At 41.9% G+C, this 144179-nt stretch overlaps 1 protein-coding gene across 2 annotated transcripts; it reads left to right on the top strand.

The window, feature by feature from the left end:
• The first annotated feature begins 39489 nt into the window (after positions 1-39489).
• Positions 39490-105414, top strand: NPR3 (natriuretic peptide receptor 3). 2 transcript variants are annotated; one of them, XM_065873972.1, is made up of 8 exons: positions 39490-40689; positions 49807-49929; positions 64162-64328; positions 92263-92398; positions 98271-98365; positions 100176-100311; positions 102049-102136; positions 103147-105414. In XM_065873972.1, exons 1-8 carry the CDS (start codon positions 39933-39935, stop codon positions 103256-103258), a joined length of 1614 nt encoding a protein of 537 aa, XP_065730044.1. In that variant the 5' UTR covers positions 39490-39932; the 3' UTR covers positions 103259-105414. The 2 variants fall into 2 exon arrangements, with proteins under 2 accessions (XP_065730044.1, XP_065730045.1); XM_065873973.1 differs by having other exon boundaries at positions 39933-40689; positions 102052-102136; positions 103147-103258.
• Positions 105415-144179: the final 38765 nt, after the last annotated feature.

Genomic DNA, 144179 nt, shown 5'->3' on the forward strand with positions numbered 1-144179 from the left:
GCTGCGATCAATTACCGTGAACTCGGAGACTTAAAAAACATGAACTTACTACCTCACAGTTCTGGAGGTCAGAAGTGAAAATGGGCCAAAACCACTGAGCTGAAATCAAGGTGTCTGTGTTCCTTCTGGAGGCTGTAGGGGAAGGTCCCTTTCCTTGCCCTTTTCAGCTTCCAGAGGCTGCCTGCATTCCTTGGTTCGTGGCCCCTTCTGCCATCTTCGAAGACAGCAGCCTAGCATCTTCCAGTGTCACTCTAACTCTGATCTTCCTGCCTCCCTCTTATAAGGACCTTTGTGATTACCTTAGACCCCAAATCTTCCAGATAATCAAGGATAATCACCTCTTCTCAAGGTCCCTCACTTAATCATACCTGCGAAGTCCCTTCTGCCATGTGAGAAAACATATTCACAGGGTTTGAAGATTAGATATGGACGTCTTTGGTGGGGGGGATTAATTAGCCTACCACAGCTGTCATGTTCACCTTTAAACCTCCAGACAGCTTTGGCTGTTTGTCATGTACATATGTCATTGCCACAGTGCTTCCATTGGTCTGTTGCAGATTTTAGAAGCACCTGCCCGGGTGCCTGCAGGATGAGAGCTGCACGCCCTGGATGTATGAGGTCTCCTTGTGGAGGAGGATAGGGCTGGAAGGGCCATGCTGTTCCGCTAGTGAGGTGGGCTTCTGTAACAGCCATTGCATACAGGAGAGGCCCAGTTACCCAGAGCCTTCCGGGACCATTATGTTCTCCTCCACGAAGGGAAGAATTTCTCAGCAACCTCTGGTTGCTAGCTACAGTTATATATATATTGCCATACTTAAGCAACCTTTATGGAAAAGCAAATGGGATGGATAGATCTCTCTGGAAAAACTCTGTTGCCTGTGTTCCAGGAAAAATGCATGAGAATATTCACCAAAATCTTGTTTGTAATGGTGAAAAACTGCAAACAACTAAAATTTCCTTCAGTAGCAGAATGGATAAACTGTTGCTATACCCTACAGCAATCAGCATGAATGATTTAGAAGTATGCATAATGATATGGAAAAATATTAAAAACATAAGGTTAAGTGAAAAAAACCCAAGTTATAGAATTATATTGTTTATGTACATAGGAGGTAAAAGTGTAAAAGTATGCTTGGGATGGAAACATTCCAGCTTCAGAATAGTGGTTTCCTCTGGATGGGAGGGAGGAAATGGCCTTGGATAAAGCCACATAGAGAACAGCGGCTGCATAGGTAAGTTTCACTTCTTTAACAAAAAAACTGAAGTGATTATGGCAAAATGGAAATATTTGTTATAGCCATGTGGTAGGGACACTCTCTATACTCTTCTGTATGTTTTGAAATACTTAATAACAGAGCAATAATTAATTTAAAAATCTAAGCATAAGACACAATATAGTTATTTGGGTTATTTTTATTTATCTATTTATTCATTTTACATCTTTATTGGAGTATAATTGCTTTACAATGGTGTGTTAGTTTCTGCTGTATAACAAAGTGAATCAGTTATACATATACATATGTTCCCATATCTCTTCCCTTTTGCATCTCCCTCCCTCCCACCCTCCCTATCCCACCCCTCTAGGTGGTCACAAAGCACCGAGCTGATCTCCCTGTGCTATGCGGCTGCTTCCCACTAGCTATCTATTTTACGTTTGGTAGTGTATATATGTCCCTGCCACTCTCTCGCTTTATTTTTATTTGTTTATTTATTTTTTGCGGTACACGGGCCTCTCACTGTTGTGGCCTCTCCCGTTGCGGAGCACAGGCTCTGGAAGCGCAGGCTCAGCGGCCATAGGCTCACGGGCCCAGCCACTCTGCGGCATGTGGGATCTTCCCGGACCGGGGCACGAACCTGTGTCCCCTGTATTGGCAGGCAGACTCTCAACCACTGCACCACCAGGGAAGCTCTCTCGCTTTATTTTTAAAAGCAACATTTTTTTCTATAATAAAACGTTAAAAAGAAATTTGAACTAGTTTCATTATGGAGTCAAACTACATACCGAACCAATGAATGATTTATAGTTTTTCAACACTGTATCTGACTTAAAAATTGATTTGACTCAAATTTCAACTCTTCAATTATTATATAATTAGTAATTTGCCTACTTGTCTTTCTAAACAGCATGGTCAGTGAGAATGTATTCTCTTGTTTTCCTTTTATACAAAATTCCACGTGAAAAGGGGATAAAGGTTTTTTTTTTTTTTTGTATCAACAGTAATTCTTACTGAAAACCTCTCTAGTATGGTCATTCCAGCAAGGGCTTGCTTTAGCAGGGTAAATCAATGTTCCAGAATTTCCTCCCCAGGGACTTATGCAGCAGATGTTAATTTTTTCCATGGAATTAGATGCAGACATACGTTAGGTAAAATTTTTATATTGAATACGGAATTTCTTCACTATGATAATATTGAATATGACTTTATCCAAATGATAATATGAAAATCCAGCTTCACCAGTTCTACATTTCTGCCTCATACAAAATGTTACCGGCAAGTGTAAAAGCAACTGCCCGTTCTTCTCCAGTCACCTGGTACTTTGTACAGTCTTTACTCTGCGAGTATCATGTTGTCCTATTTCTCCAGTCTTCCCAAATTACAAGGATGAGGTTCCTGACACTCTGCAGGGAAGGAGAATTTATAGTTGAAAAACAAGATTTTAAGAGCTGAGAGAGTGTAGTCAGAAGTGAACATGTAACAGTTCTTATACAATTTTTTGTTGTTCACTAGAGCAGTAAAGATAATACATTCAGGGCTGCTGCCAGGTCATACAGCTACTCTGCGCAAAATTTAAAATGCACTCTTTCTCTGGGTGGACACAGCCGCAACTGGCCACATGCCCTTGTGCAGTGCACAACCTGCCCAACCACACATGGCAGCTCTGATTATCCATAGTGTTTTTTTTTTTTTTTTTTTTTTTTTTTTTTTTTTTTTATCCATAGTGTTTTATACATCCTAAAAATGTGGATATGTTACAAACAATTTAAATGTGCAACCCCTTGCTTGGCAGAATTTTTTTAGGGTCTCTTTCCTCTGAACTTGCAACAATATGCATGCAAATGTGTTTGCTTTGCTGAGATGGCATGTGCAGTAAGAGGCATTTTTGTTCCTCCGCACCTGCATGTCCATTCAAATGGTCTTTGAGTCAGGACTGTTGAGTCATTTCTCCCACTCACCCATTGTTCCAACATGATGGCCCCAGTAGAGCCTGGGGAGGGGTGGTGGGAGCAGGCATGTGTTCAGGGCAGTGATCCATATGGGGCTCCAGCAGCACGGGAACAGAGTAGCACGATGGTAAATTGGTTCCGCACACAGACGGCACCCTTGAGTAGAAACAAAATAACCTGTGCGCCAAGCGATGTCTCCTAAATATTTTTGCAATGCCCACATGAAGGCTCATCCCGTCAGCTGAAAGTCAGCAGTCCTAGGAGACTGGAATTCTGAAACTCAGGAAAGCATGGCACTGGGAGCTTCTTGTGGATGGAATACGTGACGGATTTCTTTTATTATTTAATATGCCTCCCTATAATTGGCTGGGATTAGAAAATTCCAAAAGGAAAGAAAAGCTGGAAATGTCCTGTTGAATTTTTTCAGACCACTGTCTCTGTTTCAATCAGAATTGAATTAGTGTTTCTATATGCACTTTAAGAAATATATATGTATATACATAATACACACACACACACACACACACACACATATATATACATATACATAATTTTGGACCATCACACAGAAAAGTTGCAAGTACAAAACAGAGAACTTCTTTACCTCTGAAACTTCTCTTTTCCCCTTTGTAATTAATAAGTATTTTGTGGGGAGAGAATCTGAAACTATGTAAATATGTTCTACCTGTAAACTTACAATTCATTGGTTGTTTTATCAATATGAATATGGGTACATGTGTTTGGGTAATGATCTATGACTACCATAATTTATCTTGATATATTATCCCTGTTTTGCCCCCATTCAAGCTGGCTTTTGTGTCCTTTTGGCATGTCCCCTCATTCTTTGAGCACCTCTTACTTTTCTGGCATAAGATACTCCAGGCTTACCTTATACTTCCCCTGCCCCAGCCTACAGTCACCATTTCCTCAAGAGTCCTGGTTTCTTTTAGTGGAGAATGGTGTTTAGGATTCAAGAACTGGGGACTTAGGTGTGCTCATTGTTATTGGGGTGTTGTTGCTCCCAGGCCCTTTTAGTGGATAGATTTTCTGCCTGTCTGTATGTCTCTCTCTCAATTGATGTATGTATATAAACACATACCTCCATCTAAGTTTATTGAAAACCATGACTTCACACCAATATCACCAATTCCAATCCATCACCATTGAGTTCATTCATCCCTTTCCATATTTACACCTCTCTTCTACATGAGAAACCTGGCTCCGTTATCTTTATTTACTCCTTTGATCAACCCTCCTGTATATTGTCAATCTCTCTGCTGCTATCCCTTCCCCTGCCCAGAGGCCCTCCTTACTGGTGCTGACATCCCTTGCTGGGCTGCCTTTCCACAAAGACATCCTTCTCACCCTTGCCCCTATGCCCCACCTGGCACCTCCTCTGTGGGGACACCCTTTCCTCCCTGTGCAAGAGCTCTGATTCCCCCCTGGCTGTCCCCGTGTGTGGGTACAGTGTTCTCATTGCTGAGCTCTGACACCTGCTCTGGGTCATCACGGCTCTTTTCTCTTCTGGTGCAAAGCCGCCTTGTCCTGCTTCACCTGAAAGCCTTAGAACTGCATTGTTTGAGAAGGAAAGAGAAGGGCAGCAGAAGGAGGGGGAAGAGGAGGAGTTATATGCACTTTTTTTTTTTTTTTTTTTTTTGCGATACGCGGGCCTCTCACCGTTGTGGCCTCTCTCGTGGTGGAGCACAGGCTCTGGACGCGCAGGCTCAACGGCCATGGCTCACGGGCCCAGCGGCTCCGCGGCATGTGGGATCTTCTCAGTCCGGGGCACGAACCCGCGTTCCCTGCATCGGCAGGTGGACTCTCAACCACTGCGCCACCAGGGAAGCCCTATATGCACTTTTTAATAATAAAAAGCCCCTAACCCTAACCTCACTAAATAAATGTTGAGCCATTTTTAAAAGTAGCATTGGTTTGAAAACGTGCTACATTGTCGGCCTTCCCGGGCACCTTGTGTCTCTGCTCAGCCCTGGCTGTCAAGCCCTCTTATGTATGTCTTAGTTCCTTCCTTCTGTATGATTCCAGAGCACAATTCTAAGGAAGTAGGCTTCTCTCAGCTTCCTTTATCTTCTTAAGCGCTCACTGCAGAAATGCTCTGTGATTTACCTTCGTTTTCTATTTTTAACAATCTCACTTCCATCCCTGTTCTTCCTTATCTAAATATGCCCGTCAGGAATGACTTGGGTTTACTGGATTCAAAATTCTCAGGCTTGCCAAAGAGATGGATAGCAGTCAAGGTTTGTTGCTAGAATTCGTCTACCAGGAAGTCGTGACTGAATTTCTATACGTGTTTATTCCTGAGTCTGAAGCTTTTTTAAAGTAATTTTTTTTGTCTTTTAAGACTTGGCATTGTACCTGGTACATAACAGGCAGTCAATGTATGTTTGTTGGATTATAACAAGTGATCTTGCTTGATATTATAGCCCACAATGTTCCAACACCTGAACCGAAACCAGAAAAACTGTCATTTTCAGTCTTCTGACTTTTAACTTTTTGAGTAGGTTGTCCCTTTGTTCTGGGGAGAACCAGTCAGAATGGCCTTTAGCAATGAAAGGCGGAGCAAAGACCCTCTTCTGGAATGGAGAGGTGTGCGCTAAATGATCTGTCGAATCGTGTACACGAGGGCCATTACTGGGCCGAGCTGCCTCACTGCTCTCTTCCCTTCAGGGAGGGGATGGCTTTCTAGGTCCAGATCCAGGCTGTGTTGTTTTGTACGTCGCTGCTCCAGATACTGGAGCAATGTGTGTTCTTCAGGGTCTCTTCAGTGGAGATCCTGAGGAGCCTGGGAACACACACAGGCCACATACATCTTCCCTTCCCTTGTGCTGGAGGGACTGTGTCAAGGAACTTTGCTGGGAGTAAAGGGACCGGATGGGATTATGGCTGACCCCACACGGTGTTATTAAAGAGTGAACCCACTTGGCAAACATCCTGATCTAGAAGTGTGTTCTGATGTCTTTCGGAGCTAAGGAACAATACCCAGTCCCGGGGGTGGAGGCTGAAGTCTCCCCTGAAACGAATGGAGAGTCTGACCACCAGTCATCCTGAGAAGAGGTTAGTCCTGGGGAAGGAGGTGGGAGCATAAGAGGAGGGGGAAGAACGTCCTTTCTCTCCGAGGCCTTGGGTCAGTCAGGCCTGGATGCTGACAAGTGGAAGCAACCTTGTGTGGTGGTGGGGTATGCAGGGCTATGTGACCTGAACACAGATGGGGAAGGACCCAGACAGGTGAAGTGTTCGAATCTATTCTTTATGTTGTACTTCTTTTCTGTGATTTTGAAAACACAGACACACAGACAGAAACATACACACAGAATTTAAGTCACCTAGGTTGGAAAAAAAATCCCTGGAGCTATGGGTAGAGTTCATCACCTATAAATTAAAGAAAATACGACAGGCCACATAGGGTTGCTGTGTGGATTAAGTGGGGGTAACCTCAGAACACCTGTAACTGCTCATTAAATATGAGTTTCCTCTACTTTGCACAGTGAGCTGCTTTAGGAACTATCTCCAGGGAAGCTTCTGTCTCACAGACTCTTAGACTTGCCTTGGGTCCTTCACTCCAACCAACCAAAGCCAACTCCTTACTCCACATTCTTAATTTTGATAAACGTGCTCATGTGTGTCATGGTGGCTCGCAGCATTTAATTATCTGGTTCATCCAACATAAATGTAAAGAAACAATGACAGAAAATAAAGTGATGAAATGTCCGAGTGAAAAGAACTTAGAGGTGATCTAGTTTAGTTCCACAATAGGGCTCTGTTGGTTTTCCAGAAATAAAACAAAAACAAACCAAAATTTTGTTTATGGGACTATTCCCCCTGCTCATTCGCCCACCTTGTTACAGGGCATTTAGCGTTTTTGATTCCCTTAGTTTTTGTGCCAACCAAAGAACACCCCACACATTTCCAAATGACCCCGAGGTGGGAGGAAATAATGTTCTGTTGAGAACCATTAAAACTTTCATTTTCACTTGAAGATAGGTAGGGCTGGTGAAGTCATATGATGTGTTGAAATTACAGACCAGATAAGAGAGCTAGAAAGGAAACCTACAGGTAAATCTTATCACCCTCTTTACCTGGATAAAGGAATTGAAGTTCAGAGTGGTTAAGGACATGCATTACATCACACAATTCATAAATGGCAAAGCCTGTATTCAGCCCCAGACCCAGCTGGTTTCAAAACCCACACATTGTACTTCATTATGTGGTGCTCATAAGCTGATTCACGTTCAGTTAGAAAATGAAGACCCCGACATGCTTGACACTTTCTGCTGGATGTTTCCCCCACCTGTAACTCACAACTAACCCAGGGATAAGCCAGAGATTTTCTGGTATTTTGAAAATTACCTAATTTTCTCTTGTAAGTTACTGTAATTTTCACTCATAAGTTACTGTAAAAGTGATAGATAATATAGAAACCTCTAGAGAATTTGTTTTTGTTATTACCTACCTATTATCTCATTTTGAATTGTGCAAATAAACTTGCCCAATCCTACATTCTTTCAGTATGACCACTTCATCACGGGAGTTTTCATACAGAGATATAAAATGTCGGTGGAACATTTTACCCTAACTGTATTATTAATAAAGGCCAATTCTTTGAATATCTGACTGTGGAAGTTAAAGATAATTATATTTCATAAAATGAAACTAAATATTAAGAAGAGGTTTCTGTATAGCCTCTCTTCACAAGCCTAGCACTTTATTGATAGCTCTGTTAATATGTCATCAGAATCATTCTGTCATTTATAATACAATCAGCACACACAAGATTGCCTTTTCTTATATGGATGCTATGAGAGCTATTCTTCACCGAAATATTCTTAGTGCTATCTGTTCGTGTTTCCAATATATTTGTAAACAAGGCATAATTATAAATTAAAGAGACTGATTTCACCAGTGAAAATAAAAAGATTTCTCATTGTTATAACACAGGTGATCAACCAAATAAACCATAACATACTAATATATAGTTTTTTGAGATTATTTTAGATATATAAATGCAAAATTTAAACATTCTTGGGGCACTCTTATCTCACATATGAAAACATTTCTTCACAGCTATCAATGCTCTGTCCTTTTCTTAAAAAAGATGCTGTAATTCTTAGTGTAACTCAGCCATGTAATTTAGAATAATTGTTAGAATGTATTTAGAAAGACAATGCATGTAAAATTTGGTTATGTTGAGGACCCTCAAGATGGTGGAGGAGTAAGATGTGGAGATCACCTTCCTCCCCACAAATACATCAAAAATACATCTACATGTGGAACAACTCCTACAGAACACTTACTGAATGCTGGCAGAAGACGTCAGACTTCCCAAAAGGCAAGAAACTCCCCACGTACCTGGCCGTCTGGCTGACAGGGTCTTGGTGCTCCAGCCAGCTGTCAGGCCTGAGCCTCTGAGGTGGGAGAGCCGAGTTCAGGATATTGGACCACCAGAGACCTCCCGGCCCCACGTAATGTCAATTGGGGAGAGCTCTCCCAGAGATCTCTGTCTCAGTGCTAAGACTCAGCTCCACTCAATGACCAGCAAGCTCCAGTGCAGAACACCCCATGCCAAATAACTAGGAAGACAGGAACACAACTCCACCCATTAGCAGAGAGGCTGCCTAAAATCATAATAAGTTCACAGACACCCCAAAACACACCACCAGACGTGGTCCTGCCCACCAGAAAGACAAGATCCAGCCTCATCCACTAGAACACAGGCACCAGTCCCCTCCACCAGGAATCCTACACAACCCACTGAACCAACCTTACTCACTATGGACAGACACCAAAAACAACAGGAACTACAAATCTGCAGGCTGTGAAAAGGAGACCCCAAACACAGTAAGTTAAACAAAATGAGAAGACAGAGAAATATGCAGCAGATGAAAGACCAAGGTAAATGGTCTTTCACCAGACCAAACAAATGAAGAGGAAATAGGCAGTCTACCTGAAGAAGAATTCAGAGTAATGATAGTAAAGATGATCCATAATCTTGGAAATAAAATGGAGAAAATACAAGAAACGTTTAACAAGGACCTAGAAGAACTAAAGAGCAAACAAACAATGATGAACTACACAATAAATGAAATTAAAAATTCTCTAGAAGGAATCAATAGCAGAAAAACTGAAGCAGAAGAACAGATAAGTGACCTGGAAGATAAAGTAGTGGAAATAACTACCACAGAAGAGAATAAAGAAAAAAGAATGAAAGGAATTGAGGACAGTCTCAGAGACCTCTGGGACAACATTAAATGCACCAACATTCGAATTATTGGGGTCCCAGAATAAGACTTGAAAAAGAAAGGCACTGAGAAAATATTTGCAGAGATTATAACTGAAAACTTCCCTAATATGGGAAAGGAAATAGTCAAGTCCAGGAAGCACAGAGAGTCCCATACAGGATAAATCCAAGGAGAAACATGCCAAGACACATATTAATCAAACTATCAAAAATTAAATACAAAGAAAAAATATTGAAAGCAGCAAGGGAAAAGCAACAAATAACACACAAGGGAATCCTCATAAGGTTAACAGCTGATCTTTCAGCAGAAATTCTGCAAGCCAGAAGGGAGTGGCAGGACATATTTAAAGTGATGAAATGGAAAAACCTACAACCAAGATTACTCTCCCCAGCAAGGATCTCATTCAGATTTGAGAGACAAGCAAAAGCTAAGAGAATTCAGCACCACCAAACCAGCTTTGCAACAAATGCTAAAGGAACTTCTCTAGGCAGGAAACACAAGAGAAGGAAAAGATGTACAATAACAACCCCCCCCCCCCAAATTAAGAAAATGGTAATAGGAACATACATATCAATAATTACCTTAAATGTAAATGGATTAAATGCTCCAACCAAAACACATAGACTGGCTGAATGGATACAAAAACAAGACCCATATATATGCTGTCTACAAGAGACCCACTTCAGACCTAGGGACACATACAGACTGAAAGTGAGGGGATGGAAAAGATATTCCATGCAAATGGAAATCAAAAGAAAGCTGGAGTAGCAATTCTCATGTCAGAAAAAATAGACTTTAAAATAAAGACTATTATAAGAGACAAGGACATTACATAATGATCAAGAGATCAATCCAAGAGGAAGATATAACAATTGTAAATATTTATGCACCCAACATAGGAGCACCTCAACACAAAAGACAAATGCTAACAGCCATAAAAGGGGAAATCGACAGTAACACAGTCATAGTAGGGGACTTTAACACCCCACTTTCACCAATGGACAGATCATCCAAAATGAAAATAAATAAGGAAACACAGCTTTAAATGACACATTAAACAAGATGAACTTAATTGATATCTACAGGACATTCCATCTAAAAACAACAGAATGCACTTTCTTCTCAAGTGCTCATGGAACATTCTCCAGGATAGATCATATCTTGGGTCACAAATCAAGCCTTGGTAAACTTAAGAAGATTGAAATCATATCAGGTATCTTTTCTGAACACAACACTATGAGACTAGATATCAATTACAAGAAGAAAACTGTAAAAAGTACAAACACATGGAGGGTAAACAATATGCTGCTAAATAACCAAGAGATCACTGAAGAAATCAAAGAGGAAATCAAAAAATACCTAGAAACAAATGACAATGAAAACATGACAACCCAAATCCATGGGATGCAGCAAAAGCAATTCTAAGAGGGAAGTTTATAGCAATATAATCCTACGTCAAGAAACAAGAAACATCTCAAATAAACAACCTAAACTTACAGCTAAAGCAATTAGTGAAAGGAGAACAACCCCCCTCCCCACCAAGTTAGCAGAAGGAAAGACATCATAAAGATCACATCAGAAATAAATGAAAAAGAAGTGAAGGAAACAACAGCAAAGAGCAATAAAACTAAAAGCTGGTTCTTTGAGAAGATAAACAAAACCGATAAGCCATTAGCCAGACTCATCAAGAAAAAAAGGGAGAAGACTGAAATCAACAGAATTAGAAATGAAAAAGGAGAAGTAACAACTGACACTCCAGGAATACAAAGGGTCATGAGAGATTACCACAAACAACTATATGCCAGTTAAATGGACAACTTGGAAGAAATGGACAAATTCTTAGAAAAGCACAACTTTCCAAGACTGAACCAGGAAGACATAGTAAATATAAACAGAGCAATTACAAGCACTGAGATTGCAACTGTGATTAAAAACCTTCCAACAAACAAAAGCCCAGGACCAGATGGCTTCACAGGCGAATTCTATCAACCATTTAGAGGAAAGCTAACTCCTATCCTTCTCAAACTCTTCCAAAATATAGCAGAGGGAGGAACACTCCCAAACTCATTCTATGAGGCCACTATCACCCTGATACCAAAACCAGACAAAGATGTCACTAAGAAAGAAAACTACAGGCCAATATCACTGATGAACATAGTTGCAAAACTCCTCGACAAAATACTAGCAAGCGGAATCCGGCAGCACATTAAAAGGATCATACACCATGATCAAGTGGGGTTTATCCCAGGAATGCAAGGATTCTTCAATATAAGCAAATCAATCAATGTGATGCACCATATTAACAAATTGAAGGATAAAAATCATATGATCCTCTCAATAGATGCAGAAAAATCTTTTGACAAAATTCAACACTGATTTATGATAAAAACTCTCCAGAAAGTAGGCATAGAGGGAACTTACCTCAACATAATAAAGGCCATATATGACAAACCCACAGCCAACATCGTTCTCAATGGTGAAAAACTGAAACCATTTCCACTAAGATCAGGACCAAGACAAGGTTGCCCACTCTCACCACTATTGTTCAACATAGTTTTGGAAGTTTTAGCCACAGCAATCAGAGAAGAAAAGGAAATAAAAGGGATCCAAATCGGAAAAGAAGTAAAACTGTCACTGTGTGCAGATGACATAATACTATACATAGAGAATCCTAAAGATGCTACCAGAAAACTATTAGAGCTAATCAATGAATTTGGTAAAGTAGCAGGATAAAAAATTAATGCACAGAGATCTCTTGCATTCCCATACAGTAATGATGAAAAGTCTGAAAGAGAAATTAAGGAAACACTCCCATTTACCACTGCAACAAAAAGAATAAAATACCTAGGAATAAACCTACCTAAGGAGACAAAAGACCTGTATGCAGAAAACTATATGACACAGATGAAAGAAGTTAAAGATGATACAAACAGATGGAGAGATATACCATGTTCTTGGATTGGAAAAATCAAAATTGTGAAAATGACTATACTACCCAAAGCAATCTACAGATTCAGTGCAATCCCCATCGAACTACCAATGGCATTTTCAGAGAACTAGAACAAAAAATTTCACAATTTGTATGGAAACACAAAAGACCCCGAATAGCCAAAGCAATACTGAGAAAGAAAAATGGAGCTGGAAGAATCAGGCTCCCTGACTTCAGACTATACTACAAAGCTACATTAATCAAGACAGTATGGTACTGGCACAGAAACAGAAATATAGATCAATGGAACAGGACAGAAAGCCCAGAGATAAATCCATGCACTTATGGTCACCTTATCTTTGATAAAGGAGGAAAGACTATACAATGGAGAAAAGACAGTCCCTTCAATAAGTGGTGCTGGGTAAACTGGAGAGCTGCATGTAAAAGGATGGAATTAGAGCACTCCTAAACACCATACACAAAAATAAACTCAAAATGGATTAAAGACCTAAATGTAAGGCCAGACACTATAAAATTCTTAGAGGAAAATATAAGCAGAACACTCTATGACATAAATCACAGCAAGATCCTTTTTGACCCACCTTCTAGAGAAATGGAAATAAGAACAAAAATAAACAAATGGGAACTAATGAAACTTAAAATCTTTTGCACAACAAAGGAAACCATAAACAAGATAAAAAGAAGAATATTATGAAAAAATATTTGGTTATGTTGAGTTGATCTTTTTAAATAGAGCAGAATGTCATTTAATCTTACTGGATGAGAATTATTTCAAAATCAAGTACTGTGTTTCACAATCACTAGTCAGTGAAATTCTCCACATGTGCATTTACTCAGGAGAATAGCTAATTATTAGCAATTTCATAACTAGAAGAATGGTCTGAATCTTAAAGTGTACTCATGGATTCAATTTACATGCTTTTTTATACAATTTGACAAATATATATTAATATATTCATGGAAAGTAGAGCTTTCACCTACTTAATAGAGATTATCAGAAGGCTGTAAGGTATTTTCCTTTTTAAAATACATTTGCAGAATATCAAGGGCCTAAGAAGTATCAGAATGCATGTGGAAATTTTACACCAAATACCCATCTAGGAATTTATAGCAGCAAATCATTGTCATACCCTTCAAAGGGTTTATCTTAGGAGGGTACACATTTATACTAAGGGGGATGCCATTGCTCTAAACCACTTTTTCTCAAACTGGGGGTCATGATTCCTGGAGTTCCAAGGACATAGTCTCAGATCCTCCATTAGATAGTTTAAAAGTCGCATTTATATTTCTAAGGTATCTCAAAAATTTCATATCAGCACTCAGTTATGATCATCTGAGTGACCAGCTCATAACTGAGAAGTGCCAAGAATTGTTACACCTCTATTTGTATTTGGGTTTTCAATTCATTAACAGCAAGTAACAGTACTCTAATTATCATGGGCTAATAGGGAGAGATATTTTCACACCAAACGAAGGCAAAGTAATGAACTGGCCCAGCTGTCGCAAGGTTTTCCAGTGGCTTGAAGGGATAAATGTTGGGGGAATTGAGTCCTCATAAGGCACGCAGTGGTAGAGCGATGCTGAGCTCCAGGATGCCCGCAGTATAGCCATCAGTACTACATTCTCGTCAGGAGTCGCAGCTCAGTTTCAGAAAAATATCACCTGTCAAGTTAAACTTAGGTAAGCAATTTGAATTATGTTGGTTTTGTCATTCTGTTTGAATTGAGTGGCTTGTTGTGTTAAACCTTGCTGTGGCTTTATAATTTTATAAGTGCTATAAATCCAAAGATTTTTACCCCTAGTTTTATATTGGTACACATCTAAGTAACAAGGTAATTGAAGACAACACTAGATGATCCACGAGGGTGTTTGTTTTATAATATTTTATGTATTTTTAAAAAAGTGGTCCTTTTGAGAAACAGTGCTCTAAATGTTTTGGACTCTTTATCAATTGCCTCTATGTGCATTTCTTTTTATATTTTCAAGAGTATAAATCTTTCTCTCCGATCATGGATGTGTTAAAGTCATTGCAGCAGACCTTTTGCACTTGCTTGCCTAGCACCCGCGAAGCCTTCTTTTGGTTACTTCCCCTCTGTTTTCCTTTCTGGAATGCAGTCTTGGTGGAGCTGCCAATCACAGTGCCCCATCCTTCCTCCACCCCCATCCCCTGGCGTAGGGCTGGACAGAGGATCCAGATGATGTCAGTCATACTCTCCCTGGAATTTGAGGCTTGAAGCAGAGTGACACAAGGACTGAAAATAGTTGAAGCTGATTCATCCCAATGGTGGAGTCTGTCTACTACTTCCTGTTACCTTATTCCCTGCCTTCGCCTGGATTCTGTCCTTTCCAAGATTTGCTGGTCAGCTGCTGCTTAAATTCTGTGGACTAACCTGACCTTTCAACAAATCCCTTTATTTTTGGTAAATTTAGCCAGAGTTGGTTTCTGTTTAACAAGCCACCATTGATGGGGATGTAAGAGTGAAGTCTGATGTAAAGGGTTAGTGATAATTCCAGGAAATTTTGTTCGGGGTCAGTAAAATAATGTGGAAATGCTATGGATAACATTTACTGGGGCTCCTCATTTGGCTCTTCATTCTATAAACACTACTGAAAGAAGCCATGGAGGCTTGTGGCTTTAGCGTCAAAGAGCTGGTTCTTTCACTTACCAGCTGTGCGACCTTGAGGATGTTACTTATGTTAAACTCTCTAAGCCTCAGTTTTCTTCATGGATAAATGGGGGGATTAAAATGGTGTATACCACATGGAATTGATGTGAAGATTAAATGAGACTAGGTATATAAACCATATAGTGAACATTCAAAACATAAAGATTATTGTTACGATAATTTTGATATCACAAGAGGTCGTTTTATGAGGCCACAGTTGAGCTACATGCTGGGGCTGCAAAAATAATAAAAGAAATTAAATCCACTCATATTCTTCTTGGAAAAATCATTGACTTTGTTTGAAACAGCACGCTGATACTCTATTTCAGGTAGAAAGCAAGGAATTAAGTACCTCCAAGGAAATGCTTAATTAATAGTCAAGTGAGCATGGAGAGAGAAGAGACATTAGCCAGGGAATGACAGATTAGAGATTTTAGACTGAAAAGTGATGTAATATGACCCAGCCCATGTAAAATGAGGGGACAATTGCCATCTGTGTTTAATTCTGGCGTTCTATGTGGGATTATTGAACTAAGGGACAAACCCAGTTATAATTTATATTCGTTCTCTTTATACATAGAAAACAGATCCTTGAAACAGATTTCGGGGTTGGGTTGTGTGTATGTTCAAGAAGCACAGAGATTACTTCCTTGACAGGGGTCAGGGGAGTATGGGCCGTGGGTAGTTCATGGCCTGGAGTGGCATCATGACTATTCCAGTCATCACTGCGTGGTATCCAGGAGTGAAGTGCAGGTGGCAGGAAAGGCGGGGGGAGATCAAGTGGCCGTGGGACTTAGTTGCTATAGTGACAGTAGTGTTTGTAAAGACTGTGGAGTCACTTGGCTTCTGAGAACCCTAGACAGTACGAGAGAAATGAAAAGCTATGATCGTAGACTTAAGAATACTCATAGGGAACCAGAAGGCCTCCACACAGCTTTGAAGGAATTCTCCATCCCTTCTAACTTCAGGGTTGATACAGCTGAGGGGTAAAGGATGAAGAATTGTAAGTCAATTAAATGCTTAAATTGCTAGGCTTCTTAGCCTAGGGTAAGGGCACTGGTGGGGCTCCAGTGGGACAGGAGCCATGGCTTGAAGACATTAGGACAAGGCTGAGAACTTGGAACCTGTAAATTCCCTTCGACTCCCTTGCCAGCAGAGAAAACCTCACCCGTCTCTGAGCGAATAAGCCTTCCTCTGCTAAAAGCCTTTAAAATGGAAACATCTGGCGATTGCCTCCTAAACTAATGTTACCACTTATTGCCTTGAGGCCCGTAACAAGAGTTAAAATCCAACAGAGCCCTGACTGAGAGGCACAAAGGCCAGGCTTGGAAGAGAGAGTTTATACAGAGTTACAAGATGTCACTGATCAGGCTTGGCAAGAGTCTGAGGAACATACATGAGAGTGGATTCTAAAGGTGTTAGACCAAATAAGACAACATTTAAGGCTCTTTTGGCCTGAATTGATTAACATTGGAGCGTTCTTACAGGATTCCAGATTTCACGTGCTGGTTAGACTCAGCCATGGTACAGCAGCATGGTGTATTGTCCAAGGTGTTTGGAATATATATCCCATCCCGTATATGTCAGTTCTCTTGCTATCACAGTATAGTTTGGAGAAATAGTGGTATTCCCATAGTAGTTGGAATTATGCTAATGGGACTTGGTGATCAAGAAGTAGAAAATTCTTTTGATGCCTTTGCATGCCCCAGCATGAAAAATAAACACTGAGAAAGATTAGGGCTTTGCCATCTTGGTGAATTTCTAGAGTCCAGTGATCTGGGTATTTGGGGATATTCTTTCTACAGTGAGAGACGTGTTGTCGCACCACGCCTTGCTCACCAATAAGAACTGGTGAGCTTCTGTGGATTTTGGAGGCATATCCCATAGGGCAACAGGTTTGAATGGGACCTGGAATAAGAAATGGCTCTGCAGAAGGTCTAGGCTCTGACCCCAGCTGACCCTGGCTGCCCTGCCACTGGAGCCTTGTGACCCAGCAGAACCAGCAGTAGGAGAAAATTTCTTTGGGAAAAGAAACTTCAGTATAATAAAATAAAAATAAATATTTTTATTGTCTCATCTTTTCCCATTATTTTCTCATTTTCATAAAATAATACATACTTATAGAAATTTTAAGAATATAAATATGGAGAAAGAAGAAAATAAATCAACTATAATCTCACAGCCCATATCTATGGTGGATCTCATCTTGGCGCACATTCTCTGTATCCTCCCAGCCTCTTTTTTTTTTAATGTATGTAAATACTTTTTTTTTCAGAAAAGCAGATCACATAGAACACAGAATTTTGTAACTTACATTTTTCATTAAGTATATTGAAAATATTCACTGTTCTTCAGCAACATTATTTGAAATACCTGTTTCATGTTTCATTGTATGGATATCTCATCATTTACTTAATCTCTTAGCTTTGGGTATTTAGATTGTTTTCAATTTCTAGCTACTCTGATAGGTTTTGCTGATAAACACATGTTAATTTTTATTCTATTCAACTAAACCACAGCCTAGAAAAAAGGAAAACTGCTATTGGAAAAGTAATATACCTTTAAATAAAAAATGTTAATGCAGAAAGAAATATGTACAGTTTTTTTTTTGTTTTTGTTTTTGTTTTGGCTTAAGACAACAGAAATGTATTCTCTCACAGTTCAGGAGGCTAGAAGTCCAAAATCAAGGTGTCAACAGGGCCATGCTCCCTCTGAAGGCTGTAGGGAGAGGATCCTTCCTTGCCTTTTATAGCCCTGGCGGTTCCAGGTATTCCTTGGTTGGTGGCAGCCTCATTCCAATGTCTGCCTCTGTATCCATATATACATTCTAAATTGGAGAGGAGGAGGGTAAAGCATCCATCTATCCTTACAATAATGTAAAACTTCCTGAACTTAATTATACTTCTGTGATTTAGGTGATTAGTTCAGTAATATATTCTACCAGCATTGATCAATGTTTGGGACAGAACCACATATAAAATCCAGAGATTGTATAGATTTCCTCTTTTTTTTTTTTTTCAGTAAGACTTAATGAATATTAAAGAGCAGTTCTACCATGATATTTTGTTTTTGGTTAACTCCACCAAAGAACAACTTGCCTAATAGTTGCCTTTTGTATTAATCATGATCTTTATCTGCTTTGACATCTCTGGCCGCCCTTGCTGGCTTGGGAGAGACGGCCCCTCCAGGACAAACAACTTTTCCCTGAGCTTTACTTTCGTATGCACACTAATCCATCCGAAGACCCTGTCCCCGGCCACCTCCTTTGTTTAACACACACCAAACCAATTTCCTTGCCCTCAAAATCAGATACTGGACAACTGGAGACCACTCCAACAGCCCATAGCCCTACAAATTATTCAAATGATTCAATTCTACGCTTGTTCAAACTTGCCAACCCTGCCTTGCCCATTCCTTCCCTCAGAAACCACAAAATAGTCTCTGGCCATACTTCTTCCTTCTCTCCTTCTGCCTCCTGACCCACCCACTTCGGTGCTTCCCCACGTGGTCCTGCGTGGTGTATCAAGCCCCCTTCTCTTGGGAAATGTAAGCAATAAACTCTTCTTTCAAAGGCAGTGTCACTTCACCATACCTGATTAAAACAAATCCCGGGTACATTTTAGAACACCTTCTTTCTCTTCTTAACCATAAACATTCCAAAGCTGCCTGGGGTCCCAATTCTATGCCTATCCTCAGCGCACTTTTCCAGTTTATAGCAACATCCAGGCAGGGTCAGTGTGTGTCTGAGGTTTTAGGATTGCCCAAGCCCTGAGGCTCTGCACACTGTGTGGGTAGAGTTTTTTCCATAATACAGAATGTCTTTTGGATATTGCAATTTGTTTTTTATTTTTCTTGTTTTTTAACTGTGTCTTCATGGTTCTTCCGTGTTCAAAGGAAGAAGAAAACAATCTATTACTTTGCTTCATCATCTTTGAATAGCTGAATGAAACAAGAGGCCCCCTGGATTTTCTATGACGAAGATATGTCTACGGCTACGCAAATTTTACACAGTGTGAATCTTTCCCCAAAGTCCAGTAACTAGTCATGTAAAAGATGTGTCAGCCAAAGCTTCCGTCTGATCTTTGTGGCTCTGGCAGCTTAAAAATAACTCCCGTTGAGAAATAGAAGAGTGTCTACTCATGATGACACTAGGAAACACAGGAACTTTTAAGAATGAGTGATTCATTAGGAGGATAAACCAAATAGAAATATAACCCAATTAAAACCATTATTCCTGAAAAATAAGATGTGTAGATTTTAAAAAGGGACTTACTTGATAAAAGGCTGAATATAGAAAATTTAGAAAATTAGGTCAAATACTAAACAATCACCGAGTAACACCTCCACACACTTCAGGCTCAGAACGAAAGTCTCCAAAGTTCTTAATAACAACGTATGATAACACAATAAGACATATCCTACTGAGGGATGATAGAGTCGTGATGCCTTGCTTCTTGGCTTGGCTTTATTTGGTGGCACTGGCCATTCACGGAAATTTCTAGGCTCTTCTTCGTCTGTGAAATGAAAGATGGGACTGGCTGAATTCTTCTAAAAATTTGACATGTTAATAATTTACTTGGGATTCATTCTTTGACTGTTTCAAGCCCATCTTTAGGTCTTAAAATAGAAGCCCCCAGTAGTAGAGACCTTTCCTCTTAATTTATTACCAGTACCTAACACTTTTGATATATGCTGAGAAATAGATGCATGGACTTACATTTTGTAATAAATGAAAAATGACCTGATTTCCACAGCAGGAGGTAGAGCGCCGAACCCCACCCATATCACCCTAAACTCAGAAGGGGTGAAGGTTGGGGAGGCTAAAGGAAGAAAAGCCTGACAAATATTCATTGCAGCCATCACTTTGCCCTCCCGATTTTCGCCCTAAAGAGTATCCCCATACCTCACAGCTAAACAAGAAAATCACCTAACGTGATAAGTTATTCCTCATGTGCCTAAAAAGGCACTCGCTCTTTCTTCTGAGGAAGAGCAACTCAAATCACATTGCTGATAGTAACCAGACTCTGAATCAGGATTTCTCGATAGGGTCCATTATATCTCTAATTCTGTGGTGATCCTATCTCAACATTCCACAGCTGATGGACCACATTGTAAAGTTATCAATGCGACAGTGAAGCAAACAGAGAGAAAAAGAGAAAGTAGGTAAAATATACAAACATACGCGGGATAGAATGAGGATGGGAACAAGAGTAGAGATCAGAACCCTCAAATCTGTACCAAATCAGGAGGCTATCATTGGGTTTAGGGACTCTGTCATGCTGTGGATCCTTTGACTTCAGCCGGTATCTCAGCTTGTTAGTGCTCTTCACCTGATGAATTGACCCCAAAACCTTTAATCCACTGGAGTCTGATTCCTTGGCTCAGATATGCTGCCTGTGTTCTGAGGGTTCTGGTAGTCAGCCCTGTCTGCTTATCACTGGTATTTTCATGCGAGGAGGACCTCATGGGAGCCCTTTAATTCCATTCGTATTTCTGTGTTTCGGCACACCTAGTTCCCCTTAATAGTTAGGGTTAACCCTTCTAGACAATATAAGACCAACTTAGGACTCATCCTATATTTTGCTTATTTACTCATTGGTACACAGATCCCAAGTAGCCATTGTCAATTGTGAAATCATTCCTTCCTGGGTTCAAAACCAGCAGAACCCAGAGTCACAGAGATGGCAGCATAAAATTTGAAAGTGGGTCATTAGGAGTAATAATGACATGTGACAATCCCATATCTGTCCCTTCATTCCTAGAGCCATGTATTCTGGCTGTGGAAGCAACAGCAACGTATTTTGATTGAACCTTAAATAGGTTTTTCCCATGTTCTTTAAAACTAGCTGCTTCTGACAGAGAGCGAGTACGTGATAAAACCTGCAGATCTCATGGGAGTGAGATTATTACCTACCTTTTTTCATTGTAAAGTTAATTCCTTGGTCATAAGTAATGCTGTGTGGGATACCATGACAGTAACTCCGTAGATGATGGAGCTGGCAGAAGCATTGTGATAAGGAAATCAATCCAAATACAGAATAAGTATACATTTCAGTGAAAATATTACATTGCTACCCAGAGGAAGGGATTCAGTGTAGCTAGCTTCCCTTCAGAGAGGTGGATGTTTCACCCAGAGAATGGTTATCTCAGGGTTGGTCCCTGCTGTTGTCAAACTCTGTACTCATAGTAGCAGTAGCTAAGCCAGTTTTGCTAAGGCAGAGTCTATTTTGTGGAGGTGATGTATAACCTCTGCTCCTGACAGCATGGATAGTTTGTTTATGAGTCCTTTGAACAGCAATGGAGTGGCTGGGGAAGGAAGTTGCTAGACAAGGTCATCTTTCCCACCTGAATAACTAAGACCCTCCTCCAGGGTAGGAAATTTCTGCTGAGCATTGACATGGAACACAGATATTCTCACACTCTAGGCCCATTCAAAATGTCTATCAACGTACCTTATCCCTACATCTCTTTGTCAGCAATCTTCAAATCTTCTTCCGACCAGAGCTCTGACCATGGGGTCATTCCATTAATCTTTTTCCATCATGTGAATTTGGATTAAGTTCATCTGCATATCACAGAAAAACTCAATGTAGTGGCTTAAGCAAGAAAGAAGTTTATAACCTAGAGAAGTCTTCAGCTGTACCATTCAGGGCTATCACTACCTCTTCTTCTTTAGGTGTGATCCTCATCCCTTGATCCAAGATAGCTTCTTGAGCTCTAGACATCATGTTTCCTTCTAACTGGAGAAAGGAGGATGGGGGCGGATAGCAAACTCTGATTTCTTTCATAAGCCTCTCTGGAAATGACACATGACATTACTGCTTACATCTCATCATTAATCACATGTCTACAACAAGCAATGTGCCTAGCTAAAATCACTAAGACTGAAGGGGACAGTGGATCTTGAAAGGCAATTAACAGTCTCTCTCATATACATAAATCAAATATTCTTACTCAGGCCATGTCTCCTTCAAGGTAAAGTACACAGGTAAAATCTTTTCCACTGTCTCTTCGAGGCCACTTGCAGGTGGGTGAGATGGGGGCTGTAAATTCAGAGTCTGCTTCTATCTGACGCTAATATACTTTGCAGCATTATCCTTAAACCAGGCTTGTTTTTTCTCCCCTTCACCAGTGAGTTGGCTGGAATACATTTCCTATGAGGCCAAAGGTGTAAATTAAGGAAGGAGTATCAGTATGGAATGAGTAGTATTTATTCAGAGAGAGTAAAAACTTCCCCATGACCCTCCAGTATCTGGTGGGCCTGAACTTATACATACTTCTTCCATTTGATGTGGGGAACTGCTGGGCATGTTTGGCTTTATGTGAAGGGGTTAGATAAAACTCAGTTCAGGATGGACAGCTCAGGTCACATGGTCACTTGGTGGTCCATGGTCAGACGTTCTGTCTTCATGAGGGTCCAGCAGCAAGCTGAGGAATGCTCCTCACAAGGAGCGTATTTACTTGCTTCAACTCCAAGGCCAGCTATTGTGACGCTTCTAATGAAGCTTGTATCTAGACAGTATCTCCATCTTCCACAGACACTTCAAGGACCTCCTACATCATAATGACAAGTAGCAGACTTCTTATACTTCAGCCTAGACTTGTTGGAGAGCTTGCTTTTACTTTGGTCCCCACTTAAAGCTAGCAGTCTTTCAGTTTAGCTGGGTCACTGTAGCAAACCAAAACACAGTATACAGTGCCTCCAAAATTCGAAGAGGCCCGGCAAGTGAAATGTATCTTTCTTTCTTAAGGGTATGGAGTATAAGATGCGCAAATTTGTCCTTTATTTTACAGTGCAAATACATGTATTTTCATGGGCTCTATCTTCTGTCTTCACCTAAGCATATATTTTAAATGGTCTGAATAGTATTTGTCATTTTATGTTTCCAGATACACTTAATATGTTACAAAAGTACTTGATCAGTGTGATGACCTATGAGATATTAAGACAGTCAAGGTCCCTGCAAAATTAATTATGTTTCAAGCTAGTGAGCTGAAATACACCTGAGGTGCTGTCATAAAAGTATACTGCTTTCCCTGCCAGGTCAAAGAAACTTGATCTGGGGTTTGTAATTTATTAAGCTAGAGCTCGTGTCAGAAAATTACAGCTTTCTGTTCTTGTAAATCAAGTTTTATTGGAACACAGTGATATGTATTCATTTATGGATTCTCTATGGCTGCTTTCATGCTACAAGGACAGAGTGGAGTAGTTGAGACATACTATATGGCCAGCAAAGTCTGAAATATTTACCATCTTTATTGGCAAATTTTCTATATCCTGGGTTGGAGAAATAACTTGTTAAGTCAGTAGTTGCATAACAGTTTCGAGGGGGCTGTTTGGTTTGCCCACATCTGTTTAGATGACTAAAAATTCTGTCTCTACCAGGTTGAACATCAAATAATTCACTGTCATTTTCCCAAGATTATACTCTTTTCATTCCAGCCAAATTGGACATATAAATGGACATGTGATAGGAATCATCTTCTTTCCTCACATATAAAAAATATTTCATGATGCCCCCAATCTTGGTAATTTCTCAGAAATGCAGAATTGCTTTTGGTTTTCAATTTTGGAAAGGAGGGGAAATCCTTGAGTTTCCACTTGGTCTTGTCTACTAAAATAGTCCTTACTCTATGGGTTAGAAGGCAATGAAAGTATTCTTGAGTTGCTGAGGATATCTATATTTTTGGTAATCATGGATAGTATGACAGTCCTATTGGACCTCTGGTGAGGTGGATAAAGTTAAAGTCAGCATATCACATGTCCTTTATTATCTCTACTGTGATTGGTAGACTGTAGTGATATCTGGGAGTTAGAATTACCCTTGATTCAGTGTAACAATAGTTTTCCAAAATTTTGGGTATTTCCCTTTTTTCCTAGTGCATGGTTATACTGATGAATAGCTAAAGGTACCTTTGGAGAAGAATCGGAAGAAGAGTCACAGTACCCACTTGTGGTGTTACTTCAGGTTCCTTCTTTCCTCAATGGAACCCAGACTTTTCTTCACCAACTCTGTGAATGGATTCAGGACTGAAAATTGGGCAAAGTGTTGTTACTCTTAGGACTTTGTGTTTTTTATTCAAGTCAAGTAGGACCTTAGCAGTTTAACTTTATATTTTTATTCTAGGGACCAAATAATAAATTAAAAGTCACCAAAGTTTCACATGGATCAGAACATTTTAATTGCAATGATGACTTTACTGTCTATAAGAGCAGGAAGGGGAGGAAAGTAAGGCAAGCAAGGTGCCTAGGATACAAAATTTAAGGAAGCACTCACTCTCGGAGGTAACATGAGTGCTAAGCCTTTCACTGCCACAACCTTGAGAGTGAATGTCTCCTTAAATTTTGTGTCCGGTGTGTCTTGATTGCCTCGCCCTAGTCCCAGTCCTGTAGAATAGTAATCATGTGTTTCTACTTTACCTTGGATTGCTAAGTACTCCTTCTGGGTCTCCAACATCTCTTACACATTGGATTCATTCATTCCTGTTGATATTGAAGAGACCATTTCACTTGCGGTGTCTCCCTGGCTGTGGTGAATGTGTGCTTTGCTTTCCATATCCCCGTTTTGGGGCAGAGACACACTCATTCCATCAGCTTCTGGGAATGTTGGTAGCTGAGGACTGTCAGCTGAGTTGCTCTCCAGGAATTGCCTTTATAAGCTGAAGAAAGCCACTTCATCCAAGGTCATGCATCTCGTAGGGGTCAGACTTAAAGGTGAAGCTGGATACCTTGCTTCAAACTTGGGCATCCTAGCTCCAGAACTCTTGGTGGGATTGTATTGCAACTCAACCCCTCTCTCTGCCTAATTCTCCTGCTTCACTCTCCCACAGATGTTCTCATCATGAAAACATTTACCAGTAAATTTCCTGCACACAAATCTTCTCTTAGAGTGTGTTTCCCAGAGAACCACATCTATGAGAGTTGGTGCCAGGTATGGTTTGAGGAAGCCAACCCGACAATGAGATTTTGGAGCCGGATCATCTTCCAGCTGACTGGCATTGAGGACAGCATCAATGGTGGCAAGTGGAACACGGATCACCCCAGGCTTGTAGCAATGCATTCATTAAAACTGTCACGGTTGGTGTACTGGGATGGGATACCAACGGAAAGGAATTTATGGGTGGATTGTGGAAAGGAATGCAGAGGTAGGGGCAATACCACAGGTGTCTGAGAAGATTGGTGGAAGTAGTTATTATAAGAACTGTGGAATTGGATGGCTATTCCTGGGGAAAATTGATAAAATAGAGTAAGACAATGAAAACTGAGGGATATTAATTATTAATTAAAGGTTAAGTATGAAAGACAGAAGGCCTTTTGGGCAGCATATAAGCAGATGCCTCCTGCAGCTGGAGGGCAGAAAAATCAAAGGGATCAGGCATAGTGCATATAAGAATACTAGTGCTCCAGAGGTGGTTGAATTTTTAACATTAGAAAGTCTGTGACACCAAGGCCATGGCCCTGACTGGGAAAGAGTAGTAGCCTATGACATGAAATGGGGAAATTGGAACTTCCTAGGGCTGCAGAAAGGGCACACTACTCCCTGTTAAAGGACCTTCCCTCCCACCCTCTTGCTTGAAAACAACTTGGAAGCCTCTGCCACGTGAGACAATAAGTCCCCTTGGGATCCACACCCATCTCATATCCTGGCTACCAGGTCAATAATTAGGGTCAAATCACAATAAAACTCATCTGTGGAAGTGCTGGCCTGCTAAGGAAGGATAGCAACTCTACCTGGAAGGAAGTGCAAGAACTTACCAACATGGTAGCTGCTGCTGGGAGGATGGGTATGGAACTGGGTTCTGAGGATGCTGCATGAAGGAAAGTTAGAACATAATAAAGGAGTTTATCATGGAAGCACGCTTCCATGATACATGATTTAACAATATTGGCAATGACCCTGAAAAGAAAGGGAAGGCTCACACCAAGCGAAATAGAAATTCCAGAGCTGCTGTGGTAGGCAGTGAAAAACAGATCAGAAGTTTCAGAGAAGAGGGCATGCTAGAATAGACATACAATCTAAGGTCAGCGAGCCCATTAGCTGATTATATTCTGGGAAAGGGCCCAGCGAATAGTCTATTTATCAATGTATTAAACAAATGCTCTGGTGAGAGGGCACCAGATTCACTGAAATGCTCACTGGTATTTGTCCTTGATGATAGGAGACGCTGATATAGAACTGAGCTTCCTGGTAACAAGGGGATAATAGGACTCTAAAATAATCAAGGCCTGTTGGTCTTTAATCATCAGAAGAAATGGAGCTACAAAATCAGAGGGGCATGGGGTGAGTGGGTTTGACCTTTAAGAAGGCTCAGAGTTGGTTAATAGAAGATGTCTTCTCTAGGAGCAAGACAGAAGGCAGGCAATAAGGGTATTGCTTAATTTATGCAACAAGAGAAATCAAGGATGGATGATAAAAGGGCTGAATGCAGCCAGACCCAAAAGTCATGATCCTTTGCTCAGTTTCCAGACCCCGAGCTGTTTTAAGACCTAGAACCCCTGAATTAAGGGAGAGGCCATATCTCCAGGAGGAAGGACCCTGCAATACCATGGCAAGTGTATATGGTGACAATCTCCCTAGTCCTTTTCGAAGGACACCTATGGCATTTACGCAGATAACCAATCACTGGGGCAAAGGCAATACCCAAACATTACAAGGACTGTTGGACCTGGGGTACAATTTAACATTGCTATCCAGGGAACCAAAACATTTTTGTGGACCACTTTTATAGTGGTGGCAAATGGGAGACCAGGTAATAAATGGAGTCCTGACTCAGGTCCATCTCACAGTGGATCTGAGGGTTCTATAGACCCACCAGTGAGGAAAGTCTTCAAAGGACTTTTCTGTATAACAGGAAAGAACAAAAGGAAAGTAAATACCAAGTTTCAAGAAACCACTACAGCCTAATTTACATAATACAAGTTATTCAACCTACCTTGATGGACTAGGTTAGGACTAGGTTCATGTGTATTGACCAAAAACTCAAACAAAGAATGGAATAAAAATATGAATTCATTCACTCTTGTAAAAAAAGCCTGCAGGTCTATCATAGGGGACTCAGACAGTGATTTTTTTATTCCACCATCCTTAACATGAGGGCTCTATTTTCAAGGTCATTTTACAGTCTGATATGATTGCTGAAGCTCCAGCCATCATGTACATATACCAGGAAGGAAGAATAGAAAGGAACAAGCACCTTAGTGTATGTCCTCCCTTTAAAAAGAGCCTTTCTGAAATTTTTACCCAACTTCTAATGTAACTTGTAGTTACATTTGATTAGCTAAACTTCGTTTCACATGGCCATGCTAAGTGTCAAGGGAGGATGATCAATAATAGTTTATCAGCAGAGAAGATTGTTTCCTTGAATAAAGTGGGGTTCTAAGAACAAAGGGGGGAATGGACATTGGATGGACAATAGCCCTGTCTGCCATTGCCATACATGGCATCCATGGCTCAGAAGCTATATTCAGTAGATGTCCTTCAGCTTTAAAGAACTGGGAAAAATCCAAAGCCACATTGCCTGTACGTTGTCTGTACCTTGAGCTCCTCTCCAGAATCCATGGGGAGTTTTCATCTTAGAACCCATCACCTCAGTGCTCCCTCAGTCTCCCAGGCTGGCTCAAGCCAGAAGAGACAAATTTTTCTCTGGGTCCTACTTGGTTTCAGTTTTTGGCCAGGGAGTCATACCTCTTCCCTAGGTGACTCTCAGTAAAACTCACCATTTTAGGGTAGTATGTTGTGGAATTTTCTGTCCTCTAGCATGGTAGATTCTTATTTTAATGGCTGCCAATGAATCATGCATCTGGTACTCACTCCCTTATGTATTGTATCGCCTTCCCACACTGACGCTGGCCTTGGCCATGTGACATGCTCTGGCTAATGAGACATCAGCAAATGTCAAGCCAGAGACTTGATATGTGCTTTTGTACTGGAGCTTGTATTCTTGGATCACCTGTAAGAAAGTGTAAGAAAACTAGGCCATCTTGTTGGAGAGGTTGCATGGATGAGAACTGAGACTTGACAGCCAGCAGCCCCAGCTAATCTCCAGGCATGTGAGTGAGGTCCTCTTGGATCTTCCAGCCCTAAATAAACTACCAGATGATTGTAGCCACGTGAAAAATCATAAATGAGAAAACTCCCAGAACCACCCGGCTGAGCTCGTTTGCAGAATCATGAGTGAATAAATGGTTGCTGTTTTAAACCATTATACTTTGAGGTGGTCCTTTATGTAGAAACAGAAAACTGAGACATATTGGAAATTGCTCAGAGAAGTTATGGCTAGGGTTAGGGTTATGGGTTGGTCATATCCCCTAACCACAAGGCTATGGTTTTAAGAATGTGCTCTTCAGTAAGCATGTGTTGTTTTTGGCCACCCAGCATCCGTTCCTTCCTCATTTGGTAAGAACACTAGGATTTTACTCAGGGCAATCAATTATTCAATTCTCACATGTGATTCCTTTGGCCACAGTGTTTAGACAGGAAGAATTAGGTGACTTAATTCAGACAATTAAATGTCTGGTCCAGGACTTTTGTTCAAAATCTCGTTTCATCTAGAAAGCAGATTCTGAAGTTATGAAAGATCTGAGGAAACTGGTTTGGCCCTCCTCTTTGGTAATGGAGACATACCAAATAGCCACTGGAAACATACTGTAAAGAAGTTCCTAAAGGAAACCCTCATGTAGAGCTGGAGGGAGTATAAACTGATGCTGCCATTCTGTTGTAATCTGAAAGTAAAAACACATATACATGTTGATGCAGCAAAATATACCCCAGGGAAACTCTAATATAAGTCCAAAAGGGGACACAGATGAAGATCTTCATCAGAGCAGTTTCAGGTAGCAGAGAACGAACACAGGTATCAAAAACTAGCAGAATGGGAGTTCCCTGGTGGCCTAGTGACTGGGATTTGGCACTGTCACCACAGTGGCCAGAGTTCGATCCCTGGTCGGGTAACTGAGATCCTGCTAGCTGCACAGGGAGGCAAAAAAAAAAAAAAAGAAACTGGAGGAGTGAACAAGTAAAATATGGTAGAATACTATGCGGCATTCAGAAGTAATGATGTAGGCCAGCAACGTGGCAGGCTAGGAGGTCTCAACGAACGACAAAACAATAAATGAGCAACTACAAACTGATAAAAATAGCTCTGAGAAAGCTCTGCACTGTAGTGAAGAAGTAGTAGAAACTCTGCAGGGCTCAAAAATGGAGGATGGCCACATGGAAAAGAGTAGGAAGCATTTTACCTGTGTCACCCATCCCCCAGTCCAAAGCAGCTTGGCACTGAGCGGGATCCCCTTGGAGGGATTTTACCCCAAGGGGCAAGGGACAGCAGTAGAAACCCAGCAAGCCTCATTGCTGTGGACGTTTGCAGGCTTTGCTACTGAGGACCCCCGCAGTCCTCACCAGCACCAAACTCAGCTAATGGAGCTGCTCACTGCTGTGTCCCCACTGCTGTGTCTTCCCCAGGGTTGAAACTGTCACTGTGGTGACATAATAAAGGCTATATATGACAAGTCCACAGCTAGCATCATACTAAACATTGTGAAGTTAAAAAGACTTCCCGCCTAAGATCAGGAACAGCAGATGGCCACTCTCACAAGGAAAAGGCAAGGAAAAGAAATAAAAGGCATCCAAATAGGAAAGGAAGAAGTAAAATTATCTCTGTTTGCAGATGACATGATCTTATACATAGCAGACCCTAATGGCTCTCTGAAAAATTGTTAGAACTGTACATGAATTCGATAAAGTTGCAGGATATAAAATCAACAAACAAAAATCAGTTATGTTTCTTTACACTAACAATGAACTATCTGAAGAGAAATTAAGAAAGCAATCCCATTTACAATGGCATCAAAAACAATAAAATACTTAGGAATAAATATAGCCAAGGAGGTGAAAGACCAGTACACTAAAAACTATGACATTGATGAAAGAAGTGGAAGAAGACACAAATAAATGGAAAAGGTATCCCATATTCTTGGATTAGAAGAATTAATGTTCTTAAGATGTCCATACTACCCAAAGCAATCTATAGATATAATGCACTGCCTATCAAAATTCCAATGGCATTTTTCACAGAAATAGAAAAAACTGTCCTAAAATTGTATGAAACCACAAAAGACCCCTAATAGCCAAAACAATCCTGAGAATGAAGAACAAAGCTGGAGGCATTATACTTCCTGATTTCAAACTATATTAAAAAGCTATAGTAATTAAAATAGTATGGTTCTGGCATAAAAGCAAGCATATAGATCAGTGGATCAGATTTAAGAACCTAGAAATAGACCCATGCGTATGTGGTCAACTAATCTTTTTTTTTTTTTTAATTGCAGTGCACAGGCCTCTCACTGTTGCAGCCTCTCCCATTGCGGAGCACAGGCTCCAGATGTGCAGGCTCAGTAGTTGTGGCTCACGGGCCTAGCCGCTCCACGGCATGTGGGATCCTCCTGGACAGGGGCACGAACCCGTGTCCCCCACATTGGCAGGCAGATTCTTAACCACTGTGCCACCAGGGAAGCCCAGCCAACTAATCTTTGACAAGGGCACCAAGAATGGAGAGTCTCTTCAATACATCATGTTGGGAAAACTGGATATCCACATGCAAAAGAATGAAATTGGACCTCTGTCTTACACCACTCACAAATAGGACTTGAAATGGATTAAAGACTTAAAGAAATGGATTAAAGATGTAAGACCTGAAACCATAAAACTCCTAGAAGAAAACAGGGAAGAAGCTCCTTGACATTGGTCTTGGCAATGATTCTTGGATAAGACACCAAAGCACAAGCAACAAAAGCTAAAATAAACAAGTGGAACTACATCAAACTAAAGAGCTTCTACACAACAAAGGAAACAATCAATAAATTGAAAAGGCAACCTATGGAATGGGAGAAAATACCTGTAAACAATATATCTGATAAGGGGTTAATATTTAAGATATATAAGAACTCATACAACTTAACAGGAAAAAGCAAATAATCCAATTAAAAAATGGACAAAGGACCTGAATAGACATTTTTTTTTCCAAAGAAGACATACAACTGGCCAATACGTATATGAAAAGATGCTCAACATCACTAATCATCAGGAAATGCAAATCAAAACCACAATGAGATTATCACCTCATACCTATTAGGATGACTCCTACCAAAAAGGTAAGAGATAACAAATGGTGAAGATGTGGAGAAAAGGGAACGCATACACTTTTTGGTGGGAATGTAAATGGGTACAGTCATTATGGAAAACAGTGTGGTGATTCCTTAAAAAATTAAAAATAGAGCTGCCATATGATCCAGGAATGCCACTTCCGGGTATATATCCAAAGGAAATAAAATCAGTATCTCAAAGAGATATCTGCATTACCATGTTCATCACAGCATTACTCACAATAGCAAAGATATGCAAGCAACCTAAATATCCTTCGATGGATGAATGAATAAGAAAAATGTGATGTATATGTATATGTATGTATGTATTACAATGAATATACAATGGAATATCATTCAGCCGTAAAAAAAGGAAATCCTGCCATTTGCGACAACATGGATGAAAATTCAGGGCCTTATGTTAAGTGAAATAAGCCAAAGAAAGAAAATTACTATACACTGTATGGTATCAGTGGAATAAAGAAAAAGTTGATTCCATAGAGAAACAGCGAATAGAATAGTGATTGCCAGGAGCTAGGAGGAGGGACATTGCAGAGATGCCAGCCAAAGTGTGTCAACTTTCAGTTATAAGAAGAATAAGTTCTGAGGATCAAATGTACAGTCTGGTATTGTACACTTGGAAGTTGCTGAAAGTAGATTTTAAGCATTCTCACCACACACACACACACACACACACACACACACACACACACACATAAATGAGTTACCTCTATGAGGTGATATATGTGCTAATCATCTTGATCTTGGTAACTACTCCACAATGTATATCACACCATCACGTTGTACATTAAATATGTATAATTATATTTGACAATTATTCGTCAATGAAGAGATGACTAGTTCTAAAAACTAAACAAAATGAAACTAATGATGTAGATTTTCCCCCTAATAGTTTTGTTAAGATCAATCCATGACACTGTCTGTGAAAATAAGAAGTAGCATAATACAGTTTCTGTGTTAGAATAACACATGTATGCACAAGACCCATTCTTTTTTAAGAATATAGACTTATCTACAGCATGTATTAAACACATAAAGAGGATCTTATAGAGTGAAAGGAATATGAAGGGAGCAATGAAGGGGAGAACTTAAAATAAGACAAGAACCGTACAGATTGATCATGAATGTGCCAAGAATTGAGGATATAGTTAATTAAAACAGTTGTACCTGAGGTTAAACAAAAACCCCAAAATGATTCACTAGAACATGAATGACTTGCAATTTGAGACAATTTGTACACTTATATACACTTGAATATGACAATTTGCCCAAGTGGAAAGTCTTTTCCATATCTCACCTCCAGACTTCCAAAAGTCTGCAAAGCAATAGGGTTTATGTTAAAATAATTCTTACTATTTTCCCCAGGCAGTTAGTAAAGGGAAAAAGAACATAAAGGCTGAAAAGGGAATATTTTTGTGGGAAGGATGAAGAGGAAAGAAGAGCATTTAATGTAGAGGAATTACCAGCAACTGAAAAGTAACAATGTTAGCTTGATGAAACAGTTTTCTCCACTAATGTCAGGGCGAAATTTGATGTCACAACATGATCACCAAAAATATGAGAGGGCAAATGTCAAGAATTTTCCTGATGTTTTCCTCATGGCATTCTATTCTATTTTAGTCTCATGCATCAGCTTTCCAAGATTTAATACCTCTTGGAATGTACTTGCTGGAAAGAAATAAAAAACTATATCTCACAACATTGTACACGGTGGTAACACAAATTGTCCTCATAGTCTTTAATTCCTGTTCACAGCGTTACAAAAGATAATGTACTGATTTTTTCTTTTCTTTTTTTTTCAGAATACTGCATTTTTCTCTTAGCGAGGAAATAATCAAGAATTAGGTATGAGTGTTGAGGTGCTGGTATGTCAATGTGTTAAGATCTCTTGAAGTTAGTATTTAGGATCTTTGGCTTATGATATTATTTGCATAATCATAAGTCCAACGTGATGATATCTGACTATTTAAAAAGTTATTTTAGAAGTTATGTATATGAATATATATGAGCTAATTTCTCTTTGAATGATCTTTTTCCTTTCACTGCTTTATTTCTCTTCTAAATTCTGTTTTATAGGAAACTTGCATTTTTTGGATTTATCATTGGTGAAATGAAATTTCAAGTGCCTACTACATCATTCTTGAAGGAGAGAATGCAGGATTAAAGAAAAAACAATATCCCAGCCCTCATGGAGTTTACATTCTAGTGGATTAATGCTGATTAATTTGGAGTATAAACTGCTCAATATTCTGATGTAATAACATCAGGAAAATTATTTTTATAAGATTTTTAAAAAATGTTATGTTTATAAGATGAAATTTGATATATTTTTGTCCTGATAATGTTTCTCTTAAACTTTGCACACGCGACTATCGCATAGATTCAAATATAACTTGGGTCAAATCATATCCCCAAATAAAACAAGTGAATGTCTGATGCAACAGGTTTAAGCTAGAGAACACCATTGTCCTTGACACACTGTAGATGTTTAAAAAGGTTTTTTGAATTGGACAAGAGCATTAAGCCCTGGGTCTCACATTTTTACAGCCTGGGTTTTAATACATTAGGACATTCTACTCTTTTCTCATTACTTATGGTAATATCCATGATCTATAAATTAAATACATTCCTTCCAGTACAATCCTCTTTGTGCTTCCATACAGCATTTTCTCCCCTTTATCTTGAAGGTCCGGTCCCTTGCAGGCACCAGCCACTTCTATTTCTTCCATTTTTAAAACTGCTCTCTGATTTGTCCCACTTCCCCTTGCTCCCTTTAGCCTGAGTTTCTGGAGGAGCCTTGAAGCTGTGAAGGGTAGCTATGCGCATGAGCTCTTGTTCTCTTTGCCCCACTATGCAGAGGAAAGAACATTGAACAAGCTTCTGCCTCAAGCTTATCAGGAAATATCTGAGTCTGGGAATCCAGGGCCAATGTCAAAGTGATTGCCAAAAAGTTTCCTCCAAAAAAGCCACTGTTAAAGTTAAAAAAGAAGGCTTGTTAAATAAAGTCTGCTGTGATCAGGCAACAGATAATTCCAAACAAGGTACGCATAAACCATCTTGGTTTTGGGTTTTAAATTCACTCATTCACTCATTCCATAATGAATTTATGGAACATTGATCGAACACTTACTTGGTATCGTACTCTTCACCAGGCATTGAAGGGAATGTAATAGCAAGGGCTGCCATTTATTAATTTCCTACTGTATACGAAGCACTGTGAGTCTATCAATATTTTTTTTTCTGACTCTTACTTCTACAGCACCAGGGCAAGACCGTTATCTCCATGTTAGAAGGAGAAAACTGAGGGAAACGAGGAAACTGAAGGGCAAATAAGTGAGGAGATAATCTCGGGACATGTTGTGAGGCTTCCAAATGCGTGCTGTTCCCGCAGGACACCGCTCTGAGGACTTGATCCCTATCCAGACTGCTTCCTTGTAAATGCAAATAAAATTGAGCGTGATCACGACCCCGAGGGATGCTGTGGGAACTCAGATGGGAGAGGTGACCATTGCTGAGGCTTGCAACTGTTAGTAAAACCTTAAGAAAAAAAGTAGGAGAGTAGGATGCAATGGCTGTGCATTTTGCCCTGAGAAAAATTCTCTAAAATTCCATTTTATATTTTTACATACCTTCTTAAGTCCTTTTTGGAGTAATGCCATGTACAACTAAATAAACCAATTAAATGGAGTCAGAATCGTTATGGATAAAGTTGAGGCATATACACTTGTTTTTGTGAATCTAATGATTTATATTAAATGACTTGTCTATAAATCAACAGTGAGAATTCTTGATGTAGCTTGCAAATCCTAGAAAACCTCATGCCAGCAACTCAGGTTAAATCACAGATGAGTTCTACATTTTTCGGAAGTGTTTCTAATGTCATTTTATCTCAGGACATCTCCAAAGAAATGAAGAGAGATTGCGGTTGATGGAAACCTAGGAGGACAGTAATACAGAAACAAATCTGATCATAAGGAGATAAATCTGGTAGAGCGGCATTTTCAAAAGAATCCCTCGAGGCCACATTTAACTGCATTTTCTGATGAAAGTAAATCATAAGTTTAAATAGAAAAAATATGTAATTGCTGTTACTTACAGTGCTGGCAAAAAATTGTAGATTTGTATAAAAGAAGAAAAGAGATCAATTAACAGAGTCCCTGCTAAGGAAAGCTAAAACCTAGAGGCAAGGTTTCAATTTAATTTTTTGCCCTTTATTGATTTTCCTCCCATGTCTTGAATGGATGGTTCCCTCTAAAAGATCAACTATATGTTAAAAACAAAATCTCAACACTTATTGAATTACAGAAATGTTCTTGAATTATGTGTAATATTCTTTCATCTTTTCTGCCTCTAGGGGGAAGTGTGTTTTCAACAATTCTGTCCCCAGAGGACACTTTCTTTGTGGGCTACAGGCTTCATGGGGTTATTCTTCAACATGACTTCAGGGCTGGCTTAACAAGGGAGAGGAGACACTCTTTGAAAGGCACTTTAGAGATTGCTGCCCGAATTCTGAGGGAGATCACACAGACTGTGACAGTTGGTAGAGAAAACTTCCTTCTGATATAGCATTTCTAACACATTTCACCGGTTGAGGTTCCCTATAGAATGTTGTCTTCCCTGGTGGAAAAAGAATGCCATAGAGACATGATTTCATTTCACAGATGGAAAGCAAACAGCTGAATACTTTATAGAAAACTTGCCACTTGATTTTAGTAACAAAGTTAAAAAATATGATTTGTGGATATTGATGAGAGTTCTAAATCCTATAAGAAGTCTATTATTGATGTTTTCTGTAATATCACATTTAGGGCTAACATTGCTTTTTATTTGGCTAATTTTATTTTATTTTGCAGCATTTCCCTGTAACTTTCTTTTGTTTTCATTCAGTAATTGTAGTCAGAAAGAATGCACTCGGTGAAAAGGTTAGCAATCTTTTGAATGTTAAAAAAAGTGCTTCTTTTTTTCCCCATTTCAAGGTTTACAGAATTGAAGGGAACAATATTGAAAAATTGAGTCCAAGGGATGAGTTATTTCTATTCTTTCTTTTTTCCTACCTTCTTGATTGGATTCATCTTTGTGATTATGACGCTGCAAAAGTTATACTATAATCTATTAGTAATTGCGTTGCATATTTTCAAAACAGCTTCGTATAAAATCAAAGTTTGATATAAAGCATGTTACTCCTTCATGAAATTTAACTTTGTTCCCAACACTCTTTTACATGGTATAATAAGTATTTATTTCTAATCCAATCCCATGTAAAAATATTCTCTGGGGATGAAGAGGTATTTATATTCTTTGGCCTAGATTCTCCACATAGAGAGTCAAGGGTCTCAGGCTAGGTGACTTCTAAAATTTTTCCAGCCCTAAGATTGGAGAACTTCATGATATGCACACTTTCAGTTGCCTGGGAAAATCTAATTTGATGGAAAGTGAATAAAACTGGTAATGTTAAATCCATATACATATATTACTTGGCAGGTCTTCCTATAATCTTGCGGCTATTTTCATTTGAAAAACTTTCTTCAAAAATCGTAAATTCTATAAAATGATGTCATGGGGATGTAATGTACAGCATGGTGACTATAGCTAATAACACAGTACTGCATATCTGAAAGTGGCTAAGAGCAGATCTGTAAGTCCTCATCACAAGAAAAAAAAGTTTTTGTAATTCTACGGTGACAAATGTCAACTAGACTTGCGGTGGTGATCATTTCACAATATATACAAGTATCATATTGTGTTAGATCCCTGAGACTAACATAATGTCATATGTCAACTACAATAAAAAATTTCTGTTCAATGGAAAAATGTAAGGTGTGCTTTGAGCATTAGCAAGAGAGGTAACATTGGCTTTTCTGGTACTGCTGCCTAGTTTGGGGGCTCTCCCTTACACGGTTTGTCAGTGCTCTTGAATGACAAACTGGAAGCTGAGAGCTCTGATCCAAAGGCCACTGAGAGGCTGCGATACTCGCTCTAACATAAGTGCACTGACTACCCTGCCCGTGACCCTTGGCGCGAACGGGCAGCGCCTGTTAGGGGAGAGGCGTTCACACCCGGTGCCACTGAAACCCCAGCCTTTCCGACTAAGCCCACGTTACACAGTGTGCGGAATCATATCGCCGTTGGCCAGTGTTCCCCAGACACGGGGCATAGCGAGCAGTAATAGTAAACCTTGGTTCCTTCACGTCTCCTGGCAACCAGTTTCGAAATCCATTAAGACCCTTGGAATTCGGGATTTAGCTTGTTTCTCTCTCTCCCTCTTCCCTCCCTCCCTCCCTCTTTCCCTTCTTCCCTCCCTCTTTCCCTTCCTCCCTCCCTCTTTCCCTTCCTCCCTCCCTCTTTCCCTTCCTCCCTCCCTCTTTCCCTCCCTCCCTCCCCCCTTCCTAGGAGTTCAGGGGGGATTTTATTGCTGTGAAGCTCTACATCTCAGTTTCCAGTATGTGAGGACTACCCTTTGTGTGGAATTAAATTGTACACAGATGCCTCGTTTGCTACTGGTTAGCAGCTGTAATAAAATAAATGAAAGTTTTCGCAGGAGTAATAAGGTCCTACTTGAAGATTCAGGGATCACAGTGCATAATCTGAACTCTAAATGCCCCGGAGGATGAGACGTTACTCATAATTACATTTACGGTGCCAGAAAGAGCGATAAGGAGGGTTCTGTTAAAGGTGACGAGCGCTGATGCCTGAAATTGCCACATCTCCGGAAACCCCAATTTGCCTTTTTATCGTCACAAATGAGAGCGACTGCTCTTTGAGGCCTCGGCGTTAAACAAAGAAAAATAAAACAAAGACCAAAAAGCAAACTCAGCGCCTGGGGTGGTGGCATCGGGGTTACAAGTCGGCTACAAGTTTCTGCCGAAAGAGGGCGTTGGTCTCAGACTAATAGAAATTTGTGGACACGGACGCCCAAATGAATGACCATTTTCAAACATTCTCAATTTATTTTAATTTGTGGGACTTCAGTGTCAGAATTCACCAGTCCAATGTAGTACGTTCCCACTGCAAATGACCTCGGTGTGTTACCACGTTCAGAGGGTCAAGCTCCCATTCGGACCTGCCCTGCAGCGCGGCGGACTCCGGCGAGGCTCCTCTGGCCACGGACTTCTCCACGGCCGTTTCCACCCTCGTCTCCACCGCTGCTGTGCCTGTGACAAGTGGCAAGACTAGGTTTTGGACGCAGGACCTTCCTCGGCACTACCGAAGCCGGAGCACAGGGTCTCGCGCTGCCCGCAGGAGAAGCGGTGGGATTTCCGAGCGCACGGATTGGAGCGGAGGACGCGCCTCGACCCAGGGGACCCTCGGGGTAAAGCTTTACGGCGAGGGTCTCTTTATTTAATTACCTGTCTTAGCAAGTAAAGCCCAGAGGACGCCTTGGAGATGCTTTTCAAGCTTTCTTTCTGCCACCTTCAGAAGAAATGTTCTCTCGCCTTTGGAAGCAACAAGTTTAACTTTTCTGCTCGCAGCGCGCCGGCGGAGGTGTCAGTGCGCCTGGGACCCTGGATGCCCGGCAGCACTGCGACTCTGGCGCGAACTCGCGCGGCTCTGGGGGAGGAGGCCGGCGGGGGTGGGGAGCGCGGGAAGGAGGGATAGCTGGGACGCCTGGGCTAGCTGGGCGCTCCAGGTCCGCGACCGAGCCGTCTGCCCCGGGACCTTGGTCCCTGTTCCCTGACCTTGCACCAGGGGACCGGGAAGGTCGAGTGCACGCCCCGAGTGGGCGCATCAAGAGGGAATGTGGCTGGAGTGAAAAAGAGGTGAGAGTCAGCGGGACCTAGGGTGTTTTTTTTTTTTTTGCAACGAAACCACCGATTTCCAGGGCCACCTCCTTCCTTTAATCCTGTTGTTTTTTGCACGGCGTGGTGTGTGTGTGTGCCTGCGCGCGTTTCTTTACTTTCAGACATATTTCCATTTTTAAAGCCCGGAACTGGAAAGAGAGCTGCCGCGTGCGGGGCCAGGGAGAGGCGGGGACCCCGCTACACCCAGGTGGCTGTGTAGCGCGTTGGGGGCTCCCGCCGGTACAGAAGTGGGCGACTGTGGCTTTAAGGAAAAGGCCCAGGTCTGGCGGGGAGCGGGGAGTTAGGGACAGGGGAGGGGTGGGAAGAGTAGGGGTGCGGGGAGGAGTCCTGATGTAAGAATGTTAATGAGAGGCTCCCCTAGCCCAGCCGCCACCCCCCCCCCCCACCCTCCCCACCCGCTGGAAATACAAGCCGGGCCTCGGCGCGCCTTGTGTGGTAACACGCTCCGCCGCTGCCACGCTATTTAAACGCGGGTTATGGATCCAGGAACCGGCGCGAATCAATGAGATCAAACGCGAGGGAGATGCACCGTCAATTACAAGCACTTGGACAAGTCTAACTTTTTCTTCTTTTACAAATACGCTTTCAAAAGCAACCTTAGCAATGCCCAAATAAGAAGCCACCTCTAAGCAAAATAGTATATATAAAGGGAGGGCGAATATATATATTTATAAAAAGTATATATATAAATATATTACAGACGTACAGGTTTACACCCGGTGAACTTTTTTTTTTCTTTTTTTTTAAACGAGTGGCATTGCAAAGGAGGACTCTTCCTCTCTCTTTTGGCGAGTTAGTGAAGGGGGTATTCTGTTTTCTTAGAGCGCCCAAGGGGGCGCAGGGACCTCGGAGAGAAGAGTGGGGAGGAAAGAGGAAGGGTCGGTGGGGGGCAGAGGGCGAGTCCGCACCGAGGGCAGGCGCTTTCCTGCGGCACGATGCCGTCCCTGCTGGTGCTCACTTTCTCCGCATGCGTCCTGCTCGGTTGGGCGTTGCTGGCCGGCTGCACGGGTGGCGGTGTCGGCGGGGGCGCGGGCCCGGGCGGCGGGCGCCGGGAAAGAGAGGCGCTGCCGCCGCAGAAGATCGAGGTGCTGGTGCTGTTGCCCCAGGACGACTCGTACCTGTTCTCCCTGGCTCGGGTGCGGCCGGCCATCGAATACGCGCTGCGCAACGTGGAGGGCAACGGGACCCGGCGGCGGCTTCTGCCACCCGGCACTCGCTTCCAGGTGGCCTACGAAGACTCGGACTGCGGCAACCGCGCACTCTTCAGTCTGGTGGACCGCGTGGCGGCGGCGCGGGGCGCCAAGCCCGACCTCATCCTGGGGCCTGTGTGCGAGTACGCGGCGGCGCCGGTGGCCCGGCTAGCGTCGCACTGGGACCTACCCATGCTGTCGGCCGGGGCACTGGCAGCCGGCTTCCGGCATAAGGACACGGAGTACTCGCACCTCACGCGCGTGGCGCCCGCGTACGCCAAGATGGGCGAGATGATGCTCGCCCTGTTCCGCCACCACCAGTGGAGCCGCGCCGTGCTGGTCTACAGCGACGACAAGCTGGAACGGAACTGCTACTTCACCCTCGAGGGGGTCCATGAGGTCTTCCAGGAGGAAGGCTTGCACACGTCCGCCTACAATTTTGATGAGACCAAAGACTTGGATGTGGACGACATTGTGCGCTACATCCAGGCCAGTGAGCGAGGTGAGCAGGAGTGCGCCTCGGGCCCCAGGCCCTAACCCAACCGGTCTCCGCGGCTCTCCCTACACGCTCGTCCGCTCCTCTGGGGACCCCACTACCCGCTGCGGCACTGAGGACCCGGGGAGGGCGCGTGCGCTTGGACTCGCCGGGCTGTGTGCTGTCTGGCTGCGACGACCTTTGACCATCATCCATGGCTGTGGTGGGGTGTACGCAGAGCGTCCCGGGGAGGTGGTGGAGCCTGGGGGAGGGGCATGTGAGCCCGCAACTCGCTAGTGCTCTGGTCCAACAGGTGCTGTCAAAGCTCCTGGTTTTTTTCTTTCTCGCTTCCCTGGCTCTGGTGCCGGGCTTGTGGTTAGGGGCTCACTACGGGTACCCTTCTCCAACCAGGGTCTGAAAGCGTGATGAGGCCGAAGGAACTTGTTACCCAGTCTTTGCCGACGTGCGCCCCCTCCGAGTGCGGAAGTGTACGCTTTACAGCAGACGCTCCGCCTCACGGTCCGCTCCGGTCTCCGGGTTTCCCGGCTGCTCCTCGCACAGATCCCAGCTTTCTTTTAAAGGCTCATTGTATCGCCCTTCTCATTCCTTCCCTGGCCCCTCCAGCCGCTTATGAACGGGCTTCTGTGGTTTCCATCAAAAATGCCTCGCAGTGTCTAGACTCTGGCGACACTCACCCCGGCGCGTTCGGCATCGCGGTCTAAAGCGCCGGCAGCTAGGCTTTGCTAGAGCGCGCGCGCTGGGGAAGCGGGCGCTGAACCTCCTTTCCACGTCCCCCCGCCCCCGCCCCCTTGAAGTTTTCTCCGCGGGTCTTTGGGGGTTTGAATAACCACCAACCTGGCCAAAGAGCTCAAGGTTGAGGCTAGTGTCTATGGCTACAGGGAATGGGAGAAGCGGCTGGTCACGGATATATAATCGCGGAATCCCCTAGTGCGGCTGCCTCATTGTACTGCGATGGCGGGCGGAGATGCCAGCATAGCGCAGCTCCCTCCTTACCGATGTCAGGTTTGGGTGCATATCACTCAGGGAATCCTGCCTGCTCCCGCTCGGCGCGCACGCGCCTCGATTGTCAGTGGGGTGCAACCCCAGCAAAGCTCCCTACTACCCGACGCGGGGAGACGGAAGGGGAGAGGGGCCCACTACCCCACGCGGGGAGACGGAAGGGGAGAGGGGCCGAGCCGGGCGCGGGGCTAGCCCACGACTTGGCACGGCTGGGCGCCTGGGCGCTGGCCGTGGGAGACAGCGCAAGCGGAGACAGGGGGCCTCAGGAACAGGTGAGAGTGGGTAAAGGTTCCAAAGAGGATGGCGCTGCGGTCATCCGCCTTCCCAGTTTGACTACTTCGGACTCGGAGTGAACGCACTTTTTAGAGCGAAGAGGCGGGAAGTGTTGACAAGTGGGGATGCACGGCCAAGTTTTGAGCGTTCGAACTGCAGGCTGTCTGCGCCGAATTCCTGCCAGCCAAGCAGGCGGGGCGCCGGGTTTGCTGATTATGAAAAAGGGCACTTGTGTACAATGGCTGCGGATTCGCCACGCCAGGCTGAGAAAGCCACATCTGCTCTCCCACTCTCAGTCCCCAGGTTACTGCAGACCCCTGCAGACCTCGGGCTGCTCTAGACACCGAACTTGATTATTCAGCTCTCGCTCTCGAGGGCTTGGAGCTAGGAGTTGGAGACTTCCCAGCTTGGGCTGGGGATGGGGGTGTGTCCCCCTACGGGCGAGATCCGCGGTCTGCCAATGCGTCCGTGATGCTACTGCCCTGAAGGTCTCAGTGCCAGCGGTGATCTCCTCGCACGTGGCCTGGGATTCGTGGCCGAGTTCAGCCCAGAAGAGGGCAGATCGAGGCCACCGGGGGCCCCTCAGCCTCACAAGGGTGTGGCTGAGCCAGAGGGTAGGGAGGGCGTCAGGGCCCTAGTGGGCCTGGGGGCTTCAAAGAGCTTGGGCTACAGTCTTGCTGCTGATTATTTTTTAATTCCGAAAGCCTCGTAGATGTTCCCAAGCCTCTTTTTTTTCCCCCAAGTTTGAATCTAGTGGTGAAAGTTTGCTAGACTGACCGGTATGTTTTACAGGTGATAAGGTTACCATTCTTACCCTAAAATACACTTCCAACAGTGACTTGGCAGTTGTTCAGAAATATAAAACAAAATAATTTCTCCCCTAAGCCCTCCTCCCTCCCCTGAAATTCCCTACTCTCAGGAGAGAAAGCTGCTTGATAACAAAGCTCTCTCTGGGGGTCTTTTAGTTTTACCAGTCACCTTTATTTCACCATAAGTGGTTAATGGGTTAAATAGGGGTCCAGTACAAGGATTTAGTGGCGTTTGAATTTTCAGAGCTCTTGACCTGGCTGAGGCATTCACTGGGGAGGGAGCTTGGGCTGCCATAAACCTCTGTACCTCAGGCTCCTCAGGTAAAGTGGGGGGATGCTGGGAGGAGCAAATGAGCTATCTTACAGGAATGCCCTGAAACAGTACAGATGCCTACTGAGTGCTCAATAAACCTAGGTTTTATTAGAGTTGTTATAATTATTTTATATATAGGGTGATAATCTCCTTTACCAGAAGGCGAGACCATGTCAAGGGTGAGAAGCAGACCCTCTGGATCTGGTGGCTGCACTCAGCTGCTGCAGGGCCTGCCCAAGTCTCTTACTTTCTCAGAGGCCGAATTTCCTCTTCTGTGAAACAGAGGTGGGATGAGAACCAGGCCTCTTCAGACTGGTATTTGGTGGTTCTGATTTCTGCTCACTCAAGTGTAAAATGGAACTGACTCTATTTTTGTCTTTGAAAATTCCATATTAAATATCATAGAACTAGAGAGTCACCCCCCACCTTTTGAAGATAACGCTTTTAGCATCTTTTTGGACTTAAGTTCATCTTTAAAATCAGTTCACAAAAGTTTTAATCTCTCTTTTTTAAAAAAATTAATTAATCAAGGTTTTGGCTGTGTTGGGTCTTCGTTGCTGTGTGCAGGTTTTCTCTAGTTGCAGGAGCAGGGGCTACTCTTCGATGCGGTTCACGGGCTTCTCATTGCGGTGGCTTCTCTTGTTGCGGAGTACACGCTTTAGGCACGCGGGCTTCAGTAGCTGTGGCACACAGGCTCTAGAGTGCAGGGTCAGTAGTTGTGGCGCACGGGCTTAGCTGCTCGGCGGCATGTGGGATCTTCCTGGACCAGGGCTTGAACCCATGTCCCCTGCATTGGCAGGTGGATTCTTAACCACTGTGCCACCAGGGAAGTCCCAAAAGTTTTAATCTCTTAAAGGGTAAAACTGATAATGCCACCATCTCTAATAATAATATAACTAAAATTTCATTTGGCTACATGTGTGCTATAGAATGAAAAACTGAGGGGTATTATTTATTCTTCTTAGGGATTTACTATCAAAATCAATAATTAACGTTTTTTCTCTCATGTTTTTAGCTAACATATATCACTAAAATACACACACCTGAGCATGTATTATTTTTAAAAAGTCAGCTACTACCCTCAATATTCTATACTCAACGATAAATTTATTTTTAAAAAGAGAAGTTTAAAAAGAAATATTTTTTTAAGCAATAAAAGCCAGCAGTTGTTTTGTCTATACATCTCATAAGATGCAGAGCCAGAAGTGTGTGCACACAACATTTTTGTATGAAGAACTGTAGTTTTATCTTTTTAGTTATTGATATGTCATTATTCTTGGCCTGCATAACAACTGTAGTGATAACAGTATTTAATCAGTAGAAGAGTCATTTATTTTTAGAGTTAGGCTGGGGTAAATGACAGAGAGGTTGATCAGAGTTTTTAAGCAAAGAACCCATGATAAATGTAAAATAACTGATTCATAGCAGGGGGTAAAAGAAGCATTGTAGGCTGCGGTGTAGAAATTCTGAAAGCCTTTGGAGTAGATGGAACTTTGTGAACAAAAAAAATAAAGGTGCAGTCTCTATTTTGCAAGTGAAACCTATTGCTTATGTAAAGTAAAAACAGCCAGAGAGAAATATATACTTTTAAATAATAGATTTTATCTTTATGAAAGTTATACAGCTATGTAGTTTAGAAAGTCAGAAAACGACACAAGTCTTACTAGGAACAAGAGTTTCCTATCTCCTGCTCCCCATATCTCACCTCCCAGAGGCAACTATTTTCAACTCTTGTAGCTATGTCTGTAGGTATTTGACTTCATACCTCTAAATAACATTATTTTTTATGTTTTTCAGGTTTAGGTCTTATTTCTTGCCATCCCAGGGGAAGATAGTGATTTAGTTTTCTTCTACTGCCTGTTAACCACACATTCAAGCTTTCCTTCCAGTCATCCTTTCAATATGATCGTGTCAGGTTTTTTTTGGTTAGCTCAGTATTCAGTGTCTGTATTATTACTACCTTCTAAATGCTATATGTAGTTGAGCCATATAAGCTACTACAATGATATTTCTTTATTGCCCTACTTGTTTTCCTTGGGGTTAAAAATATAGTCTATTTTTGCTTAGTTTCCTGTGAACTTATAACTAAATCATCTACCAATTCTCTATTTTAAGCCTCCTGAGTTGCTCCAGTTTGGTTATTTTCTTGGTTATTTTCTAAGCATACCACATGGTTGCCACTCTGGATTCTTTCTTTCACATCCTCTGCAACTCTATCACCTCTCCCTTTTGAGCTAGATCCCTGTGTGTTCCTATTTCTTGGTTTATGCCCTTCTTTTGTTGGAGCACATCCTCCAGGAGCTTTCTGAGAAAGGATGGATGAGAGCTAAAGTTTGAGACCTTTCATGACTGAAATTTCTTCTTCCTACCCTTATACATAACTATAGAATTCCAGGTTGGAAATAATTTTTCCTCAACATTTGAAGAATTGTCATTTACATTCCAGTGGTGCTATTGGAAAGCTTGATTCGATTGTGATTTTTGACCTATTGTTTGCTATTTGCTTTTTTTTTCTGTAAATTTTTAGAATCCCCTTTTTCTCCCAGTGTTTTAACGTTTCATTTTGATTGTACTTGTGTGCCCATATTTTGCCGTATGCCCTTTAGGGTATTGAAGGGTAAGTCTCTTCCGTTCACAAACTCATGTCTTTTAGTTCCGGGAAAATGTCTTAAATTATTTCTTATATCCCCTCATTTTCTCTGTTCTCTCTTTCTACAATTTGTTTTATTTGTATGTTAGGCTTTCTGATTTGGGACTCTGTTTTTCTCATCCCTTTTCTCCTATTTACCATCTGTCTTTTAAAAAAAATTCCTCTTACTTAGATGTTTCATTGGCTACTCCCACAGTTACTATTGAGTTTTAGTTTTAAATTTCTGCTGTCATATTTTCAATTTGCAGTACATGGCATATCTTGTTTTGCTTCCATGGAATAACCTCTCTTTTCCCTTGTAAGTTTAGAACTAAATAGAAGATGGATGCAAGAGTCAGATGGAGAATATGAAAATGTCATTTTTATTATTGATAACCTATTGGAGAACATGGCTTTAGATCTGTTGCCAAAAGGGCCTCCCCTCATAATTAGGCAGGGTCATCCACTAGATCACAGGTAGCGCTGCAGGCCCCCCTCCAGGACACACCCCTTACGACAGGGTGAAAGTTGCCCATAGTGTGTACTCTCTGCAAGCAGACACGCCCCAAAGAGGAAGGAAGAAAGGGCTGAGTCCAGTGTGCCCAGTTGTCTTTTCCAGACTCAGCAATCAGACAGTTCCCTCCTTCTCCTCCCCCATGGGAATGGGGGGAGAGGGACAAATGAAGGCACATGGGGAGATGAAGAGTGGCCTTCTGTTAGAGGTTGCTCCAAATGTAAACCTGAAAGGGGGAAAGGGTATCACCCTAACTCAGGTATGCTTCCTGGATTGTTTTGGGGTCTTTGAACTGACTTCTCTAGCCACCCCTTTGTACTTCTCTCTGCTGTTCTTAGAGTGATTGCAAGAACGTGTTGCAGTAGGGAGAAGCCACTTAACAGAAGACACTGTGGGAATCAGATAGTGGAGGGTAACATGGAATATCACAGATAGTGGAGGGTAACATGGAATATCACATGTTCTTTGGCAAGGGGGAAAAATAGAGCAGAATGATGAAAAGTCTATCCAGAAACTTGGAATCGCATCACCATTTCCTCTTCTAGAAGTTTAACAATTTGACCGAAAATGTTAGTACTTATATATTTAAATATCTATTTAATATACTTAAATATACTTAATATATGTTTAAATATTTAAATATACTTAAGTGTAGCAGAAATGATTTTAATTGACCTCCACTTAAGCAGCTTGCAGCGTTAGCTGATGCTCTCCTTTTCTCTATAAACTTTATTGGCTGTCAGTGAACGCTGGTAGCTGGTATACTTCTCCCATGTTTGCCAGCACATTTCTCATAAATCTGTTTAAAGCAGTTGTACTTATTATTATAAGTATGCAATTTAATTAGTTATTATGTAAACTGATGAAACATGAGTAAGAAGAGAAAGCTATTTCAGTGAAAACTATTTTCAACCTTCCGAAAGATTGTATAGAGGCATGTTGCTAAAAATACTTGCTGTTGAATTAGGCATGAATGAAAAAACCATAAGAGATTAAGGAACATTCTACAAATGTAGAAGGATTCTGCATTCTGACTGCTCGGCCAGTGTCATTAAGTGCTTGCTCCAACTTAAACTGGGCGATAATGTGCACTATGGGTTTGTTTTGTGGAAGAAAAACAATACCTGACCCATGAAGATGGGAGTTAGGATTTCGTTTTCAGAATTGGACCACATTGTCCACACAAAACAGATGGGATCTACAATAATTCCAGTCTGCTCAGATAGGCTCAGTGCTGCTCTGTGTCACTCTTGCTTGGTCCAAGCGGGTACTGACATTTAAAGAAAGAATGTGTCTATCACAAGGGGTTGGTCTTAGTGGTGATGGGAAGAGAGAGAAGGAGAAGGGCCAGGGCTGTAAACATAGAAAAGAAGTGACAGAGAGGCCAGTGTTGGGCACAGCCCATCCAGGACTTGGGGAAGCCTGTGCTCTGGCCTGAGGACACAGCCTGTTCAGGCCTGGGCCAGGTGTAGCTCTTAGACGGATGCTTTGGGTTATCAAGACCTGATGCCTTTGGATGCTTGAACCTGCAGCTGATCTCCCTGATTCTGACGTCACCCTCACTAACATCCTTCTGCTTATAATTTGGCTCCTCAATGAGCACTCCCAGGTCTATGTCGGCACAAACGTGTTTGTGACCACTGTGGTCCTCATTGAAATTAATCTTCACTTCAGATTATCTAAAAATATCTGTTAGGTTATCAGGACTCTGCTCCCCCAAGCAATGACTCTAAAACTTGTCCAGCCTTAGCCCAGGCTGTTTTGGGAGACACCTTGGCTCTTTTCTCATTTAGAGGACTAGAATCAAATCGGAGCTAAAACAAGTGTCTAGATCACAGTGAGTAATGAGGAGTTTCTTCAAAAGCTTCCTTACTGAGACACCTTGAAATTTGACTGTTCATCCCAAATATATAACTATATTTCCAGGCACAAACAACACCTGCTCCCACAGTTATACATCTATCGGAGTTTTGTATTGTTTTAAAAACTTGTTCTGCAGACTTTGAGCCTGTCGCCTGAGCCCTTTTGTCGTAAGAAATGTCAGAGTCATGATCTAACACTCTGAATTAACCTGTGCAGTAGACGAAATGTCAACAAGCGCCTGGCCCTTCGCGCAGGCTGCCAAGGAGGCTTTGGCACAGCCTGAAGTTTGTTCTGCATCTTTCAGCACCCATGCTTTTACAAAGAACATACACAACCTGCAGGGCTGGCACGCATGGCGATAATGTGGTTATGGCACCCAGGCTTCTCCTCTCCTCCCTGTGTGCAGAAAAGCACAGCGGGCACTGTCTTGGGGGCCAGGGGCCATCAACAGTGATCAAAATAACTGGATGAAGGCCAGGTCCCCACTTCCCTCTAGTCCGTTGCAGCTCTTACGTGGCAGACAATACTGTTCTGCTATTCTGCAGCTGCTTAAAGCCTCTCAGCTCTGACAGCGTGGTTGTGAACTGAGAGCACATGGGGAGGGACCTGGAATCTCGGGAACTATTTCCTATATATGTTGAGACGGCTTGAGAAAAAGGGTTCTACATTCAGACTGCAGAAAGCCTGTAGCACTGGCTGCATCCTCTGATTTGCCAAATGAAAGCTTTCTCGGGAAAGTAGGTTTACTATTGCTAGTAAAAGCATAAAAAGCAGTTGACAAGCCTCACTAGCTTATATTGGGCAAATCTGGGAATTTATTTGAAGTATTTTTTTAAAGGAATTCATTCTGAAACAATTGTGTATGTTTGGAAAAGATGTAAGAACGTATAAAGCACCTCCTATAGCCTTCAGCCAGATTTTCACCAATGGTTAGCATTCTGCTGGTATGCTTTGTCATTCTAATCTCCCCCTTCCCTCCCTTGCCCCTCCAAATATATACACATGTACATATACATGCACAAATATTACTATCTTTTTATGAACCATTTGAGAGTAAATAGAGCTATCATGCTCTTTTACCCCTGAAAACTGAAGTGTGTGTTTCCTAAGAACAAGGACATTCACTCATATAACCACAGTAGAATTATGAAAAGCAAGAACTTTAATACAAACACAATACTATTATCCAATTTACAGACCTTATTCAAATTTCTCCAGTTGTCTCAATAATGCTCTTTATAGAAAAACTTTTATTATTATTTTTCTAAGGTCCAGGATCCAATCCAGGACCACACACTGCAGTCAGCTTTCTGTTTCTCTAAGTCTCTTTTAGTCTAGAACATTTCCTCAGGCCATCTTTGTTTTTCATGAAAGTGACCACTTTGAAGGGCGCAGGTCCGCTATTCTATACACTGTCCCCCTAGCTGGGTTTGCAGCGGCTTCCTTCTGATTAGATTCAGGTCGCCCGCTGTGAGGTTTGGGGCCCGGAGTGTGTTACACTAGGGGACTCCTGAGTCTGCCCCCATGGTGGGTGATGTTGATGTCCATCACTTTGTTATGGTGGCGATGGATAGCTTTCTCCACCGTCAAGCTATTATTCTGCCCTTTGTAATTCATGAATAATTTGTGAGGATTCTTTAGGACTTTAGCCGTGCCCTGTTCCTCGTCAGATGCTGTCCTCCGTGCAGGGGCGTTTCACGCGTCTGTTTGTTCCTCCCCGCAGTGGTGATCATGTGTGCGAGCAGCGACACCATCCGCGGCATCATGCTGGCGGCGCACAGGCACGGGATGACCAGCGGAGACTACGCCTTCTTCAACATCGAGCTCTTCAACAGCTCTTCCTACGGTAACTCTGCCTCCGGTTTCCCCTCCCACTGCCAGGGTGTCAAAAAGGGATTGTGAGACAGGGCCAGTAACTTGAGTCATCTCTGTAGATTTGATTTCCATAGATAGGGTTTTAGAAATTTGTGATTCTGAACACTCCCACTTCTCATAAGGTCTCAAGCTTTCCTTCTCCGAGAACTCAGAGCAAAAAGTCACCACCACCTGTGATGCCAAGGGACTTGGGGAGAACATAGCTCACTCCAGCACTCCAAAAGATCATAAATCCAGGCCCTGAGGACCCCTCCCCAGTGCATTTCCAACTTTGGGTTGCCACCATGATGGACTGCTGGAGTAATTTTAGAGAGATTTGGATAGAATTTTTAGTAGCATGGAATAGACTCGAACACATCAACGTAATAGAATAGAACATGTCGAAGTGTGTCACACATAGCATATGTATGGTTTCATACAACCTTTATTTTAGGAATATGATTACATGTTTGTGTGTATATATTTATGCATGTTACACATGTATTTGTAATGGGCCACAATGTGAAATAAATAAAATAACCATTACTGTAAATCGAGGTAAAAAATTTTGAAAGGTGCTGCTCCCAGTCCCTCCTCCTTCCAGATTACTGTCTCTTAGCTTCTCTTATAAAAAGTTGGGGAGCTTGGGCTTCCCTGGTGGCGCAGTGGTTGAGAGTCCGCCTGCCGATGCAGGGGACACGGGTTCGTGCCCTGGTCTGGGAGGATCCCGCATGCCGCGGAGCGGCTGGGCCCGTGAGCCATGGACGCTGAGCCTGCGCGTCCGGAGCCTGTGCTTCGCAACGGGTGAGGCCACAACAGTGAGAGACCAGTGACCGCAAAAAAAAAAAAAAGATTGGGAAGCCACTAACAGTTACAATCAAAAGCATTTAACTCCTTAAAATGGATCTGGGGAAGTTCCCAGGGTTCCTGTGAAGGAGGGTGTTCTAGGAGGTCATCAAGATCGCAGGTCTAAAACATTTTCCCCAGATGTGGTTAGGGCTCTCTCTGAAGTAAACAGTGTGGGGCTCTGGACCATTTTCTCAAGTACTGCACATTGGCAGTTAAGGGGAACTGTGAGTGTGTGTATCACGAACAGCATGTTCATGCTGAGCTCCACTTCTCAGTTATCGTGGTCGAGATATAGTTAGATGGGATCTAAACCTTAAAGCGTATGCCTCAGTTTCCTGCTCTGATAAGCTCCTGGCTTACTTAAGCAGTAGATCATTGTGCATAAACGTAATGAATCACACCTCTCACGGGAATAAAGCAAAGTTGTTGAAGCAAAAGTAACCTCTCTTCCTGTAGCGGATAAAATTGAAGATTTGAGGCTTGCAGGATAAACACCCAGTTTTCCCTTGCCTGCTCCCATCACTGTCTTTCCCCCTATCTTTACACAAGCAGAGTGGCAGTTTTGCTTCTTGACCCAAGATCAGAATGTAATTACATCATTGGTTACGGTATTGAATTCATCGAGACAGTGGTAGAGACTGGTGAAAAATGAAAAAAATTTATTCTGAGTTTTGCAAGTTGGCTACTGCAAGCATAGCATTTTGACGCAATGCATGTGAATGCATGTTATAAGTGAGCAAGTACAAATTAGGTACTGGAATTCCTTTCATCCACGGATAGAGCTTGCATTACTTTTCCCTGCTCATTACAATACACAAGTATTATAGAAAATTTGAGAAACATAGAAAAGCATAGGGAAGAAAATAAGTTACTGAAACTCTGCCATGCAGATAAAGGTACATTGATAATATTTAGATATCCGTCTTGTCTATTTTATTAGAAATTATATATTTATGAAAAATTTTCAATAAAATGATCATACTATCTATAGTATGGATACATAGTATTTTATAATGCTGATATGCCATCTTTCTTAATCAGTCTTTTGTTTTTTAATATTTATGTTGTTTCCAGCTTTTTGCTGTAAGAACAATGCTATATTGAGTTGCCTTGCCATGTGCATTCATGTGTGCACATACATACACACGTATGTATGTGTGTGTAATCTGTAAGACAAGCTTCTAGAAGTAGAATTCTGGGTCAAATGTTACATGCATTTAAATTTTGATAGATATTGCCAAAGTTGTCCTCTAAAGAGGTTTGCCAATTTACATTTTTGCAACGGTGTATGAGATATTTTGTTTTCCTGTATCTCTGTCAACCCTGTATCATCTAACTTTTAAATTATTTTATTTATTTGAATTTCTTTTTATGTCCATAAGCAGAGTTTTGCAGTTTTCTTTATTTGAATTCTGCACCATTCTTGCTGAGTTCATTCTTAGACATTTTATGTTTTTTGGTTTTTATTATGTTCATGATCTTTTCCTATTACATTTTGTAACTGTAGTTGTTATGTAGAAAACAAGAATTCCACATATTAAATCCTCTGTTCTAATAGATTTTCTTAATCACTTTCAAATAATAACAATAGTTATGCCTCCATTTTGATAGTTGAATGTTATATTTATCTTTCTTTTCTTACTGCATTGGCAGTAGCCTCTAGAATAATATTATATAACAATGGTGATACTTAATTTCTAATATCTTGTCAGAAGTAGATGTTAAAATATTCTTTAGTTTATGAAGTGTGGTTTTAAAAATTGGAAGTGAGTGATGAGTGTTATCAAATATATTTTATCTGTACTCTTAATAAACTTCCTAGTATTGAGCCATTATAGTATTCTTGGAAGTAAGCATAGTTTGCCATGATTTTTTAGATGTATTGCTGATTTTAACTTTTTAGTGTTTTATTTACGATTTTTGAATCTATACTCATGAGATTAGACAGTTTTCTTGCATTCAGGTGGTATTGTCAGATTTTAATATCAGGTTAATATTAGCTTTATAAAATTAATTGGGACACTTTCCATTGTTTTTATGCTCTAGAACAGTTTATATACCATAAGAATATTCCTTGAAACAATTCAACTCTCTATCTGGACCTAACTTCTTTTCAGAGGTAATTTTTGGAAAATTAAAAAACAAATCTATTTTGCAATAATTTTAGATGTACAGAGAACTTTTAAAAAAATAGAGTTTGTGTATACCTTTTACCCAGCTTCCTCTAATGTTAACAGTTTAAACGGGCATAGTACAATTATCAAAATAGACAATTAACATTAGTACAATACTACTGACTTAACTACAGGCTTTATTTGAAATTTACTACGCTTCCTCCTAATGCTCTTTTTCTGTTCCAGGATCCAATCTATTTAGTTGTGTGTCTTCTTTTTGTTTGTTTGTTTGTTTGTTTTGCGGTACGTGGGCCTCTCACTGTTGTGGCCTCTCCTGTTGCGGAGCACAGGCTCTGGACGCGCAGGCCCAGCGGCCATGGCTCACGGGCCCAGCCGCTCCGCGGCATGTGGGATCCTCCCGGACCGGGGCACGAACCCGCGTCCCCTGCATGGGCAGGCGGACTCTCAACCACTGCGCCATCAGGGAAGCCCAGTTGTGTGTCTTCTTAATCTTCTCCAGTCTGTGATAGTTCTTCAACCTTTCCTTGTTATTTATGACCTGACACTTTGGATAGGTCTGTTATTTTGTAGAATGTCTCTCAAGTTGGATTTATCAGGTGTTTTCAAATGATAAGTTGAGTTTACACATTTTTGGCAAGAATACTACAAAAGTGGTGCTGTATCCTTCCTAGTGCAAAATACAAGTGCATGAGAAGTCATGTATATGTATATACATATGTATATGACTTATTATTGGCTTTATGTATGTATGACTTATTGTTGGTGATTTTTGGGACAACTTTTTAAAACTTATTTTTCCATTAGTTTAGTTTTTCTGCTTCTTGAAAACTGAATTGCATGGAGTTATACAATGTGCTCTGATACAATCTACCAAATCCTTGGTTTTTCTTTTTTCAAATTTTATAAAATTTATTTATTTTATTTTTTAAAAGTTTTTACTTTATATTGCAGTATAGTTGATTAACAATGTTATGATAATTTCAGGTATACAGCAAAGTGATTCAGTTATACATATACATGTGCCTATTCTTTTTCAAATTCTTTTCCCATTTAGGTTGTTACATAATATTGAGCAGAGTTCCCTGTGCTATACAGTAGGTCCTTGTTGGTTATGCATTTTAAATATAGCGGTGTGTGCATGTCAATCCCAAACTCGGTAACTATCCCTTCCCCCCACCCTTTCTTTCTGGTAACCATAAGTTCGTTCTCTAAGTCTATGAGTCTGTTTCTGTTTTGTAAATAAGTTCATTTGTATCATTTCTTTTTAGATTCTGCATATAAGCGATATCATATGATAGTTCTCTTTCTCTGTCTGACTCACTCACTTCACTCAGTATGACAATCTCTAGGTCCATCCATGTTGCCACAAATGGTATTATTTCATCCTTTTTAATGAATGAGTAATATGCCATTGTATATATGTGCCATATCTTCTTTATCCATTCCTCTGTCGATGGACATTTAGGTTGCTTCCATGTCTTGGCTATTGTAAACAGTGCTGCAATGAACATTGGAGTGCATGTATCCTTTCAGACCATGTTTTTCTCTGTATATGTGCCCAGGACTGGGATAGAGGGATCATATGGTAGTCCTATATTTAGTTTTTTAAGGAACCTCCATACTGTTCTCCACAGTGGCTGTACCAATTTACATTCCCACCAACGGTGTGGGAGGGTTCCCTTCTCTTCACGCACTCTCCAGCATGTAGATTTTTTGATGATAGCTGTTTTGACTGGTGTGAGGTGATATCTCACTGTAGTTTTGATTTGCATTTCTCTAGTAATTAGCGATGTTGAACGTCTTTTCATGTGCCTCTTGGTCATCTATATGTCTTCTTTGGAGAAATGTCTATTTAGGTCTTCTGTCCATGTTTTGATTGGGTTGTTTGTTTTGATGATATTAAGCCACTTGAGCTGTTTGTAAATTTTGGAGACTAATCCCTTGTTGGTCACATCATTTGCAAATATTTTCTCCCAATCTGTGGGTTGTCTTTTTGTTTTATTTATGGTTTCCTTTGCTGTGCAAAAGTTTTTGAGTTAAATTAGGTCCCATTTGTTTATTTTTGTTTTTATTTCCATGACTCTGGGAGACAGATCAGAAAAAATCTTGCTGCAGTTTATGTCAGAGAGTGTTCTGCCTATGTTTTCTCTAAGAGTTTTATAGTGTTCAGTCTTACGTTTAGGTCTTTAATCCATTTTGAGCTTATTTTTGTGTATGGTGTTAAAGAGTGTTCTAATTTCATTTTTTTACATGTAGCTGTCCAGTTTTTCCAGCACCATTTATTAAAGAGACTGTCTTTCCCCCATTGTATAGTCTTGACTTCTTTGTTGTAGATTAATAGACCATAGGAGTGTGGGTTTATTTCTGGGCTTTCTATCCTATGCCATTGATCTATATTTTTATTTTTGTGCCAGTACCATACTGTTTTTTTAAAAAAAATTATTTATTTTTGGCTGCATTGGTTCTTCGTTGCTGTGCGTGGGCTTTCTCTAGTTGCGGTGAGTTGGGGCTACTCTTCGTTGCAGTGTGCAGGTTTCTGATCGTGGTGGCTTCTTTTGTTGTGGAGCATGGGCTCTAGGCTCATGGGCTCAGTAGTTGTGACTTGCAGGCTATAGAGCACAGGCTCAGTAGTTGTGGTGCATGGGCTTAGTTGCTCCACGGTATGTGGGATCTTCCCAGACCAGGGCTCGAACCCATGTCCCCTGTACTGGCAGGCAGATTCTTAACGACTGTGCCACCAGGGAAGCCCAGTACCATACTGTTTTGATGACTATAGCTTTGTAATATAGTCTGAAGTGAGGACGCCTGATTCCTCCAGCTCCATTTTCTTTCTCAAGATTGCTTTAGCTATTCAGGGTCTTTTGTGTCTCCATAAACATTTTAAGATTTTTTTGTTCTAGTTCTGTGAAAAATGCCATTGGTAATTTGATAGGGATTGCATTGAATCTGCAGACTCCCTTGGGTAGTATCATCATTTTGACAGTATGGATTCTTCCAATCCAAGAACATGGTATATCTTTCCATCTGTTTGTGTCTTCTTTGATTTCTTTCATCAGCATCTTATAGTTTTCAGAGTGCAGGTCTTTTGTCACCTTAGGTAGGTTTATTCCTAAGTATTTTATTCTTTTTGATGTGATGGTACGTGGGATTGTTTCTTGAATTTCTCTTTCTGATCTTTTGTTGTTAGTGTATAGGAATGCAACAGATTTCTGTGTATTAATTAATTTTGTAACCTGCAACTTTACCAAATTCATTGATGAGCTCTAGTAGTTTTCTAGTACCATCTTTGGGATTTTCTACGTATAGTATCATGTCATCTGCAAACAGTGACAGTTTAACTTTTCTTTTCCAATTTGGATTCCTTTTATTTCTTTTTCTTCTCTGATTGCCATAGCTAGGACTTCCAAAATTATGTTGAATAAAAGTGGCAAGAGTGGACATCCTTGTCTTGTTCCTGATCTTAGAGGAAATGCTTTCAGCTTTTCTCCATTGAGTATGATATTAGCTGTAGTTTTGTCATATATGGCCTTTATTATGTTGAGGTATATTCCCTCTGTGCCCGCTTTCTATAGAGTTTTTATCATAAATGGGTGTTGAATTTTGTCAAAACCTTTTTCTGCATCTATTGCGATGCTCATACGGCTTTTATTCTTCAATTTGTTGATGTGGTGTATCACACTGACTGATTTGTGGATTTTGAAAAATCCTTGCATCCCTGGGATAAATCCCACTTGATCATGGTATATGATTCTTTTAATGTATTGTTGGATTCAGATGGCTAGTATTTTGTTGAGAATTTTTGCATCTATGTTCATCAGTGATATTGGCCTGTAATTTTCTTTTCTGGGACATTTTTGTCTGGTTTTGGTATCAGGGTGATGGTGAGCTCATAGAATGAGTTTGGGAGTTTTTCTTCCCCTGCAATTTTTTGGAACAGTTTCAGAAGGATAGGTATTAGCTCTTCTTTAAATATTTGATAGAATTCGCCTGTGAAGCCATCAGGTCCTGAGCTTTTGTTTGTTGGGAGTTTTTAAATAACAGTTTCAATTTCAGTGCTTGTGACTGGTCTGGTCATATTTCTGTTCTTCCTGGTTCAGTCTTGGGAGATTGTACCTTTCTTAGAATTTGTCCATTTCTTCCATGTTGTCCATTTTATTGGCATACAGTTGCTTATAGTAGTGTCTCATGATCCTTTGTATTTCTGTGGTGTCAGGGTTTTTCTGATTATATCCCCTTTCTTTTCCCTTTTACAGCCTGGTTGCTTAGGCTTTGCGCTTGGCTGTCAGCCTGGCTGAGAGTCTGTGCCATGTACTAGCTCTTGGCAAACTGACATAACCCTGCCCTTCCCCTGCAAGTGTTAGTTTCTTCTAATGATAATAATAGTACTTATCTCATGGCATCAGGCTGAGTAATAAATGAGGTGGTGTATGTGAGAGAAACAGAAAACTTCTTGGAACATGATGAGTGTTTAGTAACTGTTCATTATATTTACTATTAATTTTAGTTTACTTTGACCATTACATATAGTACTTTAAAAGTGATAAGTTTGTGCATTTTCTTGTGGTGCAGTTATATAGCTTGATTTAGGCCATACTTTTTTTTTTTTTTGTGGTATGTGGGCCTCTCACTGTTGTGGCCTCTCCCATTGCGGAGCATTGGCTCCGGACGTGCAGGCTCAGCGGCCATGGCTCACGGGCCCAGCCGCTCTGTGGCATGTGGCATCTTCCCGGACCGGGGCACAAACCCGTGTCCCCTGCATCGGCAGGCGGACTCTCAACTACTGCACCACCAGGGAAGCCCTAGGCCATACATTTTTTTGTTACCAAATTAGTCAACTTTTATCTAGTACATCCTAAGGATCTGGGTGCATTAGGAATTATATCTGCCTGCAAATAACCAAGACTTCCAGCTATAGTAATTTAAACAAATGTAGAGGTTTATTCTCTCAACTGTAAGAAGTGCAGAGGTGGGCAGTCCGGGGCAGAATGATGGTTCCATAATGTCATCAGGGACCCAAGCTTCTTCTTGTTTTCTGCTCCCTCAATCCTAGTGAATGGCATCCATCCTCAAGATCATGAGGTAGTGGCTAGGATTCCAGGGATTGTGTCTTAATTCTAGGCAAGACAGAAAGGGAAAGATGAGAGGCAAAAAGAGATCCTTTTCAGTTGACTCAGTTCTGTTTGAAGGGCTCTCTCGAAGCCCCACTCATTAACTTTCGCTTACGTATCATTTGCTACCCGTGGTTGGGGGAGGGCCAGGAAATGTGTGCTTTTAGCTGGGCTCACTGCTACCCCACATCAATTCAAGAATCTGTTACTAAGGGAGTAACAGAGAGAATGGATGGGAGAATGGATGTAGGGAGGTTTGCCGCAGACCCTGAAGCACTTTTCCTCTTCAGAATAGAAGCAGTAAATAGAATCTTATGGCAGGCACAGTGACCTAGACCAAGGTTCTGGTGTCTGTTGCTCATAAAGGACTTTCTCTGAGATTTTTATACTCTAAGAATCAGATATATTATCCTGAAAAGTTCTCCAACATCCTCCTCTCCCTGTGCTTCCTCACATCAAAGTCTACACCAGTTCTAGAAAAAGGCTCTGTTTTAAATAATACTTGAGATTGGTTTTTTAAGAAAACATATTGATAGTGTGCCCATATTTACTGATTATTAGATTGTCTTGGTGAGCACTCAGAAAAATTCTCAGATCTGCCCCAATTATATTGTTACAGGAGTTCTGAATATATTATGAGGGAATTCAAGTGATGGAAAATAAGATTGAGAGGATAGGTTTTAAAAAAATCCAGAGTGAAGATGATATATATTGCGCTGCAGGGTTTTGAATAGCACCTGTTGGCATTTTCATTCGCTGGCATTATGTTCTTTGGATGTAAGTTAGGTGGAAAGTCATTTGCGCGATCCTGTCTGGGACTGTAAGGTTATTGTAGAGCTTTCCTGACTTCCTGAGAACACAGAGGCACTCAGTAAGGTGAGGATGGGAGAATTCCAGGGCTGGTCATGCACATAAATTACTTGACTCGCTAAAAGTAGAAAAATGGCAGAAAAACTGGGGAAGGGTTGGATTTATATTTTGCTATCAAAGTGATATATTCCTGTTATAGTCAGTTTAGGGTAGTGAGAAAAGAGAAGGAATTCTCACACAGTCTTTCAACTGTAAGAGTTGTTAAACCACGTTTAGACACGTCTTCCTCTGATTTTTCTTCCTCTGTTACTTTTATTTTTAACATTCTTGTCCTCCACTGAATTTGAAGTTTTAAATCTTAGAACACACCAAACTTTGATGAGATGAATGAAGAGCAGGCACCGCACTGGAGTTTGGAGGCTGGCTTGCGTTTGAATCCTGCTTCTACTTATTAACCAAGTGACTTCGGGCATGTTAATCTCCTTGAGCCTCAGTTTCCTTATCTGTAAGATGGGGATCATACTTAAATATTCCTCATAGAGTTTTCATTAGGATTAAAAAATGAAGTGCTCCAGGCAAAGCCATTCACAATGGCATCGCTCAGTAAGTGGTGCTGTTATCACTGATGGGAGAATCTGGACCAGCCTCGCTCAAGGCAAGCAGGTAACTCCTGGGTATTTGGAGAGGTTGGGGTGAGGCAGGATGGCCAATCCTTTTGTCTCACTTAATTGGCTTCCAGAGGGCAAGAGCCATGTATTCTGCAGCCAGCCCAGGTGTACTCCAGGCATCATTTTTTGGATGTAGTCTGTGATGTCTCAGCTCCGTCATTCAGCGCACATTTACCGAAGGCTTTCTATGTGCTGGATCCTTGGTAAGTACTGAGAGCTACAGGATGACACAGTTATCCCAGTACTGCCGGCTCTCACCAGCTCCCTGGCCGCAGGATTGCCAAGCACAGGGCTTGGTGCTGAACAGGTTATTTCCTCTTTCACAAATATTCTGTACCCTTCTCACTCTAAATGCAAGCTTGGGGCTCCATGATGTTTAAAACCAAACCAAACAAAGAAAGCAAATTCACTTTCCCTTATTCCTGAAGCAACTGCAAGCATCACCTTCTCTGCCCTACTTCTCATTAGCCGACTTCTTTCTCCTCTTCTTAATCCCTTGTTCAGGACCATTGTAAGAGTATGACAACAAGACCCACCACTCCTCTGAGAGTGTTAGGTCACCGCTGACCTTCTCAACACCAAAGCCATCAGCCTTAGTGCAGACCGTGCCTACATGCCTCTAAAGCAGTGCTGTCCAGGGGAACTTTCTATGATGCTGCCTGTGTCCTACTCTGTGTTGCCCAGTACAGGAGCCACTGGCCACATGTGACGATTGCACGTTTAAAATGTGGCCAGTGCGAGTGAGAAACTGAAATTTTAATTTTATTTAATCTTGAGTAATTGAAATGTAAGCAGTCACCCATGGAGCTAGTGGCTGCTATAGTAGAGCTATATACAGCTCTAGTCCTTGCCGTATTGTTTCCATCCATTTCTTTCTGGAAACCCTGTTTTTCTTAGCTTTGGTGGCACAGCATTCTTCGGACTTTCTCTTAGCTCTTCTGTCTCCTTTTAGTCCTTTGCCCACTAAAAACAGCGTCCCCAAAGTGTGTGTGCTCACCCTCCGCCCTCTGCTTCTGGGTACTAAGTATAAGACATATGGACGTGACAGCCAGCATTCTCTCTAGCCCTCACTTCTCTTGCTGGCTTCAGACCCCTCTTTCCAACCCCAGCCTGGTGCTGCCACTTGGGTGCTCTGTAGTCAGTCACCTTGGATTGACCGTGACCCTAACTGAAATCACTGTGTTTCCGTGTCCACGTAACCCCTCCTCCTCCCTCTGGCTCTGCTATTTCTTCTGACAACCATTTGCTTTTCCTCTCTGGCATCACTGGTGACGCGCGTCCCTCTCGGCTGTCGTTCACTCCCTCACTCTTGTAGAGTCTTCAGATTCCTCTTGCACAGCCCTCTGCATTCATTCTCAAGGGCCCTCCCTCTTTTTATGATTATAAAAGCAGTAAATATACTGCTGAAAATTTGCTAAAGTCAGAAAAACACATAAAAAAAGAAAAGAAAAGAAAAGATGCCTGTAATTCTAACCACCCGGAGAGCCATGTTCAATTTTTGGGGGGGGTGTGACTTCCCACATATAACCTCTGGTAACCCTTTGCCTGGATTACTGTGGCTGTGAACCCTCAGTGTCTCCCCAGTCTAATCCATTGCTATTTCCCAAGGCATGAGCCTGATCGTGTCATTCTTCTGTTCCGCTCGTAAATCTCCAGAGGCACCCAGTGTCTGCTGAATTAAACTTGTCCCCACTGATGGGGTATCATGCCAAGCCAACCTCTGCTTTTCCTAGGGTTCAGTGGCCCCGAGAGGTTACTGACACAGTAACACACACACAAAGCAGGAAACACACACAAAGCAGGAAGTCATAGTATTGGCTATGGTTGTGACTAGATACCTATTTAGTTTGGCTTACATTTACTAAGCACTTTTGTTTCCATTCTTCTTTCTTTCTTTTTTAAAATTTTTGTTTGTTTTTATTTTTCGGCCATGCCACACGGCAGTGTGGGATCTTAGTTCCTCGCCCAGGGATTCAAACCCATGCCCCCTGACCACTGGACCGCCAGGGAAGTCCCTTCTTTTTTTCTAGAAAACGAAACCCCAAGATCATTCCCTTTTAGATTGTGGTAGACAGATTTATTGTACTATATTTCACTTCTTTCAAGATTAAAAAAAAAAAAAGTTTTTTCCATATTAGTAACTAAGATAGTTGCTGTTTCCAGTTCTATGTGAACTACACAGCATAATACCCTATAGGGTTATTTCCTTTCTTGTGCCCGGAGGGTTCTCTTACCCAAAGCCGAGGAACTCTGACCCTCTTTGCCTAAGAAACACCATTCCTGCTGATTCTTGATACCTCGAGTCAATTAAAAAAGAATCAATACGTGTGGATCGCACACCTAGAAGAAATGGGTTCCTTCATGGGTTGAAGATGGACATTCTTAGAATTTGGGGTCTTGCTGGCAAATGGATTTGGCCCCTTGACAGAAGGCCGCGTTGTCCATGTCTTGAGCACCCAGAGGGGTTGGCCCTGGCCGATGACAGTGCCACACAGCTCACTTGCCCTCTGAGCAAACGCTGGCATAGCTGTGGCCTCCCTGGGGTTTGGGAGGTTTCACAGTGGAGGAGGAGGACTTCATCAAGTTTTGTTCAGTGGCTTGAAATTTACTCTTGTGCTCACTGCGAATGGATCGAGCCCTTAATGAATTCTGTCCTTGACTCTGTCTTATTTATCTTTTAACAGCTCCCTGGCACATACTAAGCAATTAATGAATGGCTGCTATTTTTAGGATTAGGATTAAACAGATGCCTCCACAAACAAATTCTTTGTCTCTGCCTTTTCTCATGCTCCAGACAGAGGTTCCCAGCTGCCCACTGGATGTCATACACATTTGCACCTCTGCCCGTGCTGTAGATTCTGCCAAGCATGCTTTTCCATCCCCTTTTCCTCTTATTAAAATCCTATTCACACAATTAGGGCCAGGCTGATGCCTCCTCCTAGCATGAAATTTCCCTCTTTGGAGCTGGTTACCTCTTCCTCTGTACTCTGCGTGGTTTCCATGTACCACCGCCCGCCCCGCATAGTAAGCTAACTGTTACCCTGTAATGACTTCAGGTGTTTACATGCCCATCTCTAAATCCCCCTCTTGAAGTGGTGGAGACTGTTCAAAACATTTATGGTGCCCACTGTGCTGGCTGTCACAGAAACTTGCATGTAGTTCAGTTAATCTGTTTGTCTGATTTAAGCTATGATAGAAATTCCAAAACCACCAGCTCCTAACTGAACTTTTTCTGTAAGAGTAGAGCAAGGGCCATGGAGCCCTGGCTGCACATTCCAGAAGCATCTTCTCTTAGCCGCTGGGCTCTGGACATCTGCACTGGACTCTGGGCTCAGGGCAAACAAATGACTGTGATGTTGGACTGCAGCTGGTTGAATGCCTTGTTGTATTTGCAGAGATCTCAAGAAATCATAATGATAATTCACAGAATTATTATTATTATGGTCAAAAGTTAGAGGTCCATATTTCCTTTTGGGGTCCTGCAAGCCACATGTTTTCTCAAAAATGAAATAATAAAGAGAAGAGGAATGATTCTTATCCATGTAATTTGCCTTTGCTTTTGTGAAAGGGAGAGCTGTGAACCAGCGGGGTACCCAGCTTCTGAATGCCTCAGTTTCCTCATCTGTAAAATAGAGAGGATAATTCAGAAAACTGAATGCCTCAGTTTCCTCATCTGTAAAATAGAGAGGATAAAAGTCACGGGATCTTGTGAGGATTAAATGAGTTTATAAAGTGTTCAATAACTAAGCTTTTATTATAATATATATATATACATATATATATATATATATACACTCAATAAATGTTAGCAATTTTTATTTTATTACTATTGGTGCACAGATCGACTTGTCCAATAAATAATCTTTTTGATGTTGCCAGCACTAGAGAGATATAAATCCTCAAGTTCACCTAAGCTACTTTTCAGTCTGAAGAGATTCGAGAAACATTTCAAGAAATATCAATAATCTGTTACCTTTTTTTTTTTTTTTTGGCCGTACGCGGGCCTCTCACTGTTGGGGCCTCTCCCGTTGCGGAGCACAGGCTCCGGACGCGCAGGCCCAGCAGCCATGGCTCACAGGCCCAGCCACTCCGCGGCTTGTGGGATCTTCCCGGACCGGGGCACGAACCCGTGTCCCCTGCATCGGCAGGCAGACTCTCAAACACTGCGCCACCAGGGAAGCCCTCAAACCTTTTCCTTTTAGCACCAACTTTATAATACTCGTGTTGTCGTATGTAGCCATCCCTGCCTTCCACATCTACGTAGTGTCGGGTTTCCTGTAGCACAGTAACATCTTGGTTGACCTCCACAGTTGATTAAAAAATATTCAAAACTAAGTGTGGATGGAAAGGAATAGACCTACTGCTTACTCCTGCAGTGCTGCAATTCTTGGGGGCTGAAAATTAGTTACAGGGTTATTATAAGGCAATTAACACAACAGTGCTTTTGTTTCTGCCTCACATTTCAAAGGAACACGTGTTCTTCTCCTTTGAGGATCTTGACATTGTCACTTTCTATCCAAATGCAAAACTGTGACAATACCTCCTGCCCCAGCCACCAAAAGAAACATGTAGAGACAATTCGCAGTTGAAAAGGGAGAATGGCCCCTTTATGGTGACTGGCTTGGAATTATAAATATTTTTACTTCTCCCGTAGGAGATGGCTCATGGAAGAGAGGAGACAAACACGACTTTGAAGCTAAGCAAGCGTACTCATCCCTCCAAACAGTCACTCTACTGAGGACAGTGAAACCTGAGTTTGAGAAGTTTTCCATGGAGGTGAAAAGTTCTGTTGAGAAGCAAGGGCTCAGTGAGGAGGATTACGTAAGTAACTGATTATGAGTCTAGACCTTCGCATCCTGAAAACAGTCTTCAAATTAAATCAGGTGTGATAAATCGTCCTGTTCTGAACCATTCCTAGGTTCTCGTCTGAATGCCACTGTTGCTTCCTGTGTTTTTTTTTTTCTGGCCAGCTCTCCTCCCTCCTCCCCACCAGGCGCCCATCACCCCACGCTTCACTTACACTTTGCCAGCTGCTGAAGGAAGGGAAATTGCTTTCTGTGGGTACTTGTGGTCATGCTGAGCAGAGATCTGGAGACTTCCATCACCTATTCTGCTAGGAGCGTGTTGGGGGAGAAGATGGATGAAGGATTGCCAAAGTTTTGCATGCCTGATTTTTCCAGAGCTTGGTGAGGAAGGTATTTTGGATTTTAGAAGGCTCCTTCTTTTGGCAATCTGTCTTAGCTTCGTGGCCAGTCTGCTTCTCTCTTTTGTGGCCGTGTTGTCGCCTCCTTCTGCTGCAGGCTGTTCCCTACTGAAGTATTCCAGAGTGTCGCACACCATTAGTGAGGTTGTTACTCATGCCTCTTCCAAGAGTGGACTGGAGTCAGGAGCTCAGGCCAGGCTCAGGATTAAGTAGAGGGACATCTAGCTGTGTGATCTGGGGCAGATTCCTCAGTCTCCCTCATTCAGATGAGGATGGGAGGGTTACAGATAATCTAGCTGAAGTCTTTAGCACTGTCTGGTCAAGAAGTTGGAACTCAACGAATGGTGCCTCTTTTGTACTATTGTCATAAGATCATGCCTGCCTTTATAGGAATTTGCTACTAAACGACATACAAAGGGTCTTATAAACATGTATTAATGTCTTAAATGCGATTTATATATTATACTCGTATCATTTAAAATACCTTTTGACTTTCTAAATTAACACTGTCTTCTAGATATGTAATGTGAGCCACAAATGTAATTAAAAAGTTTTTAGTAACCACATTAGAAAAAGTTAAAAAAAAACAGATGAAATTAATTTTAATAATACATTTTATTTCACTTAAATAGAAAAAATCATTTCAACATTTAATCAATGTAAAATTATGACTGAGATTGTATATATTTTTTTCTTGTATGAAGTCTTTGAAATCCAGTGTGTATTTTACCCTTACAGAGTATCTTAATTCAGTTCAAGTGCTCAGTAGCGATAAGTGGCCAGTGGCTGTCCTGTTGGACAGGGTGTTCTTAATTATTAAAGAAGTGGAGCCCAAGTTTGCAGAAACCTTTGATAGTATTGTCATCTTTTGCCTCAGGAATGCGAAAGGACACAAAGGACATTGTAGTTCTCTTCAGTAGTTCTGCCAGAGGTGGCCTGTGTCAATATTGAAAGCATCCAAGTCTTTTACGTATGCCACTGTATGTTACTTTACTTTACTGGGTTCATATTAATTTTCTGGTTTAAAAACTCAGAAATGGTGTCATTTTGTCTAACCTCTTTCCTAAGGTTGTTGAAGTTCAACTATTTCAGTACAGGTCGTCCAACATGATGATACTTAGTGGGCAAAAGTTGGCATTGCATCGCCCTATCAGGTACATCTTCTTGGTCATTAGTTCTCCTGTGTTCAGAATGTTAAATCTTATTTTAATGGTAGTCTAGGCAAAATCTCCCTGGAAGGTGTACCTACTACAAAGATCCGTAATACATTCCAAATCAAATACTGCTGCTTTAGAGATTATTTGTAGTTGTAGATTACAATATCGCTTCCCTCTGATGGTGGGATCGTTAAAATGGATTTTATACATAAATAAAAATGGTAATGTAGAAATTGGAGCTCCTCATAATGACTTATTCTGTCTTTCGTAGTTACGTGTGTTTTAGCTGTGCTCTTTTGAGTGCCACTGCAGCTGTTTATCAGGTTAGTTTAGACAGGTGGTTGTGGTGAGTGTCGTGGAAGAGGGAGATACGGGGCCTCACGGAGACTAGAGCTTGATTTCCTGCAGCGGGAGATGCTGGAGCGGAGTAACAAGACTCGGTGGTCTTCATCCTAAGCCTCAGCTCTTTCCTCATTCTTGCTGCTCCTCTTGTTTGTACTAATGGGTTGTCTCATCTACTTAGAATTTCTGTTAGTGACACCCATCGTGAGCTCTTCAGTCCTCGTTACTGGATCTCAAATCCAGCAACGTTGGTGGACTCTATTCTAAAGTTTTACCATGCATTTTCTAAACAACCACAAGACCTGTGAACAGTAACAATTTTGTTTCTTTTCAGTTCTTCTTTTAAGTATGCTTAATTAAGAGATATTTAATTACATTGTCTATTAAATTAAGTATAATTAATTAAATTAAAACTTTTAATGATACTGACTAGGATCCCAATACAGTATTGAATGTAAGTAGCGGTAGTGGGCATCCTTGCCTTGTTCTGAACTTTAAAGTGAACAGCATGTAACAGATTTCGTATCTGTTCACATCACCATTTAAGTGTGATGTTTACTGTGGGGTTTTGGGGAAAGAGTCTTTATTAGATGTGGAAGTTCTCTTTTATTTGTTCTTATTTGTTGGTGAGGTTCTGTTCTGGCAAAATGATACCCTTTATTAGGATAACTGAAACAAAAATAGCACAGAAAACATAAAGATTCACATAATGTAGATTAGGAAAGGATCTGGACACAGGTCTTTTCTTAATTGAAGTATAGCTGATTTACAATGTTGTGTTAATTTCTGCTGTACAGCAAAGTGATTCAGTTATACATATATATATTCTTTTTCATGTTCTTTTCCATTATGGTTTATCACAGGATATTGAATATAGTTCCCTGTGCTGTACAGTAAGACCTTGTTGTTTATCCATCCTATATATACTAGTTTGCATCTGCTAACCCCAAGCTCCCACTCCATCCCTCCCCAACCCGCCTCCCCCTTGGCAACCACATTTCTGTTCTCTATGTCAGGACACAGCTTTTGATTGTAGGCATTGTAAACTATATGATATCCTTGACCCCATGTCATGTATGCTAGTATCACAGTCATCAGATTAACATGTGGTTGGCGTCTTTGGAAAGCTTGGGATCTTCTCAAGATGCAAAAATTTGGAGCTTAAAATATTTTATAAGGCTATACTGAAACATTAGAAGGATGGAATGGCAATGGTATTTTTTAATAAAATTATTATTATATATTTTAAACTTAACAAATTTTGTTATTAACGTTACTTTGTTTCTCCCCCCTCTCTTCTTCTCTCTCTCCTTCTCTCTTTCTCCCTATCTTCATCTCCAACTCTTGCCTTCTCTTTTTTTAAAGTGACTTTTTAACTGAGACGAGTGCAAATTTACCTGCAGTTTTAAGATGCAATATGGAGACATTCCTCGTATATAGTGCCTAGTTTTCCCCAGTGGTAACATTTTGGAAAACTATATGTAAGATCACAACCAGGATATTGACACTGATACAGTGCACTAATTTTACTCACATTTCCTCAATTTTGTTTGTACTTACGTGTGTATGTGCACGTGTGTGGGTATTCAGTTCTGTGGAATTTATCACCTGTGTAGGTTGGGGTGATTGAATATTATCAAATGCGTTTTCTACATCTATTGAAATAATCAGATTTTTTTCTTTATTCTGTTATAATGTGGTGAGTTGCATTACCAGGGTTTTCCCCCTGAACCCCAGTTTTATTGAGATATAACTGACATATAACATTGTATAAGTACAACATAAGGATTTGATATTTGTATATATTGAGAAATGATCATCACAATAAGTTTGGTTAACATTGATCATCTCACATAGTTACAAACAAATTTTTTTTCTGGTGATGAGAACTATAAAAGTCTACTATCTTAGTAACTTTCAAATATACAATACAGTATTGTTGACTACGGTCATCTTGCTGTACATCTCATCCCTGGAATGTATTGATATTTAACTTATAATTGGACATTTGTATCTTTGAACCACCTTCATTACTAGAGTTTTCTAACTTTAATAATCTCTGCACTCCTGGAATAACTCTGCTCTCTCTCTATACCAAGTCTTAAACTCCTCTATTTCCCAGTCCATATCTTGGAGAATATAATTGTGGTTGAACCTGTACAAGTTTGCCTTGGTGGAGCTTTCCATGCTGGGTTGTCTCAAAGGCTATTGGCAGCCTGTAGATTAGGCTCTCTGGGTTGGAAGTCCACTCCTGTTTCACTCATCTCTGGTGGGTAGTTGGGTGCGTACACGTGTGTGATGTGATGGAAAATAGGATTCCTTAGGGCTGGGCTATCGTTGGGGCTCTGGGTGTTGCATGTACTGTAATTGTCTCATTATTACCACATGCATCTATGACAGTGTTTCCGCCATTCCTATGGGTACTATAATAGTATTTTTAAAAGTATATTTGTCCTTTTACTAGTGAACCTGGTGGAAACCTTATCTATTCTGATGCATCGTCTTTTAATAGGGCCCATTATATTGGGAGATGGTATAGCCTGATGGTTAAGTGTGCAGGTGTGGGGTTTCACAGACCTAGCTCTGCGTCTTACTGTATTGGTCTTGAGCATGTTTCTGAAACTGTGCCTTAGTTTACTGGCTCTAAAATGGGGATAAATAATTTTTAACTGACAAGGTCACTGAAAGAACTGAAGCATTGTATATAATTAATATTGAACACAATGCCAGGCACTAAGTAAATATTCAATACATGGTATCCATGATAGATTTCTCTTACTTTTGTTTCTCATATTCCAGACCAACGTAACCAATGTATATGAGGCTTCTGCATGTCAATGTTCTCCCCAGCACCCCTGCTCATCCTTCAGAAGTTAACTCAAATACCACTTTCTCAGGATGTTTTTTCCTGACACTCCAGACGAATCTCACACACTCCGCTCCTTTCTATCATAACATGCCTCTCTGGTTGTAACCACATGTCTTTGTGTGGGATTTTTTTTAAGTTAACGTTGGCCTCCTTTGCCAGACAGTAAGTTCCATGAGAGCAGCAACCATGTCTGTTTCTGTTCACTCTTGCATCCCCCCTTACTGTATGCTTGGCACGTAGGACACAGCCAATAAATGTAAGCTATTATTATTATGCTTATTATTCGGGGTTTTGCTGGACCAGAAGACATCAAATCCAAGCCCCTTCCTGTACAGGGGTGAAAACTGAGGCCCAGGGAGGTGAGGTGGCTTTTCCAAATGTAACCACTCTATTGCAGTCAGTACAACAATGCTGGGTGGTGACAGAGTCCTGTGCTTGGACCTTATCAGGTACACAAAGCCAGGAGTTCAGATCCACTTATACTGTGGGAGATGGTACTGGGGGGTAGTAATGGCTTTTTACAGTGAGGATTCTGAAGACCTTCTAGTGGGCGGCATCAGAAATCTGAAGTTAGAAGTAAAGCCCCACTGGAGAGGCCGTCACATATCAGTGGGACTCCCAGCGTGGCTCAGACAAGTGCTTGCCAAGTGTCTGTCTAGCCTCCTCTGGTGGGGTTTTGTCTTGCAGCCAGGGTGGTCTTTACTGCCTTTCCCTTGGGCTAAGCCAGCACGAAGTCCTTCTGGAGACTCAAGCCCCACAGCAGCAATGGGAGGCGAGAGGGGCTGGGCCGACAGGAAGCCCTGCTGCGATGTCTGGGCAAGGCAGAAATGGCCCTTGTACCTTGGCCCTCTTGAGGCTTGACGGGCCTGCTTGGCCGTGACCACGGCGCTGAGGGGAAGCCTGTCTGACTGGAGAAATCTCAGGCTCACAGGGTCCAGTAGGCGTCGATGAGGGTCCGAAGGAGGAAGATGGCCACCGACAGCAGCATGTTCTTCCGGTTCTCCTGCCGAAGCAGCTGCAGCTCCTTCTCATAGTCGGAGGCTTTGTTCATCAGGCTGCTTTTCTCCTTCTCCAGAGACCTCCTGGCCTCTGAGCCCAGCTCCGCCCCATAGAGCCTGGAGTTCACAGCCTCCAGGTCCCTCCGACGTGACAGCTTCTCCTCCAGCCCATCGATCTTTAGAGCGATGCCCAGATTCTCCAGCTTCCTTTTTTTTTTTTTTTTTTGCGGTACGCGAGCCTCTCACTGCTGTGGCCTCTCCCGTTGCAGAGCACAGGCTCCGGACGCGCAGGCTCAGCGGCCATGGCTCACGGGCCCAGCCGCTCCGCGGCATGCAGGATCCTCCTGGACCGGGGCACGAACCCGTGTCCTCTGCATCGGCAGGCGGACTCTCAACCACTGCGCCACCAGGGAGGCCCTCCAGCTTCTTTTTAGTCATGTTACTTGCCGGGTTCCCGGAGTCATTACTGGACGCTCTCTGGTGGTTTATATTGGGTCGCCCACATGTGCAGTGGCTCTCACTCCAGGGTGCCTGGATGGAGCTGTTTGGCCTCTGCCACCGAATTGTTCCAATTCTAGAGCACTGGTATTTGGTTTTAGAATGCGCTGTGTGGTGGCCAAGCCAAGATTAGTTGCATCCCCTGACTCCTGGTCAGTGGCTTTCTTTATCCACTACATCAGTCTGACCTTTTTAACAACAATGTGCCCAATATGGGGGCAAACCCATGACCCGAAGATTAAGTGTCTCAGGCCCTACAAGCGAGCCCAGCAGGCGGCACAGGCAGGAGAGCTTCCTTCCTTTACCTGCCCCCTGCCTGCCCAAACACACACTTTTAACACATCAGTTTCTCTTTACTCTTTCACATACTTGACAAAGTCCGGCTAGGACTCCGTCTCCTCTCCATCTGCAGCGATCTACTTTGCCTGTTTTCTTCTGAAGTGTAAACCACCATTTCCTAAATCAGCAGATGCTGTTTATTGAGCACCCCAGGGACCATGGCTGTGAACTTGATCCTGGACCATGTAATGGTCCCATCTTGGGTGGGATCTTCATCACCTAAAAATACTTGAGCAAGTATATAAATATCCATGGCCATGAGCTCTGGGAGGCTACAAGAGCCGCATTCCTGTGCCGGCACAGATTGGAAACATCATCCACTTCGGTGTCAGCACTCTGACACACTGATGGCATTCACGCAAGTCTGGACAGTTTATCTTGCAGGAGACCAAATGTGGCACATGTGTGAAAATATCCATGTTTCTAGAGAAATGAAATCAAACACCGTGGAGTGGGTTCACTTAGTTCTGTAGTAGGAGGCTCCCTCCAAATTCATCCAACTTTCCATGACCTCTTTAAGTGGATGAGGGTTTCCTGAGTTAGGGTGCATTAACTCTTTACAATTCTGTGCAAAATTTTGTACGTGAGGGCACATGTGTATATTTCTGGAGAGAGGGGCCAGCACCCTTCATCTGATTTTTAATGGAGCCAATGTCACAAAAAGGTAAGAATCATTGAACTAGACCAGAGTTAGTCAGCATACCATTTGACCAGTTACCGTCCCAAGCCCTATTTATTCCTACGGATAGGGTACAACATTGTGCAAGCAGGGCTGCATTGAAAAATCACTCCCCTGGAAGAAAATGAAGAGACACCTGAATGCTCTAATATTTTTTAATCTTATATTCTAAAACCATTCGTTTTATTTCTGACATGAAAGAGATACTAATTCATTTATTTATTCCTTCATTCTGAACTAGGGAGTCAGTCCAGTCTTTACAACTACCAGTGTTTTCACATGAGGTCTTTAAGAGGTAGACTTAACTTTGTCCCAGCTACTATTTCTCAGTTTAGACTGAGCCAATGTTGGAGACCTCTTTTCCCCTCTGGCAGCTGCTCTGACTTCTCGGTCCTGTAAATCCCACTCTTGGCTTTGCCCCATTCTCCTATTGTGTTTGGCACTTCTGAGACCCATTCACTGGCTGGCCCTTTAACAGTTGGCTCTGCCCTTGGGTGAAGCTCACCCTCTTTCCTTGATGTTGTAGTTGTTTAAATCAAAACGATACATGATTTTCTAGATTGAATACAATGAAAGAAGACCCACACTGAATTAAAAATGAATTCATAATACTCTGAGAGTTAAGACAAACACAAGTCTCCCATTCTGCTCTTCTCCACTCCTGACTCCCATTCTTTGGAGGCCATACTCCTTAACGTTTTTATTGGCCTCTGCTGTTTCCCTTTATATTTCTAAAATAGCTTATCTATATTGATGTTTTGAATATTAAAAATTTTGATATTATTTTGTGATTTTGTAAAATGGAAAAAGATTTAGCTCCTTTATACACTCTTCCTCTACCAATACTTCTTTTTCCTCCCATCCTCCCAATATTTTGTGACATAATTTTTAGTTAAAGGTATAGTCACAAAATAAAATTTGAAGCTAAAAAAATAGAACTTTTATTATTATGACATGCATATATATGTATATGTATTTACAACTGAATCATGTAGTGTTCTATGATTACATTTCTTTTCCTGCCTAGCTTTTTGTTTTTTCTGCAGTTAGTGATTTCCTTGGTTTTTTAGTTGCTTCCATGTAATTCTCACTACTTCATTCTTATTCCCTCAGCCAAAAATTTTGGATAATGATGTTTCTTCCCCCCCCCCCCCTTTGTCTTCCTGCTCTAGTTTAGAGTAATTGCTTTCTTCAATATCAACCTTTAGTTCTCTCCTGTACTGGATCCTCTTTTTCTTGGATATCAAATCTCCTTCTTTGTTGAATTTCACCTTAGTTTTGAAGGACAGGGGTGCAAGGATTCTTCAGTATATGCAAATCAATCAATGTGATACACCATATTAACAAATTGAAGAATAAAAAGAACCAGCTTTTAGTTTCATTGATTTTTGCTATTGTTTTCTTTGTTTCTATTTCATTAATTTCTGCTCTGATTTTGATGATTTGTTTCCTTCTACTAACTTTGGGTTTTGTTTGTTCTTTTTCTCTAATTGCTTTAGGTGTAAGGTTAGGTTGTTTATTTGAGATTTTTCTTGTTTCTTGAGGTGGGATTGAATTGCTCTAATCTTCCCTCTTAGGACTGCTTTTGCTGCACTCCATAGGTTTTGGGTCATCGTGTTTTCGTTGTCATTTGTTTGTATATAATTTTTGATTTCATCTTTGATTTCTTCAGTGATCTCTTGGCTATTTAGTAGCATATTGTTTAGCCTCTATGTGTTTGTGTTTTTTTTACTGTTTTTTTTCCCTGTAATTGATTTCTAATCTCACAGTGTTGTGGTCAGAAAAGATGCTTGATATGATTTCAATTTTCTCCTGCTGAGAGAGGAGAAATTTACTGAAACTTCATTTGTGACCCAAGATATGATCTATCCTGGAGAATGTTCTGTGTGCATTTGAGAAGAAAGTGTATTCTGCTGCTCTGGGATGGAATGTCCTATAAATGTCAATTAAGTCTATCTGGTCTATTGTGTCATTTAAAGCTTGTGTTTCCTTATTTATTTTCTGTCTGGATGATCTGTCCATTGGTGTAAGTGAGGTGTTAAAGTCCCCCGCTATTGTGTTACTGTCAATTCTTCTTTCATGACTGTTAGCATTTGCCTTATGTATTGAGGTGCTCCTATGTTGCGTTCATAAATATTTATAATTGTTATGTCTTCTTGGATGGATCCCTTGATCATTATGTAGTGTCCTTCCTTGTCTCTGTGACAGTCTTTATTTTAAAGTCTAGTTTATCTGATATGAGTATTGCTACTCCAGCTTTCTTTTGATTTCCATTTGCATGGAATATCTTTTTCCATCCCCTCACTTTGCCTGTATGTGTCCCTAGGTCTGAAGTGGGTCTCTCGCAGGCAGCGTATATATAGGTCTTGTTTTTGTATCCGTTTGGCCAGTCTGTGTCTTTTGGTTGGAGCATATAATCTGTTTACATTTAAGGTAATTATCGATATGTATGTTCCTATTACCATTTTCTTTATTGTTTTGGGTTTGTTTTTGTAGGTCTTTTTCTTCTCTTGTGTTTCCCGCCTAGAGAAGTTCCTTTAGCATTTGCCGTAAAGCTGATTTGGTGACGCTGAATTCTCTTAGCTTTTGCTTATCTGTAAAGCTTTTGATTTCTCCATTGAATCTGAATGAGATCCTTGCTGGGTAGAGTAATCTTGGTTGTAGGTTTCCCCCTTTCATTACTTTGAATATATCCTGCCACTCCCTTCTGGCCTGCAGAGTTTCTGCTGAAAAGTCAGCTGAAAACCTTATGGGGATTCCCTTGTATGTTACTTTTTGCTTTTCCCTTGCTGCTTTTAATATTTTTTCTTTGAGTTTAATTTTTCTTAGTTTGATTAATATGTGTCTCGGAGTGTTTCTCCTTGGGTTCCCCCATTTTTTCAACTCTTCCAACTTCTTTTATTTTCTGTGATTGCCACAACTTTATCTTCCAACCTGTCTATTGAATTTTTGATATCATATTTTTAATTTACAAGACCTCTTTTTTGTTCTCTTTTTTAAAAATAACACACTGACCTTGTTTCCTGGATACAATAGCTTCTTTTCCTGAGTGTACTCTTCCATCAGTTCTAGAATATACTTCGTTCACATTTTAACTTATCTAAAGTTGAGATTCATTTTATAATTGGTGGGCTGTCATAATGTTTTCTTTCTAAGGGCACATGTAATACAGGTGCTTCATATAATTGCAGATATTTCATCTTTGTTGAGATTTTTTTAAAGTTTTCTTTTACTTCCTGCTTGCCTATTTCTTTCAAATTCCTTTCTAAAAATATTCATTTTGAATTCTTTCTCTTTCATATTATAAGCTTTTCTTATCTAAGTTCTGTGTGCATGGGAACTTGTCTAGTGGTGGACTTTATTGTAGGGTAATAACATGTCAAGTTGGCTTTTTCAAAGGGTTATCCCAAATATGATTATGTGAGGGTTGTTTCTCTTAGGCTGGTCAGTTTCAATAAATAATTCTCCTCCAAATAACTTCTTGAGAGTCATAAGCCTGCCCTACATTCTGGGAGCCTAGGAAGGGGGGACTCTCACCTTTAGGATTGAGGACTTTTCACCTACACCTCAATTTTTAGTATTATGCTTCACCCAATCTCCAGCTGTGCCTTGTACCCTCCCAGTCGGATCTTTGTGTCAACATATTCAGACAATAAATCTCCTGTCTTCTGCCTGGGTAGGAAGGGACAGTTTCTTCTCTGTTTAAGGCTTGGGGGTGGGAGATCTGACATTTAAGTGCTTCTTGTACAGATTTTCAACTAATCCCAGTATTTCCAACCCCACTGCATCCCTACCTCCAGAGGTAACTAGTGTCTCCAGGTTGGAGCCTCTGGACTGGAGTTCTTTGCTTGTTGGAATTCCCTGTCACGCTCCCATGCACACTTGGATTTAGGTTTCTCGGGTCTATTGAGTCACTTACCCCTTTCCAACTTCCAAAATTTTTTTGACTTTCCTCATCTACTATTTCCTTCCTGTATGCTTTCAACTTGTAAATTTACATCTTAAAAATTTCATTGTCATTTTAGTGGGGATTTTGCAGGGAATGTATGTTTCAATGGTTGTGACTTACTGAAGTCTCTCAGTACCAGGCAAGTATGCAGTGATGGTGGTGCCATCTTTATTTTTTGGGGGTGGTGGTGGTTGTGGTAATCTAGTTATATTCAAAGCAAAGAAGGAAGAGGAAAAGAGAGACAGAGTGTGTGTTTGAGAGAGGGGGTCAGTGTATTTCTTTTAGTCCAGAATGCCCTTGCTCCTTTAGAAATTCCCACTTGGTTACAGCTTCTCTTCTAGTGGCTACTTAATCTTGACTTATTAGCTCAGTGCTTTCTTTCTTACTCTCACAGATATGCCTGCCCTCTGTGATTCTTCAAAAGCAGTTGTACAGAAGCAACACACATTAACAATAATATATACTCACTAAGAAAAGGCTTGTTCTTTTACAGGTTTGTCGTACTAGTGTATGAAGACTTTATTTTACTCTATGTCCAGGGCTAAACTGTTTCTTCTAATACAGCTCTTATGCCAGTGTCATTTGAAAAAGGAACACATATAGGAATATCATCTAGGAATCCTGTTGCCAGTGTAAGTAGAAGTTTAGGTTTTAACGTGGATTTTTTAAAAAGCTAAGTTTTAAGGTTAAAAAATAGAATATTTACATAAAAATAATGGGACCTGTTTGTGTCCTGTTGGGTTATTTGTAATTTATCACAATGCAGTGGTAGCAATTTTGCACCCTTTCTAGAATCTCTTAGGACTCTCTTATTGTACAACAAAATACTTCAGAAAAAAGTGAAAACATTGGAAGACATAAACTTGTATAGAGGGTTCCAACATGGGACTCAGTCACCTTCCAGTGCAACCTTGGGTAGTAGAGACCATCTCCTCTGAAGAGGATCTGTTCCCTAGTAATCTCCAATGTTGCAGACAGCATTATTCTAGAACCAAAGGCAATCCAGCTGGGAAAGGAGCTGTAGGAGAGAAGGCAGCGCTCCTGACCCTGGACTTGGGCTGAGAAGGCCATTGGCTGGGTCACTTTACTTCTTAGGGCTTCCTCTGTTGTAAAACCAGAGATCGGGGCCACCAGCTCAAGGGGCTTTCCCATTCCCAGGTTTCTGTTATTATATGTTGAAAGTGTTTTTCTAACTTTAGTCTTAATTTAGATGTTGTTATTTCATTGTCAATATCTGGATATGGAATTTACTTACCCTTTATTGAAAAATCACAATGTAACAATCATCACAACCCACCCACCTGCATTTTAGGAGAATTTTATTCCAGTAAAGTATTCTGCTGCTTATAAAGTTATATCATAAAAGTCTCTTGGAAATTTTCATTACTCCAGCTTTAAAATACAAAGGACCAACTTTTCTTCAGCTCCAGACTGGTCACCGTTCTGCAGCCTGAAACCCTTTGTATACACAAAACTCATCTTTGTGTACACAAACTAAGTAATTGCAATGTTCTGCGTCCAGTTTGCATTTGCAGGGATCCAGCTGCAAGTGTCGTTTTGCAAACACAAAATTAGAGCCTGGTTTTTAAGAGTGGTTTAGATGCATTTTTTAAAAAAGTATTTCTCCAGTTAATCTCAGCGATGGCTTTTTGATGTCGTTGTTAAAGAAAGGTGTTTTAGTTATAGAGAATGTGCAGAGTCCATTTTTTTAATGAAATAATGCTGCATCCTTGGTACTCTGGCTTTCAAATTCAGTTTCATACTTCTTAATGCGACCTCTGTTCTTGACTTGGGGTAGAATTTGGTAAATGCTGTTTTTATTTCTAACCAGGTATTCTGAGCAGGAGGTGATTTTATAACCTTGGATATTTGCTCATTTGAGGTTAGCAGGCCACCCATAGCTTGTTTTTTCTCCTTATTTAAAAGTTGAAAATTTAACTAATTAAACAAATATTCCGGCAGTGTCTGATGCACAGCAGAATTGTTAGGGAGGTGGGATGTGTATTGGGCCATCCCTCCCTCCCAGGTTTCCCTCTGACACTCAAAAATGAAATGGGAGCCTGGAGCCTGCAGCTTATCTAGCCACAGTATTTGAAAAGAGACAAGGTTTAATAAATCATTGTTTAGATAGGCCAGGCATTACATTTTGGAAAGTCCAAAATGTTGAAAAACAACACTCTCATTTCCTTCAATGAGGGGAAGGCCCCAGTAAAGCTGTCTAATCCAGCTTGTGTTTTGACACTGGTTTTCCACAGATGCAGTGTGGGAGGTGTTATCAGTTGAGAAGTTATCAGCTCGTCAGTGAAATCTTGGCCGGGCACTTCCCCCCTTATTGTCTTATATAATATCATTTAATTGGAACTGGATACTCTTTTTTTTTTGGCGGTACGCGGGCCTCTCGCTGCTGTGGCCTCTCCTGCTGCGGAGCACAGGCTCCGGACGCGCAGGCTCAGCGGCCATGGCTCACGGGCCCAGCCGCTCCGCAGCATGTGGGATCTTCCCGGACCGGGGCACGAACCCGCGCCCCCTGCATCAGCAGGCGGACTCTCAACCACTGCGCCACCAGGGAAGCCCGGAACTGGATACTCTTACTGAAAATTTTCAGTTAGCTCTTCAGTAAAACCAATGAAAGAGAAAAAAAAAATGCAGCGGACGCAAGCAGTACTTGCCCCACTTCTGGTGAGGGTGTGCACAGGCAGCCTTTTGTGTCTGCCAGAGCTGCATCAGAATAGGAGAATACCCCCAACACCACCCTGCCCTGTGCCCTCACCCCCTTTCTTTAAAGTCAGCCAGGGAATAATTTGTCCAAATGAAAAGGCCCTTTCCGGCACTGGAGGGCTTTGCTAATTGTATTTGAAAGAATCAAAGCAAACCACAAGTTGGCTTTTAACAAGAGAAAAGTAATGTGTTCACTACCAACATATTAATAAGATTAGTTTTATTAGGAAGATGTAATCAGGTGGAATAAGGACTGCAAGAGGAATGGCTTTTTAAAAGCCATTCTTTTATTTTCTAGCTAAAGAAATACCAGTCGGCTTTCAAAACACATTTAAAGAAAGATGTACCGAAATCTAAAAAAATACATCAATTTCACTTACTTGACATAAAAGGGAAAAATGTTTTAAAATTGTTTATTTCTGTAACTTATAAATAGCTTTAGTTGTGCTAAATTAGAATAGTAAAACAACTTGGGAATCTCCTGGCTAAAGTATTTTTGTTTGATTGTAAATAAGTATCCATTTGCTTGTGATTTCTACATATTGGCAGGTGTGGATTTATTAATTGCAAAAATGCTGTTGAACTGGTGTAAGTGGAAAATCTTCAAGGAGGATCCACAGCACCCCACTTAGAAATGATTTTTCCAAGCAGTAGACTTCATTTTGACCTTTCAAAAGACAATCACTGCATTTTTTTTCCATTATATGCAGTGATGTAGTTTCAGTTAGAAAGATATTTTGCAATAATGGTGACAATGTACTCAAATGCGCATGACGAAAATAGCAATGCAGTGTGGAAATAAGTTTCACAATCCAAAAGCCAAGCTATTTTCCTTTGTTTTTCTTCCTGTATCGTCACTGAATGGAGTAGAAGGGCGTTTCACGCATTTGGCCAAACTCTTTACAGCAGAAGCACACATTCTTTCTAGAAGAGTCAGGTCACTTAAAATATGGACTAGAGATGCATTACCAGTTCAGCTTGCAGAAAGAACATACATCAGCTCGAACAATTATACCCATTAGCATAAGTGAAGAAGCATGGGGCAAAACTGGAGAGGCTGAAAGCTCAGAGTTCTTTTTTCTGCCTTTCTCCTTCCTTCCAACATCTCTGTGCTCTGGGGGCCTCAGCATCCTTCTTTCTCCACTTGGTGAGGAACTCATTTCCACAAAGATATTGGGGGTTCAGTAGATTAGCTTTACCAGGATATTTCATTTAAATGGAAAAGGAAGACAACATAAGTAAACCTAAAGGTGATACTTTTCTGTTCCGTGGAGGAGATGAGTGAGTCTTTCAAATGCCAGGCTTTAGTCTTTCTGCCAGAGAGCTCTGCTCAGGAAACATTTATTTAGTCGGGCCACCCTGTGGCTAGAGCAGCGTGGTACTTTCTAAACTTACGTGAAGCTTTGCATTTTACTAATAGAGCAGCAGCAAAATGGCTGCATTTCCCATAATTTGACAGGAACCAGAAAGGAGTGCCCATGTGTTCAGCCTTCCAGCTTGGAAGAGGGGAGGGAGGCCGATGGGCCCCGTCGGCTTCGTTGGCCGCTGCACTAACAGAGGACTCTTGGTGTTTGATGCTGACTGCAGCCACAGTTTTGAAAGTCCGTGGGCAGAGTTGGGTTCATAAGGCCTGGTCATTGATGCTTCTGTCCGTGTGACTGGATATGGCGGAGGAGCCCAAGGTAGTGGTTCAGTAAATGTTAATTGATAGGCATTAAAACAATCGGCGACCCGGGGGCATGCCACCTTGTGTGCCGAAGACGTTAATCTGTAAAATGGAGAAAACCGCACCAGGCTGCTCTTGGAAGTTATGAAGAATGATTGTAAAGGGGTTTTCGAAGCTTAAGCGCTTTGACTGATAGTGTCCGAAGAAAACAGCCCCAGCTGCAGAGAGCAGAGCATCTCCGTGGCCCTGTGAGCAATGTGCAGCAGCAGTGTCAAATGGCATCCTTTCTGGGGTCCAGCCAATTGTTAAAAGGGAGGAACTAGAATAATATATTGCTGGGGGCTCAACCCCTTCCTGGTTATGAAATTCGAAAGTGACTTAAGCTGTAGGAAATTATTTTGGATTAGTCTTTATTATCTGATTTCCCCCCTGGAGAGAACTTGCTTCATTTTATAAGGTTCTAAAAATCTTTTTCTTTTTCTTTTTTTAAAACAAGAGGCATCAGCCACCGTGTCCCTCTCTCTTCTTTTTTTAAAAAAATTTCTTTATTTATTTTTGGCTGCGTGGGGTCTTCGTTGCCGTGCGCGGGCTTTCTCTAGTTGCGGCGAGCGGGGGCTACTCTTCATTGCGCGGGCTTCTCATCGCGGTGGCTTCTCTTGTTGCGGAACACGGGCTCTAGGCGCACAGCCTTCAGTAGTTGTGGCACACGGGCTCAGTAGTTGTGGTTCACGGGCTCTAGAGCGCAGGCTCAGTAGTTGTGGCGCACGGGCTTCGTTGCTGTGAGGCATGTGGGATCTTCCCGGACCAGGGATCGAACCCATGTCCCCTGCATTGGCAGGCGGATTCTTAACCACTACGCCACCAGGGAAGTCCTGGTTCTAAAAATCTTGCTCCCACAGACTGTGGTTTACAGATAGGGAGGAGGTGAGCAGAGAATTTGTGTGTGTATAATGAGCAATTTAACAATTGGCCTAAATTTGGGGACCTGTATTATTCCCTTTACCGTTCTCTCTATGTGGGATAATTACTAAATCACTGAAGTCAGCCAGCTTTGTTTTTACCCTATCCTAAAGATCTTAAAGAGATTTCATTTATTAGTAAATAGTCCTGCATCGGATCGGCACTCTAATTTGCCCATCGTTGCTCTACAAACTACATTCATTTCAATTGGGGGCCATTTTCTCTTTTCGTAACTCAGCAGTGACTGAAATATACTCAGCAGTACATTTATGGTAGCCCTGTGTCTAAGAATTTCTTGGGTAGAACAGATTTCTTGGGTAGAACAGATTTCAGATTTCAGATACAGCACATATGCCCTCTAGATGCACATGCGTTTTTGTTGGTCATTTGACCCTATGTATCACCAGGCATACAGTTAAGCCTGCAGACGGTTGTTCATTGAACCTGTATGCCCGCCATTGCACACTTACTGAGCGCCTCCTTCAGGCAAGGCATTGTGTCTTGTGAGGACAATTCATCACTTGTGCGGGTGGCTCTTGAAGGATGGGTAAGAAGAGGTGGGTGCAGAAGAGCCTCCTCAGAGAGGCTAATATAGGGAATCCCAGCTTAGAAGAAGGAGGCAGTAGACACGTTTAGGGAATAGTGAGCAAAATCACCTGCCTTGAATGAGGGGATTTTCGTAGAGGAGGAGTTTGGAAAGGTCTCTCTTTTTTGAAATTTGCTCCTCCCTTGGCTGCCAAGACACCACCGTGTCTAAGTTCTCTGCCTACATTGTAGACTTTCCTGGTCTCCTTTCATGACTCCCCTTTTCCACTTGCTCCACAAATATTAGTGTTTCCCAGATTCTTTCCTTGGCCGTTTTTCTTCTCTAAACACTTTCTGGGCAGCACATCCACTCGCCTGGGTGGGATGTTCATCGTGATGTGGATAACACTTAAATTTCTATCTCCAACTCCAGCCTGTCTTTGAGTGGCAGACCCCGAGTTCCAATTGCCCATTGGCACCTCTGCCTGAATAACACTGTGTCTACCTGCCTCATCCTTTCATTCAGAACTGCTCCATTCTGAGCTCTGCTGGACCAAGCCTAGAGGGGGAGTCAAGGAGGCTGGAGCTCCGAGTTCAAAGAACTTATTCTGCATGCAGAAGAAAGTAGAAAGTAGGAGACTGTAGTCAAAAAGAGATTTGCAAGTATTTTGAAAGTAGAGCAGTTCTGGGTGATGATAAGATCTTTGCTACTCAAAGGGTGGTCTATGGACCAGTGGCACCAGCATCATCTGGGAGACTGTGGAAATGAGGAGGTGTAGTGCTCTATCCCTCAGACCTGCTGAATCAGAACCTGCATTTGAACAAGATTTGCCAGTGAACTGTGTGCACAGTTCTGAGAAGCTTTGGCCTAGGGTATATGCATGAGAGTGAATTGATGAAGTTCAGTGGAGATGAAGTGTTCATGTTCAATGAATGGATAATGCACAGGGAGATTGAAATGGTTCAGTACGAGTGCAATAATGTGGGTGGAGAGGAAGAATGTGAGCTGACTGCCAACCTCCTTAATGCATTCATTCTGCCCTGGGAGTGAGGGAGGGTCCTTGCGTCAGACGACAGTGATATTTGACATAGGATTATTGACGTCTTAGTTCTTTGAGAACAGAGCCTCTGATTAGGATTTTTCCCCTTTAAGTTCTGTGCCTCAGCTCTTAAAAAAGATATAGCAGATCCTTAAATAATGATGAATTGACTTTACAAGCAGTGGGCTTAAACAGATTAGGCCTTTTGGTCAATTTACATTGTTTTAAAGGGAACCTGGAGCTAACTTAAACAATCTGGTATCCAATATCACCTTTTCTCCCCCCTCCTTTGATTATACTTTCCTGACAGGTAATTCAAAATGTGTTTGCTAGGGCAAACTTCTTCGTTCTTCTTTTCTCTCTCTTGATGTGCATATAACATCTTGGAAATCTTATACGTGTTAGAGAACTCATATTGATGCTCTAGCCTTGGGTGTGAGTTTGGTCTTTAAGGAGGTGCCTTGCTTGATAGACAAATCAACACTGATGATGCAGGTACTGATTTGGCCAGGAGATTTGAGTTCCAGTCGCAGCTCTGTTCTTACTATCTGTGCAACGTTGAGTGAATCAGGCAACTATTACAGGCTTCAGCTTCTCATTTACACGACATGCTGGTTGGACTATATGAGCCGTAAATTCCCTTCGAGTTGTAAACTTGTGATTCTGTAATTCTTTTAGGCTGTTAAGAATGCCTGTGAGGTTAACGCGATGCAGCTCCCTAAGATGTGTACCCAAGGGTCTCTCCTGTATTGTGGCCAATATATTTATGAAGCTCAGTGTCATTCTATCCATGATTCAAAATCATGATACATCTGCATCTAGAGTACTCTGCATAGTTCTGGTAACTTTCTTAAGAGAAACGAGTCTCCTCACGTTAGTAGAATATGTTAGCCCTAAATGTTTTTAAAAAGAAATAGAGTATCTTTTAATTGCCCAAGGGAGTGAAACAATTTTCTTACGAAATAGACTTAAAAAGATCCATCTCTTTGAAATGTTGCACCGTCCAACCTTGTGAAGACCGTGGGGCATTTCTTGAAATCTGAAGACTTAACTGAATTCTCAAGCAGTAGACCTGAAGGGATACTTTCAGGATAATGACAAGGAATGACTATTTTTCCTGGTAGTTAGTAAGCATATGAAACTCATTACTTGCATATTTTCCAAAGGCTGTCTTAACATGGGTTCCAGAATGATTTAGATCAGTTCATTATGCTGGATCCCAAATGTGATTCAGAGTGTGTTGATCTTTTGGTGTGAGGCCCTATTCTTTAAAGTTGATATTGGCGATATACAAATACCTTTAAAGACTTATTCATTTAAAAATTAAAAATGAATTTAGTTCAGTGATAGAAAACAGAACTGGACTGGACAAAACATGAATGTTGACCTTATGATTATGTATTTTCATATGTTCTTATAGAAGCTACTGTGGAAAGTTTTCCACAATTTTCCGGACTTGGGATATTCATTTAGGGAATTAAGAAAATGTTTATTATGGGAAATTTTAAATACATACAGAAATGGAGAGCACAGTATGTGAAACTCTGTGTCCTCACCACTCAGCTTCAATAATTAACCAAGTCAGTCTAATTTCATCTCTAACTTTTTTCCCACCCTTACCCCTCGGCGCCAGTAATTCTGAAGCAAATCTAAGGCATCCTCGTTTCATCTTAAGCATTTTAATATGTATCTCAAAGATAAGTTTATTATTTTATTTAATAAAATTTATACACAATGAAATCCATAGCTCTTGATTGTGCTATTTGATCACCTCCGATAAACGTGTATGTCCATGCAACTACGACTCCTGTTAAGATATAGGAGATTTGCAGGACCACATGCAGTTTCCTCATGTCCCTTTCCAATCAGTTTCTACCCCCATAAGCAACCACCCTCCTCCCCCCACATCTTTAATGAGCTATAGTTGACAAATGAATTCACATAAATTGAAGGTGTACGACATAGTGATTTGCTATGTGTGTACATTGTGAAGTGATTACCACAATACGGTTAGTTAACACACCATGACCTCGTATAGTTACCTTTTCTATTTTTATTTTCTGGTGGTGAGAACATTTTAAGATTTACTCTCTTAGTAAATTACATGTATACAATACAGTATTGTTAACAGTAGTCACCATGCTGTACATCAAAGCCCCAGAACTTATTCATCTTATAACCGAAAGTTTTTACCCTTTTACCAACATCTCCCCATTTCTCCCACTCTCCAGCCTCTGGCAACCACCGTTCAACTCTCTTTTTCTATGAATCTGACTTTTTTAGATTCCACACAGGTGAGATCATATAGCATTGTCTTTCTCTGTATGGCTTATTTTACTTAGCATAACGCCCTCCAGATTGTCACAAATGGCAGGATTTCCATATTTTTTTATGACCAAATTCTGTGTGTGTCTCTCTCTCACACATTTTCTTTAATCGTTCATCTGCCAGTGGACACAGTTGTTTCCATAGCTTGGCTATTGTGAAAAATGATGCCATGAACAGAGTGCAGTATCTCTTCCAGACACTGACTTCCGTCCCTTCAGATATATACCCAGAAGTGGGATTAATAGGATTAATAGGCCTTTTTATTCACAGATGGGCCAGAAATCCTGATTCACTTGATCTGAGCTGCTGGTTTAAATATCTGCTTAACAGTTAGTGTGTTGCCTCATGTCCCCTCTCCTCTTTTCTTCTTCCATCTTCTGCCCTCTCATTCTGTCTCTAGGTGCGGGTTCTGTCCCTCCCTCATCTTCCAGTACATTGTTAGTCTTCTCTTTTATAGACCCTCGCTGGTCTTTCTAGCCTACGTGCTCAACTTGTAGAACTCCTCAACTATCAGCCGGTTAGAAGCAGAAACCAGAGCACAAAACTGTTTTACAACCTTAGCTGGCTGAACATATGTGCCAGTTGGATAGAGGTCATAACTAGGGAAGCCTGGTTTGGACCCCTACTTAAGAACTTGCCCACCCAACATCTTCTGCAGTTTTGACCCCATCCGCCGACAAAGATCTCTCGTTTCTGTTTAGGGTGTTAGTCAGAGTGTCTCTTACAGGATAATAACAGTGTCCATCTATGAAGGTTTTGTAAGGACTAAACACAGTAGAACTTAAATTCTATTAAGTTCAGCTCCTAGAATATAGGAGATGCTTAGTATCATAGTTAATACCTGGAAGTAAAGAGAACTGCTTGACTTCGTTCAATCTAGCATTTTGTAAACCTGTTTAACCACGATAGTGCTATTTCTAGAGCCATCTGTTAACATGTTAAGGAATGCTGCTGCTGTATGGAATCCAGCTTCGGAAACTCGGAATTAAGAATTGAACAAAATTAAGCTCCTGACTGTTCACAATGAGTGAATAAACCAGAGCTGCTTGAACTGGGAGTCGGGCTTCTGGATCTTAACTCAGTCCTCACCACACCTTGAAACTGCTTGAATAAGAAGGAGAGGTTTCATTTTAAGACACAAGACAGAAGTGAAAAAAAAAGTCATCCTTATACAAAGCCTAGATTTTTGCTTCTCTCTTCCTTGTAATCACATCTCCAGGTGACTCAAGAAATTTAAGGAAAGCTATCTCAAGTTCTCAGGATCAGCTTTCAAGGATGTCATCAAGGTGGATAAAGTAGAGTCTACATGCTTCTTCTGATTTTGGCCTTTCAGGAGTGAGGCCAGAACTTGTCCCCCTGTGTCCCCCGTCTCCATCTCACTCTGGCTTGGTCACCCCACTTGCAGTCTTGGGGCTGCCTCACCGTCCAGCAGAGTGGGCAGAGTACTTGCTGCCTGCCTCGGCCCTTCCCCCTTGGGTTTGGTGTGTGTGTTGACCCACCTCGACATTGTGCCCGACAGGAACATAGACCCCTGGAAAGAAGGCCAGCAAGTGTCCAGAGCAGTCTGTGGGGGTCGGGTCCCCAGGCTTTCCGGAGGCACATCTGGTCGGGCACTGGTGGGACATGAAGGCCAAGGACAGACATTGCTCACCTGATTCATCTGAAAGCCAGAGACGATTATGTCATTAGGTATGTGCATTTCTCAACTAAGCCTTCAAGAGTGATAGGTGATGAGAAGCATCCTTATATGACGTGTGTGTGGGGCACATTCAAAGGGCACATGTATCAGATGACCGAATTCCCTGTATGAGCACTGGGAGAATTTTAGAAAGTCATTCTCGTGCTTGCGCTCCACACCCACTAATTCCAGGAGCCCAGTTCCACGGAGTTCTCCTCCACCTCGTTTCTCGGGGCGGCTCTCCTGGCCGAGGTTGCCTCATGTAAGTGGATGCCGTCCACCAGCACCGCGGCACCTGCGCGCAGCCTGCACTGCCGTTCCCGTCATTAGAAGGGCAGCCGATTGCGGTAGCGTGGGAGACACCCGAGGGGTCAGAACTTGACTTAATGATCTTCCCGGGGCTGCTTTTGTTTAATGATCCATTTTGTTTTAGGTGATGAGAGAGAGAAAAAAATCTGCTTCTATTTGCAGGCAGCCACACTTTAGGCTAGGAGACCCAAGTTAGTTTCCCAGTCTAGGGCATTACTATAGGGGCAGGGCTGAGCCTGGGATGGAGACAGTCATTTGGGTGACTTAGGGCCCATCCCCACCCCAAAGAAGTCTGCCAGACGATATGGCAATTCTTCGGCCAAGCACAGGGCTGGACCCTGGCTCTCTCCCAGGTCTGCTGCCTGACTCTTGGTAAGCCACTTGCCCTTTGCATTTCCTCGGAGTTACTAGGATAAGGGTAAAAATTTACAACTGCACTTTCCTCAAGGCTAAAATAAGTCAGCAAGTGACCAAGTGTGAATTCCATGAAGGCAGGCCCAGTATAGAAGAGCAGTATAGAAGGCCCGGTATAGAAGAGGGGTGTACGCCAGTAAGAGTGAGAACCCCTCTTTTGATGTTGAAGAATTGGTGATATCACTTGATTTATGGAAGTTCCTGCTGTTGTTACTCTATATTGTAGATTTAAAATTTTATGATTCAAAAGAAAATGGAATGAAAACAGATAGGATCTTATTTTTATTGTATGGAGGTCATGTGTGCAGTGTTCATCAAATGCATAATGTCCTTTAACCTTCGGCCTCCCCATGCAGCACGGCCAGGCCACTTTCTTCTGTGTCTACCATCTCCAGTGGCCTAGGAGGGCAGGACAAGGTTCATTTTCAGGGTCTTATTACTAATAATTCAAGATGAAGCTGCCACTGTTTCTGCTGTGATAGGGAGAGGCAGGTCCTGGACCATCTCTCCTCTTATCTGCCTGCCATCAAAATGTCCTTGTCCCTGATCTCCCCTTTAACTGATGGGGACGTTAAGGGTCATGTCTTTTCAAAAGACTCTTAAGAAACACTGCCCCAAACCCTCTGCTTTCCTGATTTGCATTTGGGACCGTTGGTTTGTGGTGAGAAAGACAGAACCACCTTACGACATGCTTGAGTACATGTGAACACCACGAGTGAAGCCCTGGGAGAGCCTAGCCTTGTGCTTAACTTTGGTAGCTTTCTCCCACTAGTCTCCATCTGAGAGCTTTACAGGCTTTCTCAGGTATCCAGACGACCCTGGGAGCGAGATTACTGCTGGGTGGTCCACTCTCACTTTACAAGAACAGCTGAGGCATGTAGCATTCTCTGCTGTCTTGTTTGGAGCACAGGCATTGAGGAATTCACCTATGAATTTGTCTCCCCAAAGAGAAATGAGAAAGACTCTGCTCACTGTCACAGATAAGAGCCATGTCAGGAATGGCAACTCATTATGCTCAGTTAAAAAAGAACTAGATTTCTTTTTTTTTTTAATTGAAGGATAGCTGATGTACAATATTATATAAGTTACTGGTGTACTTATGTACTGGTGTACTTGTATAGTGGTTCATGATTTTTAAAGGTTATATGCCATTAATAGTTATTATAAAATACTGGCTATATTCCCCACATTGTACAATGTATCTTTGTAGCTTATTTTATACCTAGTTGTTTGTACCTCTTAATCCCCTATTCCTATTGCTCCTCCCTCCTTCCCTCGCCCCACTGGTAGCCACTGGTTTGTTCTCTATATCTGTGAGTCCGCTTTGGAAAAGAACGAGATTTGTATTCAGCTTTTCCCATGATAGAGAATTAAGAAGAAACTACACTAACAAATAGACATGGCTGACAGGTGCTATCAGGGAGAAAGGCCAAAGGCAAAAATGGCTTTCTTTTATGTGGAATAGCTGCCACTGGCCAGCACCAGAGGACAAAATCAAGGGAACTGAGACGAAATGACGGGAGAGCATGCTTCCTTGTTCTGGGCAAACTCCCCAGAATGAGCGGAAGATGGTGAACGATTTCCATCTTGTTTGAACGACAGACACTTTGATGCACAGAGCAAATCATTATCATCCTGGAGCTGGTCCCTCACGGGGGTCGACTTCACCAGCTGCCTTGTGTGGAGTCCATCTACGCACCAGTGGGGGGCGGCGGTGCTGTTTGGTGGAGACGAAACTCCTAGGGCTCATGAACTGTATTTGTTCTCTTAACTCTGCCATCGAGCAGGGGAATGGCTGCATTTAGGAATTTAAGGAAGACTCATGGCTAATGACAGTAAGGAAGGGCTTTCCGGCTAGAAATGAGGCTTACTACTAGAACAGGTCGGTCAGAAGAGGGAACGCTGTTTTCTTCCTTTAGTAACCACTGCCTGATCTGTCAGGCAGGAGTTTGAAGTCCCAGTGTTGTTCTGGCCAGAGGCGGGGCGTGTGGGGGGTGTGGGGGTGGGGGTGGGGGGTGGGGGGGGTGGGGGGGACGGACCAGATGACCTCGTTCCTTTCAGCCTGGGGGCCAGCGGAAAGTGTTCCAAAGGCAACTTAATACTCTGGATTTATTTTTCTCCCTCATTTTTTAAAAAAATTGGCACTTCCAATTTTCAGTGTCTATAATGTGCTAATGGGCTTTCCTCCCATTAAAAAACACGTGTGGATGTGAGAATGTTCTCCTCGAGAAAAGACGGTCTCTGGGGTCTTGCTTCTGGCTTGAGGTCCTATGAGGTAGGTGTTATGAAACGTCCCCCGCAGCGGGCTGGGGTGTGAGTGAACCTCAGTGGGGGCCAGCAGCTCTCCTGCTAATTTTGGCAGGAGAGGGAGACACTCAGCCAATTTGAGAGGAAAGAAGGTAAATTTTGCGTTTCATTTGCAAACCCAGATAAAATGAGTTTTTGGACGCGGGCAGGTATTGAGAGCCTATCTATTCTCTTCTACCATTAAGCCTGCTAGGACAGAAGTAATCCAAGTTCATGTTTTTCAGCCAGATAATTATTCTTCCCATCCTGATTGTAGAGGGGGCAGCTCAGAGGGCGTATCAAGAAGGAAGGGAGCTCAAGAGCCAGACAGAGGGTGGTGCTGGGACACGTGTCCTGTGCTTTGGGTGGCCAGTGGCAGCGTGGCGGCCCAGGGTTAGGATTTTGAGAAAGAGGAGGGAGAAAGGTGGACAGGTGATGTCCAGCAGCTGGTACTTCACAGTCTAAGTAGGGGCTGTCTTAGACTCCCTCAGAACAAGGACTGTAGATGGAACAACTCTCACTTACAGAATGCAGGGAGATGGCAGGTGAGCGATGCCTTTAGGTACTCAAAGTAAGGAGTGGATCGGACCAGGGCTTTTCAAAGGCATCTTATGTTTCCCATATTCCACGATTCTATGATGCTTCCCTCTGTAGCAGGGTGGTTTTTATACAGTTATCAAAGGGAAGATTGATCTTTTGAAAAAATCGTTTTTATTGTGGCCTGAGGATTAAGTTACACAGCTACAGTCCACTCATTAAAACTCATTAACCCATCAGCACGCTACTTTCTCAAGCCATGATGACTTCGTGGCCTAAGTGAACATTTCATATTCCTCTGGAAAATTGAATTAGCATAGTGCAATCAGCAGAAAATTATCTTTGACTAGTAGATTTTATTTCTACACCATTCTGCTTTGCCTAAAAAAATAATGACTCTGAGACTTGATGGCTAACAGTAAGAGCTAATGTCTACCATTTGCTTTCACAGTCCCAAGAGCTGTGTTAGATGTTTTACATGCACTCGTTCATTTAATCCCCAGAAGAGCTCTATGAGATGAGTAGATACTAAACTCACATTTAGTCGATAAGGATATTGAAGACTAGAGAGATCAACTAACATGTCAGGGCCAGGATTAGACTCTGGGTCTAGCAGCTAACTGAGGGGTCTCCGGTAAACCATACTCTTCTGTCCTCTGCCTCTCCCAGAGGTTTGGAATATGAAAGCATGAACAAGGAGGCTTAGTTTCCATTAAGTGTAAAGTGGGTCAATAAGATATGTTGTAATAGTAATTAGATCCCTTATTTTTTGAACACTGCTATTAGGAATTAGAAGCTAAGCAGGATTCCTAGGTTTATAATTCTCTGTCTCTAGACAATAACAACAAAAACTAACAGGGAGTGCTGACTTTTACATATTTTACATCTGTTAGTTCACTTAAACATGACAGCAACCCCTTGAGATAGGCACGAATATTTTCCTCATTTTCCAGATGGGGAAAACTGAGACCCAGAGTGGTGCAAAAGCACAGCCAGGAAGTGGCAGAGCTGGGCAGCGAGCCCAGGCTCTTTAACCATTATTCTAGCCTGCCTCTCAGCACTAGGCTTTGGCAATTCTGAGATATTCGCTCCTCTGATGCAAACAGGACTTATTGTCCTTCAGGGTGGGATGAGGCCAAGAAGAACTGGACGTTGAGCCATGTCTTCTGTGAATGTTTGTGTATTTGAACCAGGTGGCTCTCTTCCTCCGGGGTCTCTTTCCACGACTGGGGCAGGAATGCCTCTCTCAATGCCTCACCGTGGTTGTCTGTGGGATGCCCAATTCACTCTGCTTCACGGAATTCCATTCTTGATGCTTTCTTCTGAAATAAGAAGGCTGGAATTTGGGGATACTCTTATACCTAATCTGTAAGCTACTAAGTGTTTCAAGATTGTATTTGCTCAGCTCATGTTCAATGAACGTTACAGTGGGTTTAAATGTGGTATCAGAACTTGCCAAATGGTGCTTATAGAAGGACACAAGGCTCTGAAGGATTAAGTGACTTCTCCAGTTTCACGTGAAGTTGTATGTTTCTGAGCGCAAGGGCTATCTTACTTGAGCCAGGACTCAACTGAGATAAACCAATGGCCTGTTTCCATTCTTGTCCTTGGAGCTTGGCAGGGACTGGAGGTAGGGAGTGGTCAGATGCCCTGGAACTACTCAGAACACAAATTGGAAAGAGAAACTGAGATGTTGATGCTGGTAGAGGAGAGGACAGAAATGCTGGGCAGGCAGGGATGGCAGCATCCATTTCTCTTTGCCCCCTTTGCGCTCTACTAGGAGTTCGGTAGTATTTGAATATGAATGAATGGATCCCTACTGTTTTTTTAGCCATGCTCCACATTCAGAGCATGGGGATCACAGGGGCTGGTGAAGATGGAGAAGACCTCGGGGGAAGGTTGGACTCTAGTTGGCTTGAGGTAGAGAGCAGATGTGGGAAGAAGGAGGGCACGTGTGCAGAGGCATCTATGGGCAAAGGCTGATGCACCTGGAATACTTAACCTGGCCCACAGGTACAATGTTCTTGACTTCTGTAATATCTTGTCTGCTCTCCAAACTCCCAAACGGGGGAAGGGTTTTCCTGACTAAGCCAGTGCCAGGAAAATTGTGGCATGAGTCTTGTTAGCTACTCTTTTGCACACCTCTGCCATCGCTTACGGGCCTCGAGTCTAACTTGTTAACCACTTGGATTTGCCCACATTATTCCCGAATGTGAGTCATTTGTTGTCTGGGCTCACCCAGCTGGGCTTTCCTTTCCAGGTTAACATGTTTGTTGAAGGATTCCACGATGCCATCCTCCTCTACGTCCTGGCTTTACATGAAGTACTCAGAGCTGGTTACAGTAAGAAGGATGGAGGGAAAATTATCCAGCAGACTTGGAACAGAACATTTGAAGGTGAGGTTTCAGTCTACAAGGCAGCAACACTCTGAAGCTGATCAAGCTGCTTCTTTCCTGGTTCTGTTTTTCTCTCTTACAACCTTGGGACCTTGCCAGTGTCTTACATTTCTCAGCTGTAGAAGAAGGATAATAAGTCAAGATCAACCCGCTTCACAGGCTTGTTGTGAAAATTAAATGAGATAAAGCTTGTGAAAGTGCTTTGAAAGAGTCCCACTGAAATAGGAAGTACCTTGTCTCCTGATTACTAGATGACAACTCTAGGCTTCTTAAAATTAATCACAAGCCTCATTCACAACAAATAATCAGTTTGTGAAGAGTTATGTGATCAGTTTTTTTTTTTTTTTTGGTGGTACGCGGGCCTCTCACTGTTGCGGCCTCTCCCGTTGCGGAGCACAGGCTCCGGAAGCGCAGGCTCAGCGGCCACGGCTCACGGGCCCAGCTGCTCCGCGGCATGTGGGATCTTCCCGGACCGGGGCACGAACCCGCGTCCCCTGCATCGGCAGGCGGACTCTCGACCACTGCGCCACCAGGGAAGCCCTGTGATCAGTTTTAAAAGGAATAATCCCAGATATACATTCCTCTGTTCAAAACTGGGAGGTTTGAGATGATAAGCAGGTCCATTTGAGCTCTCTGCTTGTATTTTATTTTTTAAAATGGTGAATACCAGCTGTTGCTTAAGAACAGAGAAGTATAAGAACAACGACAACAAAAAAATCACTCGTCATCTCATCACTCAAGCAATCTCCGTTGACATTTAAACATTGTACAAGAATGAGACCATTCTTGGCTGGAAAATTTGAATGCTACAAAAATGCACAAAATGAAAAGTGAAAGTTTTCCTTTCACACCCTAGTCCCCTGTCCCCAGTGTAATCACTATTAACAATTTCCTATGATTCAGCCTAAAGATATTTTATGCCTTCTGCCAGCACATATGCATTTGTATATCTCATCTAAAAAATTGACACAAAAGGGTCATACTATGAATGCCGTTCTTCATCTTAGCTTTTTCACTTGTATGTCAAGTAGAAGAATTTTCCATATGAGTGCTCATAGATTCAGCACATTTTTTTTTTTTTTTAAACATCTTTATTGGGGTATAATTGCTTTACAATGGTGTGTTAGTTTCTGCTTTACAACAAAGTGAATCAGCTATACATATACATATGTTCCCATATGTCTTCCCTCTTGCGTCTCCCTCCCTCCCACTCTCCCCATCCCACACTTCCAGGCTGTCACAAAGCACCGAGCTAATATCCCTGTGCCTTGCGGCTGCTTCCCCCCAGCTATCTACCTTACTACGTTTGTTAGTGGATTCAGCACATTTTTAAATGATGGTTCCATATTTTCCCATGGTTTGGCTGTACAAGTATTTCTTTAACCAGTCTCCCACGGATGGGCACTTCAGTTGTTTACAGTTTTTGCTATTACGCAAAATGCTGTTATGATCTTACACATCTTGATGAATTTTTGTGAGTACATCCAATAGGGAACATTCTCAGTCATGGCCTATCTGGGTCCAAAAGTATGTTGGTACCTTTTAAAGTGCATTAGGTATTGCCAAATATCTTCCAGAAAGGTCTACCAGTCCATATTCTTGCTAACAGCATGTGGAGTGCTAGCTTCCTCTCACCTCCCCATCAGTCAAAAAAAAAAAAATGAACATGAGACTCAATATGAGACTGATCCAGCTGCTGGAGCCCTGCAGATATCAACTTCAGATTCACTCATTCATTCGTTCATCAGATATTCTTGAGCACTTACTATGTGCCAGGCGCCGGTCAAGGTGCTGAGGATTCAGCGGTGAACTAAAGAAAGTCCCTGCAATCAACTGAGCTTCCATGGTAGTAGGGGGACTGGCGATAAACGAATAAATACACCACTTCAGAGGCTATAAAGTAAAGCAGGTTAGGGGTCTGGAAAGTGATGGGAGGGCTGTGGTAGGACTGCTAATTTAAATAGAGTTGTCCGGGAAGGTCTTTCTGATAAGTGGTGGTTGAGTAGAGACCTCAGAGTAGTGAAAGAAATTATGTAGATGATTAGGAGAGAATATTCCAGAGGCAGCAGCAAACGCAGAGACCCTGAGTGTATCTGGCAGGAGAGTGCCGAGGGCCGCCGTAAGAGCAAGGAGGCCGGTGTGGCTGCAGCAGTATGTGAGCCGCGGTGTGATGGTAGCCAGAGTCAGAGGTAGTGGGGCCAGATCCTGTGGGCCTGGACGCTGCACTGAGGACCTCGGGTTTCCACCTGAGTGAGATGGAAAGCCACCAGAGGGTGTCGAGGGTCAGGATCTGTCTTGAGTCTTTTGTAGATGGGGGCTTTCTGGGGGCCGAGGAAGATAAACTGTAGTAGGCTGGTGGGTAGCATCTGAGGACCACTGCCATACAGGTCACTGACCAGAGGTCAGGAAACCCACAACCTAGCCACTGGCTGTGACCTCAGTCCTTTGGGCTTCTTCTTTGTCACCAGTACTAAGGGGGCTGGACTAGCCGATGACTGACAAAGACCCTTTCAGTTCTGCATCATGCCAACTCGTCCTTTGAGCCCTTTAATGCACTGGGGCTATGCCTATATGTATTTATCAAGGCTAGATTTGGGGCACGTGTTTTTTTTTTCCCTTGGGACTCCCATCCACTCCACTGCCTCGTCTTGCCCTTGGTTATTAGAAAGGGTAGGATGGTACAGAGAGGTCAAGTTCTGGCGAGAGTTGTCTGGGCAGCAGCTATGGTGACATTTGGTGGATTTCATTTCTCCTTGGTGGTTTCAGTGGATGTCACATCTTACTCAAAGCTAGAGTGACATCTCCTTTCACTTTGGACAGATTGTAGGACATGAACGAATAAAATAAGCCTCCAGGATTATCTTGCTCGACCTCTGACTGCTTCAGCTGAGGAGCTGGAATCAAATAGCATAAGTCAGGGGGCATATTAGGACTGAGTCAAATTTCCCAGAAGTTGTGTCCTGTGCACTGAGAAACCGGCATGTGTGGACATGACCTTGGTAGGCCACATCCTGTTCCTAGTTACTCCTCACTACACGATGTGGTCATTTGCTCTTGGTCATCAGAGGGAGGTTGTTAAGGGAAGGGCAGGTGCCCACAATGGCTGGAACTCAGTTTTGTTTAGAGGGCGTGGACTAAATTTTCCCATAGTCCAACCTGATGCTTCTATTCTAGGGCTGGGTCTACACAGGCAATATGAAATGAGTCCCAAAACAATCAACTGTATAGTTCAGTCTAAACTTAGAATCTCATTGTCCAAATGTAAAGATAATTGAAGCCAAGGTAAGTTTTGACCTTGAATTGTTTGAAGAGCCCATTTTATTTGCTAAACAATGATCAATCTGAGGGTAGCCCCCAAAAAGAACTATAAAAAAATCCCCAACTGTTCTAAAATTAAAAACCATTTAAACTTTAATGGTCACTGTAAGTGACCATAAAGTTATCAAGGGAAAAATACTCTGGACATTATTTGACAGATTTGGATTTCATTACCATGAAACCTATGACCAAATCTCAAGGTTTTCAATAAATGGCCTGGGAAGAAGCTGAATTTCCTCTCTGTGTGAGAGGTCAGAGTGACAAGGTAAATAGGACTGTGGCTCAAACCTTGAGCTCTGCTACAGGCCAATAGAAATGAGGGTGGAAAGTCTCATTACTTATGTACAGGAAAATTCTGCTGTCAGCCTGACGATCTCACCTTATGTACAATACTCTCAGGTGAAGTCTCACTTGCTAATTGGCCACCCTGAGGGTTCACACCCCATTTCTTGGCAGAATTGTAATAGCTTAAAGTGTAGTGAGGTCTTGGATTACTAGGGCCACCTTGCCTTATAAAATACTCTGCAAAACACGTAGCAGAACACACCATCACAAACACCTCTGAACAGAACGGCATATGGTTTTGGACAGCCAATATGTTTGGAGATAAATGTATATATATTCAAATGACATTAATTACTTAAAAGTTGTATAGACTGTCAAGGATAAGCTAGCTTGAGATAGGTGTATCCTTTGTAATCAGTCTACGTTAAGAAGACAAAGAAGTCAAGATGAATAGTAGCTCCATTCTGTTTCCGGCAAAGTAGACCAAAGTCTGGAAAAATCAGTGGGCCTTCAAACAGCAACCCAGAGGACAGTAAACCCAAATACTTGCCCTCTCCAAACCACACTAGAGGATGGAGCTTTCCCTTGGGATCCCTTTTCCCAGACATTCATCTTACTTCCGGAGAGAACCACATCAGTAGAGGTGCCAATTAAGAATTACACTGAACTTTGCCACAGTTTAAATTGAAAGCAAACAAATACTTAGAATGTGGCTGACATATAAATTCTCTTAGTTAATGAAAATTGCAATATAGACATATTTAATATCGACTAATAGTATATACGTATTTGCTTTTATTGATTAGCTGCTGTAAGCCACCATTGCTAACCAAAGTAAATCCAAATCCTTTGTGTGGCACTCAAGGCCCTCCATGCTCTGGCCACCCTGTTCCAGCTGTTCCAGCTTTACATCTCACTGTTCCCTTCCATTCACATGGGCCACCTCCCCCAAAACCTCACCGTCCCTTGGGTTCCTTTCAGCTTTTGTGGCTTTGTAAATACTAACAGGGCTGCCTTTCTGCCTAGAACACTCCCACACTCTGCTGGTTGCTTGTCTCAATCAGAGGCTTCACCAACATTCCTATAAAAGACCTGCTCTCTTTTACTGAGTCCCCCAGGAGTCTCCAGCTAGATGTGCCAGCTCCTCTTCTGAGTGGTGTGGGCACAGTCAGAATGTCCTCTCCCAGATTCCAGGCATAGCGATAGAAGTAATAACAAAAGAAGGAAACGACAGACTTCTCTTAAACCCATGTTGAAAGTACTTTACCTATTTTAGTTCACTTAATCTTTTCAGCAGCCTCTTGGCAGGGAGCTACTATTATGCCTCTTTTACAGTCCTGGAGACTGAGGCTCAGTGGGCTAAATCCTTGCCCAAGGTCATAGGCTAAGAAATGTGAAAGCTGGGATTCAGATGCAGGCAGTTGGACTCCAGCGCCAGCCAAATAAACCCCTTGTCCAGGCTGCCTCTCTCTTGAGCAGACACTGTGGTCCAGATCATCTTTGCCTCAGCATTAAACTCAGCCCCTAGTTATCACTGGATAAACAATGAATACTTTACTGTATCTATATGAGATGATGAATGTTAAACTCTTTTCACAGTATCTGTAAGTCAAACCTTTATGCTGTACACTTGAAACTCACGCGGTGAGATATGTCAGTTACATCTCCATTAAACTGGAAGACAAAAACAAAACCCCCAAAACAATGAATGAATGAACATAAGTGAGATAAAACTAGCTCATCTTTGCTCTTGGCTCCCATGACCTGCGAAGCAGGCCCTTTGCTCTCCTGGGCGTCCAAGGAGCCCACAGGCAAGCACATTCACTGAGTCCTGGGCCTGGAATGGGTTTTCTTTTATAATGTTTGCCCAGTGATAACGTGAACCCATGACAAGTCTAGGAACTGTACTACAGCTCTACTTCTCGCTCTGCATTTTTTAAAAAAAATTAATACAAAACTCTGGGATAAGCATACTGCTTTCAGGATTAGCCTTAATCTTTTTTTTTTTCTTTAACATATTCCCCAAAGAAGGTCATTTGTTTCTTTTTCTTTTCATTTTTAAATGGAGAAATGTTAAGAATTTAGGAATGCAGACACAGATGAAATTACAATGTCTTTTCAAATGCCAACAAAAATGCTCCGAGTTTGATGAGATTCCCTGTGGCATGAGTTTGTTTTAAAAAGTCCTGTCAATTCATTTTCTTGTTTTTGTTGGCGGACAGAGGCATTTTAAGTAACCAACTGGAGTCCTTTCCATCTCATCCTCTAGGTATTGCCGGGCAGGTGTCCATAGATGCCAACGGAGACCGGTACGGGGATTTCTCCGTGATTGCCATGACCGACACGGAAGCGGGCACCCAGGAGGTAAGCAAACAGGACTTCTGTCCCAGCCGCTCCTCTGCTTGTTGAAATTCCAAGGAATGTATTTGTCCTGGTGTCCAAATAGCTGCCCCCAAAGCAGCCTCCAAATAAAGATGAGCTGCATGCAGGGAGTTTCCAAGAGAGGGCTTCCTTCTGGTTGAGGGTATCAGGGAAGACTTCAGGAAATTGTTCCACGTTTATCCTAAGTGGGGAAATCTTACCTTTCAAGTGGCCAAGAATCACACCTCAGTCCTAAGATACAGGACAGCATCATCAGCTGAGAGACGTAAAGTGAAATTGTGTATTACCTCCTCCCTAAAAATTTGAAAAAAAAAATTGGTTTTGGCGGGGGTGGGTACAAACTCGACCTGCATTAGTATTTCAAAAGATGATGGAGTTTCAGGATAGCATCACGAAGAGAAAAGGGTGCCCTGGACACACAGAGGAGTTTCTGACACTTCCTGGGGTGTCAAGCTCTTGGCCTCAGCTTCCTCGGCCGTAATGAGGAAATCATAATCTCTCCCTTGCTGACCTCACGTGATGAACACCAGATAAAATGGAACCTAGAAAAGGACTGTATAAACTTTACATGATAAATATATAAATAAAGATTATAGGAATAGGCAGTGTTTCAGGTCCCATAATGTGGCTCCCTCTCTGCTTCTCTGAAGGCTCTCACCCAGAGTTGATGCTCCTGTCACACTTCCTGCGACCCTGCATCTCTCAGTCCACACGTACTTGGCCTTTGTGGGAGGGGCTGAGCCGCAGGACCCACACTTGCTGCATTTACTGCACGGTTTTTTACTCTTCGATGGTCTGGGTCTCGTGTATATTCGAGTCTCCCCCTTTATAAAAGGTGGATAGTAACCATCTATTATAGATAGGGTTGTGGTGAGGAGTCAGGAGTGCATGGGTGTAAAGTACTTGGTATGTGCTCAGTACATGCCGGTGATTGTTAGTTTGGTGATTATCTAGAATTCTTTTCATTCTGACATGAAATGGCCTATGAGAGCTTGCTGGGCCTCCTTCAGGAGAGAGAGGGGGAGGGAGCGTCACAGGCCGCTCAGGAGCAGCGTGCCGGTGCCCAGACAAAAGGGAAACGGATCCCGAGAACCCGGGTGCGAAGGTACTTCTAGGTCAGGGCTCAGGGAGCTGAAGAAATGGCTGTTGAACCAGAAACTGAGAGTGAACCTTGAACTGACCCGTAAAAGAATACTGATTTTTTTTCACGGGCCACAGGAACTAATTGAAAAGGAGTTCAGCTTGGAAGTGGGGTGTAAATAGGGTAAATTCATCAGAGAGGAGAATGTAACCCCCGAAGTCAGGATGGGGAATAGTTTTGCAACCAGAGGAGGGTGAAGTGGGAAGTTCCTGAAGACGCTCTTTAATGCTTGAATTATATGCCAAGCTAACTGAGTGGTGTGAGGCCCACTTAGCCTGGGACCCTTAAGGTGGGTCCTGACCTCACTCATCCCTGAAAGGAGCTTGGGCCTGACAGATGGCTGACCACGTGGGCTGCTCTGTGGCAGGTGGGAGAAGCAGTACCCTCTCCCATGAGCAAGGGAAAAGCCATGCCTTCCCAGCTTACTGTTTCTGTATAACCATCTTCCCTGCCATGGGGAGCCCGCTCTCCATAAATTATGCTCACCTTAAGAGTGCTGTTGGCGCCTGGAAATCTTGACCTACAAAGTCCTCAGAAACACACCATTGTAGTCAGTGTGAACGACAGGGGAGCCCACTCTGTGCCTCCTTTGGAACCAGATAACTTTGACCTTTCAGTGTGTATATGTATATATTTTTTGCCTTTATATAGGTTATTGGTGATTACTTTGGAAAAGAAGGTCGTTTTGAAATGCGGCCGAATGTCAAATATCCTTGGGGACCTTTAAAGCTGAGAATAGATGAAACCAGAATGGTGGAGCACACAAACAGCTCTCCTTGCAAAGCATGTAAGTTTAGAGACTTAATTCGCTCTGTGTTTCATCATCTACGGTATCAGTATAACGCAGGGGTCATGCCCTGAAAGTGTAGATTCCTGTTTCTGATGTGGTAAAGCCCATGGGAACAATTCACAAACTGGCATCCGCCTTCAGCAGAGGTTTCTAGGTCCTTCTTCCCTTCCATCCTTTTCCAAAATGGTAGAAGGCATCTCCCTATTTTTACATCTCGTACTATAATTTCTTAGTATTTGAAGTTTACACTTTTAGGGAAGATTAAAATATCAAATACTAAATGTCACTCACTTATTCATCTTTGTTTGTATTTATCCTCTTATCCCTTAGAACCAGTGTCCCTTAGGCACCTGAAAATTTACAAATTGGCAAATAAGTGTGAAATCTGTTATTTATGAGCAGCCTTGTCATAAATATAGAAGCAAGTGGAGGGTCTCATAAGGAACTTAAAAGTAGGAAGATGGCTGGAAACCATTGCTTTAGCGAGACCCTTTGATAAGCTATTGAGGGAGGGCAAAGTGAGTATCGACCTTTCAGGGAACTTGTGCACTTTAGGCTAATGTATGTGTGCTCCTCATGTTCTGGGAACAGTCTTTAACCTGTGAGGTATTTGTGTGTATGCAATAATTACGGGAAGGCGTAAGGCAGAAATATGTTAAGAACACAGTCTCTGGAGTTATTGGGCCTGGATTTGGAATCCCACCATTGTCACTTACTGGTTTTGTGAACCCGGGAGCGTTCCTTCCATTTCTTTAAGCCTCAGTTTTCTCATATATAAAATGAAAGAAATGTATCCCACTCTTAGGACTGCTCTGAGGATTAAATACGAATGCATATAAGACTGTGTCCTAAACTCTTTCTACATAAGCTCGCTATTTATCGTTTTTATATAATAACTGGGACACTACTGAACTTGATTGTTTCAAACTGTTACATTTCCACGAAGCTATATAAGACATTTTGACATGAAACTCTGGCTTTGGTGAGAGAACATCTAGAAACAGAACATTAACCCAATGAATTTTCTCACCAAATCTTCCAGCACTTGGAAGTGTCACCATCCAAGTGACACTGAAAATGAGAAGAGCCGGCTCAGTCCCATGGTCTCCATGGTTGTCTTCTCTGCCTGTAAACTCAAGAGTGTGGCTAGATCTGAAAACCTCAGTTTCCAGTTTTCTTCAAATCCTCCTTGAACCTGCTTTATTCCCACTGTGCTCACTTTTTTTTTTTTGTAACATTCATCTAGTATTTTCTTAAGTGCTTTTTTTTTTTTTTTTTTTTTGCGGTACACGGGCCTCTCACTGTTGTGGCCTCTCCTGTTGCGGAGCACAGGCTCCGGACGCGCAGGCCCAGTGGCCATGGCTCACGGGCCCAGCCGCTCCGCGGCATGTGGGATCTTCCCGGACCGGGACAGGGACCCGTGTCCCCTGCATCGGCAGGCAGACTCTCAACCACTGTGCCACCAGGGAAGCCCTTAAGTGCTTTTTAAGCTTTGCACTTGGTAAAAAACCCCAAAACCCCAAACCAAACCACAACCACCACTGCCACAACAACGAACAGGATCCCCTAGAAAATAGTTCTCAAAAAGAAAGGAAAATTGGAAAATTTGCCCCAAGTGGGAAATTGAGAAACACCTTCCAATGAATGAAAGTTTTCAATGACTGAAACGTCAGAATGAGGGATTTCTAGCTATTTCTCAACATGAACTCAGATTATCTCTGTTTCTTTTTCAAGCAGGTGGCCTAGAAGAGTCAGCGGTGACAGGAATTGTTGTGGGAGCCTTACTAGGAGCTGGTTTGCTAATGGCCTTCTACTTTTTCAGGTTAGGACCACTTTACAAGGTTTTAAAATTCACTCCCCTTAATTGCCTTTGCCACTTGCCTTTGAACGATCCTCCTTGTGACCTGTGCCTATCTTGCTCTTACCCAAAAAGCATGTGGTGAGAAGAACTGAGCCATTCCTTTGGTGTGATGCTGGTTTGGTGGTCAGTGGGTTAGCATACCAGGCAGTGGGTCAGGGTTTCTATTGCCTCCCCCTATGGGCCACAGAGCCACTGCTGTCTTTGGCTTACAAATATTCTGACCCCATTCCTACCACCCACCACATGTGAAAGTGGAGAGGGAATCTGGACAAAGGGAGAATCAACTTCCCCAGTCTCCGGCTTCCTCCAGTTTAGAAACAGGTGCTGGGCTCACCTTCTGTAGAGGACGTAGTGGTTCCAAGCAGCCTATGCTCTCAGGACATCTGTGCTCAGTATTTGAGAACCCACATGCTTAGTGACCACTGTGGTTAAGCCCCGAATCTTGTAAAGTTGTAATATTTATGTGTGTTCAAGATACCGATAGTTTCGCATCTTGAGACCTGTTCGTTCCTCTGCAATCTTTGGTGGTTGAGTTTGTGGCTTATTCTTAGGTCAGCGGACCATGATTTTTTTCATTTCTGTATGGAACTGTAACTGCGGGTGTATGTGACTCTTTGTGGGGACAATTGTATTCCTGTACGCTTCATCTGATCTTTATCTAGGGCATATCCTGGGAGCTGGGGAGAGCTTCTGTGGCAGAATAGACAAGACTTAACCCACGAGGCACCCAGGGAAGAAGGGGAAGGCTTGTTCTATGGCGTCTGGGAAAGCAGGCCAATTTTCCTCCTTGAATAAGGGCACAATGCCTTAGGGCACACTACTTTAATCTTTGACCAGGGTTTCATATTGTGTCACTTCTCATTTATTAACCCAAACCCAGATGTCCCTTGAGGGCATTCTTTGTAAGAGAAACCATAGTATTTTGTAGCCAAGCGAGGTTTTATTACTACATTCACTTTCCCTTTACCCAGGAAGAAATACAGAATAACCATTGAGAGGCGAAACCAGCAAGAAGAAAGCAACGTTGGAAAACATCGGGAATTACGGGAAGATTCCATCAGATCCCATTTTTCGGTGGCTTAAAAGGAAGCCTATTCTTTTGGCTTGAGATTCTTTAAGGAGATAAATGGGATGAAAGACATCAATGGAACAGAAGGGGCGCTCTTGAAAAACTCATTCTTTTAAGCAGTTAATCATTTCGTTGTAAAATTTCTTTAGAAGCTCAGGAACTGTTATTAATCACCATATGCCTCCTGGCCTTTCATCTCATGACAAACAAATATAAGAATATAACATCACTTTGTTAAATGTTCATACTATTTCAAGGGCACATGATCAGATTTATGTTTTGAAGGTCTGATGTCTCCATATCTTGATGGCTTTTGCGGGGATTTTATGCAAGGCTATAAAATGTGTTTTTCTTAAATGAGATGTTTTATAGCTAGAATAAAATAATTTTTACAAGTAGAATATCCTTGAAAAGAATTTAACCCCAAGAAGAAGAAAATATAATGAAAACTCTCAAGGTAGGAAATACATCATTCCTTTCTCTAGCGCTGGTGGACAGATCTGAAGTTGAAAACTGCTCTGTCCGATGTATACATTCAGGTCCTGACTTCATATCTCGAAAAAGAATCCCCCCCCCCCGTCCCCCGTCTCCTTCAGCATCTCATAAAAGCTACTCTGCAAAGTTGTAACTATTAATAAGTTAAGAGGATTTATACAAGAAAGGCAAATCTAAGATGTTTCATTTTTTAATATAAAAAAGCCCTATTTCACACTAACACTTTATTTTTAAGTATTTTAATCTTATATTTTACTATTAGAAAATGTGTCTATTTTTTCATTTTGAAGATTAAATTTCACTTCTATTTTAAAAGCATGGGTAAAGTGTACAACAAACCAATAATGATGAAAGATGCCTCTCTTTTTCTCCCTGTTTTCCTCTTCCCCGTGGCTGTAGCCCAATACAGATTGCTGCTTTAATTACAGAGATCTGGAAATGTATTCAGATTATAGACTCTACAGGAATACATCAATTTACCTGTTTTAAATGCAACTTGTTTTAGGGATAGACTCCTTCCAGTTCTGGCCAGTGATGAGTGTCAAGACCAAGGATGAAATTTAATAGAATTAAGCCAGGTTTTATAAAAGGGAGGCGGTCCTTTTTTCTCAAGAAGAACTTTATAGAGTTAGAACTTGACAGTAAGCACAGAAACGATACATTTAATAAATGACATTTTACCAGAATTCACAATGATGATTTTGGTTAAAAGAGGGAATCTAAATTGCTAGTATATTCCCTTTTAGTAAGCTCCAGAGAGGCTTGCAGTCATCCACTAGTAACCCATGTAACAGGCGTAGGGATATGAGGAATTTGGACAGGGTTGAATAAGTATATACCAAATCTCTACTTTGTGCCTAGTACTCTGCTCATAGGTTTAAACTCAGGTTGCCGCTTTCATGTATAATTTGTGGAGAAAATAGACAATGAGGGAAGCATGGGAAGTTGCCAGATCACTGTAGCATCTTATCATGACGTCACGAGGGTCTTTCCTCAATAATGTTTTGAGCAGCTGGAAAATAGTTTTAAAAATTATCTTAATGTCTGGAAAAGACCATCTATAGGAGGAAAATGGGGCAGTTTAAGAAAATAGGGGAATACCAGAATTGGAGCAATTCCTAGGTAGTGATGGAGGCTGTGGCTCACACTGGTAATGGTGGAGGTGATGCAGGGCGAGTGAGAGCCGCGTGTCCTGGAAGTTGGCCTGAGCTTGCTTCCCTGGAGGCGTCCGCCACTCCTACTGAAGCCAAAGTGAATGGATTATTTCTGCGTGAGGCACGTTCCCCCTCTATTGTTTAAAAATGGAACGCAGGCAGTTGGAGAACATGATAAAAGAATGAACTCTGATCAACTCAAGGAGCTATGTTGTAGTTCTCCATGCTGGGTGCAAATGAAAAAGTGCTGAATTCAAAACAGGATGGAAAAAGCAGGCAAGAGAGGACAGCGCCAGAAATTCTGACACAGGAAGACAGTTTGGGAAGTAAAATCCAGGAAAGCGACGCGTGTAACATCTCAGGACTCAACGTGAAAACAGATTGGAAGAGTTGCATCCATCTTATTTTTGTGAGTTGAGAGACTATTTCTCTCTCATTTATGTTTTTCGGTGATGTTTTCCATGTATTTTAGAGATACTCATTCTCTATTATCTTGTGTTTGTAAAAAAACATTAAAATTTTGAGCCTATGTGCTTATTACAGGGAAAAAACACTCTTACCTGGCTGCAGTCTTTGGGTAGAAACATTTCTAACCTTTCTAGAATTTATATAGGGGCTGTTAACGCTAACCTTTTTAAAGAAAATATCTTTTATTTCTACTTCAGGTAGAGGAATAGTTCTAAACTTAATATTATATTCCCAGGTAAAATCTTAAAAATTTTAAGTGAGAATTTAGTCTTTTAAAAATGGTAGAGCAGGGCTCCCCTGGTGGCGCAGTGGTTGAGAGTCCGCCTGCCGATGCGGGGGACACGGGTTCGTGCCCCGGTCTGGGAGGATCCCACATGCCGCGGAGCGGCTGGGCCCGTGAGCCATGGCCGCTGGGCCTGCGCGTCTGGAGTCTGTGCTCCGCAAAGGGAGAGGCCACAACAGTGAGAGGCCTGCATACTGCAAAAAAAAAAACCAAAAACAAAACAAAACAAAAAAAACAAAGAAAAAAAGGTAGAGCAAATCATAAGTTTTCTGATATTTGGACGCCATTCTCTTCCAATCTTAAAGGAATTCTAGTGTTCTTAAGATTGTTTATTTATATGTCTGTTTGCTATCCTTTCTTCCTTGAAATTGTCACATGAGTTATAAAACTCTATTAAGTTTTTAAAGCTCCCTTAAGTTGGGAAACCTTTGCTAAAAGTGTAGGTGTTTGGCCCAAGGTTACCCTGGGTTAAGACTTCCGGAGGTTATAAATCGGGATTGAAATTCCTAACTGCTAACATGTTTGACAACTAGTTATTCATGTGGCAACTTCACCAGTAGCCACATATCATATGGTAAAATAAATAGGACTTTATTTCTTAAATCATTCATAAATTATTATCCTGAACTCCAGGGCGTTCAGATTTCAAAAGGGATACTTTACCGGTATTTTCTTATCTGGCCAAACATAAGCTGACATTGATACAGGTCAGAATGAGTATATACTTTTTGTGTGTATACTCTTGGTGTTGGAAATAAGTATAGGTTTTTATGGTCATCATCATCATCTTAGATTTTTTCTTTTCTGGACTCAGAAATAAAAGCTTTCTCTAGGTGATCACTTCTATCCAGGAAGAACTTTCTGTGTAGAGTGTGGAGCTTCCCCCAGAATGACCACAGGCTCCACAAGGAAGTCCCTGTAAACACTACATTTCTTGGAAGAACCATCAGCTTGTCCTTTCCTGAACCGCAGACATGGTTCCACAGGCTTTAAAATGGTTCTTTACACTTCAGAAGCTATATTTAATGGAGGAAGGGGAGGAAGGTAGGGAAAGTTAATGCCTCCTTTTCTCTTCTTCCGTAAATTCAAAGTCTTTTGCTTTGGAATGTCAGGCACTTCTCCCTATTCACATGCTCCTGGTATCATTCACTTATTCAAGGCACCTGTGCCCTTTGCTCCCCTAATTGACCACTTTCCTTCTGCTTGCGCCGATTTTGGGAGTGTGAGATTTGCCGTTGATCGTGAAAGTAAGGCCATTGTATAGACCTTATACAGACAGAGACAGGAATTTGGAGTAGGTCCAGTGGGCTTACCACCTTCTTGTGAGTGAGCATAAAGTAGCTGTTTGTGGAAGTCTCTTAGGAGACCAAATAGAATATTATGCCACTGGTATTAAGGGAGTGTTTATAAACTGAAAGGAACACATACCTATGTTTCTTGGGACACAAAGCATTCAGATCCTGAGTGGATGCAGTCATAAAGCCAAGCACCAACCAAAATCAGGTCCCTCGGTCTACATTTCATGGGGTTTGTTTAGTTATGCCGTGTGGTTCAGTTCTGCATAAGGAAGCTGAAGACGAGCTGAATTTCTTCTTCAGTAGAAAAAATGGAAACTAATAACATGGAGTATGTTTTGGGGGCAGTGTGGAAGCACAGAGAATGAGATGGTGCTGTTCAGAGGAATCTGTTTCTTTTTCAGTTGATCTTTAGAACTATAGCATAACCTATAATTTAGTTCCTCTTCAGTAAGAAGCTTGGGACACACCCAGCAAGAAGAATCAGGATCAAGTTCTTCCGAAAGAAACAGAAGAGGGTAGTGTTGCCAGCTGCCAGCATCTTTACCACCTCTCCCGCCAACACCCTTTCCACTGTCCACCATGGCTCCAAAGATGCATCAGCATCGTGCCCATGCAGGTAGCAGCTTGTGAGTAGAAGCTCCATGCTTCCTCAGGGGGAAAGAGGACAAGGTACCGGCTGTAAGCATGTAGCTGGCTTTTGATCAGAACCCTTACCTAACTTGACCATGTGCTCCCAGGGCAGTTCAAGCCTCTGATGTGCATATACTCCAACAAACCTGTAGAGCTTGCAGGTGTGCCCCCATAGCTAGACTCCAGGATTGAATCGACTTTCAAAAGGTGCTGGATTGGAGTTTGTTCAAATTTCTCATTAACCACTAATGTTAATTCATACCAAAGGCAAAGCAATTCTAAACCAGCTGATGCTGTTAATGTTCATATTTTAAGCCACTTCAAACACGGTGAAAGGGTTTCAGTGGAGCTGAGTCGCAGAAGTAAAAATCCATATATTACAATAAGTCTTTGATGTATCAGGTGTGGGATGATTCCTAAGGGACATATTTGAACAAGCAGAATTAGGAGTTAGCCCAAGTGCTGCATTGCTTTGATTCATATGTTTAAAGACCTAAATTTCTACATGCAAGGAATAAAGGGCCCATTCACCAGGGTAAGTCACAACATAGGCTACCAAAGTGTTTTCTATTTGCTAGGAGAACAAAGCTGTCATAGCACATAATAATTGCTCAGAGAAGGTTGAGAAAGAGGAAAATTTGGATTTTGAGCCAGGATATCCTATTTATTATTCAATGCCAAGATCTTAAAATGTTCGGTGTGGTGTGTCCTACAAGACAGCAATGAGGTGCCTGTAACAGCCTGGAGATGCTGTGAGTCTGCAGATCTTTCTGCTGGGTCCTGGGAATCTGAGTTTTGTTCCCTGTGCATCGTGCATAATTGCATTCAAGAGGACACAGAACAGACACGTGGGGGATTACTTCTGCAGCCCTTGTCTTCTGGGCCATATTATTCACTGATAATTTACTATATAGGACTACCGAACAATACATACCTACCATGAGTCTGGTAGAAAAGTAAAAGTAAAAGCTGACAACTACATACAGTTTATTATTCTAATGTAAGTAGAACTATCTGCATATAATGTGATTTAATTTATTGTTGTTTTGTGTAGAAAATGAGAATTAATGACTGTGGATATAACCCCTGTTTTGTATAATATATTTTATTTCTGGTGCGAATTGGTCATTTAAGATATCTTCATTTGGCGTTTGGATATAAATGTGTATGTGTTCTTGTAAATGTTTTTGTTAAGCAAGAATGCCACATGCTTACAGTATAACAATGTGTTCTCATTAAAAAAAATACGTCCCACAGAAACCTTTTCCTGTTTATAATTCAACCAACATACACTGCACATATCCATATTCTCCGAGGACTTTCTGGTCTCCTAGGACCAGTTCAAGTAAAAGATTAATTAGCAGGTGTGTTGAATTGTGCTGTCTGAATGGTACCCATGAAAGAACTCAAGAATTTCTTCCCAGGAAAGGGACATTTGCAGAAATAAGAAAAGAATATATTATTAAAATGAGGAGCAAACCTTGAATTGGCAGGTAAGGGGAGAAATCTTTGTGAATGATATCCTGAGTCTCTACAGCTTGAGGACACCGCGTAGCTACACGTTGGCCTCATATTATTATGTCCCTTGCCCACTCTAAAGAGGTCTTAAGTCAGTTTTGTCATTCTGAAGAGCTCCTCAGTTTCTAGGGTACTAAACGAGTCAATAGCCTGGAGCATCTACAGGTGACTCTGGCTTGTAAAAAGCTGCTTCACTCTCTGGGAAGTTAGTCATGATTTACTTTAAGCCCAAGAAACACATAGCAATCCTCAGGGTTGGATCAATGTGCCCCGGGCCCTGCTGCTGCTGTTGCCACCGCCAGTGAGGTCCCCTGGCAATACCACCAATGACACATTGGGTACCGGAGTTTGAGAAGATTCTGCATCAGGATGCTGACTCTAGGGTTGGAGGTTGGAGTGGGGGTCCTGGTAGGAATGAAGGGCGGGGCCAGGAAACCTCCAGGAAGCACAGGTGTCTCAGTCTACTTGGGCTGCTGTAACAAAATACCATAGGCTCGGGCTTATACAACAGAAATTTATTTCTCATAGTTCTGGAAAGTTTGGTTCCTGATGAGGGCTTTCCTCCTGGCTTGTAAATGGCTGCCTTCTTCCTGCATCCTCACATGGCCTGCCCTGTGTGTGTGTGTGTGTGTGTGTGTGTGTGTGTAGAGAGAGAGAGAGAGGGAGGGAGAGAGAGAAGGAGGAAGGAGGCTCTTTGGTGTCTCTTCTTATAAGGACACTAATCCTATGATGGGGCCCCATCTTTATGACCTCGTTTAACCTTAATTGCTTCCTTGGAGGCAAATACAGCTACACTGGGGTTTGGACTTCAACATATGAATTTTAAGGGGGACACAAACATTCAGTCCATAGCACAGAGTATTATCACTACTTTCCTACATCACTTTGGGGACCACGGCCTCCCTGAATCTTTCCATTCCACATCCGACCCATTCTGAATTTCTTCATGAACACCCAACACTCCACAGTAGGCCAAAGATGCCTCATGACTGCAACTAGCGGGGGGTATGTCCCTGGAAGAACCCTTGGGAGCTCCAAAAACCATTGATTTAGGGCCTCACCCTAACCCTAAATCATGGGCCTCTGAGGTTGATTTAAATAGCATCTACTATTGGGAGAGGTACCAATGGCTGCGGGTCTTTTAAAAAATAGCAAGTTAATAAGCCATCTATTATCACCGAACTAGAACCACGAAAAATAATTCCTTTTGCAGGCTTTGTGCATCCCTGACTGTCATAGCTGCCAAAGCCCTATCATTCCCATTTCATAGACGATGACACAGTGGAGCCAGACTCCTGGGGTTGATATCCTGACTCTGATCCTTGCGGCTGTGTAACCTGTGTGACAATGGGGATAATCATAGTGCCCAGTTCATCAGGCCGCTGGGAGGACTTCAAACTTGCTACACAGTGAAGCATTCAAAAGAACGATTACCACACTCTCCTGTTTCCTTGGATAAGGAGACAAAACTCTCAGTTGGCCATTTTTGAGCCTTTTCAAGACAATTTGGCTTGATGACACCTAGTCCTGCCTTCTTAGAGGATGAGATGAGAGACTATGAAGAGAAAGAGGTCCCTTTTCTGTACACTGTCTCCCCCACCCGCCAAAAGGTGCAGACGAGGGACAGGAGGGGACAGTGATGAAGCTCTCAGAGGGCGTGAGCAGTTTCATTCAAATCTGTTTTCTCCTCAGCTGGACCAGTGTGTCACACCTGCCACACACATCCTGATTTCCGCCGCTGGCTGAGAGGACCTTAAGGACCGCTCCCTGGACCTCATCCCCCTGGGCAACGACACTAGCAGCTGTGATCAGTCAGAGCAGTACGTTCTCCCCTGCAACATGAGGGACTCCCGTGTGCCCTAAAGAACATCTTTCCCACCAGGGGCTGCCCTCACCCCAGGCCTCCCCTGAGAATGCTGGGATTTTGTCCCAAACGCAACAGCGGAACCTCATAAGTGTGTTAGTGGATGGGGGGGATTTTCCAGTGTAGACAAAAGGGGGTTCTTTTTCCACGGCCACTCCGGTGGGCCAAGAGAGACCAGGCATCATGCTGGCTGCTGGAAAGTGACCTCATCAAAGCCATGAAATCCCTGGTGCTTGTGGGGCTTCTCCCCGTGGGACCTAGTGGCCCCAGAGACCAGATGAAGACAGAGCGCTTTTCTGGAAAGCCCGCCGCAGTGCAGAGGGTCGGGTGAGGCAGGTCTGGGAGGCTGCATTCCAGGCTGTGGCCCCTCCTCCACATCCCTTCTTGCAGGCGCCAGTGCTGGGCACCCTCTGGCGGGGGTGGACCAGTTCCATAAAATGCTTGAGAAGCCCCAGCTGTGCGTGAGAGCTGTGCTCCCCCAGCTGTGGCCGTCGTGGGTGCCGTCAAAGGTATTTTATGCTTTCAGGCAAAAATCCTGCAAGAGGCCCTATCTAAATAGAGCTTGCCACCTGGTATCTTAGTCGTATTCCCTTGATGACTATTCTCAGCATTTTATTCGGAAGGAAAATGAAGAATGAGGAGCGTGTGCCCAACTCAATCCAACCCCAGTGGCTATTTATGGGGAGCTCCCTACATGCCAAGACTGCGCCAAGCACCTAAACTGTGCTCGTTTATTTCACCAGACATGGTTATCCATTTGTCACCCCTACGAAGCAGGACTATGGTCAACTTCCTCACCTTAGAGGCACAGAGAGACTAAGTAACTTGCCCAAGGCCTCCCAGCTACTAGGCGGCAGGGCTGGGGTTTGAAGGCAGACCGGTGGCTGTAGCAACGGCCACGCCAAACTGCTGAATCCCGTGGCTCGTGGTCAGTTCAGTCTCGATCAGTAGACCTCGCGCCCTTTTCACTTTCCACATCCAATCAGATTCTCATCCATCTCTCCCTCCGTGTTTACTGCCGCCAAACCAGGCCTTTATCTAAACCTCACCCCAAATTAGCAGGGAGCAGCCTCCTAACTCTTATTTCTAAGCTCTCCTCTTTTAACTCATTTGTCTCACCACTGCCATGTCAGTCTCCCTAAAATACTGCTGTGATAATGCTTCTCTTTCTCTCTTTTTTTTTTTTTGCGGTATGTGGGCCTCTCACTGTCGTGGCCTCTCCCGTTGTGGAGCACAGGCTCTGGACGCGCAGGCTCAGCGGCCATGGCTCATGGGCCCAGCTGCTCCGCGGCACATGGGATCTTCCTGGACTGGGGCATGAACCCGTGTACCCTGCATTGGCAGGCGGACTCTCAACCACTGCGCCACCAGGGAAGCCCTAATGCTTCTCTCTTGTTCAGTAACCTACAATGTCTCCCAATCCTCAGAGGTCAGCTTCCACATTAGGTTCCTGGTGTCACAGCCCTACCCCCTCAGTCTTCCTTTATTGCGTTATTATTCACTATTCCTTGTTCAGTCAAATTATGCTGAAATTGACTTACTCAAATTGATTTACTTGTCATCCACTAAACATTCCCTGCACTTTCCTGCCAGCAACGTTTTATTCCCACTGTTCCTCCCACCTGGAAAACCCTTTGCTTTCTAATCAGGTCCATCCATCCTTTATCTGCAGTTCACATCCCAACTCCTCTGTAAGCTTCCTCATCCACCCTCGCCTCGGTTGAGCGCTACTCTATTTTGTGGCATTTGTTGTCGCAGGGGTTATGGATGGGTGGTCTGCAGATGTGTTTTGTTTGGCCAGCCAGTGTTTAGAAAGGAAAAAAAAAAAACAAAAGGAATTTGAATGTGTTTGGATGGGGCAAATACTCTCCAGTTTGCCAGATCCCTACACTCTCGATGTTCTTACACCCAGTTTTCTGATTTACATCAGGGCTTTGGGGCTTGCAAACCCTGCATGTACAGCTAACTGGACGATCACGTGGAGCTTTGCCCCATTTCTTCTATTGCCACCTTACTTATCTTTTCAACATCATAACTTCCAAGCTGCTGGTCTTCAAAGATTTCTCTGACACTTTAGATTTGTTTCTCTTCCTTTATCATCTTTGTCAAGGCTAAGTGATTCCAAAATAAAATATTTCCCGCCCCAGGGGAATTATTACCCAGAGAGACTCCATGTAGTTTTGTAATGTTAATACTCAATCCATAATCTTTCTGCTTTGTGAAATTTTCTTAAAACTGGGATATTCTTAAGTGTCCTCCCACAAGGAGGACTCCAGAGCTTAAATCCCTGCTTTTCTGTTTACTAGCTCTGGGGCCCAGCAAACCACAGGTCTCTCTCAGCCTCAGTTTCGTCCTTTGTACAATCAGGAGAATATTAACTACTTTGTAGGGTTCAAGCGATGTCTGATATGCAGCAGCAGCTCAATAAATTGGAGCTGTTACTATTTTCATGAGACAGCTTTACTTATTGCCTCAAGTTCTTGGGTTCCTGGTGTCAAGCCTGGTCCCAAACAGAGGACGTGGGGTCTTTTTGCCATGAACCTTGTGGTAGACATGCATCCTTCTAACCTTATCCTCATTTCATAGATGAGGATGCTGGGGGGTACTAAGATTGTGGCTGTGAGGTTCCTGGCACAGAGCAGCTGCAATAGCTCGTGTCTGTTGCACAGACCCTCTGCCAGAGGCTGTTCTGAGTCCTGTATCTTACGCAGTCCTGTATCCCACCACAGCCCTATGAGGCTGGCTCTGTGGTCACCTCTGAGACACAGGGTGCTTCAACACCTTGCCCTGATCCCCAGTCAGGAAATGACAGCACCAAGGCATGAAAGTTGCAAATCTGTTCTAGAACCCGAGCTCTCCTCCCTCTAAAATACACCAGAGACACACTCGGTGTCCTAATGTACTCGGTATGTCTACAAGACCCCCAAAGACCCTCCACCTTTAATCCTCTGTCACCTCCTGTCCTACCACACATCAACCACTATGATAAGAAAAGGATAGTATGTTTATAGCAGAATTTAGGACTGTAGCTCAGAGGTTCCCAAGTATCAATACCATTTGCAGACTTGTGTCAATCCATGGAGTTTTACCAGTTTGTGCTGAAATAAGTAAAATTAGGACAATAATAGGGAAATGTTCATAAACACAAGTTGATTCAGTATTTAAAGCACTGGCTCTTTTTCTGAGATTATAACAGTGATTTTGTGTCTGAGTTGTGAAAAAAATACCTTTTCTATTATAAAATGGTAGTGACACTAGTAGTGGTTTTTTATTTATTTATTTATTTTTGGCTGTGTTGGGTCTTCATTGCTGCGCGTGGGCTTTCTTTAGTTGCGGTGAGCGGGGGCTACTCTGCGTTGTGGTGCGTGGGCTTCTCATTGCAGTGGCTTCTCTTGTTGCAGAGCACAGGCTCTAGGTGCGCGGGTTTCAGTAGTTGCGGCATGCGGGCTCAGTAGTTGTGGCGCACAGGCTCCAGAGCGCAGGCTCAGTAGTAGTGGCGCAAGGGCTTAGTTGCTCCGCAGCATGTGAGATCTTCCCAGACTAGGGATCGAACCCGTGCCCCCTGCATTGGCAGGCGGATTCTTAACCACTGTACCACCAGGGAAGCCCCGGGTTTTGTTTTGTTTTTTAATGTCTTTATTAGACAAAATAAAAAGTTGGCAAATAATGGTTGAAATTCCTGAAATCCACCGGTCTAGAAACATAGTCTGTTGTCTGATGGAATTACAAAATGTCTGCTTGTTTATTCATTGTTACACGAGACTGTATCTTGTCTTCTGGGCCAGCCTTCCCCACTTTGTGTATCCCAGGAGCTTAGAGATATTTTTTGAGTAAATCCCTACTGGCTGATTCTTTTAAGGGCCACACAAAACCTGTGTCCCAGCCCAGATTCTTAATAGTTCATCTTTGCCCTTCTTTGAGTGATCCCTCACATTCTGACTAGTCATGATTAAGTCATCTTCAAACCAAAACTGTTGGCAGAACAAACATCTCAGACTGAAGCTCTTTCCTTCAAAGGTTTCATAGCTGTTTCTCAAAACCAGTCCCCAATGTTGAACTTTTAGCTACCTTACAAGTAGCTTCTATAGTGAGACAGATCGCTACTTATCAGCTTATTATAATAACAACAATAAGGAGAGTGACAATAATGTGACAACACATTAGAGACCTCCACTTAGTGTGTCCTTCCAAACCATCACACTGAAACTGTTTTTTCTTACTTTAAGCCCTTTTAAACTTAGCTGCTCTGACTTAAGAGAAAAAAGAATAGCCCCTGATGCCCAAGTCCTGCATATCACTGTGGATGCTTTTTTGCATTTTATTCTCATTTCTACCCATCCAAGATCCTATATCTTCTCATTCAAGTGAGCCTTGGCTGAACGCCTTTCTTAGATTTTATTTAAGAATGAATTGTCATTCTCTGGTTCATCTCTGTCATATAAAGAAACCAAACCCACTGGTGGTGTGTTGGAGCTGGCTCCTACTGGCTTTTAAGAACAATTTATTACATTTTCAGGAACTCCGTGAGGTGGTGTGGGTAAACAAAGCCATTCTTAAAAACTAGATCACAATTAAATAAATCTTATTAAAAGCAAAGGAAATAAAGACTCAAACCATCACTTTCTAATTACTACATTTTCCCATTACCTATGCATTTGAGGTTATTCACATTACTCTATCTGTAAGGTGTCTGTACGGAAATACAAAATAATGGTGTGCTTGCTACAGTACATCTCTTCTCAGCTCCACCTTCAGCGACGTCACACAGGTAGCTAGAAATGGGCCATGGTACGAGTATTTACACCACGGAAATCAACAAACACTACAAACCATAGCACATTCCCTTCAGAGACACGGTTGTTAAATGCTCACCAGCACACCACTGTCTGCCATTCTTGTCTTCCTAGTAGGTGAACCCAGAACTCAACCCAACAATGACACTTCTCTTTCACAGATAAAGAAATTGATGTTCTGAGAAGTTAAATGATCTGTTCAAAATCTCACAGCTGACAAACAATAATCTCAGGTCTAGAACCCAGGGCTTCAAAAGTCTAGTGCTTTTTTTATACTAGTGGATGAAAGACACCTCAGACCCTAAAAAGAATCTTGAGTGTTAGGATGAACTTCCCAGCTTAACAAGAGCCCTGGAGAGAGTTCTGCCCTAAGGGTCTGCTGAGAGAGCAAAGATTTCGATTCTTATAACAGAAATCCTTAAAATATGAAAATGTTTTTGTGGCCTCAGCTAGTATTCCCAAATTGTTGTCTCACAAGAAACCCTTAGTATTTTAGTGAGGTTTGTGTATGGATTGCAAGTTGTGGGATGGCAAAGGGAGAATGGCACAAAAGGATGAGAATCCCTGGGGATCTAATAATTGGAAGCTTCGTTGTTGAACTTTTTAGACTCTCCCACCTCCTTAAATGTACACCCACCCCCACTCACCACATGGCACACATGATAAAGTTGGCAACATGATAAAAAATATAGAAAATAAAAATCCAATTCAAGGGACTTCCCTGGTGGTGCAGTGGTTAAGAATCCTCCTGCCAATGCAGGGGACGTGGGTTCAATCCCCAGTCCAGGAAGATCCAACATGCCGTGGAGCAACTAAACCCGTGTGCCACAACTGAGGCAGCGCTCTAGAGCCCGTGAGCCACGACTACTGAGCCCCCGTGTGCCACAACTACTGAAGTCCGCATGCCTAGAGCCTGTGCTCCACAACAAAGGCAAGCCACCGCTATGAGATGCCTGTGCACCGCAACTAGAGAAAGCCTGTGTGCAGCAACAAAGACCCAACAGAGCCAAAAACAAAATAAATAAATAATAAATAAATAAATAAATAACTCAATTCAAAGCAATTGAAATATAGTAGGCCTTCCAAGTAAGATCTCAGTCCATACCATTTGCATAACACTATCTTGTGACATTTTATTTTATTTTTGTGGTACGCGGGCCTCTCACTGTTGTGGCCTCTCCCGTTGCGGAGCACAGGCTCAGTGGCCATGGTTCACGGGCCCAGCCGCTCCGCGGCACGTGGGATCTTCCCGGACCGGGGCACGAACCCATGTCCCCTGCATCGGCAGGCAGACTCTCAACCACTGCGCCACCAGGGAAGCCCTCTTGTGACATTTTAAATATTGTATTCTAATGTAGAAACGATCTAAGCACACTCATAGTGGAGCAGAGAAATTTTTACAGGCTTCCCCAAGAGAAATGACTATAATTTCCTAAATGGAATGAGAAATCCATCATCAGCCGCCATCTTGGAAACCATTTGTGTGAACTATATAAACTCTCAGAGACCGGCTACCATCTTTCTTTAATCTCTCAGAGAGCAAACGGTGTTTTTAATACACTTAATTTTATTCCTATAAAATCAATAAAATGACTGTAATAGCTGATAATAAGCGAATTTTCAGGTTCATATCGGCATGGCCCAGCTACTGCCTCAAAGGACGGCATTTTCCTCTCTCTGCCCTCACAGCTAAGCTTGCTGAGTCCTCCTCAGGCATCATGTCTATGCTTCCGTGATGGAATTTCTGACTCAATATTCGACTCTCAATTTCATACCTAACCTCCAACAACCCAAACTTCTTCTCTGTCTTAGGAACTTAGGTGCATTGTAAATGTTTCTGTTGACGAACCCAATATACAGTGTTAACATAGATGCAATGTTATGCTAAATAAAAAAGAGCAGGGAATGTTCTTCACAGCAAGCCATAGACTCGGGTATTCAAATTGCAATGATGACCTGAATTGTTAAAGTATGAATGACTCTTTCTGCTATATAAATCAAGGACTATGAATAGGCAAGAAAGAGTGATTGCATCCAGTGGCCCTCTGGAGGGCTGGGGGCCAGTTAGATGTTCACATGATTCTCCTCTTTACAATTATTACATCCAAACAGGATATGGAGAAGCATAGGAAGCGTAGTACACTGTTAGTTTAACACAGAACTCGAAGAGAGAAGATCTATCTGGGTAACCTCAATAGATTTTATATTGCCGTTCTCATATATCATGTAGAAGATACAGAGTCCAGGCATGCCTTATCTCAATGAAAATCGCTAATTCTTTCACTCCACTTGGTAAGCACGATTCCTGATGTGACCTGGCCTTCTCACCCCTTGCTTGAGAAGCCCATGGTAACTCAGTTGAACTGGTCAGTCCCCAAGGGCTTCATTCTTTAAATCCCATTTGAACATGTACAGAAGACATTCCTGCAGCTTTCTTAGGAAACTATTTCTTGAGGAACAGTCATCACATTTCTGAAAAATTATGGAGGCAGCTGATCCAAAGTCTTGGCCTTGAACTCCAGCCAATGTTTTCTTGACTCCAAAGTGTCCTGCCAAAACAAAGTAATCGCACAGCTGACAGAACCTCTCTTGTTACCTCTTAGGAATGACCATAATTTACAGCCTGCAATGCCAGTGGGGGTCTCCCAGTGAACATACAGCTACTCTGGGTGCGTTTCAGTGAGTCATCTCAGGGCTAATAAACTTTTCATATTTACCTTCTCAGGAAAACACGGAATTCCTTGTTTAAGAACAAACATCACCGATAAGGAGTTCTGTTTTTACTGTAACTGTGCGCTCCTTTTTTCCTTCCAAGGTGCCTACTGGTCTCCTGACCTGACAGTTTGGTGCCATGTCCTGAGACCTCCAAATTTTCTTCCAGATGCTGGTTCCAGACTTGAGGTGGCCATGACCAAAGCTGTCACTATGGAGACTTGTTAAAGTAAACGCATCATATTTGGCTTTAAAAACAGACAGGCTTCCACCTTCTAAAAGGAATAATTGTTTAATTTTTCAGAAAGAACATTCTAGGCTTGACTGCTCATTTTAAGGCAAAGTAGGTTCTGAACTCAGGATCCTCTGGGCTAGAGATTCTAGACTCTAGGTGCCTGGGAGCGGGGCAGGCAGGAAGAGTGGAAGATGTACCCCTAAACTTTGTGAATCTGGGTGAGAAAATGAGGAGTTAAAGGCTCTCAGGTGACTAAATGCCCAGAGCCGGAGGACTCCGAGGGTCTCAAGAGTTTTTAAAATTGTACTTAAGTAGCTTCAATGTCCTCTGCTTTCTGATAGAGATAAACATATCCAGAAGAACCACCAAAGAAAGTTTACCAGGTTCTTTCTCAGGACCAGTCAATGGGAAGAAAGATCTGGACACTGGTTCTGACTAGAAGGCTAGAAGTCACCCAGGGTCACCTAAGAGAGACACCTAGTCATGGCATATTTTCTCGGAAACATTCATTCTCTCTTCCTGTCTGGCTAAACCCCAAGTCCTGGTTTCTGTAAACTGACACATCCCCACCTGCTTTGTACCAGGGCTCATGCTTTTACTGTTCCAGTGTTCATTCCGTTCCTTATGCATTTTGGGTTCCTGAGCTTTCCATTGATTTTTTGGTGAGTTCAGGTATGCATTTAAGGGAACGTTTGTTAGAGTTATCCAGCATTTCTAGCTGTTCTGCAGTGGGCAGTTTCTAGGTAATCCCATCCTCCATACTGCCAGAAGTGAAGTCTTTGAAATCTGATGTAAAGAGAATGGAAACAGATCAACGACAGATGCACCTTCTTACCCTTAGTAGAAAGTGTCAGGCATTGGTGAAGTCCTGAATCAGGGTCTTTGAGGTGAGGTGAGTTTCTGTGCTGGGTGGTCTGTATTACTCCTGGGAAGATCTTTCTGACAGGGGTATAGGTGAGTTTCTGTACTGGGTGGTCTGTATTACTCCTGGGAAGAGCTCTCTGACAGGGGCATCAGTTATATTTTGCTGCAGGGCTTCTGCATCTGCTTGCCTGGACCACCTGACTGAGTCCCTAAACCTCTGTTGGTCATAATTCCCACCTGGGGAAGGGAGGCTCCTAGTCATGTCTATGGTCCAGACTACTGGTCTCTGTTTCTTAGGCTCTGACCCACTGGCTGGGCTTCTTTTCATTTCTTTGTGATCCTGTGGTTTATTGTGTTAGCCTGTGCCTGAATGTTTTGAACTATTGCCTTGATCCAACCTAAAGAACCATGTGTTTCCACCCTTAGATGGCTCACCTGCCTCTTGTGTTGTAGCTCTCAGGATGCAGTACTTTCTCTGAGTCTTCTCCCCAGCACGATAGAGGCGAATCATATGAAGGCTCTGCTTTGACAGTTCAGGTAGTACAGATTCTAAGAAGGATAGAGTGAGTGGGTGTGTGGTATCAAAAGATGCAGATCCATCAAGAGATTCAGAATTGAGGAGACCTGAAGTTAGCAGGAAGGAGGTCTTGCATAAGCCTCTTGAATCCCTTTTGTATCCCAAGGTTATTATCTCAGCTCTCTCTTCATTTACACTCTGCAGCCTCAATAGTTCCCAAGTTACTGGGAAGGACAGACAAATCCAGACCCCTTAAACTCTCCGTATTCTTTCCCCCATCCATCTTCCCGTTACCTGTGAGGAAGTCTCTTGCCAAGTCTCTCCTGAAGTTAATTGCCAATGAAGGAATTGGCAATGTCTTTTTTGTTATGGTGGGGGTAAAAAACACATAACATAAAATTTACCTTCTTAGTCATTTTTAAGTATACAGTTCAGTAGTGTTAAGCATATTCACGTTGTTGTGAAATGGATCTCCAGAACGTTTTTTATCTTGCCAATCTGAAACTCTTTACCCATTAAACAACTCCCCTTTTTGCCCTCCCCCTAGGTCCTGGTAACCACCATTCTTCTTTCTATTTCTATGAATTTGACTACTAGTTGCCTCATATAAGTGGAATCATACAGTATTTTTGCCTTTTGGGGACTGACTTATTTCACTTAGCATAATGTCCTCAAGGTTCATCCATGTTTTAGTATGTGTCAGAATTTCTTTCTTTTTTAAGGTTGAATAATATTCCACTGTATGAATACATCACATTTTGTTTTTACTTTCATCTGTCGATGAACATCTGGGTTGTTTCCATCTCTTGGCTATTGTCAATAGTGCTGATATAAACGTGGGTGTGCAAACATCTCTTTGAGATCCTGCTTTCAATTCTTTTGGATATATACACAGAAGTGGGATTGCTGGATCATATGGTAGTTCTATTTTTAATTTTTTGAGGAAGCTCTATACTATTTTCTATAACAGCTACCCATTTTACATTCCTACCAATAGGGCACAAGGGTTCTAAATTCTCTACATGCTTGCCAACACTTGTTATTTTCTGTGTTTTTGACAGTAGCCATCCTAATGGATGTGAGATGGCAATATCTTTCTTATATTTCTTCATAAGATTCCTGGAATTATGGATGTTTTGAAAATATCCCATCAGTGTCTCTAGTTGCTTAGTTCAGTTTTCAATGGCGATGGGTATTCAAATGATCTTCAAAATTAAAAGAAGTTGTTATAAATTAAGAGTTTTCTGATCAAGAGTAGAAAACATCCAGAAAGTTCATGTTTGCTTTCCATCCAAAATTATCACTCAATTAATGTTCACTACCAAGTTCCACCTGGGTTCATTACATAAGCTTTATAGAGCTCTCCTTATAAGCCTTCTGTGTGTTTTCCTAATGATGGAAAGACCACTTCATCTTGGCTTCTGCTTTTCCTCTGTGAGCTCATGCTAGGCTCATTGTGCCATGTCTTTTATATGCTTGGAACAGACTAGATTAGAACTATAGGAGTCCATTCCCTTCTGATTTTCAGTATCGGCCTCTCCTCAAGCTAGGGTGGTTGGCTTTTGTTTGGAGGTCGCAAAGGTTGCTTTGGCTACCTTTAAGTAATGACTACAAGCAACATAGAACTTTTACTGCAAATGACTTTCTGTTCATCAGATTTTATTTGCAGTTAATATTGGATTAGAACCTGGTGTATTTAGCTTTGCAAGCTGTATTCCTGTCAGCATTATGCCATTCCCAAAGAGGGTATCTCATGGCGCATTTTTGCCTGGTGTGCCTCTCCCCAGAGCATGGCTCTAAAATAAGAAATTGTACTTCTTACATTCCCTTTTATTTCCTTATTATCTCTTGAGTTACAGCCCTGTACCCATTTAACACAACAAATACATGGCAGGGGGAGAATTTATGACTCACAATCAATAAATATTTTATCTTATTGGGAGGTAGCTTGAAGGAAACACAGTGTGCCAACCTATTCATGACTGAACACTATTAAACATTTCAGTCCAATACAACAATTCTTCTGACCTTGAAACTCATTGGCTTCTGCTGCTTTACAGATAAGCTAGTATGAGACCATGACCCTTTTTCGTCATGTGACCAGGGTGGTTGTTCTCAAAAATGTGCACCTTGGTGAAGCAACATATCCCACGGACCCTACCTAATCACACTTGAAAGTGCCTTGCAAAATGCCCTCACCATAATTAAAAGACAAAATGAAGACACTTTAAATAACAGTTCAATGAAGGATTGATATGGGAAGAAAATTTTTCCTTCATGAACAAACTATGGTGAACATAAACCAGAAATCTTAAAACAATTCAATGGCAGAGAAAAAAGATGGAAGAAAATTGGGTCCTTGAAGATGCTGATGATCCATCTGGAGCCACCATTTTGAGGACTTCTTGTCAAGTGACATCATTATTAGTTAAGCTAGTTGAGTGAGGGTTCTCTGTTATTGGCATCCAAAAGCATCCAAAATCATGAAGCCTTGTAGGGTTTGGTCTTTAACTAATGAACAACGAGAAGCTGTTAAAGGATCTTAACAAAAGTGTGACATGGTCGGCTATGAGTTGGAAAAAAGATGGTCTAATTTCAGTGTGTGGAGATAGGGTTGTAGGGGTTTAAGGATGGATGCAGGGAGTAACTATAAAGGAGGACCAGGTTTAAGGGGGAAGATTATGAGGTACATCTTGGAAGTGTCGCGTTTTCCTAGTGGAGATGCCTAGTAGGCAGTGAAATATATGGAACTTAGAGATGAGATCTTGACTAGGGAGATAAATTTAGGAATCATTGATATTTATAGCTATTGAAGTCATGGGTATGGATGAATGGGCTTGAGATGAATATTTGAGGAACTTCAAGATTTAATGACAGGGTAGAAGAGGGTGAGTCTCCAAAGGAGACAAAGAATGAGAAGCAATGTAGAAGGTCTAAATACTCTAAAGTCAGTACAAGGATTTCTACTTAAGAACCCATGGGATAAAGGATTGGACTTGAAGATTTCTCAGAGATACTTGATTCTAAGATAAATCGGATTGCTCCTTATTGTGAAGTCAATGGCAAATATTATTGAATATTTTTTTGACTCCTGCCAATCCCAAATAATCCTCCTGTCTTCAAACTCACATTTTATATTACCTGTATTCCTCTTACAGCGTATCTTACCTTGTATTGTGGTTGTACGTGACTATGTCTCATTTCTCCCACCAGGACTAGGTATTTTAAGAGGCCAGGAATTATGTCTTATTTATTTCGTATGTTTCTCTCCAAACTGCTCTTCTTAATTGGCAAGATATTTTGAATGTAGTTGGACACCAATACATTTTTTGGTGAATGAGTATTTGATATGTAATTAAATACACTGAGTGAAATTGCTAAACATTTTCTTATATTGAATTCTTGAATGTGAACTAGAAAGTCTGAATGAACTCCAAGCTAAGAAAAAAGCCCATCCTGAAGAGATCTAAGGGTCACAAAACATTTCCCTGAAGTCCTCCATCTGATGAGCATCCAGCTATCTGTTTAAGGTGGTAAGATCACTACCAATCATTGACTTCCAGATTTTTGATTCAGTCTAACTAGCAAAATATACAGAAGATAAAATAATCCTTACTCTGACCAGGCATTCTTATGTCCCCAAAGTTACTCATTTTCCTATTTCCCATAGTTCTTCCAAATTAGATCCTTCCTCAGTTGAGGAAGAAAGGAAGGTTCCTCAGTTGAGGAAGAAAGGAAGAAAGGAAGGTTTGACCAATGCAAGCTTCACAAATGGACATAGCATCAGAGATTGGATAGTCAATATTCTCAGCTTAGTCTTACTATAGTCCAGTTTTGTGACTGTGTTTTTAACTGATGTTCATCCGAAACAACACATTTAACATTCAGCTTAGTTCATTACAAAATCTAAGAGTTGGCAAAGAATTGGTCCATTATCATGTGACATTTGAGTAAAGCACAGAATGGAAGATGAAATGAAACCTACATTTATTTTTACTTTTTAATTTTAAATTAAAAAAATTTAACCTTTTTATTGAAGTATAGTTAAGTTACAATGTTGTGTTAGTTACAGGTGTACAGCAAAGGTACATATATATATTAAAGAATATATATAAGATATATATAAATATATATATTCTTTGTCAGATTCTTTTCCATTATAGGGTATTACAAGATATTGAATATAGCTCCCTGTGCTATACAGTAGGTCCTTGTTGGAAACCTACATTTATTGATACCTTCTATTTGCTGGGCTCTTTAATATTGTTATTTCATTTGACAAGAGGAATAAAGGTATATGTACATTTGTTTTCTGGTTTTACCCATATGTTTCTAAGTAGTTAAGAATTTTGAATATTATTAGACCAATTATATGATAAATTTAAGATAAAAATTAAATTAAATGACTTAAAGTCCTAGATTTTTAAGAAATCTAGGTTGGCTCTTCTGCTTTCACACATCCAACAATAGCTCAAAATTCCCTCTTTCTTAAGACAGCAACCATTAAGTTACTCTTAAACCCACACTAAGTGCTATGTAACACAGGGGACAGAAAGCCAGATGGGTCTGGTTTTTGGTATCAGTAGTGTCTTTGTTGTGGACAGATGTCAGTTTCCAAATTCTCACTACACTGTACAGACTTGTATACCTCAGGCAACTTTATAGCTCAAACCCTACTCCTTGGGGACTTACAGCAACTTGTAAATCCATGAGGAATTTTTCAGCAAAGTTATATTTCTTAGTTTATTCATGGATTAGACTTGTAAGAGTAGATTCATGCTAAGGCCTTAATGAGCAGGGCTTTTTTTTTTTTTTTTTCACACTGAAAAGAACACTTGCTTCTCTTTTTCCAACATTCAGCTTATGATGGTTTTAGAATTTATGTTCTCAGTTTTGCCCCCATTGACTTTGAAATCTTAGAAAATACTCACCATGGCTCTTCCCAGAATCCAGCACTATTCAAAGCCTTTCTTTATGTAGCATTAGAAAATGGAGACCCACAAAACTATTTCACATGAGTTTGTTGCTCGGGTTTACTTCTAGGAACATTGGCTCTGCTCTTCCGACTAATAAGAAGTCATGACAGTGGTCTAATAACAGAGCAATGCCTGGTATTAGGGGTGGAGAACATGAAGAGGATTTCCACAGAGTTTCTCAGAGTTGGGCTAAAGGTAAATTCTTTTTTCTTTCACTGGAAAAGATTTGAGCTAGATTAAAAAAACACCCAAACAATGGATGTCTTCAGAATGAAATCCATAAAACCAAAAGTGGGAAGTACTAATGGTTCCATTGCCCACTTGGCGGGATGTGCCAGCATCATGTCTGTAATTGGTCTGGGTCATTTCACTGACTTCTATGGAGCCATCAGTATATGGGCTTTCTAAACTTTCTATTCTGAGCTGAATTTCCTTTTAGTCTTCAATACTTGCTCATTTCTGTTCCATTATGTCCAAACTTCATTCTTTTCTGCTTCACCTCAGTTCAAATGCCTTTCAAGGGTATCTTCCTCTTTTTGGGCCATAGGACAAAAAATTCTTGAGCTGTAATGGTCCTTAGAGTTCAACCACTATGATATCCTCATTTTACAGGTGAGAAAAATGAGGCATAGAGAAGGGAAGGAAATTGCTGGTCACAATTTAATGGGAACTGTCTAATGGGATCCTAGCTCTTCTGAGTCCTGATTCAGCCACCTGACTAAAGGGGCAACATAATCTGAAACAGAACAAAGGCACATGTCTGAACAGTTTGTTCCCTCACTATATGACCCTGTATTAGATTTCTGTGCCATGTCACAAATTGCTACAATCATAGTATCTTAAAACAGTATACATTTGCTATGTCACTATTTTATATATATATTTACGTACTATATATATTCTATACTATATGTATCTTACTATTTCTGTGGGTCAAGAATATGATCAAGGCTCAGCTGGATTCTCTGGATTCAGGCTGCAACAATCAGAGTATCAGCCAGGCTGTGTTCTCATTTGGAGGCCTCACTGGAAAAGTATCCCCTTTCAAGCTCTCTCAGGTTGTTGGCAGAAGTTATTCCTTGTGGCTGTGAGACTAAGGGCCCTAGCTTCCTTCTGGCTGCTGGCTAGAGGGTATCCTCAGCTCCTAGAGGCCATCCTCGCCTTTAGTATATAAGGTTACAGATTACACTATAATACGGCAAATATATTGAAGACAGCTCACAAAACACTGTGTACAATTCAATGGCTTTTAGTATATTTACAGAGTTGTGCAGCCATCACCATAATCTAATTTTAGAATATTTTCATTATCCCAGAAAGAAACCCCGTACCTATTTGCAGGCAACACCCCTTCCTCCCTCCCCTAGCTCTTGGCAACCACTACTGTTGTCTCTATAGATTTGCCTATCATGGCTATTACATACAAAAGGAATCATACAACATGTGGTCTTTTGTTACTGGATTCTTTCACTTAGCATAGCATTTTCAAGGTTCATCCAGGTTGTAGCATGGGTCAGTATTTCATTCATTCTTATTGCCAAATAATATTCCTTTGTAAGACAGGCCACATTTGATTTATCCCTTCATCAATCGATGGACATTCCAGTTGGTTCCATTTTTGGCTATTATGGATAATGCTGCTTGAATGTTCCTGAACTGGTTTTTGTGTGGACATACGTCTTATTTCTCCTGGATATATAACTAGGAGTACACTGCTCCTCTTTGGTCTCAGACCATTGAGGTTTACTATAAGTAACAGAGCAGAGGGAACTTAGGTATGATGTCTCAGAAGCCTCTGCCATTAAAGAAGGAAGGAAAGCTCATCCCTTGCAATCTCAGAGGGCTGTGGGAAGGAGGAAGGAGCTAGAGTAAGATATGGAAGTCAGACGTAAGGGCTTTGGGGACTTTATTCAAGGCCAAAAATGCAAGGACTGAAGAAATATCCAGATAGATTTCCATAAACCCAGTCATATTGGGATGATTGGTCAGTTTCTTTAGATGTAGACTGAGATGACTTGCAAAATTCTGGAACTGGCCTCTCAATGGGTTGGGCAGCCACAGTTTCCAATGTGGTATGTCCCAGACAGAGAAGCAGGTTGATGGAAGGATCAGACACACCACTTCTGGCCTCCTATGATCTGTTTGTTTCATTTTCAGAGCCCAGACATTCTCCCGTGCCCCAAGGAGGGCACATGGAGAAGCTGAGAGGACTTAGAGTGAAAACAAAAGTTCACAGTGATAGTGTTAGACCTTACCCGAACCCTGTGATCCTGGAAAACAAGTAAAGGATAAGAAATCCCCCAACCTTTTGTGTTCCAGGAAAGGGATCACCATGAAGAACCACCCTCCCTCATAAGGCCTAGAAAAGACTTTCTGATGCCACCTTGTCTACCTATGACAAGACCAGACACACAGTCCCCAAATGCCCATTTTTGCCTCATAAATGATTAGCTTAATGCTTGTGTATACTGATCAACTGGAACAAAATAACTTGTTAGGCAAACTGGTTTAGTTAGAGTTAGAATTCTCTCCTTCTCCCAGGTCTCTGAACTTTGGCCTACCCTGAGCCAGAATACAACCCCTCCTAAGAATAGGCTGGTCTCAGAGTACAATATACTCTCTGCTCTACTATTCCATCACACCACCCTTTCATCCTACTTCCCCACACCCAGTTCTTTTTAGCCCTGTTTACTCCTCTCTATAAAAGAAAAATTATGTTTTGCTGAATTCTTGAGAGGCTTGCAGACCCACGGTCACAAAGTCCTCCTATTACAATAGCCCCTCCTCCTTCTGCAATAGCCTTTCCCCCTTTTGCAAAAATCCTTTGGATAAAGTCTCATATTATTAAGTCTGGATTTGTTTTTATTTGACAACAGCATATGGTGAGTTTGTGACCAGAAGCAAATGGCCAGGGCTACTGATCCAGCCGTGGGTGCCAGTGTCATAACCCAAGGCTCAGTTGGGGCCATTGATCTCTCAGGGATGAGGCTGGACAAGCTCCTCCATGGTTAGACCAGTGAGAACCAGAGGATGCCACTTGGATTTGGGGACCCTTTTCCATCGTCATGAGGTCTCATAATTCCCTCCTTCAGCTAGTTGACATCTTGGAGAAGAAGGGCTGGAGTGCCCCAACGGACTGAAAATTTACTCAAAAGAACTGAGTCAGTTTCTTCTGGCTTAAAAGTCTTCTTTAATGAGACATCATTACCAGAAAATTTATTTTTTTTCCTGCCACCCAGCAGGGTCTTATGAGGGTGACTAGCTCTGTTACCAAAAGTTTACAAAAGCCACATTTTCTTAGCACAACTGAAGGTAGTGTGTGCAAATTTGTGACCAGCTACACTAGAATTATGAATCAAATAAAACCAGATGATGTTCCATAGCAGTGAATGTAAGATCCTGCTTTTGAGTTCAAAAATCCGTAAGTACAGGTTGTGAATATTTGGTTTAGGAACAGCACAGCAGCACTCAGGAAGAAAAAATTACGGGTTGTTTTAGTCAGGAATTTTTTGGTTGCAAACTTACAGAAACCCAACTGGACTTAGGCAAAAGGGCAGAAAGGGAATTGATTGGCTCTCGGAATCCAAGAACAACCAGACGGAGGGAAGGAAAGGAGGCTGCTGGGTTTCAGGGGTAAATGGGGCAAGGGACACAAGAGCCCTGGGGCTCTCTCCATTCTAGTCTCAGCTTCCCTTTGGGTGGCGTTCTCTCCTTTGGGTTTTCTTCTTTCTCGCTACAGACCATCCTTTTGCACTAGGCAGGGTCATGGCCCTTAAATGCTTATGAGTCTCACGTCTTCTGACTTTTGCTATTGGACTTGAGAAACAGAAGAATTCTGTGGAAGATTTCTGATAGGAAACCTGGTAAGGTCTCTCCTGTAACCAGGGAAACAGAACCATATAAAAAAGGGCAGCTCTCAAAAGAGCCATTTAAATGTCCTTGAAATTCCAAAATTTCAAGAAGTAAAGGGAGTTTCTGGATAAATAGCCCCCTATAGCCTAAGCATAAGCGTGTGGTCAACACTGTTAATATTAAGTCAGCAAGAGAATGTGTTTTTCAGAGAAGCTGATGTGGCCACAGACTGGGTCTGTGAATGTGGAGTTGCAGGTGCAGCTGTCAGCACACCTGGAGGCAGGGGTTCTGTTATGGGGATCATGCTCAGAGGAGCTTATAGACCAAGTGGAGAGAATTTTGAGGGAAGCAAGGAGACTGGTCGGGCAACTCAAACCATTCCATGCTATTCCTGATGTAGCTATCTCAAGGAGCCCCTGAAAGCACTGAGGATGTTTAGACTGGAGAGGAGAAGGCCCAGGGACATAGCAGCTGTCGTCAGCTGCTCCTATTCTTTATGGACTAATACATAGAAGCTTCAGAGCAACAGACTTTGATTCAACATCAGGACTTCCTCACAGTTAAAGCTGTCCTGGATGGCTGGGGGTATATGATGAAGCAGTGAGACAACAACATAAGACAGTATGGGGTTCATTTATTCGCTCCTTCGACCCTTCATTTATTCTGCAAATATTTATGCATTAACGAACAGAAAACATTAACAAATAGACAACAGCTTCTACAAGGCAGCTCATCGCTGTACTACCTACACCTGGCCCAGAGTGCTAGCACTATATTAATATCTGTTAAATGAACGAAAGAATACATGAATGAGTGAATAGGTGTGGTCACTGGACCAGGTACTAGAGATGGCCATAGGACCCTCACAGAGCTGACAATCTCACAACAAAGGCAGCTGATCAAACAGTGGTGATGCCCTGCACACAGTGCTCTGGTGGATGTATGCACATCCAGACAGACTTTGTTCTTTCAGGGGACTTAAAGAGGAGCTTGCCTTTATGTGTTCTCTGTGTTCCAGGATGGGTGAAGGCAGAGAGAATGCCTCTCCTACTGTGGAGTTCTCTGTCGTAGGTGGTTTTTACAGATCAGGCTGCTTCCTAACTACACTCTGATCATTTAAAAAGTGAAACTCCATTTTGTTTATGGTTTCCTTTGCTGTGCAAAAGCTTTTAAGTTTAACTTGGTCCCAGTTGTTTATTTTTGTTTTTATTTTCATTACTCTAGGAGGTGGATCAAAAAAGATATTGCTGCAATTTATGTCACAGAGTGTTCTGCCTCTCTTTTCCTCTAAGAGTTTTACAGTATCCGTTCTTACATTTAGGTCTTTAATCCATTTTGAGTTTATTTTTGTGTATGGTGTTAGGGAGTGTTCTAATTTCATTCTTCTACATGCAGTTGTCCAGTTTTCCCAGCACCACATATTGAATAGGCTGTCTTTTCTCCATTGTATATTCTTGCCTCCTTTGTCATAGATTAGGTGACCACAGGTGCATGGGTTTAACTCTGGACTTTCTATCCTGTTCCAGTGATCTATATTTCTGCTTTTGTGCCAGTACTATACTGTTTTGACTACTGTAGCTTTGTAGTATGGTCTGAAGTCAGGGAGCCTGATTCCTCCAGCTCCATTTTTCTTTCTCAAGATTGCTTTGGCTATTCAGGGTCTTTTGTGTTTCCATACAAATTGTGAAAATTTTTTGTTCTAGTTTTGTGAAAAATGCCATTTGTAGTTTGATAGGAATTGCACTGAATCGGTAGATTGCTTTCATTTTGACAATATTGATTCTTCTAATCCAAGAACATGGTATGTCTCTCCATCTGTTTGTGTCATCTTTGATTTTTTTAAATCAGCATCTTATAGTTTTCTGAGTACAGGTCTTTTACCTCCTTAGGTAGATTTATTCCTAGATATTTTATTCTTTTTGTTGCAGTGGTAAATGGGATTTTTTCCTTAACTTCTCTTTCTAATCTTTCCTCCTTAGTGTATAGAAATGCAACAGATTTCTGTGTATTAATTTTGTATCCTGCAACTTTACCAAATTCATTGATGAGCTCTAATAGTTTTCTGGTAGCATCTTTAGGATTTTCTATGTATAGTACTATGTCATCTGCAAAGAGTGACAACTTTACTTCTTTTCCAACTTGGTTTCCTTTTATTTCTTTTTCTTCTCTGATTGCCGTGGCTAGGACTTCCAAAACTATGTTGAATAAAAGTGGTGAGAGTGGACATCCTTGTCTTGTTCCTGATCTTAGAGGAAATGCTTTCAGTTTTTCACCATTGAGAATGATGTTAGTAGTAGGTTTGTCATATATGGCCTTTATTATGTTGATTTAGTTTCCCTCTATGCCCACTTTCTGAAGAGTTTTTTTTTTTTATCATAAATGGGTGTTGAATTTTGTCAAAAGCTTTTTCTGCATCTATTGAGATGATCATATGGTTTTTATTCTTCAGTTTGCTAATGTGGTGTATCACATTGATTGATTTTTGTATGTTGAAGAATCCTTGCATCTCTGAGATAAATCCCACTTGATCGTGGTATATGATCCTGTTGATGTATTGTTGGATTCGGTTTGCTAGTATTTTGTTGAGGATTCTTGCATCTATGTTCATCAGTGATATTGGCCTCAGAATGGGAGAAAATATTTGCAAATGATGTGACTGGCAAGGGATTAATCTCCAAAATATACAAACAGCCCATGCAGCTAAATATCAAAAAACCAAACAGCCCAATCAAAAAATGGCTGGAAGATCTGAATAGACATTTCTCCAGAGAAGACATACAGATGGCCAAAAAGCACATGAAAAGACGCTCAACATCACTAATTATTAGAGAAATGCAAATCAAAATTACTATGAGGTATCACTTCACGCTGGTGAGAATGGCTATCATCAAAAAATCAACAAACAATAAATGCTGGAGCGGGTGTGGAGAAAAGGGAATCCTCCTACACTGTTGGTGGGAATGTAAATTGGTACAACCATTATGGAGAACAGTATGGAGGTTCCTTAAAAATTAAATATAGAAGTACCATATGATCCAGCAATCCCACTCCTGGGCATATATCTGGAGAAAACCATAATTTAAAAAGATACATGCACCCCAATGTTCATTGTAGCATAGCCAAGACATGGAAGTAACCTAAATGTCCATCGACAGAGAAATGGCTAAAGATGATGTGGTACCTATATACAGTGGAATATTACTCAGCCATAAAATGATGAAATAATGCCATTTGCAGCAACATTGATGGGCCTAGAGATTATCATACTAAGTGAAGTAAGTCAGCCAGAGAAAGACAAATATCATATGATATCACTTATATGTAGAATCTAATAAAACTGATACAAACGAACTTATTTACAAAACAGAAGCAGACACACAGATCTCAAAATCAAACTTACGGTTACCACAGGGGAAATGTTGTAGGAAGTGATAAATTAGAAGATTGGGATCAACATATACACACACTACTATATGTAAAATAGATAACTAATAAGTACCTACTGTATAGCACAGGGAACTCTACTGAATATTCTGTAATAACCTACATGGGAAAAGAATCTGAAAAAGAATGGATATATATATATATATATATATATATATATATATATATATATATATAAAACTAACTGTTTCACTTTGCTATACACCTGAAACTAACACAACATTTTAAGTCAACTATACTCCAATAAAATTTTTTTTTTAAAAAGTGAAACTCCAGGTAGCAGTGGCACAGTGAGCAATTCCTCTGGCTTCTCAGAGCCCTCAGACCCAGCGGAGTAAGTGGTTACCTTAATGTTATAATATCAATATTTCAAGAGCTTCAGAACATGCTCCCTCCCTGAAGTTCCACCTTACATTAGCCCCAATGAAAATTTCATATACTGGAAGAAGTCACCTCTGAGCCTTACGTGTTATCTAAATTTTAGTATAAAAGGTTTTTTACTTAAAAGGACAAGGTTGGGGAAGGCTGGGAATATCAACTGTGACAGCATTTCTCTCATATTTGGCCCCATGCAATTTGAACAGACTTGTTTCATAGTTTAATAAATAAATGTTTATAAAGAAGCAATGAAATTAAAAGTGGCAACAAGGGTCGCAGTAACCACTATTTTAGGGAGATTCAGGCCATCATGATTGTCAGGAGGGAGGATGGAGCTACTGACAATGCTGACTGAGAAATGGCAAAGAGAATCTTTTAAGTAGGGTTTGTTTAGAAATGAATGGTCTTTCTCCGGTTCTAGCGAAGTTACAAGAATTACAGCAAATATGATCCAAGTTTCACTGGAAATGATTTATGGACCAGAGATGCATGTTTGGAGAGACAGTTGAGGAAAATTCAGTAAAAGCTGTGAAATGTAAATGAAGTCTAAGAGGCTGGAGACTTCCATGAATGCCTGTGAGGAGTCTTTCAAGTAGGATTATTTTGGGAATGTAATCCTGCATTCTTGTTTTCTTCACTGGGAGCCTAACCTGTGCATCTCTCCTCTCTGTGAGTTGGATATGAGTATATGTAACATTTCTCCCACTGCCCCACACTGCTTAGCAGGATGCAGGGGTTCTATGGATAAAGGCTGAAAGGAAGGAAGGAAGAATGAAAGGGAAGGGAAAGGCAATACAAGGCAAGGGATACAAGGGAAAAAACGGGAGGAAGGAAAAGAAAGAAAGTTAAAAGAAGCAAGTCCTATTAGAGCCTAGAAAAGAGAATGCAGACAGAAATAGAGGCAGGCTTTGTTTATCCTGTTTGACCATCAGGCTGCAGGAAGGACTGATGCCTGTTTCCTTGTCCGGGGACCAGCAGGGATCTTGTCCATCTGGGATATGACCAGGAGTGGGATACATAGAATGAGCAGTACCCACAAGTCCCCCTAGGAGTCAGATTGAATGAATTTAAAGAGGTAAGAAGATGGAGCAAAGGAGAGAAAAAGGCCCAGAGGTGTTAGGCAGGAAAAAACGAGGCAAGTGAGTTTCTTTCCGATGCACAGCAAATGTTTTGCAGGTTGTGCAAACTAATAGTAGATACATGAGGTTGGCCTTGGCACAGAGTAGGTAGTCTGTAAATGTCGCTGCGTGAGGTCTGATAATGCAAACTGGGGGTAGGCAGAGAAGTAGGTGCTAAAAGATTTAAGGGAATAAATTACTTTCAAGCATATTGGAAGCATTTATGTTTTGAATTGATGTGGCAGTTATAAATCTTTTTTCTTTTTCTTTTTTTTAATGTGAAACAGGATCTTGCTGGCAACATGCTCTTTTGTTCTGCTGTGGTCATCATACGGACCACTTCCTAATTCAAGACTCTAAAGTATTTACTTCTTGTTTTGGAGGCCAAGCCAGAGGCTCATCTCCCTACGGGCATCACCGCTTCTGTGAGGGGCCACCTCTTCCTCCTCCTGTTTCCTGACTCCCCATTTCCTCCACTGTTGTCATTCAGCAAGGATGGGGACCACCATGTGAAATGTGGACAGCTGCTACCGCTTGCTGTTGTTCGGTGAGGACCTCGGCTTCTGTTGAGGCCATCTCCCCAAGTCTCCCCCTGGAACCCCCTTTCTGCTTTCTGGGATCCCCATCTCACTGTTGGGAATCCTACAGACTACTGTGTCTGAAACAGGAGAGTCCCAGCAACCACCCGCTGAGGTCCTGAGTTGGAACCTGGAGTGTTTTAATTTCAAAAGCAGAGCTGAAAGTGGTGATGAGATTTCATGGTACTTTTAGTGGACTGCTACACTCCAGGCACAAAATGAGTTAAGGAAGCATTCTGGGAGTTGGCTCAGAATCTAACCGCAATGTTTCTATGGCAAATTGACTACTAATTTGCCAATAATCAACTTAGAAATGACTTTTAGGATCAAGACATATTCACTGAGAGCTAACCTAACTATTTCAGATTTTGCACAAAACTCAGATGGCTCTAACTTGTCTGAATTAGGGCCTTCAAATAAAGTAGATTGAATACATCCTCTTCCAACAGGCTTGCCCTCATTACGGGCTGGTTTGCTCATAGGGAAAGAGGCAATAAAATCTGATATTCTGGTGGTACTAACACCTTCTGGATGTTTGTAGAAGGAGTAACCTTGGACCAAGTGAACAAGAAAAGAGGAAGTTCCTGAACCACTTGCAAAGGGTTGAGGCTGAGGAACAGATGTCTCTGGGCTGCCCAGACGTCTGCCACACGGCCTAGCAGTGCCACCGCTGCCGAAACCCCAAGCCTACAACTCAGGGTGGTCTGGAAGTGAAGGATTGTTTTCCTGAGAGAGGTTTCAAGAATGTAGCTCCTCACCTAATAAAAGGAATGTGCAACGATTAACCGAGTCTAATATTAGCATCTGCAAAATAAAGAGCAATTGGGCCTGCCATAAAAGACAGCAAACCTCTCATGTACCCTCTGCCAGGTAAAATTTGTTCTTTTTCTGTCATAAATCTTTCTTGGAAGCCAGAGAAGCATTTCACTTCCGTCAGAAACAGTGGGTGAACCAAAGAGAAAGAACATGCTGTTTTGGAGATGAAAGCCTCTTGAGTTTAAAGCATCTTGTCATTTCTGCCTGTTTTGCTGGTTTCTTTCTGATGGTGTCCTTGACTTGGCCATGACTTGCACTGTTTTTCATAGGATAGAACAGCAGCAGGGAAAGGTCAGGGTGGGCCATTTGCTTCCGGATTTAGCTTCAGTCAGAGAACTAGCAACTGACATGGAATCTCACTGTCATCCAAGGTGTGCCCTTGGTTAAACTTCTTTGAACACCAAACCTTTGATAATTGTGAAGAATATATTGATAGAATTTATGGTTTTTCAGTCTCACGAACACCACTCGTTGAGATGCAGAAGTTGAATTGACTTTTGCTTCACACAGGGTTACCACTCTTGCTGAACCAGAGATTCAAATCAGTAGTAGCTGCTTTACTTACATGATCTAATTTGTCTTCATGAAACCCTTTCATGTAGGGCAGCGGTTCTCAAAGTATGGTCTTCACAATATCAGCATCACCTGAGAACTTGCTAGAAATGTGCATCCTTGGGTCCCACCCCAGACTTACTGGGCCAGCAATCTGTACTTTAGCAAGTCCTCCAAGCGCTTCTGATGCATACTAAAGTTTGGGAACCACTGATGTAGGACACATTATGACTATAGAATTTATTATATGCTATCATATATTGGATCTTTGAAGTCCCTTATAGCTAAAGCTTTCAATGTTAAATGCTAGATTTCCAAGGATCTTCAGTACTATGCACGCAGTAGGCAGTCAGTAAATGTTCCCTGTAGATGCTGCATCTCTGAGGTAGTAGTCATCTTTTACTTTCCTCCCTCCTACCTCCCCTCCTTCCTGCCTTCTTTCCTTCTCCTTCCTTTTTTTTTTCTTCTGCCCTATGTCATTTTAGAGGACATGCTCTTCCCCTTTATGTATAGTTTATTTATTTATTTTTGTTTGTTTGTTTTTCAGTATCCCTCTTAGTAACTCTTGTTCATTCCACAATCCAGAAATTCTTGCATCTGACTTGATTTCTTTCCACATCAGTTTTTGTATGTTTTTTTTTTTAAACATATATTCCAGATAGGGCCAGTAATCAAGTGGATCTTATCTCACCTGTCACTTGGTAGCTACTTAACCCAGACTGGCCAATCAAAGTGTTCTACTCCCTGCACATAGCGATTGGTCCCAGCAGGGCCACTGAGAATCGCTGGGGTGGGAGAGAGCAACATGAACTCGATGAAGGAGAGACTCTCCCTATTCCTGACTTTGTGAGCATCGAGAGGCCTGGTGTTCCTGGTGCTCACAGATGAACTTGGAACTTCTGGGAGGTATATTTCCTTCCACATGGAGACAGTCTGCCTGGGAATGAAGCCAACTCAGAGGAAGGCAAAGCCAAGTTTTGGAGGGAGAGAGGGCAGGGAGCTGATGTCATCTTCTGAATCTAGAGCTTCACCATGCCTTGAAGCCAGAGTCTGCTCTCTGCGTGGACTTCATATTCAATTCAACATTCCCTGTGAATCCCTTAACCTAAGATCCTGGGGACGTTTCTATCAATGACTTTTTTTCTTCTTGCAAAAGTAAGAAATACACATACAAATTTGAACTTAGAAGAACCGTGTCTTGTAGAAAGTTAAAGTCTCTTTTGATCACTCCCGCTTCCTTGAAAATCACTATACTATATGGTTTTGTGCATATTCCTTTAGATTTTTCTATCAATATACTAATGAAGTGGGATGTTAACTGAGAATTTTCTTGATGTCTCAGTTTTTCTAGAGGCCCCAAAAATCAAGGATAAAATAAGTGTGGGCTTCCCTGGTGGTGCAGTGGTTAAGAATCCACCTGCCAATGCAGGGAATACGGGTTCGAGTCCTGGCCCAGGAAGACCCCACATGCTGCGGAGCAACTAAGCCCGTGTGCCACAACTACTGAGCCTGTGCTATAGAACCTGCGAGCTTCAACTATTGAGCCCACGTGCTGCAACTATTGAAGCCCGCACGCCTAGAGCCCATGCTCCACAACAAGAGAAGCCACCGCAATAAGCCTGCGTACCACAACAAAGAGTAGCCCCCGCTCGCCGCAACTAGAGAAAGCCCACGCACAGCAACGAAGACCCAACACAGCTAAAAATAAATAAATAAAATATAAATTTATATTAAAAAAACCCCAATAAGTGTGAATACCTATATTATGGAGTGAGATTATCAGACCATTTTTGCAGGACTTGCAAAGTGAGTGATCCAGATCTGCTATTATTAGCTCATATAAGAGGTTATACCTTTTTTAAAGGCTATGAATTAATGAGGAGGTTGACAAGGTTAATAGGAGCACACCTCTGGAGAAGATTCTCAGCGTGATCCTGGGGTGGGGGCAGGGAACAGTCCCTTTCACCCTAAGCCCAGTGTGGGGAGGGGACTTCAAGAAAATCACTCTGACAACCTTCACTGCATCCACTGGAATCTGGGGGATGTGGTATCTGGTACCTCATTCATTCCTCATTCCTACCTGCAGGGCAGCAGGGGGAAGAGCAAAACTGAACTCATAACTTGATTTGATTTGACTTGATTTCCTCGCTGACTGCCAACTGTTTCCAATTTGGAACCGATGCAAAACATGAACTCACCCAGGCAGAATGCATCTATCTGGTTTGGCTGACACTTGGGAAACCTTCCTCTATCGCATCCAATCATGTATTTCTCCTTCAAACTCATGACCTTTCTTCTCTACTCTCCTGAGTCACTGCTCCCTTTCTGGGTTGTCTCCACTCAACCCTCAGGCACAGCACAAATGGGAGTTATTATTGTGTGAAGTGATTTTGTAGGACCAGCTACATGTACAATGACTTTAGTTATGAGTGCACAGACAGTGGAGGTTGTTACAATAATTTCCAAGTCTATGTCCCAGTTAACATCAGAACTTTCGGGAACTATAATTCTTTTTCTGGCCTCTACATCTATGTTTTCATCCTCAGTTTCTTCTCCCTGTACCCACGTGAACTCTACCGTATAAAGTTTTGAATTCTGCCTCTTATATCTCTCCTCACTGAATCCCCTCTTTCCTGAGGATCTAGCCTTCAGGTTCTACTTCCTTATAAGTAATGCAAGAACACTCTTTATAACAACCGTTTATCAACTTTAAATGAGTACATTTATGCCACATGATCTCATTTCCTCCTCATAATATCCCTGTGAGGTATTACCATCTCCATTTTGAAGATAGGAAAATGGAGGCTCAGAGGAATTGAGTGATTTGCCCAGCATCACACAGCAAGTTAGTAGCGGAAATAGGACAAGAATTCAGATCTTCCTGCCTCACAAGGTTTATATTCTCTTCCTTACAACCCTATCTCCTCAGCTGGCTAATCCTGAAACCACAAGATTACAGTCTGGTCAACCAGCTTCAGCTATTTCCCTCTTCTCTATAGCTCTATAATTTCTCTCCAAACTCCCTAAAGTTTCTTAAAACTCTTTCAGAAGTTTCTATTAGAAGAAGTTATAGTTCAAGTAGTCTAACCCTCATCAGACTGAGGGCTGCTGGTCTACAAAGGAATTTTGGGGAAGAGATTGCCTCTGCTGATCAATCCAACTTGAATATTTGAGTCTTCTGTTCAATTAACTTTTCTTCAGAGCTGTTTTCTTTTTTTTCAAGAAAAATGTTTCCTTCTGAACAGAACAGTCAAAATTCCCATTTATAGGATGAAGGAGGTTTCTTAAGAAAACAAGACTTGTGTAAAAAGCAAGAATTGAGCAAAAATCTGAAAAATATTGGTAAATTAAAATATTCACCCAGGGACTTCGCTGGTGGCGCAGTGGTTAAGAATCCGCCTGCCAATGCAGGGAACACAGGTTCGAGCCTTGGTCCAGGAAGATCCCACATGCCACGGAGCGACTAAGTCCGTGCGCCACAACTACTGAGCCTGCGCTCTAGAGCCTGCGAGCCAGAACTACTGAGCCCGTGTGCCACAACTACTGAAGACCACGTGCCTACAGCCCGTGCTTTGCAACAAGAGAAGCCACTGCAATGAGAAACCCATGCACCACAACAAAGAGTAGCCCCCACTCGCCACGACTAGAGAAAGCCCGTGCGCAGCAACGAAGACCCAATGCAGCCAAAAACAAACAAACAAAAAAATTCACTCAAAAATCATTGTTTCATTATCACCGTGTACATATATAACGTATTTACTTTCCTCTTCCCATGTTACTCTTGGCTGCTAGCGTCTTTAATGAAATCTTTGTTCTATGTAATTGTGTTTTGGTAACTTTTCAGTTAAGAAGAGAAAAAGGATGATCTTTATTAATATTATTTGCTTTTGATGTCATATTATTTAAAAATAGTTGACACTTCATAATAATGGATATGAAGAATATAAAGGGCTATTTTTACTTGTACGTAACTGCCTGAACAGATGCTAAGTCATTTTTACAGCTGATTTCAGAATTTAAACCTGTTTTTTTTAAAAAATACACTTTCAAGTACATTAGTTTTTATCTTAATTTGTTTAAATATTAGGCTTCCTGGTTTATATGTTCACGGAAAGTGGCTTGGATTAACAGTATTTATTCTTGGTTCTTGGATAAAAATGACATAACTTCTTAATTTCATATATTCAAAAACACGAGTCCCAAAACAGCATTTACAGTAAATGTTTACAGACATAACCTCACTTGATCTTCAAAACAATCCAGTGAAAAATTATCATTATTTACAAGGTGAGAAGTTTGAAGGTCAGAAGGCCCTCATTCTGTAAACATTGATTAAGGTTTACAGGGCCAAAGAGAGGAGAGGTTCAACGAGGCCATTTGGCCCAATCTGCAAGCTTAAGAGTGATGTTCATTTTGGCTGCTGTTAAAGTGGAGATTTTGTCTACGGAAACAGGGTCTGTCCTTGTCTTTGATGCCAACTTTAACCTATAATTACTCTTCTATCTTTCTCAAAAGCCACACTGCTGTCATTTCAGAAACTGTGATGGTCACTCAGAGGTCCTGGGAGATGGCAAGCTGGTAGGGTTGCCAGATAAAATATAGGACACCCAGTTACATTTGAATTTCAGATAAACAATGAATCTTTTTTAATATAAGTATGCCTCATGTAATACTGGGACATATTTATACTAAAAAAAAATTCATTGTTTATCTGAAGTTCAATTTTAACTGAGTATCCTGTATTTTTAATTTGCTAAATCTGGCAACCCTACAAGCTAGTTTCCAAGGTCAAGAAACAGTTGGTGGCCTGGTCCGAGCTTTAAGGTTAGCGAATCCATTAATAACGCAATGCAAGGCAGACAAATGTAGAAGCTAAAGCAGGACTTTGTTGCTTGGGTTCATATTCTGGTCCCACTGCTTACTAGCTTAGTTCACTTTCTTAAGTCTCAGTTCCCTCCTCTGCAAAACAGCAGATAACAGTCTCTATTTCCCTAGGATTGTTGTGAGAATTAAATAATCTAGCATACATTTCACACGATAAGTGCTCAATAAACTTTGTTTTTTTTTAACATCCTTATTGGAGTATAATTGCTTTACAATAGTGTGTTAGTTTCTGCTTTATAACAAAGTGAATCAGCTATACATATACGTATATCCCCGTATTGCCTCCCTCTTGTACCTCCGTCCCACCCTCCCTATCCCACCCCTCTAGCTGGTCACAAAGCACCGAGCTGATGTCCCTGTGCTATGCTGCTGCTTCCCACTAGCTATTTTACATTTGGTAGTGCATATACGTCCATGCCACTCTCTCACTTCGTCCCAGCTTACCCCGTGTCCTCAATAAACGTTGTTTTTAGTGTCAGTATTTTCACATATGGCCTCCACTTCCCAGAGAACACAGAGATGATAACACTTTCAATTATCCATAATACATCTTATCTATGTCTATCTCTGTATTTACATCTGTATTTATATTCAGAGTTTCTTACTGGCCAGGACACTTGTATGTAGTAACTGCATTGTCCAGTGAATCTCCTTAAAACTACTTTTCTCCATTTGTAGAAGGTTTTGTATTACGTTGTCTATATTTATTATTGTTGGTTTCAGCTCTGGTTTAAGAAAAAGTATTCAGTTTTAAAATATTTCAACATAGGCATGTTTAACTTCATTTTTTGTTAGCTTCATCATAATATTTGTAAACTTTTAATGTATAATTATTATAAACTTTTAATATAGTCAGAGTTTTATTTGCCAAATTAAATTTAAAAACTATTCTTGATTACATATTAAATTTCCTGAATTTAGATATTAATTAGGAAATAACTTAGGTAAAAATGCAACTATTGTGTGCTCTGAATAGTACAAGTATTTTAGTTTCACAAAATGTCATTCTCTTGTGTGTGTCTATGTATATACATGTTTCTGAATTTGCCTCTTTATCTTTTAATTCATGGTTATCATAAATTCTACCTGAAACTAATAAATCTAGTAATAGCTACACATGAGGGTGAGAGGATAGGGTGAGGGACCTCAACCTGTATAAGCTGTTTGAATTTTTCTCATGCTTTTAGAAAGTCTGGTGATGTCTATGCACCTGTCACTGTGTCATGCAAAGCTGCAGAAAACCCAAGGGGCTTATGATTTGTTTGAGGGTGAAAGGCTGGGGGATAAAACATACATGAAAGTAACCACAGTAAAAGCAGCAAGTGATAAAGGACTTTGGATGAATTCTGATAACGAATGTATGAGACCAGATGCATTTGTCCAATTACAATAACAAGTGATAGCTCCAACTGCTACATGTGACAATGAGGACTCAAGGTAAGATACTTTCCTACTGAGGTTTGATTTTCCCTTTCCTTTTCTTTTTTTCTCTTCTTTTTTCCTATCCTCTCCTCTTGTGCTGGTTGCAGACTCGCCCATTAAGATCAACTCGAAAGGTGACATTTAAAAATAATGTCTGCTGAATGACATCACTAAACAGCATGCTTTAATTTTTAAAAATTGCAAAATATTTCAGACATACAAAAAGTACATAAAATAACATTTTAGCCCCAATGAGAATAACATTAGGCTATTTTTTTCCTGTTAAATGAACAAAACTGTTGCCCAGCACACAGTACCCGTGTCCACCCCGTCCTCTGCCCCATGCCAAAGCGGATATAGTCAACCTGTCCTACCAGGATTTGCTGGTGGCATTGGAAGTCACCACGCCCTTCATCAAAGTAATCTGTCAATGTACACTCAGAATCCCAGCAATGTTTATACCTTTGTCTCAGTAACCCTGCATCTAAGCAACTAGTTTAAGAGAACAATATAGGGAAGAGTCAGTTCTACACATGTAAGTGTATGTGTGCGTATATCCTCTGTTTATCTAAATCTATATGTTCATAGAAACTTGTAATTTTTAGCTTTATATCCATATTTCCTGTATTAGAAGAAAACAGGGCTGGCTCTGTGAGTGGGGGCCCAGTGCAGTTATACAGGATCCCACGTTCACACAAGGGTTCATGCTTGGAGTTTGATGCTCTGTGGTCACCATCTTGAAACTCTTAATTTTATCTTTGAATTTGTGTTTTGTAAGTCAAATCCAATGGGACAGTGGAGCATGCACAGGGGGGCTTGGAGCCTTGAGTTACTCGTGCTCCTGTCTCCTGCCACCTCTGTTGGATGGGTTCTTGGCCTCCCACTCCCTGAGACTGTCCAGTTACTGCTGCTGACTTCTATCTCTGGTGGGGTCCTGGATGTGGGGGACAGAGGTTTGGTGGTCAAGCAGATGCAATCCACATTGTGGGGTGAGGCCCCAGACACCTGTGAGGGTCTCCACTCACCTTGAAGTGCTCTGTTGCGTGTGCAACATCGAATAGCCAATAAAAAACACCTGGAAAAGGTTGAAAGAGAAACCACAAAAGAACTATCTTTTTTCTCTGCTCTTGTGGACAAGGAACCCACATTTGCATTTTACACAGGGCCCCGTAAATTATGTAGCTGGCTCTGGAAGAAAAATTCTAGTAGGTGAAATTCAGAGGGCTTAGGGTCCAATACAGCTTTACCAAAAAGTTATTCTAGATAAAACCAGACAAAGGCAAACTCATCCCCTTAGCTTCAGACCCAGGCAGCAGGAATCCAGCCAGGAAGAGAGAGTGAACACAGAGCTCATGGCATTCCCGTGGTCAGAGCTTACGGCTTTCCCCACACTGGTAAGAAAGCATCTTCAACGCTTGGCCCTGAGCGTTATTGCCCTTCTGGGGTGTGTGTGTGTGTGCACGTGTGTGCGTGCGTGTGTGTGTGTGTGTAGGACGGAGGTGTGGAAGTCAGTGCTTCCTGAGTCACTTTCTGCAATATTTCTTGTGGTTTCCCTCTTTGTTTCCTTTTTTCTTCCATTTCAAGAAATCATCCCATTATTTGAGATGAAATTTGTCCCAGAGCTTTAGTTCTTGTGTGTGAAGATTTTTCTTCAAAGAAAAACAAAGAACCAAGGTAGATTTAGCGCGCCAGACAGACCCATCAATCTTGTCTGTAATTGAGGCTGCCATTGGTGAGTAGCCACTTGGGAGGAAATTGCTCACCCACGTGGAGTGAATGAACTCTTTCAGGGCGCTGGACTCCGCAGAGGGCTGTGCAGTGGCCTCCTGCCAGACATTATCGTCCTGGTGCCTGGCTTGGCTGTAAACTCACGTTCAGACCAGGGAGCAGTTTGTTCCTCTGGTCCTGCAGATAAGCGTCTGTTTGCCCTCTCTCTTCCTGGTTCAGCAGGGCTGAGGTCCCTTTTCAGAGGCGTTGACATTTAAACGCATGAGGGCTTTTGGTGATGGGAATAGGAATGTGTACCCACGAAGAGCTTTGAGTCCCTTCTTTTGATGGAGGGAAGAGCAAAAAGCAACAGTAGT

The sequence above is a fragment of the Phocoena phocoena genome, chromosome 3, assembly GCF_963924675.1.
Source record: "Phocoena phocoena chromosome 3, mPhoPho1.1, whole genome shotgun sequence".
NCBI lineage: Eukaryota > Metazoa > Chordata > Mammalia > Artiodactyla > Phocoenidae > Phocoena > Phocoena phocoena.

Excerpts from the sequence above, each read along its gene's own strand:
- NPR3 (XM_065873972.1), top strand. The coding sequence starts at position 39,933 with ATGCCGTCCCTGCTGGTGCTCACTTTCTCCGCATGCGTCCTGCTCGGT. Across the intron at positions 92,399-98,270 it reads TTGGAACAGAACATTTGAAG|GTATTGCCGGGCAGGTGTCC; the intron begins GTGAGGTTTCAG and ends CTCATCCTCTAG. Across the intron at positions 102,137-103,146 it reads ATGGCCTTCTACTTTTTCAG|GAAGAAATACAGAATAACCA; the intron begins GTTAGGACCACT and ends CCCTTTACCCAG.